The 121,896-nt window shown below is 39.6% G+C and overlaps 1 protein-coding gene across 4 annotated transcripts; it reads left to right on the top strand.

Annotated features, from left to right (window-relative positions):
- Positions 1–4,049: 4,049 nt before the first annotated feature.
- On the top strand, positions 4,050–120,517 carry LPGAT1 (lysophosphatidylglycerol acyltransferase 1). Of its 4 annotated transcripts, XM_045452457.1 has the most exons (9): positions 41,827–42,018; positions 42,271–42,459; positions 43,348–43,612; positions 75,022–75,140; positions 80,343–80,438; positions 82,372–82,645; positions 86,575–86,701; positions 111,982–112,088; positions 114,245–120,517. In XM_045452457.1, the coding sequence occupies exons 2-9, from the start codon at positions 42,337–42,339 to the stop codon at positions 114,394–114,396; spliced, it is 1,263 nt and encodes a 420-aa protein (XP_045308413.1). In that variant the 5' UTR covers positions 41,827–42,018; positions 42,271–42,336; the 3' UTR covers positions 114,397–120,517. The 4 variants fall into 4 exon arrangements, with proteins under 4 accessions (XP_045308415.1, XP_045308413.1, XP_045308417.1 ...); XM_045452459.1 differs by lacking the exons at positions 41,827–42,018; positions 42,271–42,459 and adding an exon at positions 4,050–4,375; XM_045452461.1 differs by lacking the exon at positions 42,271–42,459 and having other exon boundaries at positions 41,845–42,018.
- Positions 120,518–121,896: the final 1,379 nt, after the last annotated feature.

The raw sequence follows: 121,896 nt of genomic DNA, 5'->3' as shown, positions 1-121,896 counted from the left end.
AAAAAAAAGCAATGCTAATGTTTATTTAGTACCCTGCAACTTAAAACATTAGACACATCACAAAGAAAAGAATTTTATTTCTTTCTAAAAAAAAAAAAAACATATCAGGAGTAGTTTGAACAGTGCCTTCTCCTCATGTAACATACAACACAGACTGAGCATTTTTTTAATGCCTTGGCAAACTGTCAACTTCCTTTCTAAGATTGGATCAGTTTCCAACATTTTATCATTTGGACTTTCCATTTTGTGAAACACCTCCCAGAGTGCCTTCCATGTAAACATTTTCCTGGTGTCACTTCCTCTCAGACACCATCATCCTTTTCGTCACAACCACGTATGTCCCTGAGCTTGCCTTTGCCAACATCCTCCAGCTTATCTGTAGTCTCGGATGGTGGGAACACCAACATACCCACAGTCGTGATCTCCCATTTCACCTTCAGTATTATCACTTTCCATGTCTCTGGTGCATGTCCATCTCTGTCGGCCAATGCTCTCTTTCGATTATCCATTTTTGTACAATGTCGTGTCGGTTTATTCCTGGGGGACAGGCAGGCAACTCAGCACATGCTTCCCTGTCTGCCAATGAGCCCAACAACAGATGGGCGGTGACCAACAACCAAGCGACAGCCTTTAAAAGAAGTGATGTGACAGCTCACTGATCGTGACATGTGTCGGTTTTTTATGCAGTGATTTGAGCACTGAAGAGCTGGCAGCAGAACGTGTGCTCTACGCAATTACTCACGGTTAATATACCGCAGTAACTGAAATTTGAACTGTGTTGTGGACGGACTGTTGTTATCTAACTAAACCATGGCAACCGCAATCCATGCATATCAGAACCATGCAAAGTGAAGACCGCCTGTATATACAAGGTAGGGCAATTCTCTGATAAACCCCCATGTATCCATCACCCGGCCTCAATAATTATCAACCTCTGGCCAGTCTGGTTTCTGTGAGACCCCACTGGCTCTCCACTTCCTGCATTATTTTGAAGCAAATCCCAGGTATTTGATCATTCCAGACGTAAACATCTCTATTTGTGATTCAAAATGGGCATTTAAACTCAGCTCTGTCAAATTCCACAGTCGAAGCCCTTAACAACTACATTCTCCAGCTTCCTGAGGAAGTTAGTAGACCCAGAGAAATGGAATAATACATTAGCAGTATTTACTCTTTTCGTCCTAACAACAACCCTTTGAAATATTATTGTCTCTATTCTTTCCAATGAGGAAACTGAGGCACAGAGGAGCCAAGTAACTTGTCCAAGATCACCCAGTGAGTAAGAAGTTGAGTCAGACTTTAAATTCAGATCTCCTAGGGGCGCCTGGGTGGCGCAGTCGGTTAAGCGTCCGACTTCAGCCAGGTCACGATCTCGCGGTCCGTGAGTTCGAGCCCCGCGTCGGGCTCTGGGCTGATGGCTCAGAGCCTGGAGCCTGTTTCCGATTCTGTGTCTCCCTCTCTCTCTGCCCCTCCCCCGTTCATGCTCTGTCTCTCTCTGTCCCAAAAATAAATAAACATTGAAAAAATAAAATAAAATAAATAAATAAATAAATAAATTCAGATCTCCTGATTCCACATCCCTTCTCTTTTCTGTACATCACAGCTGCCTGGGAGGGGGGCCTTAAACTTCCATCGTTTACTTTCTCCTGTCCCCAACCTCCTGCATCACTCAGCCCCCAGCTATGGCCGAGAACTGGGGAAACCATATATTATCTCTTTCTCTCTGCACTTCCAGTCTTATTGGAGTGTGCTTCCGACGGAAAAACAAAAACAAAACCAGAAACAGAAAATCATCAAGGACTCAGTACAAACCCTTGTGTAGGTGTTGACTCTTCCCAGTGCTGGGGAAATGGTTCCCATTGGCTCTGAGTCTGTCACCAGGGCCAACTTGCTCAAACCCAAGCCTGGGTCTGTCAGCAACCCCTCCTCCACAGGTGTCTTCTCTGTCACGGACTCAGAGCAAAGCCCCACCGTGCAGGTTACTGGATTGAAACCTGGCATGCCTTCCACCCCCAGGCCTTATCTGGGCCTGAGTTAAATCACTCTCTGCTTCCTGATTAAACACCTCAGCCCTTGAGTGGGGCACTCTTTGTGCCGAGCCTCTGGCAAGGGGAGAAACACTGCCTTGAGTTCCTTGATACGGTGGAAAAACCGCAGAGAAGAGAAGAAGCAGGAGGAGAGGGAGGAGGGGAAGGAGAAAGGAACCCCCACCTATCAGTCTATTGGCCCTTCCCTGAACCCTGCCACTAATTCTTTTTCTCCTGTAATTAAAAAAAAAAAAAAGTTTATTTATTGATTTTTTTTAATGTTTATTTTTGAAAGAGAGAAAGAAAGACAGAGCACAAGCAGGGGAGGGGCAGAGAGAGAGGGAGACACAGAAGCGAAGCAGGCTCCAGGCTCTGAGCTGTCAGCACAGAACCCGACACGGGGCTCGAACTCACAAGCCATGAGGTCATGACCTGAGCCGAAGTCAGACGCTCAACCAACTGAGCCACTCAGGCGCCCATATTTATTGATTTTTTAGAGAGAGTGTGAGAGCGAGCAGGGGAGGGGTGGACAGAGAGAGACAGAGAATCTCAAGCAGGCTCTGTGCTGCCAGCACAGAGCCCAGCACGGGGCTCAATCCCCAGAACCGTGAGACCATGACCTGAGCCTGAATCAAGAGTCAGCCGCTCAACTGACTGTGCCACCCAGGCACCCCATCCTGCCACTAATTTTGATGGGACTTGCTGTGCCCCGGCTCACGATTCCTCAAGCACTAAGAGAATAGGCTTGATAATGGCCTCTCTGCTCACTTTCCTTTACCACTGCAGCTTTCGGATTTCCCTGTGAGCCTTCCTTCTATCCCAGAATGAAAGCATATTTTCTCTCCTGCTCCTGGATGGAGTCAAGCGGGGCAGGGTCCTTTGTGTCCCCTTTGGCTGCAGTTTCCCTACAGTCCCAGAAGTAACTTTGGGTGTGCCTGGGACAAAAATACTTAAGAAAGGAGGTAGGAGACACCAAGAACAGAGGGACTGGAAGCTGCCAAAAATGGAAGACATGGGTGGCTCAGTTTAATGTCTATTTTGGTACCAGGCCCTGTTGCCTTACATATAGCATCCTGTTGATTGAAATAGATGGCTGTTATTTTGTCTGACCAAATTCAGCACCTTCCCCCTCACCCCCCACCCCTTCCCCCCCCCCCACCTCAATTCTTACTTTTGTTAACAGCATTTACAAAGACCCTTTCCTCTAGGGAATTTCCTCTCCCCATTGCACCAGTAGATTCTGGTGGGACTGCCAATACAAAGCCCTTCTCCCCTCCCAAGGGTGTTCATACAACCCAGATATGGCTAATCAGAGACTTCTTTGGGCTCATATATACTAATATGGAGAAAGAGAAGTCCTTTTTCCCTCTGAGTTGCTGAGCAGAAATTAAAGAAATCAAAGTATTTGAAACCACTGCCACCACTTGTATGGAGGAAGCTCATTTATAGTAGGAGAAAATGAGGGCAATTACAGAAAGAAGCAGAGCTGATTGTGTGTGTGTGTGTGTGTGTGTGTGTGTGTGTGAGAGAGAGAGAGAGAGAGAGAGAGAGAGAGAAGAAAGAATGATTGAGATAGATATCTTTATCTAGCCAGCCAGCCAGCCAGCCATCTAGCCATCTAGCCAGCCAGCCATCTATCTATCTATTTACGAGAGCAGGTAGGGAAGTAATCTGAAACTATTTTAGTCTCTGGGTTAAGTCATAAATGTAAACTGGCAACACCTTTGGGTATCACTCCTTGTATAAGTCATTTATTTAGTCAGCCACTGGTGAGCCAAGATTCGCTCCAGGTTTCTCTGATCTCCTGGCCTCTGCTGCTGGCCCTCTGCCAAGCTGCCTCCTAAAGGTGGGTAAAACTTGGTCCTGCTCCAAAGAAACAAAGTCTGCAAGGAAGTTAGACCTTTATAAACCACTACAAAGCCAAGCAGAACACAGCGCTATAACGTAGATACAAGTAACATTCAGTGGGATGCACAGGGGAGTGATTATGCCTCAAGTCAGCCCGGGGCCAGCTTTGGGGGATTCCGAATACTTGGATGCCCAGATTAACCCCAGAGTGGTCTCCTCAAGTCACTTTGGACTTGTATGGGCACTGGCCTTTCATTGATGTGCAACCAGCAATTATCACAAACTTGAACAGAAACTTATTGCTTCAAGCAGTGGCCACTGTTTGTAGAGCTCAGCGTTGTTTGTGACTCTGCCAATCATATTTACAGTTGCCCCGAAACCTTTGCTCTGAATTCGGCCCCACCCCACTGCCGATCACCACTCTGCCGCCTGATCCGTTGGACGGCATTACTTCCCCTCCAGCCACAGTGAGCCTGCAGCCGAGTAGCGGTTGGAGAAAGGTAAGTGTGGATATTTATTTCCCAGGCATTTACCAAGGGAAATGAGTTTGCACGTGCCATTTACAAGCTACTTGCAAAACATGCAGTAAATTTAGTTGATTATTCCCAGAGTCTAAAACAGTGGTTTTCAATCTTGTCTTTTTCCTCCTTGAGCCCACTCTAAGCCGGGAAAGTAGTCCATAGCTAATCAATCTCTTCCTTTCCCATGTACTAATGGAAAAATAATTCAAGAATACTATTGAGGGGCCATTACAAAGTATGTTTTGGGAGATTAAGTGTACACATGCTTTAGCAATTAGGGCATAAATGATTCATATTCAAACAGCAATGCATGATGGTCTTTGAGTCTAATTACTGGAAAATTAAAAGCCAAAAAATACAGTTGAAACAACTATGCAACGCTAGTCGCTTTAACCAAACACATCACAACTAACTTGATAATGATGAAGCAAAGTTAACAGTAATTATAATTAGAAGCAAGAATGGCAGCACTTGAAGACTTCAACTCACACAGGGCAGTATAGCGTAATGACAAAGCGCCATCCAGAGAAAGTGGGCAAGGGTCCACCAGAACTTTCTCTGAGAGCCAGACTTCTTGGTGGAATATTAAATTAGAATCCTCAATAGAATTTAGTAGCTCGTTGATTCTGGTTTATGAATTCCAAATTAGATTAACCTTTCATAATTCACTTAGCATGCTATTACTAAGTAGGTCTTAGATGTACATAAAAGCAATCATATGCATTTGTAAATAGTTTGTCCCAAAGGACTAATGAGAAGGTGAACTTTCTCAGGTCAGTTTGAGGTCCATCAGGTGTGCCTTGGGTTGCTTTTGAGAATCACTGGGAGGAAGGCTCTGCAACACAGCTAATTGCTATTTGCAGGGGTCTTAAGACAAGGCAGGAGTGAGATATGAGAGCCAGGGACATTAATTCCAACTCTCTTGACTTCTACAGTAAGAGTTAAGCCAGGACCTCAGGAGAAAGCAGAGTGTTCCAACCTGACACTCCCAGTTAAGTTAGCATGGAGGTCAGCGTGACTTGGAAATTTTCACACTTGTTAATTAAAAAGAGCAACCTCCTCAAAGCAATGACGATGGATGCTGGCAACTCCCAGATTTATGATATTCTATTTGTGATGAAGAAATTAAATGAAGGCAAGACTAGGAAGCAGTCTGCCAGAAAAATCTGGCTGTACCAGTCTCCAGAGGGGACAATGCCCTGTTTTTCTACCTCAGAAGAGAACGCCTTACAATTGTAACACTTTCAACCTTTCAAAATACTTTTGCATGTGTTACTTAATCTCCAGCGAAGAGGTGTAATTTCTGACATGACCAGAGGGTTTGCAGCTCCCTGCCCTCTTTACTTCCTCTTTGTTCAATATTCTCCTTCCTTCGTGGGTTCACATCCCTTTTAATCAGTCCTTTCTCTCTTGTTCTTTCTGCTGGCTTTCTTAGCTTTAGCAGCTCACTCAAGGCCCTGCTTAGTCTGGATTTTTCAGGGTTACTCAGAGTTAAAAGAGGTGGCTGATCCCGGAATCAAAATCTAATTCAACCTAGATCTGTTGGGTCCTTTAAAAAAATTTTTTTTTTGGCTTTCCAAAGGAGTCAAGTAGAACCCTTCATGTAAAGTGACTTCACTCCTGGATAAATGGTCTTCGGTAAGTAGGCTTATGAATTGAGAGTGATCATGCATAGCGTAGGCTGTCTTGTACCTCTAGCCTCGAGCTAACCAGCTCGATAAGAGCTTCCATGTATCTTGTGAAATGCAAAGGTCAGTAATTTGAGGAGTGATATGGGTTGACCTGTGTCCCTCACCTCCTACCTCCATCACAATTCACGTGTTGGATCTTAACCCCACAGTCCTTCAGAATGTAGCCTGATTTGGAGATAGGGCCTTTAAAGAGGTAATCAAGTCGAAATCAGGGCATTAGGGTGGGACCTGATCCTATATGACTGGAGTCATCATCGCAACAAGAAATCTGGACACAGAGACACAAATAGAGGGACAACTAGGTTAAGACATACAAGAGGAAGGCAGCCATGTACAAGCCAAAGGGAGAGGCCCAGAGCAGTGCTTCCCTCTTAGCTCCCGGAAGGAGCCAACCCAGCCCACACCATGACCTCGGACTTCCAGCCTCCAAAGCTATAAGAAAGTACATTTCTATTGTTTAAGCCACTAAGTGGTGCTTTTTACAGCAGCCCTAGCAAACAAATACAGGGAGCAACAGAGACAAGGAGACCAATTTTTCCTACCCCTTTGTGGGATTATTTTCAGAACTGAATAAGCTAATAGATGTAAGAGCACTTTGCAAATAGTTTAATCTACCATGAAGACAAAAGGGATTGGTAAAAATAGAGTAGCATTCCCTAGCTACCATATTTTAAACTACCATTTTGTTTGAAGTTTATTTATGTATTTTGGGGGAGGGGGACAGAGAGAGAGAGGCAGAGAGAATCCCAAGCAGGCTCCACACTGTCAGTGTGGGGCCCAATGCAGGGCTTAGACCCGCGAACTTCAAATCATGACCTGAGTCAAAATCAAGAGTTAGGATGCTTAACTGACTGAGCCACCCAAGTGCCCCAAAACTACCATTTTTAAGAGTCACCCCCTTACACACATGCATACTTAAATCCCCTTCCCTGATCTATTTTCCTCTATATAACTCTTATCACCTTATGACATAGTATATATTTTACTTATTTATGTTGCTTATTGTCTGTTTCTTCCCAGGAGTGTGAACTTTCTATTTTGTTCATTGCTATCTCTCCAGCACCTAGAACTTTGCCTGGTATGTGGCAGGTCCCAAAACACACTTAGTGATCGAATCATAAGTGGATATTCACATCTTCTCCTCTCCATGAGGCCATCACCTACTAATCTTTTATGACAAATGGGTATCTCCTCCCTTAGGAAACCTCCCAAGGTCACTATCCTCTTCCATCCTCTTAAATGGGTTGTTCCCTCATTGCCCTGACCACATCACACTTCCATGCCTCCCTCACTGTGGGTTCTTGAAGGTAGGGTCCACCAGGACATATGTATCCTGTATCCCAAGCAGATGGCTCTGAACCTGAACCTTGGTGGGTGCTCCATACTTGATCATTGAATGAGCCAGTAACTGGGGAAAAAGGGAAAGGCAGAGAAGGATCAGAATTGGCTCACTAGGATAGCAAGTGCTGGTGAGGATCTGGAGGAAAGGGAGCACTGTTGGTGAGAATGTTACTTGGTGCCACCACTATGGAAAGCAATATGAAGCCTCCTCAAGAAATTAAAAATAGAAGTACCATATCACATCATCCAGCCATCCTACTTCTGGGTATATATCCAAAGGAGATGAAATCACTATGTTGAAGAGATATCTTCTCTCTCATGTTCATTGTAGCTTTATTTATAATAGCCAGGATATGAGGGGCACCTGAATGGCTCAGTTGGTAAAGTGTCTGGCTTTGGCTCAGGTGGTGATCTCTCGGTTTGTGAGTTCAAGCCCTGTGTTGGGCTCTGTGATGACAGCATGGAGCCTGGAGCCTGCTCTCTGCCCCTCCCCTACTCATGCACACATGCATGCTCTCTCTCACTTTCAAAAATACATAAACAGAAAAAAATGTTTTAAAGAGCTTAAAAAAACAACAGCTAGGATATGAAAACAGCTTTAAGTGTCTATGGATGAATGGATAAATAAAATACTGTATACACACACACACACACACACACACACACACACACTGAAATATCACTCAGTTATAAAAAAGAAGGAAATCTTGCCATTTATGACCCGGATGAACCTAGAGGGTGTTATGCTAAGTGCAATAATCTAGACAGAGAAAGACAAATACCGCATATTTTCATTTATATGTAGAATCTAAAAAAGCCAAACTCATGGAAACAGAGTACGATGGTGGGGGTGCTGGGGAATGGGGAAAATGTAGGTCAGGGCACAAACTTTTAGCCATGAGATGAAGAAGTTCTGGAAACCTACTGTATGGCATTTTGACTCTAGTTAACAAACCTGTATTCTATATTTGAAAGTTGCTAGGAGACCAAATCTTAAATGTTCTTACTACAAACATAACAACAAAATGGCGATAGTGTCCGGTGATAGATGAGTTAACTAATCTCGTGGTAATCACGTCACAGTATTTACATGTATCAAATCATCTCACTGTGCACTCTAAACTTCCAAAGTTATATTTCAACCATATCTCAATAAAACTGAAACCAACAAAAAAAAAAGCAGTGGCTCGCTAGCTACCTGGTAGCCTAGGCTGTGCCCCGTGAGCAGTCAACAGTACTGAGCATTTAAAAGGAAAGCCATCCTTACATACCGTTTTGGGGGCCCCAGAGGAAACGAGAAGTTAACAGTGAGATGAGCCATGAGGAGGACATCATGGATCTGAAATAAAAGAAATGAAATTAAAATCAGTTAAGCAGAGAAGAGATAGGCAGTCACTTTAAATCAATCAAAAAAATGAATATCTCCTGGATTTACAGAACAGGAGTCTCATCTGATGAGTATACGAACATAACTGAATACGGAATGAATTCCCCCGGGGCTGGGGTGGAGAGTGGGGGTTGTTACCCTAGACACTGGTTAGGAAAGGGAAAACTGAGGGGCCTTTGTCAGCCGAGCCTGGCTTAGAGAGTGCCCGCACTGGGGGTGAAGATGGGACTTTCCTGGGAGGTTTTGATGGGAACTAAACCCCAGGGGTGGGGGCAGGGCCCACCTGGGAGAATGGGAGAGCTCTGTGTGACCTGCTCCATAGTGCCGATGTGGGGCTCAAACATAATAGAGTCATTCAGGGTAGGAATCCTCTGCTCCTGGAAGCATGGTGTTGGTGTTTGCATTTGAAAGGGAAAAAGTACAGAAGAGAAAAATCTGTAAAGGTCGCTGTGCTCTGGGTGAAGAATTAAGGATCTCAGGCTGATGCTTCTTGTCTGCAGAGAATGACCAAAGGCACCATGCTTGCCAGATTAACCCACCTGTGGGCTTTCACCATCCCAGGGCGTGAGAGTCATCATTTCGTCCGTTCATTCTTTCATGCAAACTTTCGAGCCAGACTTGATGCTAGATTCTGGGGATAACAAAAATAAATGTTAACAAGGAGCCCAGCTAAGAACTTTGACCTCCTGGATTTGTGTAATCTAGAACCCAACGCAGCAGATGGCCTCTGCTATTCCCCAGGGGGTTAGGAAGGTGGCTATAATATGGGGGGGGGGCAGGGGGCTACAAGGCTGATCAAGCAGAGCAGAAGGTTGTTGGAAGAGTAAAACGCCAACCCACTGGAGGACCTGCCTCACAACCTCTTGCTGGGAAAGTTGACTGGGACCCATTAGAGCAGAAATACAGCTCTAATAAGGCTATAGGCACTGCCACTAAAAATCACTTAGAAGAGGGAGCTGAAGTGGAATGTGATTCCATAGGAAGCTCTGAAGTGAGATGGTCCTTCAGAGAGGTCCAGAACTGAGGCGAGGGAGATGTGCCTTTGTAGAATGTCATTGGGTGTGGGCCTCCCCCTCCTGGGAGGGAGAATACTTGGGCAAGACGGTTCCCTTCGGGGGAGGGAAATTCCTGGGGAGGGACTCAGCGATGAGCTTTCAGCTGGCGACCTCCCCAGAAGTTGGGGGGATTTGTCCCTCAGCCCCGGAGGTGGGGATCTGGGTGGCACACCACAGTATCCGCTACGAGGGAATATAACACAGTAACACAAAATACGACAGGTGCCTGGCTGGCTCAGGTGGAGGAGCATGTGGCTCTTGATCTCAGGGTCATGAGTTGGAGCCCCACGTTAGGTGTAGAGATTACTTAAATAAATAAACGAACAACTTAAAAAAAAACACAAAGTGTGATGTGACACCATGGTGCTGGAAGGCAGGTACAGGTGCAGTAGAGTGAGCTCTCAGAAGGTGGAGGGATCACATCTGAAACAGGGAAAAGGGCAAGCTGCCTGAGGAAGTTGAGGTCTCTGGCTCTGTGCCAGCCTCCTACCCTTGCCTTAGAAGAGCAGAGGTGATGGACTTGCATGCTCCCAGCTGCTGGGGAAGGAGAAGAGAGCAGGTGAGAGAAGAGATGTCCACAATTGCCTCCTTCCCCAGCACTTTCGGAGCTGCTGTCCTAATTCTCAATCGCTTCTAGCTCCAACGTTCAACGGGCTCAGGTTAGGAAGCTCCTGACAGCACTGGTGAGGGCTGCCCTCAGGGACCTCTCAGATATGTCCACGGACTGCCCTGATGGACTTGATTATCCTGCCCTAGCTATCCCTGTTTGGTCCAGGTCATCCGAGAATTCTGAGCTAGACGGCACTTTCCTCAGACTGTGCCTTCCATTTTCACTCGTTTTCGTTCCTATCAAGCCAGGCTGTTCTTCCCTTCTTCAGGCGGGGTGGGGGGTCAGGTCAGTGGACCTAGAGCCACCTTCCTCGGATCAGAATAGATGGAGAAAGGGCACACTGCTCCACCCTGGTGAGTCGGTGGGGATTGTTACCAGTTTTGAGATTTATCCTCTTGTTGAGACACCTCCAGGCTAACGGAAACGGCTTTTCCATGGATTTACTCCCCAGTCAGCATGTCTCATGGCACACTTTATAATTCTGGTGTTATGCCCCTTTAAATTCTCCATCATAGGCAAGGCCAAAAGCTAGTGTTTATAAGCCGAATTATGAATTCTGTCTCAGGCTGTGCATAAATCTGTATACTCCAACATACAACTTTCCATGTCACAGTTCAAAAGTATTACTTCAAGCAGGCAAAATTAAACAAAGTGAAGCATTCTAGCCCCTATTCCAGATAGGGTCTCGTTTTCCTTAACTGTGTAAAATACAGAGATTAGTCTTACTCAATAATCTTTATTTGCTAGGCCTTTCCATGCTAAGGGCCACTGAATCATATTTGCTGAAGCAGCTGATTGAGACTGTATACTGGGAGGTATAACAGTCATCTCTTGCTGAATAACAAGTTACTACAACATTTAGTGGCTTAAAATAACAAATACATATTATCTCCGTTTCTTTAGGTCAGGAATTTGAGAGCAGCTTAGCAGGAGGGTTCTACTCAGGGTTAGTCAGGTGTCAGCAGGGGCTACAGTCATTTTAAGGCTTGCCTGGGGTTGGAGGATATACTCGTATGGTGGCTGAACTCACAGAGCTGTTGGCAGGAGGTCCCTGCTCTATGACACGTGGACCTCTCCTCGTGACATGGCAGCTGGCCTCCCCCAGAGCAACGGATCCAAGAGAGAGCAACCGAGAGGAAAGCCACATGACTTAGTTCTGGAAGTAACACAGTTATATCTGCCATACTCTGTCCATTAGTAGTCACTAAGTTTGGCCCATAACCAAGGGGAAGAGAATCAACCTTCACCGACTGAATGGTGGTTGATCAAAGAATTAGTGGACCTAATTCAAAGCCACCACAGAAGGGAACGTGGAGGAGAGTTGTACGAAGCTACAGGGTGAGGCTGGAGCGAAGCTGTGAACTGGGGGCTCCTTCTGTTGCCAATGCCACCCACCTCAGTGCTCTCATGACACCCATCCTCACTTCCTTGGCCCAATGTCTCAGATGTAGTCTCTCCTCCCCCCATCAGTCTGTCCCATGCACTACGTTCTCTCTTCCCAGAGATATCCGTGCCCCTGTCAAGATGGTCAGGTACACTGACGTACTAATCCTCTCCCAGGGAATGCCAGCATCTCATTAGAGCCACCTGCCTCTGCTGTGAAAGTAAAAGCTATCTTCTTGGAGGAAGAATGAATTTAGAGGGGCAACTCCCAGGAGGACATTGTGGGTGACTGCCCGGTGTACTCACAAATATAGGGCCTCTCACACACCTGGGGAGCCGGTGTGAGGCAAAGGACCAAGAATAAATGTCCAACATGCCATGTTTCCCCAAGCCTTCTCCGTTCCCTTCTAACCTCTGTGGTGGGATAAGCTCCCGGTCCGGCAATGGCTCCTTCCAGGAAGGTCCTTCCTGTCAGCTTCTGCTTCTGATCCTGCATTGCGACCACAAACCCAAAAGAGATGCCTCAAGCCCCTACTGAGTGAGCACAGTTCTGCTCCCTGAACCCCCTTGGCCCTCTCCCACGTTTCCTCTGTTAAGCTGAACCACCTCCCATCCCAGAGTAGACATCAGACTCAAACCAGATGCTTGGAGTCCTTCTGGGTTGAGCCTCCTGTGCCCCGCTAATAGCTGTGTACTGTCTGGGGCCAACCAGCCAGGCCTGGATCCAGCGGGAACACAGGGAGCTGAACCTGCAGACGACCAGTAGTTTTCAGATTTGCCTTCAGCACTTGGTTCCAATCACCAGTTGATAGAATAAGTCCTGCTGGTGTTCTTCAGGTGTCCAAAGAGGAGGCGGAGATAATCTAACATCTGGGCTGGATCTCCTCCTCTGTCCCTTGCTTCCTCTCCTCCCCCTGACCACGTGCAGGCTTAGGCTCTAGTGACCTCTAACCAGACGATTGCAAGGGCCTCCCTACTGCTCTCCAGGTTCTGTTTGGTACACTTCAAATGACACACTGCTTCTGGCTCGCTCATCCCCTTATGTCCAACAATGACTTTCAGCGGCTTTTGACTTCATCTCCCAAATTAAGTGTGCATTCTCTTCCCTAGTTTTCCAGCTGCATTCCCCACCACTTGACTTCCTGTATGTGGCTATCCAGCCAGATGAATTGCTGGACTGTTTTCAAAACCTATTCTGACATTTTCCCACCTCTGCTCATTGTTCTCCCATCTGTCATGTCTTCCTTTCTCAGCTTACTTCCATTTCTTCCTCTTTCAAATTTCTTCTCACTTTCACTTCAAGCCATGTCTCTCATAAACAGATATAAACAATTCTGACCAAAATTTTAGCAAATCAAATCTAACAGTATATAAAAGGACAACACATCATGACCAAATAGGGCTCATCCCAGGAATGTAAAGTTGGTTTGGCGTTGAAAAATCAACCATCACAATGCATTGTATTTGTTTCCTATTATTGTGTATAAAATTATCACAAACTTAGCAGTTCACAACGATGCAGATTTATTATCTCACAGTTTCTATAAATCACAAGTCCAAACATGGCACAATTAGATCCTCTGCTCAGGGTCTCACTGGGCTGAAATCAAGGAGTTGGCCATCGCTGTAGTTCCCATGTGGGGCTTTGGGTTCTCTTCCAAGCATGGGCTAGCCCTCTTTCCATAGCCCGTTTTATTTTAGAAATACTTGCATTTTTGCCTTATCCTCACCACAGCCCCTGCCCTGAAGGCAGCAGCTGTCTTCATCATCCCGGTGTTATGGAATTCAACGACAATGTCCAAGTGTGCTGGTACTTTCCTTTTCTGCTTGAGCATTTTGTAACAGTGAATAAAGAGAGAGTCATTTCACGTTATATATTTCTACCATTTTGCCACAGAACTTGTCTGCAGTCCTCTCATTTGGCAGCCCTTTTCCCAGTCTGGTAGCCAGCATTTCTGGCAGCTGCTGGGCACGGCTTTCAATTAAATATGGCCATCTGTGAAAGGTACACTGCCACACAGCTCATTACTGTACAAGAGATGGTGATGGGAGCAACAATTACTATTACTTATTTACCGTCTAATGGGCCAAGGCACCTTTTTTTTTCGTACCCGAGCAGGGGTCTACCATATCTAGATTAAACTTTCATTTTAAGAAATTTCATCAAATTGAACAAGGCACAGGCATATGTGAGAAACTGGAACAAATACCCATAGCCCCAACTGCTCTCCGTTGACATAAACTTCAGAGTGGATCTAGACCGCCCCCACCCCCTGTCTCCTCAGCTGTATCTACTTTGAGACCTTTTCTCCTTTTCATTTCTGAGTGTTGGGGGTAGGCAGGATTATGGCTATGGGAGCCACCAGGCACTCTCCCTCCCTTTCCCCTAGAGATCTCTAGCTGGATGAAATAAGTCAGTCAAGGAGGCTCACGTGTACAATACTAGTCAACTGCTCAGACTTTGGAACCCAACTGTCTGGGATTGAATCTTAGGACGTGTTTTTAATATTTGTACCTCAGTTTCCACAGCTGTAAAATGGGAATAGTAATAGTACTTATTTCATAGGCTTACTCCAGAGACTAAATAAGTTAATTCATTTAGAACAGTGGCTGGCACACAGTACTCAGTAATAAAGGTTAGCTATTGTTATCTCTAGAACTGTTGTTCTCAACCCCATTGGCATATTCAAATTAATTGGGAAGATTTTGAAGAACGCTGATGCTCAGAGCAACACCATTGACATTTTTGGTCAGATAATTCTTTGTTGTGGAGCGGTCCTGTCCTTGTAAGATCTTTAGCAGCATCTCTGGCATTTATCTGTTAATGCCAATAGCAAACCTCCCCCATTCTCAGTTGTGATAACCAAAAATGTCTAGACATTGCTAGATATCCACATGGCGGGATAATTTTACCTCAGCTGAGATCTACTGCCCCAGATCAATGAAATCACAGTCTCTGGAGATGAGGCTTGGGTATGAGTCTTCCCAAAGGCAGATCCAGGTTTTGTGGGCTTGAAGCTTATAAAATTTAGGGGCCCTTCTTTTAGAAAAATAATAAAAATTTAAAAATTAGATCTGGAAGTGAATATTCATTTAGAATGAGTAAATAATTTACAACAAAATACTTGTGTCTTGGAGATTCATATCCCTTTCTTTTTTTTTTTATTTGAGTCTATTCATTTATTTATTTTGAGAGAGAAAGAGTACACGCACATGCGCGTGCACGAGCAGGGAAGGGAAGAGAGAGAGGGAGAGAGAGAGAATCTCAAGAAGGCCCTGCACTTAGTTCAGGGCTCAAATCCACGAACCATGAGATCATGAGCCAAAATCAAGAGTTGGACGCTTAACCGACTGAGCCACCCAGCCCCCCGCCCCATACACCTTTCTTTTGAGATCACAGGAGACAAGTTACCAGCAAAAGATTCTCTATGACAACCTGCTTTCTCTCCCCACCTAGAATACTCTACACCTCCCACTGCTAACAGACACCCTCAAGTTTAAGCATCTTGAGCAAGTGCTATGGAAAATCTGTCTCCAGGTCTTTCCTTGCTGCAGCATACTGTTTTGGATAGGGGCCCGGCTGGGCAGAGAAGGCACAAAGCCCATGAGGCCTAGTTACCTTAATCACAATTTCAGAAAACTTGGCACTGGAAGGTAGGTTGGAGGCAGGCAGGGAGTACAGCTAAATGAAATTGAGATTGCAGCAAAAAACAACTCAAAGTCTGGAGAACAATGACCCTGGCCACGAAATGCATAGTTCCAACCCGCTGACCTTTGATTTGCAGCCTCAGCACCGAGGTCCTGGTCGGGATACGTGTCAAAATTCAGGACTAGGTGTGCTGAGGGCCAAGCAGTGAGACATGTGCCTCACAGATCAACACGATCACCCTCTGTGCATTCCTCAGGAACACTGAATCCCAGGTCTTCCCAGAAACCAAAGAAACAGGGCAATGGTTACCCAGCAGCCATAATTAGGGAGTCCGACTCCAGGTGTTAGAGACTAGACTTACTTCTGAACTCCATGAGATGAGGTTATGGGGACAGGCTAAGCCTGTAAATACCGAAACCTGCTATATACTGAATGTTTGTGTCCTTCCCCACCCCCCACCCCTCAAATTCATGTTGAAATCGTAAATTCCTAATGTGACGGTATTAGGAGGTGGAACCTTTGGGAGGTTATAGGCTCCACTCTCACAAATGGGATTAGTGCTCTTATAAAAGAGATCCCAGAGAGCAACCTTGCCCATCACTGTGAGGACACGGGGAAAAGATGGCTTTTCAACGAAACAGGAAGCAGGCTCTCACCAGACACTGAGTCTGCTGGCACCTTGATCTTGGACTTCCCAGCCTATAGAATTGTGAGAAATAAATTTCTGCTGTTTATAAGCTGTCTCATTTATGGTACTCTGTTATAGCAGCTGGAATAAACTAAGACAGACTCCCGGCCTCAGTTAGGATGGGCTCCAGCCTGGGTGTGAGGAGCAGCAGCTAGAACTGGGTACAGGAGTACAAGCTAAGATGTGCTAGGAACTGGGGAGGAAGAGGAGGAGGAGGAGGACACAGATGCTAAAGGTGGTTTGCTTTTGAGGGAATTCAATATCAGCTTTTCATACTTTTGAATGTAAATCTCCATGAAAATATTATTAATAATTGATAAGATAATATCCTATAAATATCTGTCCAGTTGCCTCACAGGACTGGTTTAAGGCTACTATTAATATTTAATAAGGCATGATACCTTATTAAAACTTCATGATTATTTAAATCTACTTCAGAGCTGAAGTGAGGAATAAAGATAAGTATATAATGTGCCAGGCACATAAGTGATATTTATGAAATAGTAATTATTACTGATGCTATGAATTAGAAATACATGCTCCAACTTTGAGCCAGGCAGACTTGAGTTCATGAGACCTTGAGCAAGTATTTAAAGTTACAAAACCTCAGTTTCCTCATCTATCAATCAGGCAATAGTTCTTACTTCATAGTGCTGCTGTGAAGATTAAATGTGATAACGCTATGATATTTAGCATTGTGCTTCTTATGTAGTAAATGCTGAGTATACATTGGTTATTATATTAATGCTTTATGAGGCCCTCTTCACTATGTTTTTGTTTGGTTTGTCCCTGATGTCATCACATATACTGCTTCCTTGTTAATTAGGCCACATGTCTTCCCCTCTCCCCCTCTTTTGGAATATCGATATTTTTGACATTCTGAAATCGACCTGGAAAGATTCCTTCCTTCTGATCCTCACTGAGTCTTTTTTCTTTACTTTTTTTCCCTTTAAATTCTCTAGGTCGCCTCTCTTGGCCATTATTGTGTTAATTTAGAACACTCTTGATACACAACCCATTATTCAAAGCCAGTACATCTTATAACTTGGAAACTCTTGGTTTCATAACAGTCATGCCCTTGACACTAGGTTCATGTCTGCAGCAGTTGTTTGCTCCAACCTCCCACCTCCCTGCCCTTAATCTCTCCATTACCATCTCCATTACAATGAGTGAGAACTCAGCATTGTTTTTACATTATCTTAGTGGTACCTTTCCGCAGGTACAGGTACTCAGATGGCCTTCTCTCACCTGTGGCTGTCATCCTACCTTGTTGTCCAATCCTTCTCAAAGCCTGTTTTCTCTCTGTGTGTCCTCTTCTTTACAGTTTCCACTTCTTTGTGAGTCTATAAGAATGTGATTTAAATGTTGGCGCCATTTACTAAACTCCAGCTTCCAAATTAAAAAATACACTCAGTGACATGGCTAGCAGAAAGATAGAAGTACACTATATGATATATAATGATTATATTCTCATTAGCTATAAATTGAGATTTTGCACATAAAATTTTACTCTAGATATCCTAGGGGAGCCAGAGTAAATCCTTTTGCAAAGCACATAATCATCCACTAATTTGTGTTTGTACATAAAAATGTGAAAATGTGGATATTGTGTCAGACCTATTATTCATTTGGGATTCTGTCTCTAGGAAGAGTTTATGAAGATTGTAGCTATCAGACCTACCTAAAAGTTGAAAGAAGCCCTACAGCTTGCAGCTTTTTTGGTCCCTTAGCCATAATTTTTAAAGTGATGATATATGAAAAATAAATACACTTCTGGGTAACCTAACGAATTAATCATATTTATTTATTTCTGTTTCTTCTGAAATATCACTAAAATGTTAAGGGGGGGATTTAAAAAAGATACAAATCCACAAAGAAAAAGAAAAGAATGGGGACCACAGCAAATGAGGGATGTCAACAACATTTTATTGTTGATGGAAAGTGGATAGGTGATGATAAGTGGCTTAGTAGAGAGGAAGTCCTAGCCAAAGCAATTAGACAAGAAAAAAAATCCCAATCAAAATCTCAGCAAGTTATCTTATGAATATCAACAATCTGAATCTAAAGTTTATGTCGAGAGGCAAAAGACCCAGAATAATCAACCCAATATTGAAGGAGAAGAAGAAAGTCAGAAGACTGGCACTACTCAACTTCAAGGCTTGTGATAAAGCTATAGTAATCAAGACAATGTGGTATTGGTAAAAGAATAGTGAGATAGATCAATGAAGCAAAATAGACACCCTATACAAGTAGACATACATTGATCTTTGGCAAAGGAATAAAGACAATGCAATGGAACAAAGATAGTCTCTTCCATAAATGTGGAACAACAGAACATCTAGGTACAGAAAAGTGAATCTAGACACAGACCTTACACCCTTCACAAAAATTAATTCAAAATAGATCAAAGACCTATATGTATAACACAAAGTTATAAAATTTCTAGAAGATAACATAGGAAAAAAAATCCAGATGACCTTGGGTTTGGTGATGACTTTTTAGGTACAACACAAAGGCACCATCCCTGAAAAAATAATTGATAAGCTGGACCTCATTAAAACTAAAAACTCAGGGTGCCTGGGTGGCTCAGTCAGTTAAGCATCCACCTTCAGCTCAGGTCACGATCTCACAGTCTGTGAGTTAGAGCCCCACCTCAGGCTCTGTGCTGACAGCTCAGAGCCTGGAGCCTGCTTTGGATTCTGTGTCTCCCTCTCTTTCTGCCCCTCCCCTGCTCATGCTCTGTCTCTCTGTCTCAAAAATAAAAATAAAAACATTAAAAAAAATTTTTTTAAATGTTTAAAACTAAAAACTCATGCTCTGTGAATGGCAATGTAAAGAGAAAGAGAAGACAAGCCAGACTGGGAGAAAATATTTATAAACAACACATCTGATAAAAGATTGCTATCCAAAATATACAAAGAACTTTAAAACTCAGCAAAAAGAAAACAAACAACCAAATTAAAAATTGGGCAAAAGACTTGAGCAGATATCTCACCAAAGTAGATATGCAGATATTAGTAAGCATATGAAAATATACTAAATATCATGTGCATTATGGATTTGCAAACTAAAACAATGACAGCCACTAATACCTATCAGAGGTACCACAATCCAAAACACTGACAGCACCAAATGCTGGTGAGGATGGGGATAAACAGAAACTCTCATCCACTGATAGTAAGAATGTAAAATGGCACAGCCACTTTGGAAGACAGTTTGCCAGTTTCTTAAAACTAAATACATTCTCACCATACAATCCAGAAATCATGCTTCTTGGTATTTACTGAAAGGAGTTGCAAACGTATGTACACAGGAAACCCTACACACAGGTATTTATAGAGACTTTATTCATAATTGCCCTAACTTAGAAGACACACGATGTCCTTCAGTAGGTGAATCAATAAACTGTAGCACATCTAGACAATTATGGAATATTATTCAGCACTTAAAAAGAAATGAGCTATCAAGTCATGTAAACATGGAGAAAACTTAAATGGGTATTACTAAATGAAAGAAGCCAATCTGAAAAGGCTACATACATACTGTATGATTCCAATTATGTGGCGTTCTGGAAAAGGCAAAACAATGGACATAGTAAAAAGATTAGTGGGTGCCAGGATTTGGGAAGAGGGAGGAATGTACGGGCAGAGAACAGGGGATTTTTATGGCAGTGAAACTATTCTGTCTGATACCACAGTGGCAGATATGTATCATCATACATTTATCAAAACCTATGGAATATACAACACTAAAAGTGAACCCCAATATAAACTATGGACTTTGGATGATTAATGATATATCAGCATACATTCATTGATTATAACAAATGTACCACTCTGGTGCATGATAGTAATAGTGTAGGAGGCTGTGCATATGTGAGGGGGTGGGGGGTTATAGGTTATAGGTTCAATTTTGCTGTGAACCTAAACCTGTTCTAAAAAATAAAGCTTATTAAACAAACAAACAAGGACAATGTGCACAAACGAGAATACATATAACATTAATTAGTCTTTAATATAGCATCTACTTTACATTTGTCTCTTATTTCCTAATACGTAGTAGTTATTGAAATAAGGTGTGTCTTTTTGAAACCTTAAGGCTCAAGCCAAACGGTCTTCCTAATGCTAAATGCAACTCCAGACACCTTTTATCCTCTTTGGCTTTTAGGGCTTTATTCACAATGCTAATCTCAAACATTAAAGGCATTTTTCAATCAATCTTAGCTTCCCTGAGAACCCATTATAAGCCAAATATTTTTCATTAGGAGAACACATAAATAAATGTGAGAATTCATTCCACATGGTATACACATACTATATGGTAATTGAAATAAATTCATTGGGGCGCCTGGGTGGCTAAGTTGGTTAAGCATCTGACTCTTGATTTTAGGTCAGGTCATGATCTCATGGATTGTGAGATTGAGCCCCACGTCGGGCTCTGTGCTGACAGCATGGAGCCTACTTGGGATTCTCCCTCTCCCTCTCTCTCTGCCCCACCCCTGCATGCATGCGTGCTCTCTCTCTCACTCTCTCTCAAAATAAATAAACATAAAAAAATAAGTGCATTTAAAATGTATATTTAGACATTGTGTGTTAGATGATTACTAGATTACACGATTACTAGATTACATGATTACTAGAAGTGCTAGGTCTTGAAAACATGGTTAGTGCCAATACCAAGTGGTACATTATTGTATATAGTATGCTATTTTTGCATCCATTTGTATTTATTTATATTTTTAATGACATCATTTATGCAAAGTATAAAAACACAATAACAGTAACCTATGGGAAAGGAAGAAGGAGGGTGGGTGGGATCGGGGCAAGAACACTGGGACTTCAACTTTATTTTCAAATTTTTCAAAAGAATCTTTTATGATACTTCTCCTGAAGGGAGAAGGTTTTCTCCTGAAGGGTCCTGCGGGGTAATAGTTCCTTAAGTTTCCTGGACATTTTGGAAGGTAATGCTCTCATTTGACATGAAGTTGCCCTTTCAATGTTGACAGGCATACCTAATTCTGACATTCTGAAATTTGTGAACTTAATTTGTTCATTCTATCTTTACCATTGCAATTTTATCATTTAAAAAAATTTTTTTTATTTAAAAAAAATTTTTAATGTTTATTTATTTTAGAGACAGAGAGACAGAGCACAAGCTGGGGAGGGGCAGAGAGAGCCGGAGACAGAATCTGAAGCAGGCTGCAGGCTCTGAGCTGTCAGCACAGAGTCTGATGCAGGGCTCGAACTCACGAGCTGTGAGATCATGACCTGAGCTGAAGTCGGAAACAACCGACTGAGCCACCCAGGCGCCCCTACCATTGCAATTCTATTGGTGGTACCCATATACAGTATGTTTAGAGCTTATTAGACCTAGGATTAAATCCTAGTTCTATCACTTTTTAGTGGCTTGGTGTCAAGTAAGTTATTTAATTCTGTTTCTTTGTCCGTAAAGTGGTAGCAACAAAGATATTCCTCTCTGGCTGTGAGGCACTTCGTGGTGACTGACGCGGTGCTGGTCTCAAGAAATGCCAGCTTTTTAAAGACTTAAAGCATAGTCTTTCTTAGTCTTCAAACTACTTGCAGAATGAACGAATGAATTAATGAATGAATGCATGCATGCATGCCAAGAGAATTATATTGTCTACAATGAAGTAGGTATACTGAGAGAGCAGCCCAGGGATTTTTACATGAAAACATAAGTAATAGAGTAAAACAGCAGTTAGAGTTCATGCCTAAGTGTGTTTTAGAGGTAATGGAAGGGTAAGTGAGCACTTTCAAGCACACCATCGAAGGGGAAGCTGATATGTCATTGTAAAACGTGTGATGCAAGAAACTAAGTTATCTCTACTAGCCTCAAACTACCATCACCAGCACGGGTGTGTCCCGTTATGTTAAATGATACATCACATAGATTACCTGCATTAACACAGAAGTCATGATCCAGAGTTAAATGGGTGCAGTGGTGCCTGGCTGGCTCAGTTGATAGAGCATGTGGCTCTTGATCTCAGGGTCGTGAGTTCAAGCCCCAAGTTGGGCATAGAGCTTACTTAAACAAACAACAACAACAACAACAACAAAAATCAAAGAAATGGAAAGGAGAGGTAGGGAACTGTATAAGTTTAAACATAAAGATAGGATTTGGTTTTGAATGTAACAGCAGTGTGTTTAATATATGATCTTCTGAAGTTCCTAGGCAATGGACAGATAAGCCCTTTAACAAACCCACAATCAGAAAATTCAGAACAGTAAAAGTCCTGATCCCTTCTCTGACCACTTTAGGTTCTGAAGCCTCTTTGGAACAGAAGGTGGCTACTATAAGTGTGGTCTATCTCACCAATAAGAAGCAAATGGGTATCATGTATCTCCTCTAGAGGAGATATTCTGAAAAGGACACATCAGCTATGTAGGATTCTAGCCAAAAATACATAACCCAAATCTAATCACTAGAAAACATCAGTCAAACCCACAATGAGGGATATTCTGTAAAATAATTGGCTTAAAAATGTCAATGTCATAAAAAAACAAAGATAGGCTCAGGCACTGTTCCAGATGGAAGGAGACAAAAGAGATGTCACACTAAATACAATATGTATGTGGCCCCTGGAGTGGATCCTGTATGGGGAAAAAAAGTTGTGATAAAAGGCATATTGAGGCAATTGATAAAATTGGAATATGGATTGTATATTAGATAAAAGTATCTTATCAATGTTAAATTTCCTGAATTTGTTAACTGACCAGTGCTTACGTAGAGAGAACATCAAAAAAAAATTTTTTTATGTTTATTTATTTTTGAGAGAGCTGTTGGGGAGGGGCAGTGAGAGAGGGAGACAGAGGATACAAGCCAGCTCTGTACCAATAGCAGAGAGCCCGATGTGGGGCTCAAACTCATGAACCATGAGATCATGGCCTGAGCTTTAGTCGGTTGCTTACCCACCTGAGCCACTCAGGTGCCCCAAGAATATTCTTATTTTTAGGAAATACACACTGAAGTTTTAAAGAGTCAAAGAGGTATGATATATAACTTACTATCAAATGATTTAGAGAAAAATTTTCTAGAGACAAATAGAGGAAAAAAGAGAGTAATAGTGTAAAGGTACCAAAATAAAAATTGATGAATCTTTGTAAAGCATATATGAGTTCTTTGTGCTGTTTTTGCAACTTTTCTGTAAACTTAAAGTTACATCAAAATTAAAGGTAAAGTCGGTTGAGGGTCCGACTTCGGCTCAGGTCATGATCTCATGGTTTGTGAGTTCGGGCCCTGCATTGGGCTCTGTGCTGAAAGTTCAGAGCCTGGAGCCTGCTTCGGATTCTGTGTCTCCCTCTCTCTCTGCCCCTGCTCTGCTCACACTCTGTCTCTGTCTCTCAAAAAAGTGAATAAACATTTAAAAAAATATTTTAAAACTTAAAGGTAATTTTAAAAAGTGCCCATGGATCACCTGAATCAGAATACTGGATGGAGTACAGGTGTCACTAAAGATGCAGACGCATGGGGCGCCTGGGTGGCTCAGTCGGTTAAGCGTCCGACTTCAGCTCAGGTCACGATCTCACAGTCCGTGAGTTTGAGCCCCGCATCAGGCTCTGGGCTGATGGCTCAGAGCCTGGAGCCTGCTTCCGATTCTGTGTCTCCCTCTCTCTCTGCCCCTCCCCTGTTCATGCTCTGTCTCTCTCTGTCTCAAAAATAAATAAACGTTAAAAGATGCAGACGCATGGGCCCTGCCACTGACTTCTGAAGTGGAAAGTCTGGGGGTAGAGCCTGGGAATTTTCATTTAAAAAAGTGATTCTTGGTGACTGTTAGTTTGAACACCACCGGAATGGACTTGAAATAGTTTTCTTAGCTTCATCAACAAAATGCCTTAAAGAAGAATATTCCTCTTCCTGCACCTAATAGCTAAAATGTATTATGTGCTTATCACATGGTAAGGACTGTATATATTTTCTCCAATTCTCACAATCATTTCTATGAACTACTATTTGCTCTCTTTACAGATGAGGAAGTAGGGGCATAGAAAGGCTAAGTAAATTGCCAAGGTCACATGCTGTTAAGAGAGGGAGCCAGGATTTAAAATCTAAGGACAAACTGTCTTTAGGGCCACGTTCTTGCCACTACGCTATTGAGCCCAGCTGGGAAAACACATGTTCAGATTATAGGCTTTGGCTATCATAAAACTGACATGTTGTTTGTCTCCTATAAATTCAGTCCTTAATTGCATATTAAGGAAGGACGCAGTGATGCAGACAAAGCAATGAGCCTTATGATAAGGCATGGAAGTTCCCCTGCCAGTTCTCCATCCTGGTGACAAGCCTTGGCTCTGTGATTAAGATAAGGCCACAGCCTGTTTGTTCTTCCAGATCACTATTGTGACTTTCCCATCCATTATGTAGATCTTCTTCAGTCCACAGGTACCAGGCCAGGGAAGGTCTGGAAATACCTTCACCAAAAACAGATCCACTCTCAGCTTGAGAGGGTTTCCTCAATGAGGTGAAATATCATAATAGTTTAAAACTTTTTTTAATTTTTTGGGGGGGGGGAGAGAGAGAGAGGGTGGGGGAGGGGCAGAGAAATAGAGGGAGACCAGAATCCAAAGCAGGCTCTGAGCTGCCAGCACAGGGCCCAACGCGGGGCCGAACTCATGGACTGAGTTCGAGATCATGACCTGAGCCGAAGTTGGACGCTCAGCTGACTGAGCCACCCAGGTGCCCCAATAATAGTTTTAGACTAAGAAAAATTATCATCAGGAATTATCCCTGATGAAACCAGGGAAATGCCGTGACTAAAAAGAGGTAGGTATTTCCCAAGGAAACTGCACAGCCGGCCCTGCCTCCTCTGGTCCAGGGCACTGCCACCTCGCTAAGGCTCAATCCTCTATAGGGGAAACAGCCAGCCTACAGAAGAAAGCCCCAGGAAGCAGCTGGCCCCTCCCTAGACTCTCAACAATAACCTTGTAACAGCACTGCTTATATGGACAGAGCTGGATCAGGCTGCGTTCTGAATGAAAAAGATAAACACTGACAGTTGTTTGCAGTCATGATCTCATGTATTTTCATAGATGGATAAGTGCAACCCTTGTGGTCAAAAAACAAAACTGTGTTTCTCAGCTGCATTAATTGAAATGTAATGTGTAGCTCTCTCCCTGGTATCTCACCGCTGCGTCGGTGCAGGTAGGGGACTGAGCTCGAGCTAGCTCCAATAAAGGCTCTTTGCTTTTGCATCAGAAAAAAAAAAAAAAAAAAAGAAATGTAATGTGTAAAGAATTAGTGGTGAATTTTGTAATTGAGGACTCATCCTTTCTAACTGGAATAACGAAGAACTTCCAGCAAAAAACACATCTCTGTTTTGAAGGGATTGAAGATCCACCTCCAGCTTAGTCCTAACATTGTGCAGTTGTTGTCATCCCTAAGAACCTTCAGGTGGCAGGTGACCGTGATCTTATCTACTGAAAACCCTAAGGAATCCACACAAAGAAACTATTACAGCTAATACATGATTTCATCAAGGTCCCAGGATACAAGATTAATACACACACAAAAACGTTTTCTATATACTCACAATAAAAAAAAATCTGAAAATGAAATTAGGAAACTATTTCTATTTACAATAGCATCAAAAATAACAAAATACTTAGGAATAAATTTAATAAAGACATATAAAACCTATTCTCTGAAAACTACAAAATACCGTTGAAAGAAATTCAAGAAGATCTAAACAAATAGAGACTTAATATGGACACTCCCTCGCACCCCAAGTCCCAGGGTGCCTGGGTGGCTCAGTTGGTTAAGTGTCCGACTTCGGCTCAGGTCATAATTTTGCAGTTCGTGAGTTCGAGCCCCATGTTGGGCTCTGTGCTGACAGCTCAGAGCCTGGAGCCTGCTTCAGATTCTGTGTCTCCCTCTTTCTCTGCCCCTCCCCTGCTCATGCTCTGTCTCTCTCTCAAAAATAAATAAAACATTAAAAAAATATGTATTGTACACTCCCCAGGACACCTTGGATGCAACACAATCCTTATCAAAATCCCAGTTGTTGTTTTTTCAGAAATCAACAAGCTGATCCTAAAATTCTTCTGGAAATTCGAGGGACCCAAAATAATCAAAACAATATTGAAACAGACAAGTGAATATGAAAGATTCACACTTCCCAATTTCAAAACTTACTACAAAGCTATAGTCATCAAGACAATATGGTACTAGCATAAGTAGAGACATATAGATCAATAGATAGTATTGAAGGTCCAGAAATACACCCTCACATTTATAATCAATTGATTCTGACAAGGGTGCCAAGGCCATCCACTGGAGAAAGAGTAGTCTGGGACAACTGGAGAGCCACATGCAAAAGAATGAGGTTGGACCCCCCCACTTCACATCTCATACAAAAGTTAGCTCAAACTGGAGAAGCTAGAGCTCAAACTCTTAGAAGAAAACATAGGTGTAAATCTTTGAGATCTTGGATTAAGTCATGGTTTCATAGATATGACACCAAAAGAACAAGCAACAACAGCAAAAAATAGATAAATGTCACATCATCAAAATTAGACATTTTTGTTCTTTGCCATCAAGCAAGCGAAAAGAAAATCCACAGGACGGTAGAGAATACTTGCAAATCATATATCAGGTAGGGGACTTGTATTTAGAATATGTAAAGTACTCCTACAACCTGAATATAACAAGACAACCCAATGTAAAAAGGGTAAAGTGTCTGAATAGATACTAGTGGCCAATAAGTGTATGAAAAGATACCCAATATCATTAAACATCAGGAAAATGCAAATCAAAACCACAATGAGATATTACCTCACGCCCATTAGGATGCCTAGGAGCAGAAAGAGGGAAAATAGCAAGTTTTGATGAGAATGTGGAAAAACTGGAACCTTTACACATTCATTGCTGATGGGAATGTGAAATGGTGTAGCCATTTTGAAAAACAGACTGATAGTTCCTCAAAAGGGTAAACACAGAGTTACCATATGACCTAGCAATTCCACCCCCAGGAACATAACCAGGGGAACAGAAAACACATGTCCATGCAAAAACTTGTGCATGAATGGTGATAGCATCAATGATTCATAATAGCCCCAAAGCAGAAACAACCCAAACATCCACGGGCTAATGAACTGGTAAATACAATGTGGTATTACTTAGACAATAGAATATTACTTGGCGAGAAAAAGAAACACAGTTCCAATCCATTCTACAACATGGATGAACCTTAAAACATCCTGCTAAGTGATAGAAGCCAAACACAAAAGGCCATGCACTATGTGATTCCATTTATATAAAATGCCTAGAAGAGGCAACTCCATAGAGACATAAATAGAAGAGCCATTTCCTAGGGCTGGTAGTTTGGAGGGAAATGAGGGAATGACCGCTAATAGATATAGGGTTTATTGTTGGGGTGATGCAATGTTCTAAAATTGATTTTGATGATAGTTGCACAACTCTGTGAATATACTAAAAACTGTTCAACACTTTAAATGGGTGAATTATATGGTATGTGACTTGTAGTCAATGAAGCTGTTTAACATATATATGTGCCTATATATACCCATATATTTGTATATATGACCATATATTTATACCCATACATTCATAAGGACCTCAGGTCTGTGTTTTTTCTTCCTTTCCTCTCAGTAAGAGCAGTTGCTCGGTAGGTACTCTTCACTGCTTATAAGTTTAATGTTTTAAAAATAGTAACACAAAATGAGGAAATTCCTAGTAACTCTTTCACTTATTGAGCCTGAGAAACATGAATTAAAAGCTCTGTAGATCAAAAGTGCTTGAAGGTGGCTGCAGATAGGTTTCCAGTTAGGTGTAAAGAGACGACAAGGCCTTCTGCTGAGACTCAGGGGAGAGAATGCCAATTAGAAGTTTAAGGTAAAGAGGGTATTGTGTTTGAAATGAAACAGATGGAGGTGCCCAGGGGGCTCAGTCAGTTAAGCATTGGACTCCTGATTTTGGCTCAGCTCCTGATCTCACAGTGCTTGGGATCAAGCCCCACATTGGGCTCTGAGCTGACAGCAAGTAGCCTGTTTGGGATTCTCTCCCTGTCTCTCTACCCCTCCTCCACAGCCTCTCTCTCCCTCAAAATAAATAAACATTAAAAAAAAAAAAAAAAGAAATGAAACAGATGGTACGGAAGCTGATCATGGATATACAAAAGGATTTCCAAGTGGCTCAGAGGGCCTGATTGAGTCCAGATGCCATATTGTACTGGGCTGTGTGCTTTTTTTTCCCACTGAGCCCAATATCGTCAATATGGGTTGGACAAAAAATGGATTTAGGGCCCATCCCTGGTTTTTTAGGGCAGGTGTAATAAGAATATGACCAGGAGGGCAAGTTGAGGGTACTAGTTGGAGTGATAAATGAGGTGAGAGATGCTCAGTGAGAGAGGGAGGGGGGACAAGGGAAGAGTGGGGGGTTCCAAGTTGGGAGGGATGGACAGAGCTGGAAGGACAGGAGGTCATGATCAGAGGCTGGAACAATGGAGCTTAAGATATCATAACTGAAGCAGTTTTGGGTGTTGACAAGGTCCAAGGAGAGCCTGAGAGTGCATTGGTGGTGGGTAGGTGCTATAGAATCCCTAAATATGCATCCTTGGAGCTGCTAAATGCTAAGGCTGCCTTTGCTTCTCTGACTGAATCAATCAACATTGGGGATAGAGGCAGAATTCATTGTTACCTTTAAAAGAGAGAGAGAATAACATGCCTGCCTCTTCCACACACACAATTGACCCCCAGACCATCTAAACTCATCTTGGCCACCTTTGTAAGATTTCAGAATTTTTTCATTAACCTTATTTTTAGTGTTTTTGTAATGAAATTAAGTTAAAACTGCTAAATATAGCCAAGTAAAATAATTGGGTTCCTAGAGGGTATACTTTAATAATATTAAGGTATACTAATTATTACTTTGCAAAGAAAACACTTATGTACTTTACATGTATAAAAAGAAATTTCTGCAGGTTTATTAGAGACTTGAGGTTAAATATAAATGAGAGAAAGACATAGCAAAGCTGTGTTTAAGTGTAAATTTTGATGCTATGACATCAAGCTTGTTTCATCATCGTTTGCTCCGTTCACAGTCCTCACCTCTTATTTCTAAAGCCATCAATTCTTTTTCTGGTGCAAAAAGGAGAGCAGCAACAAATAAGTTTTATATACTGTTTCCTCTTGCTCCTAAAAAGATGGGACAACTTGCAAAGGATGTCAAAATTATCATAAAGCCACAATGACAATCCTGATAATAATTTGCTTAGATATCTTCAGTTTAGAAATATGAGTTAAGAAAGCAGGGAGGGGCATGGGGAATTAAAAAAAAAAAGAAATATGAATTAAGAAAGGAGACAGAAGCAAATGATTATTTGGAAATACCACGAGAGGCACGGTTCCATACCAACAAAACCTAGGTAAGTAGTTCATGGTAACTATTAGACCACTTTTTAGTAGGAGGAAAACATTTTAGAGCAACTCCAGGTACGAGAGCTCCTGGCTTCACTGACAGCAAGTCTATTTGGGATGAGGTGTGGTTCATAGGCTATAAAGAAGACTGTTTTCCTTGTGGAACACCTTGATTGAAGGCTCTCGCTTAAGGCAGCAAGTTAAGGAGCTATAATTTTTCTTTATAGTCCTTTGATTCTTGTAACAAAGGCCCAGGCCAGATAGTTTACACTTTGGCTGGGATGATATCCTCTGGGTCTACCTTAGTGTTTCAGTGCTTAGAACAATGTCATTAGACTAGTCCTATGCGGAATTTAAAGTTCAGATTTGACTTTTACACTTGAGTTAATCCATGTAGTCTTGGAAATAGCAGTTCCAACCTCTCACTATGCCCTGCCAACTTTACCTCCTAAACTTCTCTGAAATGTCTCTTCTTCTCAACTCCGTAGCCACCACCTGAACCCAAGCGACCATCCTCTCTCACCCGGATACCCCAATAATCTTACTGGTTTCTATCTTCCTACACTTGGTTTTCCACACAGCAGCCAGTATGTGAGCCTTAGAGAAAAATGAGATCATGTAACTACTAGGGTGACAACCCCAGCCTACTTTCTTCTGGTCTCTTTATTTATTTATTTATTTATTTTTAATTTTTTTTTTCAACGTTTATTTATTTTTGGGACAGAGAGAGACAGAGCATGAACGGAGGAGGGGCAGAGAGAGAGGGAGACACAGAATAGGAAACAGGCTCCAGGCTCTGAGCCCGACGCGGGGCTCGAACTCACGGACCGCGAGATCGTGACCTGGCTGAAGTCGGACGCTTAACTGACTGCGCCACCCAGGCGCCCCTCTTCTGGTCTCTTTAACATGAGAAAGAAGTAATTTTATGTCTTCCTTAAGTTACCATTACTGTACTTTGGGCTTTTCTGTCGTGCGCAGCCAAACCTGATTCTAATGAATAAAACATGTACTTGAAAGTCAAGAATGCAAGAGTTTAGACATCAGGTTGCCATCCTGGTTTCACTTCTTATAAGCCCTATGACCCCAGTAGATTAGTTACCTAATCTTTCTAAGCCTTTCCCTTCTCACATGTGAAATCAAGATAACATTCCTCAAGGGTGGTTGTGAGGAGCAAATTAGATGGACTATATAAAGCATCTAGCACTGTGCACAGTACATTCTTAATAAATGTACTCTAATTATATCTGGGGATTTTGACAGGCCAATATGGGACACGGGGACAGCTGTGGACATTCAGAGGTTATCCACATCTAGAAGGTTAGCATGGCAGTAGTGGACCTCATGGCTTGGAAGATGAGTAGATTAGAAACAGAGAAATGCTTCAAAAATCTCAAATCTAGCCAATGGCATGAACAATGGAACTGAAGCGGTTACTTACTGAGCCCATTTTTCTGTCCCAGGCACATTCTGGGGGTTAAAGCCACAATGATAAACAAAACACACATGATTCTTGCACTCACAAATTTACAGCCTGGTGTGAGAATCAGACATTAAGCTACTAGTGAGCAATTATATGACAAACTGTGGTTAACTACTATGAGGGAGAGGAACAGAATGTCTAGAGACTTGTGTCAGGGTGGGGGTCCTAATGTAATGACGTAGGATTAAGCTGAGATATGAAAGATGAACCTGATTTGACTAAGGGAAAAGAAGCAGAAAGTACTTTCCCCACAGGGAAATGAAAAGCAAAGACTCTGAGGTGGAAAGGTGCATAATGGGTTCCAGTAAATAAGATGAAGCCAGCGTACCTGGATTGGTGAGTCCCAGGCGGGGCCTTGCATGGGACAGGCTGGAGAGGCTGGTCTTACAGAGCCTCATATGCCATTATAAAGGGTTTTAGTCTAAGGATGAGATTCTTCCAAAAGGGTACCTACTCTCTTTCGGTGTTTCTTAAACGTGCCCAACCATAAGAATCACCTGGGGCTCTTTTTAATTCCAGACTCTACTGTATACAAAATCCCCTGAGGAGAATAAGCTGGTGGTTGAATGTCATTTAACTCAGTGTAACAGAGAGTTACTGAAACTTTACCAAAGCCTCATGTAACAATTTAAACTATATAATTAATATGAATTGAACAGCACTAAATTTTTAAAATCTCATACTTGAAGAGGCAGCATTTTAGCATCACTTTTGCCCAGAGCTTTGTTTGATTCATGGTACTTAAAACAGGAACTTGTGTCTACAAGATTACACAATAGGAAACCAAATGATGAGATGTTCTTTATTGACAGTTCCTAATTTACAGTCAGGTAGTATTTCAGGGGAAGGTTATCAGTTTGCGTTTCCCCACGGAAGCAATATTCCGGGAGGGAAGGGGTACAGAAGCAGGGCCTGCCAGGCTTTGGTGACAGAGGGTGCAACCCTAACTCCAGGGCCTATTGGTGGCTGTGTTGGGAGGGAGAAGCTGGTCCAGGATCCCAACCCCCCACCCCAGCCCTACTCTGGGCTTTCTCAAAGCTGTGTGGTGGCCAACAACTGATTCCAGACAATGTTTTAAAATTATTTTTTAATTTTTTCTAGGGGAACTAGTCAAACAATTCATGAGCAGAGAAAAGTGTTTCTACTCATTTGTAAAAGTTTGTTGGTTTGTTATCATGGTAAGCGTACTCTTAAATCACCATCATTTATCTCCCCCATTCTGCATCCACTTCCTTTCTGGTAACCATCGGTGTGTTCTCTACAATTAAGAGTGTTTCTTGGTTTGCCTCTCTCTTTTTCTCTTTTGCTCATTTGTTTTGTTTCTTATATTTCACATATGAGTGAAATCATAGGGTATTTGTCTTTCTCTGACCGATTTATTTCATTTAGCATTATGTCCTGTACCCTCTAGATCCATCCATGGTTTTGCAAATGGCGTGATTTCATTCTTTTTTATCCATTCATCTTCTTTATCTATTCATCTGTCATTGGACACTTGGGCTGCTTCCATCGTTTCGCTATTGTAAGTAATGATTGCAAACAATTTAGATCTCCATTTTGGTTTATGCTTGGAAGATGAAGTTTGAAAGAAACAAAGGATCTGAAAGTGTGTTTTATAAAATGTTTCTTAAAGACATTTCAAGAGGAAACTACTTGTAGGGAAATTCTTTCCTTACCCTTCTTACTTCTTTCAACCAATAAGTACCTGCCTATCCTCAAGGGGTTATTGTTAGCATTCAATAAAATGTGTGTGCATGTGTGTGCCTGTGTGTGTGTGTGTGTGTGAGAGAGAGAGAGAGAGAGAGAGAGAGAGAGAGAGAGAGAATGAGAGGTGGGGGGGCAGAGAGAGAGAAAGAACTTTGTTGACTATAAAGCACTGGAGAAATTCAAGGTGGCATAATTTTCATTACAACAGGGTCTCAGCCAACAGGCTTAGTCCTCAAGATAACAAATTAACTTTAAACACACAGCTGGATTATCAGCAGAGTGAAATTTTTTGTTCAAACCCCTTAGGATTTAAGCTGATGAGAACCACAGAAAGAGCCAAGCTACATCGCAGAAGACTTGGCTAAGAGAGGGAAATTTAACCCTGGTAAGGACAAGTAATATGCTTTCAAGGAAACATTAAACATGCTATCAGCCCTGAATGGCTTGTTAACTAACCTCTGGTGTATCAGCTCATCAGGGAGCAGGTATAATAGAGAAAAGGTAGGATGGGTAGGGAAGCTGGGCCTCTGTAACCTGCTAAAGGGACTGCTTGGGGACCCAGGGGTCAGGAGACCACATATGGTCATCAGCCATTTGCCGGGACTGAGTAGTTTCCTGGGATGTGGACTTTGAATACTAAAATCATGAAAGTCCTGGGTCAACCAGGAGAAACTAGTCCCCATAAGGACACCCTACCTCTATTTCTGATACACTCTATGATGAACAAGCCACATCATTTCTCCACACTTTATTTCCCCTGTTCATAAGTGAAATTATCCTGTGTTCCTTTTCTACAGGGAAATTCCTCTTCCTTATCAGACATCACTAAATTCTACCCCCCCACACACCAGAATGTAGATGCTCCAGTAGGTTTTTTGTTTTTTGTTTTTTTTATTTATGGGAAAGCCCAGAAACATTGGATATTTATGGGATCAAAGATTCCAGAACAAGTTAGGAGTTTCTTGTCCATGGTAGGTCTTGGAGTTGTGAAAGGAAGCTAGAGATGAGATTCAAGGGGGTCTCCTGAGGATGGAGGTGAGGGCAGAGGAAGGGAGAAGAAGGTAGTTCAGAGCAGCTAGTCAGGATTCTGTTTCCAGAAATAAGTCAGTGCTGGGAAATTCTGTGCACAGAGCCCCGGGAAATTGCCGAGCTGGGACTCAGGTAACCGTGGAGAAAGAAGTCTTCTGCGGAAACTAAGGGGAACCCAGGACATTGAGAAGACTCAGCTTTTGGAAGGGTCTAGAGAGGCTGAAGAAAGTGGATCCGGCTTTACAGGGGAAGGCGGAGCTTGGAAGGACAGAGCGATTGAAAGGACACAGCTACGAGGACCAGCAGAGATGAGTTGGAGCAGCTGGTCCTCGTTGGCACTCTGAGGCGGAGCACCACAAGACCGTGCACCTGGAACTTCTCGACTCTGTGCGGTTTGAACGCTGAGACCTCTTTCAAGTGCAGGCTCCCAAGTGGGCGGTTGATTATGGCTATCCACTGCGACACGTGTGCAGAAGGAATGTGTGAAAGCAAAGAATTGAGTCAAAACCGTGAAGTGCTCTGGGTGAATGCAGTAGGAAATCAGAGAAGGGACTCTGGAGTCCTGGACAAGAAGACAAACTCCCCGTGGTTGTTCGAAGATGGTCTGAAAGAAAGAAGGATGGTATTCTAGGTATGAAGAGCAGCCACGAAGTGAAGCTACGGGATGTGCTCGTTTAAAAGCAGAGCAGGCTGGGTGGAAGTAAACGAGAATTGAAGTGGAATCTGACAGTGTTTCCCAACCTTTAACTGTATGGCACTCATTAAAAATGGTCATAATAATGTAGGGTAAACGGAGGCCGCCCTCGCAGCACCAGGCTCTGCCACGTGAACCTAAGTGAAACCCACTGGTGTGCGTGACCCGTTGGCTGATAAAGTCTAGAAGGAGTGAGGGACTGGGTATTGAAGGCCCTGAAGTAAATCAGATAGAGACATTCAGACTAGATTTGTTATGACGCTGGGAGACATTGTCAAAACTTGAAAGGGAAAATGCAATGTTAAATATGGTACTTTAAGGAAAACACTACGACCACATAATGTAGGATGCATTGGGAATAGGTGATAGTTTGAGAATAGAGAAAGGATGCTATTTTAGAATAAAGGAAATAATATTCTTTTGCATAGTCCGTGATTCATTTGAAGTACTTGTAGTTACTAAATATTACTGAATCATGTTTAAAAGATTGAAATACATTTTGGAATGAAGTATTAGCAATCTTATTTCTTCTGGCTTGGTTTGGATGATAATGATGATGTCACCATCCTATTTGTCAATTAAAAAAAAAGAAATTATTTAAACTTTTTTTTTAGAGAGAGCACGCATGAGTAGGGGAGATGAGGAGTGGGGCAGAGGGAGAGAGACAGAGAGAGAGAGAGAGAATCTCAAGCAGCATGAATCTTGGGGCATGAGGGAGAGAGAGAGAGAGAGAGAGAGAGAGAGAGAGAGAGAATCTCAAGCAGCATGAGTGGGGCAGAGGGAGAGAGAGAGAGAGAGAGAGCAGAGAATCTCATGCTAAGCATGGAGCCTGATGAGAGGCTCGATCCAAAGACCCTGGGATTGTGACCTGAGCTGAAATCAAGAGTCAGATCCTCGACCAACTGAGCCACCCAGGCACCCCCCTAAAAGAAAGTATTTAATATGAATAAATCAAACAAACATAGAGTTAAAAAATTTGTTTCCAGGATGCCTGGGCGGCTCAGTTGGTTGAGCGAACAACCCTTGATTTCAGCTCAGGTCACGATCCCAGGGTCATGGGATCAAGCCCTGTATCGTGCTCTGTGCTGAGCATGGAGCCTTCTTGAGATTCTCTCTCTCTCTCTCTCTCTCTCTCTCTCCCTCTGTCCCTCTCCTCCCCAATTAAAAATAATTTTTTTAATTCATTTCCTACCACATATAAGGCACTAAGCTAGACACCAGGAAAATAATAAGAAAGATGATGTAGAACTCCTAACCTGAGCAGAGATCCTGAAATATAAAATATCCAGGCTTGTTAGAAGGTAGTAAGCACTGAGGCAGAAGCATACATATGGAGGAAGAGGCAATGAATTCTGAAGTGGTGGGAGACTGTTTGATATCTTAGCTGGACCACAAGGGATGAATATAATCAAATGGATGCAGAGAAGGGAAGAGCGTGAACAAAAAAATGCATGAACCTGTATGTGCGAAGTTGCACTGCATCCTTTCAAGAGGGTGAGAACCTTAGCATGGCTAGAATAATAGAGTACGGTGGGCGGGGGAGTGGGGGGGACACAAAACAGGGGAGGGCTCAGAAGGGAGTGATAAGAGGTGAGACTGGAAAAGAGTAGCATCTCTGAAACTTCCTCTCTCTCTCTCAGTGGAGAAGAGATTTTCCACCAATCTCTCTCAGAGAGGCAGTATAGTGTGTGGTCAGAAGCATGGGCTCTGGAGCCTGAGAACCCATCAAGAGAACTGGAAATCAAGTCTCAGCCCTGCCACCTGCCAGGCAGACCGTCTGATCTCTCCATCCATAAAATATGTCTAACAATACGGTCCTTATAAGGTCTTTGTGAAGACTGAATGAATTAATTCAGGTATGCCATTGAGAACGGGGCCTGGAATGTAGAAAGTGATCAATACATCAGCTATTATTACCATTCTAACATAATCAGCAATAACATCATTATTTTGGCTCTTATGTTAGGAAAATACAATTTTATAAATTATTTATTTAAGAGAGAGAGAGAGAGAGAAAGCATGTGAGCAGAGGAGGGGCAGAGGGAGAGAGAGAATCTTAAGCAGACTCCACACCCAGTGCTGAGCAGGAGGCGGGGCTGAGCTGAAATCAAGAGTCAGACACTTAATTGACTGAGCCACCCAGGCGCCCCAGGAAAATACGATTTTAAATCTGAATCTGTCTTATTCATAGATGTATTACATGACTTCCTAGGTTTTGTCAGGAGAAGAACTTGCTGAAATAGCCTTCTCCAAAATATCTTACAAGAATACTCATCTACTACAGTACCTGAGAATCTACCACTGCACATGAATTAAGGCTCAGGGGATTTTAGGAGGGCCTTTATAAAGTGTTCAGACTTTAGGAAGAGGGAACATGTAGCCACGAGCAGCTCAGCAGGGATTAGTTTACCACACTAGGTAGGAAAGACAGGGCTGAAACAAGGAAATGCAATGTTGGACAGGTAAGAAAGAACGTTCCAGCTTGGAGGGTTGTCTGGTGTGTGTGTATGGGGGTTCTTAGGCAGGGTCTTCAGTGCCTTCTGGAAACTAGGGACCATTTTAGTATTAAGAGGGGAAAAGGGAAGGAAGTTGAAAAGGAGAGGGGTGCAGACAAGAAGAGAGACTTGTTTACTTCACAATATTGTTTAGGGCCAACCTGGTTAATAAAAAGTTGCTGAAATGACTTCCATCAAGCTGCACTCAAGTCTTGATGATTTGACCCAACTTGTCTAAAAAATGTTAAGGCTATAATCCCTAATACATTTTATATAAAATGATTACTGACACTAATATAAAAGAAAAAAATATATTTTATATGTATATTAATATATATATTAATATAATATATATATTTCCCTTTTGATTTGAAGTTAAAGCCGACAGCTGTCAGAATTTGATTCTGTTGGGGTGCTAATGCCTGGTTTACAACTCTGGTGATGGGGAGGAACCATGCGAAGTCATCCTACACTTATAACACTGCCGACGGGGCTTCCCCTTAGACAGGAAATAGTCACAGGGGCTCCAGTACAGAGAGCAGCCCGGGGAAGGGGAAATGTTTTTGTAATTGCTACTAGGAAAAGAGAGAGCCTGGGGGGATTCTTCTGCCCAAGGGAGTCCCTTCCTGGTTATAACCTAGTTTGTTAGGTGTATGTGGACCAGACGGGTGGAATCAAACCTTCTGAGATGTTGTGGTTAGATTGTTTTAAAGTGTCTGGAGACTCCTGGAAATGTAAGAAGTCATGTTTCTCCTCCAACGGACCATCTTCTTGTGGTCCAAATGTGGGCTTTTGAAACCGAAACTATAAGGCCTGTGGCTATAGCCACATATAGGGTGGTGTCTGTTTTCCCCTTTCCCCTATTGGAGGATATATGAAGGCTCTCAAATTCTTGACTTAATGTTTGTATTTTGATAAACATAGCTCTAAGGTAGCAGGGAGCTATTGAGGAAGGTTCTTGCTTTCTACAGATCTCTCTAGAAAAACTGGCTTTCTCAAACTTCTTGTTACAGTCATTCAAAGCATTTATATATCTGGCTGCCTGTGCTGTTTTGGAAATAAGCTACCAAAAAAAACCAAAAACCAAAAAACAAAAAACATCTCAGGAGGGTACCTAAGTGGGTTGAAAGGCGACAGGGGAAAGAAAAGGTTTACGTAGGTAGGTATTTTATATCTAGAATGAACTCTGAAATACAATAAATAAAGCATCATCTGATATTGTTCCCTGAAGTCAGCTCAAATGCAGATTCCTAACCATTGTAGGTACTGAATTGGCTTGAAACTGAATGTGCTGCGATTAGAAAAATAAGCCCTTTTATTCACCCTGGACAACAAAAGACCAGGGTATATCTACACTTGGAATATGGTGTATTGCTTTGTTTGCTTAACTTCAAGAAAAGTCTAATGAGGCAGGAGCCAGTCAAGAGGAGAACAGTTAAAATAATCAGAATTAGGGCTTCTACATCCCTTCCATAAGGAGCTACTTAAACACAAAATCCTGTAGTGTAAACAGTAGAAGGATGATGTTATGACTGAACTGACACAGTTATGACTGAACTGTGTCCCCTAAAGTTCATATATCGAAGCCCTAGCCTTCAGGACCTCAGAATGTGACTGCATTTGGAGAGAGGGCCTTTAAAGAGGTAATTAAGTTAAAATGGGAGTCATTAGGGTGGGCCCTAATCCAGTGTGACTGGTGTCTTTATAAGAAGAGATTGAGATACACAGAAAGAGACCGACATCAGACACGTGCACACACAGCAACAACCATGTTAAGACATAGGAAGTAGGCAGCTATCTACAAACCAGAGAGAAGGGCCTCAGGAGAAAGCAACCCTGTTGGGAAGGAACTTCCTTAGAGACTTCAGAGAGAGTGTGGCCCTGCCAATACCTTGATCTTAACCTCCTAGCCTCCGGAATTGTGAGAAGATAGATTTCTGTTGTCTAAGCTCCACAGTCTGTGGTACGTTGTTATAGCAGCCAAAGCTGACTAATACAGATCAGAACAGATACGATCAAATAATGTAGAATTATGAAGGGTCCAGAAAAGAATGTAATTATCTCAGGATACCTCTAGGTCAGGTTTTCTTAAAGTAAGGTCTGCATATTACCCACATCAGAATTACCTATGATACTTTTCAAAATGCAGGCTCCAGACCCCTCTGGAAGTACTAACATGTTCTGGGGTGAGGTCCAAGAATCTATCCTTTCAATAGACATCCCAAGGTGTTTTGCATACTAAAGTTTGAGACCCACTATTCAAGGTCCTGCTCAACCTCTGGACCTTTTCTGGGCCTGGCTGGCTAGTACTAATTACATAGTAGCAAGTGCTGGTGTATCTGTGCTCTGGCAGATTCTCAGTGATCCAGGAACCAAGTATAAATCCCATTGTACATATTAAGTGTCAGCCAGTGTTTACCAGCATATGAGGAATCCTGAATGGGATAGATCAAATAGAATCCATGCCTTACCTATCTTATTCACTTAAGAATATAATGATATATAAAAAAGAACTTATACAACCCAACACCAAGAAAACCAACAGTTCAATTAAAAAATGGGCAGAGCACATGAGTAGACATTTTTCCAAAGAAGCCATACGGATGACCAACAGACACATGATAGGATGCTCAACATCACTAATCAACAGAGAAATGCAAATCAAAACAGTAAGATATCACCTCATACCTGTCAGAATAGCTAAACTAAAAAACAGGAAATAATGAGCACGGGCAAGGCTGTGGAGAAAAAGGACCCCTCATGCATTGTTGGTAGGAATGCAAGCTGGTGCAGCCACTGTGGAAAACAGTATGGAAGTTTCTAGAAAAACTAAAAATAGAACTACCATATATGATCCAGCAATTCCACTACTGGCTATTTATTTACCCAAAGAAAACAAAGACACTAATTCAAAAAGATCTATGCACCCCCATGTTTATTGCAGCATTGTTTACAATAGCCATGACATGGAAGCAAGCAACCATAGGTCCATCCATAGATGAATGGATGAAGAAGATATATATTATAGTGGAATATTACTCAGCCATAAAAAAGTGAACTCTTGCCATTTGCGAAAACATGAATGATCTAGAGGATATAATGCTAAGTAAAATAAATCAGTCAGAGAAAGACAAATACCATATGATTTCACTCATATGTGGAATTTAAGGAACAAAACAGAGGAACAAAGAAACAAACAAACAAACAAAACCCAGATTCTTAACTACAGAGAAGAAACTGGTGGTTGCTGAGGGGAGGTGGGTGGGGAGATGGGTGAAATAGGTGAAGGGGATTAAGAATACACTTACTGGGATGAGTAATGTATAGAATTGTTGAATCATTATATTGTGCACCTGTAACTAATATAACACTGTATGTTAACTATACTTGAATAAAAAAGAATATAATGGTATCTTTTGAACAATAATCTACAGTATGAATATTTTTTCTCTCACGAGATTTATTTAAAGATGTTACTATGTTGGTAGCTATATTCTCAGAGAAAATACAAAGGAATAGAAAGGGCATATCTAACTTTTCTATTGCTACACATTAGTTGAAATTATACGGAAAGTTCTCCGATAGGGTCTACCCCTTTTTATGCCCCACACAACTGTATATATTAGTGAAAGAGATAAATAACATCTATAAATAAAACAAATTAATAATAGGTGGAAAGGAATTCTAATCAATTCTTTCAGCCAGGCTCTGTGCTTTCAGGCATGGGAATAGAGGGAATAGAATGGAGGGAATGGGAATAGAAGGTATTCGTTCATATGGCATAAAAGTGAATTTTCTTTCTTTCATTTGTGGACCAAGGAGGGAATTAGAAATAGTTGAGAGTCCCAAGCAAACACATCATCAAATATCATCAAAATAGAATAGGTGGCATTCTGATTTAAACGTGGCAGTTCACTTAGGGACATGTAAAAAACTGCTCCCCACCCATTAACACATTTGATTAAGGGATATCATCCCTTTTTTTTTTTTAAGCTGAAATTTAGGTAGGCCATTTGAGAATGTTCAAGTGGGCAGGTCATTGGGTCATTTTGTCTATTCTCCTTATGGCCGTCCAGAATTTGAAACAGAATGCAGCTCCAGTGTCCCAGGAGTGACCTGGTCTGCCCAGGGGTACCTATGGCCACTATTTTTTGAGCACTTATTCAGTGGCAGGCTCTGCCTAAGTGCTTTTCCCTCCTTGACTAACTAAATGTCAGTGTCTCTGGGTAGACCACTCACTCATTCCCACTGGATTCCTATTTTTTTTTTTTTTTTTCTTTAGGGGGATGGGGGTGGGGACGTGGATGGGCGATTGGAACTGTCATTACTGTTCTGGGTGTTCTCCAGAAACAGGAATTCTGACCCTTAAGATGAATTGATTTTAAACTCTAGACCTTTATACTCTGGGGAGGTTCAGAAGAGAAGCCGTGAGAGCAACTGGGTTTTATTAGGAAAGGAAAGAGGGCATCCAGCCTCCCAGGAGACAGCTTCCCAGTTTGGGCAGTAATGGGTTGGTCCGACGCGGGAGAGCGCTAACAATGAGAACCGGCCGTGTGCTCTGAAAGGCGGCTCTCGATCGGACCGCGGCACTCCTCGTGTGGTGTAAGGACAGCTGCTCCTTACCAGACTGTTCTCAGCCGCCCTCCTCCTGGGAACGGGGCTCGGCGAGGTCCCGCCGGCCTAGGGACCAGGCAGCCCCAAGGGCCGGGACCCGAGGACCAGCGGGATCGGGGACGCGGGCGGCGGCTGCCGAGCCTTCATTAGAGGGCGCTCTGGGGGCGGCTCCGCCGAAGTCTCGGCTCCCGCCGCTTCCTCCCCGCCGCCCCTCCCCGCCACCCCGGCGAAAGCGGCCGGGCCCCGGGGAGCGAGTCTCAGCGCCGCGGGGACCGGGCGCGGGCCGCACCGCAGCCGGAGCGGGGCCGGGCCCCGCCGCCGCCTCCTTCCGCCGGCCCCGCCGCCGGCCATGCATTCTTCCGGCTCCTCTGGCTCCCGCAGCCCGGGCCGGGGCCCGGCCCGCCCGAGGTAACCTCCGGCTCGGCGGGCGCAGGCCCGGGGCTGCGGCGGCGCCGGGCCCGGAACGGCGCGGGGTGGGGGCGGGGAAGGGGTGTCGTCGTCGTGCGGTCCGGGGAGGAGGAGGCGGCGGCGGCGGCATGAGGGACGAGGGCGCGGTAGGCCCCGAAGAGGAGGCGGGGGCGCGGGGCATCCGCCCGCCTCCCCGGACCCGCCCCGGTGACAGGTCCGGCCCCTGAGTCCCCGCCGTCCCTCTGTCCGCAGGCAGCCGCGAGGGTTATAGGGTGCCCGCGCGCCCGCTCGCGCCGCGCCTCAGCCGCCGCCGCGTCCATGACCGCGACCCCTCGGCCGGGGACACCCGCCGCCGCCGCCGCGCAGCACCGCGCCCCGGGCCGCCGGCTCCCGGCCCCGCTCGCCCCCGCGCTCCACCGCCCGCCGTCCGCGCCAGCCGAGGTGAGCCCGGCGCGCGAGCCGCCCTCGCCGCCGCGACCCCAACCCCAGCCGCGGAAACCGCTGCGGGCGCCCCCCGCACCCCCCCCCCCTCCCGAGCGCTGCCGTCGCCTCTTCCTCCGCGCTTCTAACATCATCCCTGGCTTGCCTGCCCTCCGGTCCGGGACTTCATTCTCATCTGTGCCCCCCGTGCCTTCACCTCCTTCTGGCTTTTGCTCCCCTCCCCCTACTCCCGTCCTTCCTCCTTTCGCTGTCTTAGCCCCCACTTTCTTCCTCTCACCTTCCTGCCCTCTTTTCTAGGCCCTTCTCCTTTTTTTCACCCTGAGTCAAAGGTTAAACAAAAACCCCTTTGCCGCAAATGAACATTGTTAGCGTAACTCGTTTTGCTAAGGCGAGAGACCGTTCTAAGGCGCACGATCGATGTGCAGGAATGGTAGTGGTTCGGGTACCCAGGTTCTCCTAGCTGGGAAAGGGGATCGGGTCCCTGCAACAGCCTCCTTTCACTCGTGTCGTCAGTTTGGAAATACTGAGGGGGGTCTGAAGCAAGTGGGTCTGTTTTTCTTCCCCAAAGTCCAGACAGCAGACTGCAGTGAGGCGCGGTGCGGGGACGGCCACTGATTAGTTAGTGGGGATAGTATTATCATTTGCTAAATATATTATGACATACCCTGTGCCTCCGTGAACAGCTCCCTTGACCTTGTGCGGCTCCTCCTCCCTCGCTCTCTGTCCCCCTCTGGAATTTCCCGGAGAGATCACCGAGGTACTACACCGCGAAAGCTTAGACCCTCGATTTTTCTCGTGTTTTTGTGCTGGAGGCGATTTCTGTGTTAGTGACGATTTGGATGTGCATGATCCATTTTCCTTTTTAAATGAATTTTTCTTTCACCTCAGAAAGACAGGACGGACGCCCATGTGAGAATGGCTGTGACTTTGGAAGAAGCTCCGTGGCTGGGCTGGATCTTGGTGAAAGCCCTGTTGAGGTTTGCCTTCATGGTCGCCAACAACCTGGTTGCTCTTTTATCCTACCTCTGCTATGTAATTGTACTTCAGCCCCTTCGACTGCTGGACAGTAAGCGGTTCTGGTATATTGAAGGATTCATGTATAAATGGCTTTTAGGAATGGTGGCTTCTTGGGGATGGTATGCTGGATATACAGGTAAGAGTGTGAGCACTTTTGTTTAACGCGTATGAAACAATTTATAATGTTATGCCTAAGTCAGGAGCCATGATTAAATATATATTACATTTGGGGTTGAAGACGCCTTGATGCTTTGGCTATTAAAAAAATAAATAGAAAACAATTCTATTGAGTTGTTTTTTTTTTTTTTTTTTTTCAGAATCCCAATTTAGGAACGATGATATTTTCAGATGTATAATTTCATAGTTACATCCTGATAAATTCCTTAAATAGTATGTTTTTAATGTGATTGACATTGATTCAAACCGGTCTGCCAAGGCTCACCTAGAGGAATAGGAGTGGGTTATATAGGACTTGAGGGCTTACAAAATGAGATAACATATTTAGCCCATAAACACATTAGGAATTTAGAAAAAGGACTGGGCCATATTTGTGCTAAGATAGTTTAATAAGTTTTTTCATTTAATGTCGTATTGTGTTAACATTTTGAGTCAAGCAAAACATGGCTTTCTTTCTGTGATGTATGTTTCTTTTGTTTACTAGAATCTACATTTTAATCTCATACATGTGTATTAGAATATTAAATATAAGAATTAAGTTTTATCTATGCCAAACTCATTTATGTTCTGAGTGTCTTTAAGTAGATTTATATTTCTGCCTTTAAATTGCATTTTGGGGAGCCAGATTAATGCTGTTCTGAAGTGGACTTTTAAAGAACTAAATGAGAAGTAGCGTTTATTTTTATTTTCTCTTTATAAGCCTTATGTGCTTTGAGAACTTGGGCCTCTGATGTGAAAATTCTTTGTTTATTATATTCATTTGACTTTTTTCCCCTAAGAATTACGAAGATGAAAAAAAAAAAGCATGGAGGTTTCTAGCACTTGTCTTAAACATTGAGGTTGTTATCATAGGATTTTATAATTGATAGTTTCCTTAGAGATCATGCTGCAGATGCTGCGGTCAGTGGAGTCTGTAGTTCACAGCTTGGAAAAGTGAGGAGGGTATGAGGGTGCTCTCGGGGTCACACAGCATGGCAGTTCCCCGTTTTAAATTCTCTGTCTCCTTCTTTCCTGCCCAGGCTGCATCTGTAGATTTTATCCATATACATAAAAAAAGGACTGACAACACATAGCTTTTATGGAGTCCAACAGACTCTTGCTAGGTCAGAGTGCTCTCAGTTGCCCCAGATGAAGTCTTTTTTCCTTTTGGCAATGCTATTTATTATTCTGCAAGACCCAAAGCTCCTGGGATAGTGTGTGCATTGCTTCCCTGTCACGGGTCTTGTTGAGATCCCATGCCCTTTGGGTACAGTAGGTGAGCTTCTAGTCCTCTTTTAGGACCTTGTGGTAGCAGTAGTAGTGGTAGAGGGGGAAAAAATGAAGTTCTCAACTATGGTGCTGAATTCTTACCTGAAGTACTACTGTCTTAGAATTGCTTTGTTCTGTGTAGTTTTAAGCTTCCACAAATATGATGTGTGGTACTGGTGACTTTGCTCTTTGTATTGTATACTTGTTGGCCAGTTTTAAGTGAACTCATAGATTAGAGTTCTAGAAGTTCATTCTACTTAAACACAATGAAATTAGTGAAATGTTTGTGCCCGTGTGTGTGGTTTGTTTGTGTATAAGGGTTAGCATGATGAGAAGCTGAAAAAAAATTGGCATTGACCTTGAGATTGTAGTGAGTGCAGTGATGCTGCTTGAAGTTAAAGTGAGTTAACCTTTGGCCACAGCATGGCTGCAAGGCATTTCTGAGGATATTTTCTTGTGGTGTCCTTCCCTTGCTGACTGTGGAACTGCGCAGTTTCTTTTGCCACCTGCTTGGAAAGTGGTCCTGGCATGATCTGCATATTTTAGTCTCTCTGAAGCATCTGTTCTCTTCAGGCTACTGCATTCTAACCATTTAAATATAGAATATTTTAGTGTTTATATTTTAAATGTTTTTCCAATAGGTAGAATGCTTTGAGAGGGTTTGATCATAACGAAACACAATCAAGAGGTCAAACAAATGTAGAAATGACTTTTGTGGAAAGCCACAGCTGGGCCTAAAGCAACATAAGCAGGGGATTGGTGAGCAGATGTACCCATGAAAGAGGTTACATTAGCCTTTGTCTGGATTATGTATTCCATTTCTTCCCTTTGTATCAAGAGGAAGGTGGGATTCAGTTTTCTCCTTTCCCTGTGCTTAAGTTTCACAGACAGAAAATTGAACACTGCCAAAGGGATTCTGCTCAGCAGATCTAAAATGTTCATATTTCAGAATAGAAATCGCCAAACTTTGTTGAAAAACACTTCTGAGGACAACTTAAATATTAAGTAATGAAATGTTAATTGGGAAGTTGGAGATTGAATATTTGTGTATAATATCATTTTTTCAAATTGTGACATTGAGTCTAAGACAAGTGAGTTCTCTGCTGCTTTTGTTGATTATCTAACCTATGCTACCCCAAAGGTAGGTACTTAGGCAAATGCAACTATTTAAATTTAAATTAATTAAAATGAAAAAAACCTTAAAATACACTTTCCCAGTCACATCAATCACCTTTCAAGTGCTCTATATTAGGTGGGTGGTGGCTACTGTATTGGAGAGCACAGACACAGAACACTTCCATCCCCAGAGAAAGTTCCATTGGATAGATCTGATAAATAGGAAGTATGGCTTTTTCCTTTTTCTTAGGAAAAATGCATTTTGTCTTTATAAAAAGAATACTTTTCTGAACATAGTTCTAAACAGATTTCTTTGGGGATGATAGGAGGATTTGTTAAAGTCTTATAAAATTGTGTTTTAATTTTTTTTTAATTTATTTTATTTTTTTGAGAGAGAGCCTCAAGCAGGCTCAACACCCAGAGTAGAGCCTGATGTGGGGCTTGGGGCTTGATCTCACGATGCTGAGACCATGACCTGAGCCGAAACCAAGATTCAGAGGCTCAATTGACTGAGCCACCCAAGTGTCCTAAAATTGTCTTTTAATTTGAGGCAAATGTCACAAAAATTACTGCTTTAAACTCAGACTTGCTTCTTGGATGGTGTATGGCAAGGCCAGTCAAAGAACTTGAATGAACATTCTTATACTTAGTTTGTGTTTTTAGAGCTGGAGTACTGCCTGTGGACCCAGAACATGGAGAAAGAGATTTTCTGGTCTTTCTGCCTGTTTGTGACTTTCCAGGGGAACACATTTCTTTTTTTTTTTTTTTTTTCTTAAGTTTATTTATTTATTTTTGAGGGAGATAGAGAATGGAGGAGGGACAGAGAGAGATGGAGAGAGAGAATCCCAAGCAGGCTCCGCGCTGTCAGTGGGAAGCCTGATGTAGGGCTCGAACTCATGAACTGTGAGATCATGACCTGAGCAGAAATCAAGAGTCAGGTGCTCAACCGACAGCCATCTAGGCACCCCCAGGAGAACACATTTGCTGAAAGAACTCTGAGGACATTGGAGTTTGTTCATCCCTAGCTTGCTACTAGGTAGTAATGTAGTTGTTACCACATTTCCTTTCATGGGAAATGCTGTACAAACATCTCATGTTGAGGAAAAGTTGTATACTGTCTTTGACCTAATATTTTGAGAGCAAACAAGAAGAGGTACTAGCTTAACTAATGATCTTCTGTATATTTTATTCAGATCTGGGATAAATCACTTCCCTCCTCCCAATTTAAGTGAAGCATGGCAAATTTCAGAGTTTTTTTTTTTACATAAAATGTGTTTAAAATAGTTCAATTTTTGTTCACTTTATTTTAAATGTTTATTTATTTATTTTTGAGAGAGAGAGAGTGGGGGAGGGACAGAGAAAGAGAGAGAGAAAGAATCCCAAGCAGGCTCCACACTGTCAGTGCAGAGCCCAAAGGGCTCGATCTCATGAACTATGAGATCATGAACTGAGCCAAGGTCAAGAGCCCACCTGAGCCACACAGGCACTCCCCATTCACTTATTTTAATAAATTTATTTGTTCCCCATCCAAACACCTTTAGTTAAAGTCTCTTATACAAAATCATTTAAAAAATATTCATTGTAGGTGGAAGCTCCAGAATTTCTAAATTTTTTTTTTTTAACGTTTATTTATTTTTGAGACAGGGAGAGACAGAGCATGAACGGGGGAGGGTCAGAGAGAGGGAGACACAGAATGTGAAACAGGCTCCAGGCTCTGAGCTGTCAGCACAGAGCCTGACACGGGGCTCGAACTCACAGACCATGAGATCATGACCTGAGCCAAAGTCGGCCGCTTAACCGACTGAGCCACCCAGGTGCCCCCAGAATTTCTATATAGAATAATTGTCTTTGGGCCATAGTCTGGCGGAAGGGAGCTGGGGTGTCAGGAGGCTTGCCACCAGTTTGTTTCTGCCCAGAAAACACTCTTTCCCTCAGATTGGGTATTTGTGGCTTTAGGGAAAGCGGATGGAGATTAGGTTTAGCTTCCCCCCATTCCCCAAGTGACAGCTGGCATGACTCCATTAGTCCTTGTGGGTTATTTGATTATTTGATAGTGTTTTACCTTTTTTGCTGGGATACACATTTATTGTGTGAGAAAAACTATTAGGAATTCTATCTGACATCAAAACTCTAGAGATTAAAAATATATCTCCTAGAGCAGTATTTTTCCACCTTTGAGTCATAAGCCAATTTAGTGTGTCAGGCTGAACATTGAAAAACAGTGAAATAGAATAGAATGAAGATAAAAAGATCAGAAATGTGTATCTGTACTGGGGAGTGCTACAGGATGTATTTTTTACTATAAGCCCACTCAACATTTGAAAGGCACTGTTCTAGTGGAAAGAGCCCTGCAGTTTAGAGTTGGGAGTCACATGGCTTAATCTGGCTTTAACTTTAACGTCTCTGCTCACTGGTGGGGGTGAGATCCTTACCTGCTCAGTGCCCACAGCGCTGTGAACTCTTTACAGGTAGAGCTGTGGTCTTTATAACCCTAGAGTAAAGTTTCTTGCCAGAAGCTCACAGAGTTCCCCTTAAGTATTTCTTGAATGATTCCTTTTTTCTTGCACCTCCTTCCCCTAACTTCCTGAAACCTCTGATAGCAAACACATTGCAGTCCACAAAATGTAAACCCTGAGCTGGATCATGTTTTTCACACATGTACATAAATGCATATATGTATCCATCTCTTACACTGTCACATTTGTTAATTTAACACACCTTTACTGAGCTTCTATTATATGTGGGAACAGGTGCCCTGGAGATGCTGGGATGCAAAAGACATAGTTGCTGACTTTAAGGAGTTCACAGAAGCCTTGGTGGGGAAGACAGTGCACCAACAAAGAAAACATCCTGGTATAATGCTCTAGTGGAGATTTACCATGGGGTAAAGAGGAAGGGCTAAAGAGGAAGGGCTCCTGATCTCATGCAGGTGGTGGGTGGTAGCAGAGAGGGAATAGGGAATTTAGGGACGGAGCTGCTTTAAATGCCTTTTTTTTTTCCACTAGGGAAGTACTTGTCTGTGGGGTTAACTGGATAATCAGTAATTATATCAGATTTAAAAGACTTGCATAATGTGTCAGTTTGAAATTTGTATCTTTGTGATGATAATATTAGCTAGCTAGCATTTATTGACACATTAAACCAAGCGGTGTCCTGAGCGTCTCGGCCATTTAATGCCTACAACAGTCTTACCAGGTCGGTACTTAGCAGGATGGTATAATGATAATACTTTCCTTTTGTTATTGTTGTGGAAATTCAAACACAGAGGGTCACAGTTATTTCCCTTTAAGCACTAACTGAGTTGATGTCACTACGGGTAGAGTCATTATTGATCTTTATATAATATTCTTAGAGTCTTTTAATCTTTACTACCTGTATGTCCTTTTGTTTCTGAGGCTTGAAATCTCTTTACTAAAACTACAGCTTTTAACACCCGAAAGCAATGTCATTGCTATGGATTTCTGCAGGAGGTTAAAAAAAACCTGTTGCTTCAATAGAAATATTTGTAGTATACTATAAATTTAATGAAATGGCACTTTCTTAAATCTCTACCCTTACAGAGAATGACAGTTCAATTAGGATTTTTGTTTGTGAGTGCTTGACAATAGATTGTCAACAGAGTGAAGGGTTACTGCATGATATTAGGTCCATAACATCATGGGCAGAAATCCAGGCAAGGAATTTTCAGTACAATGTTTTGATTTTTATATGAAAAAGTAGTATTAAATGCCTTGAACTCAGCAGTCTGGCAGTACTTTAAGTTTGGAAACTAGTCTTATTTCAAAGATCATATACAATTGAGTAATTTATTTAGATAGTTCTCTTTAAAAGTATACTCATTCATGCACACATACCCAGGAACACATGAAGCAGTATTTGCAGTTTGTAGTGGTTAAGACCACAGATTCTTGAGTCAAAAAGAGCTGGATAAAACAATTCCTGCTTTCTTTTTGTTTGTTTGGCTGGTATTTCTTTGCCCATTCTTTGTTTTCAAACTTTTAAAATTACTTTGATTTAGAAGTAGTCTAGTAATCAACATGGAGTTAGGTTTTCACTTTATGAGTAAATTTGTAAATCTCTTTGTTTTAATATGAGTTGAATCTATTTATATTTGTATGTCAGATATGCTTTGTTTGGACTCTGGCATTTTATTTTATGTTTTCTGTTGTTTTTTTTTTTATTTGAGAGAGAGAGAGAGAGAGAGAGAGTGTGAGAGAGAGAGAGAGAGAGAGAGAGGAGCAGAGGAAGAGAGAGTCTTAAGCAGGCTCAATCCCATGGCCCTGGGGTCATGACCTGAGCTGAAATCAAGAGTTGGATCTTCAACTGACTGAGCCACCCACGCGCCCCATTTCCTGTTTTATATAAATTTTAGGTCTTTCACTGTTTGTTGCTCTTTTGTTATTGTGGTATTTAGGAAGGTTTGTATTTTTCTCTTGTTAGTTGCTTTATATGATGTTCTTAGTTCTCTGTTGATAGTAACTCTTAGTTCTCTTCTAGGAACAAAGGTAAAATTCTGTTTAAATCTTCTCTCTTCCCCTTTCTCTTCTCCATCACCCAATCTTAGTCAATACTCAGTAGCATTTATTCACAATAGCATTTGCATTTATTATATTATGTATACCTCTAGTACTTGATTTTTGAGCTTTAAGACTATCTGTTGACTCCCAGCTATTATGTTAAGGTAATCAGCAAGCTTATTATACTTCCTGCTCCCAATTTTTGTTATTTGCATTTATACATTGTCAAGGCCTATAATATTTATGTTAAATTTATCACCCTTATCTCCCTCTGTTTTAGTCCTAATTCTTCAGTTAAATACATATATAATGCTAACCCAAGGACTTTTGCAGAAATTTTTCCCAGTCATTCTTTGGTTGGCTGAAGTTCATTCACTACTGGTTTCTCAATAAGGATCATGGGAACAATATGGGAATTATTCTTGCAACATGTTTAGAACTTCATTTTTTTGTTGCTTTATACTTGAAGGACAGCTTGGCAGGTAATAAAATCCTTGGCTCACCCTTTCCTAGAGTAATATAGTGTTATACAAATGTCTTCTAGCATTCACTGTTGCTGTGGAGGTGTGTGAAGCCAGCTTGTTTTTTTCCATTATTAATGATTTTATCTTTGTTGCCTATCTGCTGAAAGGATTCTTTCTGTCTAATATTTAGTAATTGTACTAAGATATGCTGGTATAGTATATGCTGGCTCATCTGTGCCCTTTTAATATGTGGCTTTAAGTCTCTTTTATTTAGGGAAGTTTTCTTTAATTATATCTTTAAATATTTATTTAGTTTGCTTGTTTTGATTTTCTTTTTTGGCGACCTAATTTTATATTTGTTGGCTCTCCCTTTTTAATCTGTCACTTTCTCATTAATTGTTTTAAACACTTTCTAATATGTGTGAGTTTTTAAAAAATTTTTTTAATGTCTATTTTTTGAGAGAGAGAGAGACAGAGTGTGAGCAGGGGAGGTGCAGAGAGAGAGGGAGACACAGAGTCCGAAGCAGTCTCCAGGCTCTGAGCTGTCAGCACAGAGCCCGATGCAGGGCTTGAACTCACAGACCTTGAGATCATGACCTGAGCCAAAGTTGGATGCTTAAGCGACTGAGCCACCCAGGCACCCCTCTTATGTGTGTTTCTATCTTTAATGTCTTTTACCATGTCTTCTGCACTGTCTCTCTTTGTTCTCATTTCAGTTTCTTCTTCATTTCTGTGACGGTTTTATGTATTCTTCTGTTTCTTTCTTGAGTTCTATCAGTTCATGCTTTCACTATTCCTGTTGCCTAGACATTTCTTCCTTGAGTTCTTATATTTATGCTTTGTGATTTTCTTCATAGTGGTAGTGACTTCACTGATTTTCTTAAATTCATACGAGAATATTTAGTTATAATTTTTATCTTATATAGTGTAATATTTTTCTAGTGAGCATTCTTTGACATTTGGTACATTGTGCTGCTCATTTCTACCATTTTTCTTACGGTATCTCTAAGTGAATGCTGTGACAGTTACCTTTTTATTCCTTGTACCTTAATGCGTTGGTTTCTTCACAGTCAGCTATTTGCAGGAGGTATGGGTAGGAGGGCCAACGTAGATTCCAGATTTCTGCCTCAGAGAAAGTCTTTTTTACATATGGCACCTGGGTGTGCTTCTCTATGTTGCCACAGGTCCTCTGCTTTTCTCCAAACCAGACTGAATTTAGGTGGCTTTTTGCCACCAATTCTGGACTTCCCACTCCTTCCTTTGCGGCTGTGAATGGAGGGACACAGCCTGAGTGTGCCAATGTAAACCCTTCTCTTTAGGGAAGTGCGTTTTTGCTGTTGTTTTTGGAGATCTGCCACAATCCTCATCACATGCCATATTCTGTCTCTGTCTCTGTCTCTGCTTTTCACTCCCATCAAGATTCTGTCTGATATCAGTCTTGTTTGATCCCAGTCCTGATCTCATGATTTTTGGAGTTTTTATATATTTGTTTTTCTCCTAGGTTTGCTAAAAGAGAAGTTTTGTAAAGTTTTTTTTTTTCTCTTTTTCCTTGTTGCTATGTGTATTTTTCAGACTCTTGTCTATAACTCCCCATGTTCGTATCAGAAAATACAACGCAAGATTTTTATTCAACTATGTGTAATTCAGATAGCTCTGTCACCATTCTGTTGTACTACTAGTTGATTATTAGAAACTGGAGACAAGTTTTACCACTTAATTTTCTTTTTTTTTTTTAATTTTTATTTCTTTTAGTTATCTCTACACCCAAAGTGGGGCTCGAACTTATGACCCTGAGATCAAGAGTTGCATGCCCCTCTGACCGAGCTAGCTAGGTGCTCCCCTAATTAATTTTCTTTAAGGTCTGTCTAAAATCAAGAAATAGCTTCCCTAATTTTTCCCCTCCTAGTGGTTCCCAAACTGTTTTGATTCTTGGACTACTTGTCAGTGTAGGTAAGACATCCACTCTATTTCTACTTGGCTGCAAAAAAAAGTCACAAAAAAAAGTCACCAAAATGAATGGAAGGAGTGAGTTACCTTTGGTAAGAATTCAGTAAGGAATATGAATGAAATGTAATATTAATACTAGTCTTTAGGGTCTGGTCTGTGGATCACCTGGAAAACTTTAAGGATGGACAAACTTTTGTATTCATGCTCCTCAAACCTCAGTAAGTATATTTAGAATATATTACATGCATTATATATATTGAGCATATGTGTAATATATATTAGTTATATAAAGTATATTATATATTAAATCTGTTATAATGTATTTGTAGTTTGTTATAAACTAGTTTCAAGAGTTTCTTTTCAGAGTTTACAAACTCGTGGCCGTATTCTATAGCTGATGTTCTTTATTGGCCCTTTGCACTATTTCAACTTTTTAAAAATTAGTTCTTAACATTTTGAAATTAGGGAGATTTCACAGAACATAAAAAATAAAACCAAGACTTCCTTGGGAAATCGGAATTCCAGCTGTGCTGGGTCCTCATTCCTGTCTGGCAGCAGTTTGCTGGAGCTAAGTGATGGCCACCTCCTTTAGATGGGGCCTGGGATCTCTAGTTCACCTGAGATATCCCACTCCTTCCTTGTCTTCCTCTGGGCCTGCTTTGCTCATTTACATTACCTGCCTACATCCCAGAGGCATAGATGATGTTCATTTAAAACAAAACAAAATGGAACCTCAAATAACAATTACTAGTCTCTTTCTGGTAGGCATTTGATAGTTTTGCATGTATATGCCTTACAAGTGCCTATAAACTCATGAGTTCTATCATTGAAAACTGAAAGTTTGTTAGAGACCTCAGCTGTGGATTTCATGTAGCAGAGGCATGTGATGGGAACTAAAAAATGAAGTGCCATTAGTAAGAACTGTGGCCACAAGGTTTTTCAACTCATGTACTATATTTCTAAGCTAGTGAAGTGTTTCCTACTATTTGTACGCTCATTAATTAATAGAACCTTCATTTCATCTTCCGAATATAATCCTATAAAATCTAGATTATTAAAATTCCTTCCCTTTGCTTTTCATATTTTGAAATATGAAGAACAAGGCAAGCCCAGTTGATTTCTGTATCTCTAAATTATAGTAAGATAGTTAAAAACTAGTATTGTAAAAAGCATGCATAAATTTTAGTTATGAGGTTATACTTTTTCTTAGGGTTTAATAGATCTGATAAAGTTTGCTAGCATAACACCTTTTGTAAACTTTTTTTCTACTCATTGAACTTTAAGAAACCATTGTGAATCATGTACATAAGACATGTTTTGCATATGCTGTTAATTCGAAGCTTGCATTATTTGGCACTTTAAGGGAAAAAACATCTATAAAGTTAAATACATCAAGATGTTTCTGAATCATCAGAGGACTAAACTATGATCAGTATGGATTTAGTGTTAAGAATATATAATATATATATTTAAATTGAAGTATAATTCACATAGCATAAAATTCACTGTATTAAAATGTACAATTCAGTGCTTTTTAGTATAGTCACAAGATTGTACAACCATCAGCACTGACTAATCCCAGAACATTTCATCACCCCCAAAAGAAACCCAAGCCAATTAGCAGTCACTCCCCATTTCCTGTTCCCTTCAAGCCCTGGCAACCATTAATCTGTGTTCTGTCTTTATGGATTTGCCTATTCTGGATGTTTCATATAAGTGGAATTGTATAATATGTGGTCTTTTGTGCCTGGCTTCTTTCACTTAGCATAATGTTTTCAAGGTTCATCCACATTGTAACATGTCAGTACTTCATTCCTTTGTATGGCTGAATAATACTCCATTGTATGGATAGACTACATTTTGTTTATACGTTCATCAGTTGGTGCATATTTGGGTTGTTTCCACATTTTAGCTATTGTGGATAATGCGATGAACATTCATGTACAAGTTTTTGTGTGAACATATGTTTTCAATTCTTTTGGACCTAGAAGTCAAATTGCTGTGTCATATGATAATTCTATGTTTAACTTTTTGAGGAACTGCCAAATTGTTTTTCATAGCAGCTGTCCCCTTGTACATTTCCACCAGCAATGTAGAAGAGTTCCAATTTCTTCACATTTTCACTAATATTTATTATTTTCTGGGCTTTTGTTGTCCTTTTAATTTGGCCATCCTAGTGTATGTGATTATAATTTAGATTTCCATTTTGAGCATTTAGATTTCCATGTTGAGCATTTTTTCATTTGTTTATTAGCCATTTGTGTATCTTTGGAGAAATGTCTATTCAAATCCCTTGCCCATTTTTATGTTGGGTTATTTATCTCTTACTGTCTTTTTATTGAAACTTATTGTTAAGTTTCTTTCTATATTCTGTATACTACACCATCTGTTTTTTCATTGGTCGATTATACTTTTGGTGTCATATCTAAGAAACCATTGCCCAATTCAAGGTCATGAAGATTTACAGTTAGGCTACCTTTTAAGTTTAGCTTTTATATTTAGGTCTTTGATCTATTTTGAGTTAATTTTCCTATATGATGTAAGATAAGGGTCCAAACTTCATTTTTTGTTTGTGGATATCCAGTTGTCCTAGTGTTTGTTGAGAACACTGTTCCTTTCACATTGAATGATCTTGGCACCCTTGTTGAAAATCAACTGGAATTGATTGGAATCAGTATGAATTAGTATTCAGATTTGGGTTATTTATTTTTTTTTTTTATTAAAATTTTTTTTTTCAACGTTTATTTATTTTTGGGACAGAGAGAGACAGAGCATGAACGGGGGAGGGGCAGAGAGAGAGGGAGACACAGAATCGGAAACAGGCTCCAGGCTCTGAGCCATCAGCCCAGAGCCTGATGCGGGGCTCGAACTCACGGACCGTGAGATCGTGACCTGGCTGAAGTCGGACGCTTAACCGACTGCGCCACCCAGGCGCCCCTCAGATTTGGGTTATTAAGTGACCCCTTCCTACCTCTTTATTGAGGAGATGCTTCCTAGTTATGTGTTTTACTAGTAGTTGTCTTAGAAATATGGTTATAGGGAATAACTATTTCCAGCTTGCTCTCTCAAGAAAACAGAACTTCAGTTGTATCTTGTGTGATCGATCAATCAAATATTTATTGACTGCCTGCTGCCAGTTAGTAAAGTTATTAATTTGTAAGATACTGTGCTAGAGAGTATGATCTAGATTAATTCCAACCAAAAGGATTTTGGACATAGTTTTTATTTTTTATAGATGCCTTTGGGAATACTTGAGTTTGCTATGAACTGTGTGTCCAAAATGTACCAGGTGCAAAGTTTTCTGAAAAAGAGATCAGTATGCGCATTTTCCCTTAAGGTGATGGTTCCATTTTTTAAAGTTAAGTTAATTCCTTGCAGAGAAGAAAATTAACTGGAAGCTAAATTTATTTTGTAGAATAAAGTATGGATTACATAGATAAAGGACAAGGATGTCATTTTCAATAAGAATTGCAGGCTGTTTTTTATGGGTGGAATAAAATTGCTTTTTGTATATGAGAGACTGAGTTGGGCAGTCATTTTATTTTTATTTTACTTTTTTTAATTGAAGTATACTTAATATACAGTGTTGTATTAGTTTCAGGTGTACAATACAATGATTCAACAAGTTCTATACATTACTCAATACTCATCATGAAAAGTATTCTCTTGGTCCACTTTATCTATTTTACCCATCCCCCCAGGGCAGTAATTTCAAAACTGAATCATTTAAAGAAATTTTAAGCCTCAGATACTTATATACAGATGTATTTTTAACAAATAATAGATATTGCTAAGTAAGTGTGATGTTAGAGATAGCATGATATATTAGAAAAAGTCCTTGACTTTTGAGTCAGTAGGAATTTAGTTCCTGCCACCACCACTTGCTAGTTGTGTAATTTCAAGCTACTTACTTATCTGAGCCTTAGTTTTACCACCTGTAAAAATGGAGGTTATATTTATCTCATATGAAGCTTAAGTGTAACGTGAATAGCATGGTATTTGTTATTCTATAAATAATAACAGTAATAATAATATTATTATTATTATATTAATGCCTAGGAAAACAGCTGTGTTAATCTCTGGGGAAAAGCATGTCTAAATGAATAAAAGCTAACATGGGATAGTTTGAGATAGTTTGAGAAATACATTTGACAACACTCAAGTGTAGTTAATAGTATAGCTCAATAAAGTTCTCTAATCAAGAAATAAAAATAATTTATCATTAGTAATTTAAGCCATAGTCCAACTGAAATATTAACTAGTGTTGATGTTTATAAGTTATGAAATCTTCAAAGCAATTTATGTTTAACAGTGTTCTGACTGCCTCCTCTGCAGGCCCTGTGCTGGTGGTGGGGGAACGGTGGCAAATAAAACAGCACTGCCCCTGTTCTTCTGCAGTTGACTTTTTCTGTGGGAGACAACAGGAGTCACATGGTAACCATGTGATCACAACTGTGAAAAGGGCTGCAGAGAACAAGTGTAGGGGCTGTGGGAGTAAGGAGGGCTAGGTTGGCTGCAGCATGGAGTGAATGAGGCAGAGAGGAACAGGGTTGGGGGATGAAGGGAAGCTGAGGAAGCCAAGTCCATTGAGGTCGTGTAGCGCGTGTTGTGGATTTTGAAATTTATCCTAAGAGGAAACTATTCAAGGATTAAGTAAGGGAATGACGGAATCAGACTCACATTTGTAATTCTGTACTCTGCCTGCTTTGTGGAAATGGATTAGAGAAAGTGAGGGTGTGCAGGGGATGCCCTTGGGAAGATTCTCACTTTATCCGGGTGAGGTGACAGTAGCCTGGTCCAGGTGATGGCAGTAGAGATGGAAAGAAGTGAACCAATTGGAGAGTTTTGTAGGAGGAAGATGGTCAGGAGTTTCTGAGCGATAGGACATAGAGGATGTAGAAGGGCAGGTGACAGGGATGACAGGGTTTCCAGTGTGAGCTGCTGGGTAGATGCGGAATCTCAGAAGAGGCAACGTTGAGAGGAAAGATAAAAATTTGGCATGGGGTAGGATGAGAAGCACCTTAGTGGAGCTCTGCAATGTAAATGGATATACAGTCCAAAACACACAGGAGAAACCTGAGCTAGAAGGAAGAATTGGGAAATTAGCTATGGTATTTAAAGCCAGAGGCTGAAGGAGGTCACCTAGAGAGATTGTAAGTACCTGTAAGTACTGAGTGATGAGAGGCCCAGGACCAGACTGAGGAAATGCTGACATTTTGGAGGTTGGGGAGAGCGGGATGCTTGAGCCTCAGAAGGAAAGGCTAGAGAAGCCAAAGGTGTGCCTGCCCTAGGAATGTGGTGGCAGAAGTCAGCAGCGTTTCAAGGGAAGGGCTGGGTGAATGCTGCTGACAGTCTGTTTTGTAAGATCAGAGCTGATTTATTCTTTTACTGCATTTGGCAGGAGCAGCTTCTTTGAGGTGGTAGGAGTGGAAACTAGATTGTAGTGCATTGGAGGTGATGACAAATGGGAGGAGGTCTAATGGAAACATGAACGTGTGACTTACCAAAAGTCTGGCTGTCAAAGAATAGAGGGCAATAGTTGCATAGTTGCAGGAGAGAAATTGGGTCAAGAGAAGGCTTTTCAATTTTTTTTTTTTTTTTTAAGATGGAAAAGTCTAGATTTTGAACCACTTAGAGTAGTTCATGATGAAACCATGGTCATTTACTTACACAACTCAGATGTTTAGGAAACTATTCTTAGAGGAGATTGAATGAGGGCATACTTATCAGGGTTCAATACAATTCATGGAAAGCACTTAACCGTTGGCTCTGGTGGCAGAGACAGATGGTGATGCGGCGTCTCCATAATTTGGTCCGTTCTGAGCTCTTATTACTCAGGCTGCTCTCCCTCAACCCTTCTTCATTCTCTCATTGATGTTCTTCCTCTCCCCTGTTAAATAACAAAGTTCAAGTACATTTGAAGATCTAATTGGCCTTATTAAATAATTTGTGAGTCAGCAGCAGCCCATCTGGCAGGTAGGGAGGTGTTCCCAGGATTTGTACAAAAATGGGAGGATTTTGTAGTTGGGGGGGAGGGGCGGGGCAAGAAAGTTCCTAGCAAGCTGTCTTTTTTTTTTTTTTTTTTTTTTAAGGCAAGGTGTCTTATGCACATTACCTCATCTTTCCTTAGGGGATAGAGAGAACCCAGAGTGCGTGACAGGCTCATTGGTGCAGACTGAAAAATTCCTGGCTGACCAGGTTAAGACTACATTTCTGGGGGAGGTTGGAACTGCAGTTAGATTACATATTAGGCACCAGTTTGAGAACTAGGTCTAAGTGACAATCATTTTGGGTCTGTGGTTGTATATGTGTGTGTTTTAACACCCTCAAATCTGTTCTTCAGTTTTCTTGAAAATTTCTACCTACTTACGTAAACCCCTGACATCCCGAAAGAGGACTTTGGCTTCCTCCCTTTTGACCTCAAACTTTTTAGTTGGGTTTTTCTTTCTAGCTTATCTCTTGGCTCAGGCAGAAGACCCTGAGGGCAAAGCATCCCCCGAGGGGAACCAAAATTACGCCCTCAAGCAACAAGGACTGCCAGGAGCCAGCAAGACCCCCATCCACGATTGACCCCAAGAGGATGATCAATTTAACCTTCACTGCCTACCTGCACGTACCTACCCTTCTTTGCCCCACATTTGCCTTACGTAATCCTGGAAGTATTTTCGACATTTTGGAGACAGTCTTTGAGACTGTCCGCTGTTTTCCTGGCGTTGGCCTCCCTGATATAAATTCCTTTCTTGCTTCACCACCACTCGTCTCTCTGCCTTTGTGTTTTGTTACTGCCAGTTAACGGACCTGGTCTGTTTGGGATCCCCACACCAGGCGCTTGCACCCCTTGTGCCCTTGGCGCGCCGGCTACAGTCCCCCTCCTCCACCCACTACAGCCTCCACTGTTAACTTTCTTTCTGAACCACTTTGCCATCTACTCTGTAATTGTGTTCCTACCTGTTGGGCTGCACTGCTTCAGAGTTCTCTCAGGGTCAAGAATCCACACGCGTGTTAAACGCTGTCTGTGGACGAATAAATGATGTTTCTTGTACATATGTGTTAATATTTTCCAAACGTATGTAGCTGCTGATTTAATTAATAAATCCCTTAAAAGCATCATAGACATTTTGTTGTTGCTTTTTGTTATGGAGATTTTCACTCAGTGGTAGAAGAACTACTGTATAGATACCTGCCATATTTTCTGATATTAATAAAGACCGTTTGTGTTTGAAACAGTTAGGATATACTGCCCCACAAATAAAACATGCCGAATTCCGCTTCAGGTTTTTCACTGTTGCTTTACTTTTGCTGTTCTGTCTCTTTAATTTGTCAGTTTCTTAAGGGCAGGGGTTGTAGTTCTTCTTCCTTTTACCTTTCTTGGGCCAGGCTGCAGCTCTTGGGCCAAATCCAGCCCATGACTTGTTCTTTTTGTAAATCTCCAGATCCTGGTTTTTACACACCACCATTTGCAGTCAGTCTGATAGGAAACACTTTGAACCCCAATTAAGTGAAATGTTACCTCCTCCCAAGAGAGAATTCCGTGGTTCTTATTTGTTGTAGACTTGTATTGCAAAAGTTGTGTTCAATTTTATATTTTTAATTTTGTCCACCAAAAATTTGTAGAAATATGTTGGCAAACAAATTTGTTATGGAAATACCTATGTAATATACTCAATATTGCCTCTTGGCCTTAATAGCCTAAAATCTTTACTATCTGACCCTTTACAGAAAAGGTTTACTGACCCCTGCCCTATAGCAGTAGTTCCCAAATTTGTCTGCACATCTGAATTATCAGAGGAGCTTTATGTATGTGTGTTTTCCTCCATCCTGGAGATTCTGATTCAGTACATTGAGATGGAACCTGGGAACCTGTATTTTTAATAAGCTGTTTAGTTGTTTGGGAGTCACTGTTCTTTCATGCATTTTGTAGGGTTAAACTCCAAGAGCTAATGAAATGGATATTGGATTAGATGCCAGAGGACAGCTTCTTATTTTCTTACTTCAACGTGTACCAACTATGGGACCATATCCAAGTAGTGACTTGTTTTGTAGGTTTTTAAAAAATTTCCAGTTCATCTGTTTATAGACAGTTTTGCTCTGTCCTCTACAGTAGTAGTTTGTTTACCTATTGGGATTCATAAGAATTGCTTTTAGAGTCTGATAAAAGTTATGGGCCTACCCCCTAGAACAGTGCACCTGTATTAATTTCCTATGACTGCCATGGCAGGTTACTCCAGAAGTGTGTAAAACAACAGAAATTTATTCATGCATATTTCTGGAGACCAGAAGTTCACGTCAAGGTGCCAACAGGGCAGAGACTCCAGGTGACATTCCTTGCCTCTTCCAGCTTCTGGTAGCTGTAGGCATTTCTGGACTTATGGCTGCATCACTCCAGCCTCTGCCTCTGAGGTCACATTGCTGCCTCTTCTGTGTTCTGTGTGTGTCTGTAATAAGGACACTTATCATTGATTTAGGGCCATCTGGATAATCCAGAATAAGTTCCTCTCAAGATCCTTTATTCACAGGTTCCAGGGATTTGATGTGGATGTCTTGTGGGGTGGAGGGTGGGCATTTTTGGATTTACCATAGCACCTTTGCACACGCTCACAGTTTTACAGTTTCAAAAGGTTCACAACTCTGAGGTCCATGTATGGACTCCATGGACTCCAGGTTTAAACTCTTTGCTCAGTGAGAAGCACCTTACACCTACAGTGTATTGTAGTTATTAGTCCCTATTCTCTCCTCTTATGTCATATTCTTTTTTTTTAAATTTAAGTTTATTTATTTATTTTGAGATACAGAGACAGCACGAGTAGAGGAGGGGCAGAGACAGAGGAGAAGAGAGAGAGAAGCCCAAGCAGGCTCCACGCTGCCAGCGTGGAGCCCAACGTGGGGCTTGAACTCACGAATCGTGAGATCATGACCTGAGCCAAAATCAAGAGTCAGACACTTAACCAACTGAGCCACCCAGGCGCCCCTCTCCTCTTATGTCATGTTCTTATATTCATCATGCTATTACCACTGAATCTTGAAATGGTGTTGTTTTCTTCTCATGACCTTAGATTCTTTAGGGTTTGCTTTTTGAGCTGGTTTCTCTGCTTCCTTTAGGAACTCTTCATCTTCTGATAAGACTTACTATTTTAAAAGAAAAGCCAAGTTTTTCCCAAGCCTTTCTACTGAATTCTGTATCAAGGAGGCTAACTTCTGTGCAAACCATATATAACTGATTATGCCTCCAGTGAGAAGAGAAACTTACCTGGAGTACGATGTGCCAGGCCTTCTAGCAAGTGCTCTCACGTGGCTTAATTAAATACTGAAACCCATCCTCAGAGGGAGGTCATATCAGTCCTACTAAATAAGTGAGGAAATAAAGACTGGTGGAAGTTAAGGAACTCGTTCAGTGTGGGTGACGGAGCTAGCAAGGGACACAGCTGGTCTGTGAATGAAGGTCTTCTGCCCATGCTGCTTTCATTATACCATGAAAACATAGCATACCTCCCTTTTAGTTGAATGCTTAGTAATCTGCGTAGACAGGGGCTATCTATGCTTTGGTGTCAGGAACCAGCAGACCTGGATTTCAGTCAGGTTTACAGTGCTTACTTATCGCATTACCTCGTACAATATCTTCTCTGATCCCTAGCTTTAAGTAAGACCGATACCTGGCTTGTGTGCCTTATGGGGCTGCTCTAACAACTGACAGACTATGAATGAAAGTTCCTCAAAATCAAAAAATCTTACTAATATGCAGTATAATTAGTTTCTCATTTGATTATACTTTTAGTAGTTTCTTCTTTTACTACCCTAGATTTCAAAGTTTGGGAATATGGTCAAGCCTCCAACCAGAGGCTACATTAGTTCCAAGGCTGAATTTGTTTGCTTAAGACCTCTTGGGCACTTGGCTGGTATGAGTGCTTACATTTGCTTTCTTCTCTTTCATTTTTAGGGGAATCCCCACTTTTGTCTAGTTCAGCTGCACTTAGGATATCTACATGTGTGATAAGTTTCTGAGCAGTTCTCTCTCCTAGGTTAGTTTTTAACTCCTCTCATTGCCTCTTTGCCATGGGTTTGGGTGGTGGCCTGGGACTATGCTCTGGAGACTCTTCCCTTTTCTCTACCCTCCCCGCCCCCCCAATTTCTTGACACCTTCATTCATCCGGAGATAGTTTCTTATCCAAAGCAAAAATCCCGTCTCTCTTACTTCTCACTAATTATAGGCTCCTTCTATCTTTGCCCTTGTCTTCTAAGATATAAAGATACTACAGACATTCCATCCTAAAAAAATACCCCCATTTAACAAACAACTTCATTCCTTTCCTCCATCCCACATATGGCCAGTTTCTTTTCCCTGCTGGCTTTCTGTGGTTTATAAGATAATATTCAAAACCTTGGTGCTCTAATAACCTGGCTCAGGCCTGCTCCTCAGCCTTATCTTTTGGTGAGCCTTTCTTTTATTCTTCCAGTTACAGTGCAGAATGTCCTTTTTCTATCAAGAGCCTGTCCCTTTGTTTGGATTCCATTCCTTCTCGCTTGCTCAGGAAACTTCCTTTAGTGTTAAGGTCCTCTTTCTTCACCTTTCACAAAAACTCAAATTTCCAATTACACTTAAAAAGTTGTAGAATATGGTAATCTGGGTTCACATTCCCAGAGATGGGAGTGGGGCATGTGCTGTCTATTTTAACACAGTCCCATTGCTTAGGGGCACCAGGGTGGCTCAGTCAGTTAAACGTCTGACTTCCTCTGTCTTCGGCTCAAGTCATGATTGTGAGGTTCCTAGGCTCAAGCCCCATGTCGGGCTTTGTGCTGACAGCTCGGAGCCTGGAGCCTGCTTTGAATTCTGTGTCTCCCTCTCTCTCTGTTCCTCCCCACCTCGTGCTCTGTCTCTGTCTCTCTCTCTCTCTCTCTCTCAAAAATAATAAAAATTAACATTAAAAAAATTTTTTTAAAAAGTGTATCTGTTATCTGACCTCAGATTTACAGATATAACCTTATTTTTCATTCTTTAAAGTACCAGCTATCTGTCCCAGAAGGTGTCTACCTAGGTTGTGTTCCCATGTGTCTTTGGTATCTCTTCCCTTTGTGTGTTAGCTCACAGTGATTTCTCCTCCTCCTGCCACCTGTGGTACATATTTTCATAGATAATGCATTATTCCCCAGTGTGTCTTTTATTTTCAATAAGTGAGCAGACTTCTTGAGGGCGGGGATCATGTTACATCAATTGGAAAGTTTGCTTATGTTTTATACTGAAGAAAATGTATCTTTTAAAAAACTAAAATACAGCTTATTGAGATGCTGGTGAGTGGGATGATGGTATGACATGAGGGCACATGAAAGGTGAAATGACCAGGAATAGCAGATTCATGGCTCTGGTCACAAGCTTACACAAGGGCTTACTTCTGTGGACTGGAAAGACAAGCAGAATTGCCTATACCATTTAGTATGTTCTCTGTTTCGGTCTTTCTCACTTCTCTTTTCCCTCACCTTGTACTTCTTCTTCTCTCTCTCTCTCTCTCTCTCTCTCTCTCTCTCTCTTTTTTTTTGCTAAGCTCAGATAGTTGGGTAGTATGATTCCTCCCACTGTATTCATGAGTTAATTTCTTCATGATGGAACCCCAGTTTACCTTTATGTCTCCCACAGTGGTAGAACCCTGTTTCTCTATGAAAAGAATAAAACTAGTTGAATGAATGAATACAGGAAACAGTGCTTTGGGGGATAGTGAGCAGGAGGTGATGTAAATTAATTATACTTACCATCTGTATGTTTTTCTTTGCAACTAATTTGGTCAGGCAAGAAGCAGCCTAAGAGTTCTGTTTCTTGTACTTGATTTAAAATACCTGTGAGGGGAGAGATTTGGGTCCAGCTATCTCTAAATTCCTTCCTAGTTCTAAACTTTCTAAAATCAACCCCCTACCATTTTTGAAAAAAAAAATTTAATGTTTATTTATTTTTGAGAGAGAGAGAGGGAAAGAACATGAGCGGGGGAGGAGCAGAGAGAGAGGGAGACACAGATCCGAAGCTGAAGTTGAACACTTAACCAACTGAGCCACCCAGTGCCCCTAAGACCCCCACCATTTTTAATGGTCTGATTCTAAAACTATTTAAAGCTCTAGTAGCAAAGCAAAAAAGTACCTATACTGCACACTTATTTCCTGGCAATTTGGTATAATCTTTAGAAGTTAGAATTTCCCTTCTTCTAATTACTCATTTCAGGAATCTGAGGCAGATATTACTGAATTCTGTTGCTTAAACTGTCCCAGTGGAATCAAATTAAAGTAACTTTGATTTAAGTTCTGATCTCTGATTTAGTATAGTGTTAATTGTATTTAGTATAGGTAAATGAAAGAAGCTATTTAAAAGGTTGAGAAAATAGGGGCGCCTGGGTGGCTCATTCAGTTAAGCGTCCAACTCTTGATTTCACCTCAGGTTGTGGTCTCACAGTTCATGAGTTAGAGACCCACATGCGGCTCTGTGCTGACAACATGGAGCCATCTTGGGATTCTCTCTCTCCCTCTCTCTTCCCCTCCCTTTCTCTTTCTCTCTCTCTCTCTCTCTCTCTCTCTCTCTCTCTCTCTCAAAAATAAATAAAATCTTAAAAATGTCAAAAATTATAAAAGGTTGAGAAAACAAAACTGAGCAAACTGAGGATTCTGCATAGAGTGAAGTACTTTTATTAGAACATACTAGAAAAAAAAAAAACTTAAGATGTAAGTCTTGCTACTTTGACTCTCAGTGATTTAACAAAATAAATTTGGACCAGGCTGCTTTGGGGGAGAGGTTGTTAGTGTATGTGACATAATGAACATTAAAGAAACAAATAAGAGTGCAGTGTATTAGTAAAAGCTTTCATTATTACTTTGTTCTTGGGGAGCAGGGGAACTCTCTTAATTACAAAAGTAATAAGTCAAATGCTGAAAATTTGGAGAAACAGAACAATATAAAAATAAAGGAAAAAAAAAACAGAACAAAACTCATTCGTAAGTCTGCCATGCTGCAGTAATCACTATCCTTGGTAATCACAGTCTCCCCCTACAAACTCAGATATGTTCTCCTTCACTCTAATTTTGTCTTTCTGAGAGTGTCATATAAATGGAACATTTTGAGATGGGCCTCTTCTCTCAGCATGCTTGTGAAAGCCATCCAAATTGTTGCATGCATCATTACAATGTTCTTGTTTGTTGCTGAGTAATATTCCATTGAATGGATGTACCACAGCTTATATCCATTCAGCTATCAAGGACATTTGGGCTGTTTCCAGTTTTTAACAGTTATGAAAACTGGCAGTATTAATGTTCATGTTCAAGTTTCTGTATTACATAAGTTGTCTTTCTCTAGGGTAGGAGTAAACAAACTATGCCCCATGTGCCAAAATTTCCTGTTGCTTGTTTTTACATGGCCTTATGAGCTAAGAATGGCTTTTACATTTGTGAAGGTTTGTAAAAACCAACAACAAAAGAAGAATATAAAACAGAGACCCTTTGTGGCCTACAAAGCTTAAAACACTTAATGGCTGGCCCTTTACAGAAGTTTGCTGGCCCCCGCTCTGGGGTAAATACCCATATTCCTGGGTCATGTGGTAAGTGTATTTTTAACTTTATGAGAAACTGCCAAACTGTTTCCAGAATGGCTATATCATTCTGTATTCCCAACAGCAGTATCTATAAATTCCAGGGTTGGTTTGTTTGTTTTTTTTATCCTTGCCAAAACTCAGTATTAACAGTATTTTTAATTGTGGTCATTCTAATCATGTTTAAGGTCGCTCATCATGGTTTTAATTTGTATTTCCCTAATGATTAATGGTGTTAAACATCTTTTCATATGGTTGTTTGCCAATCTTATATCCTCTTTGGTGAAGCATCCAACTTTTTTGCCTAGTTTTTAATTGGGTGGTTTGTTATCTTACTGTTGAGTTTTCAAAGTTCTTTATATATTCTGGATACAAAGATACCAATCCTTTGTTGGCTATGTGATTGTCTATATTTTCTCCCCGTCTTTTCATCCCCTTACCAGTATCTTTTGCCTAGCAAAAGGTTTAAGTTTTGATGAAGTCCAATTTACTGGTTTTTTTCTTTTATGAATTGTGCTTTTCATGTTATGTCCAAGAACACTTTGCCTAGACCCAGATGATGGATGTTCTCCTAAGTGTTCTTCTAGAGGTTTTGTAGTTCTGAGTTTTACATTTAGCTCTCTGATCTGTTTTGAATTATTTGTTGTATAAGGTATGGGTTGAGGTTTCATACTTTTGTAATTTTGTTTGTTGATAAGACTATTTGTTTCTCCATGGGATCAACATTACACCATTGTCAGAAATCACTTAGCCATATTTGTGTGTTCTATTTCTAGATTCTCTTTTCTGTTCTGTTGATCTATGTGTCTGTCCCTTCACCAGTACCACACCATCTTGATTACTGCAGCTTAATAGTGAGTTTTAAAATTGGGTAGTGTGATTCCTCCAAGTTTATTCTTCTTTTTCAAATTTATTTTGGCTATTCTAGTTTGTTGGCCTTTCTTTATAATAAAATTTATAAATCAGTAAATCTAATTGTATCTGAAAAAATTCTTACTGGGACTTTGATTAGAATTACATTATATTTGTAGATTAATTTGTGGGAGAATTGGCTTTTTACTGTGTTGAATCTTTCAGTCCACAAACGTGATATTCATTTCATTTTGGTCTTCTTTGATTTCTTCCATCAATGTTTTATAGTTTTTAGCATATATATCCATTTATATGTTTTATATTTATATCTAAGTATATTTTTGAACTATTATAAATGGGATTTAAATATTTTTTATTTCCTCTTGTTCATTTCAAGTATAAAAAAGATTGATATTTTGTGTGTTGACTTTGTATCCTGGAACTTTATTTTTTTTTTAAGTTTATTTATTTTGAGAGAGATTGAGAGAGAGCACAAGTGGGGTAGGGGCAGAGAAGGAGAGAATCCCATACCTGTTCCATGTTGTCAATGTGGAGCCCAATACGGGGCTTGATCTCACAAACTATGACCTGAGCCAAGATCACTTAATCAACTGAGCCACTCAGGAGCCCCATCGTGCAACTATATTAAACTCTAATTAATAATGAAAGCTTTTTATAGATTAGTTGGGATATTCTACATAGAGTCATGCCATTGTGAATATGAACAGTTTTATCTCCCTTTCCAACCTGTAGGACTTTTTTTTTTTTCTTGCATTATTGAATTGGCTAGGCCTTCTGGAATACTGTGAAGTAAGAAAAAGGAGTTTGATATCCTTGCCCCGCTCTGAATCTTATGGATAAAACATTAGTATATAATTGCTACTAAATATTATGTTAGCCTTGGGTTTTGGGTAGAAACACTTTATTACATTGAGGAAATTCCTTTCTATTCTTAATTTACTAAGCATTTTTATTATGAATGGATAGTGAAATTTGTTAAATGCTTTTTGTGCATCAATTCATATGTGTCTTAGTCCATTCAGGCTGCCATACAAAATATCATAGTCTGGGTGGTTTATAAACAACAGACATTTATTGCTCACAGTTCTAGAGAGTGGCAAGTCCAGGATCAAGGTGCCATCATTTTCTGGTGAGAGCTCTCTCTCTGCCCTTCTCACTGTGCCCTCACATGGTGGAATGGGCTGGAGAACTCTGTGGGATCTCTTTTATAAGGACACTAATCCCATTCATGAAGGCCACACCCTTGTGACCTAATTACCTCCCAAAGACCCCACTATTAGCATCACCTTTGGGGGTTAGGATTTCAACAAAAGAATTTTGGGGAGACACAACCATTCAGACCATTCAGACCAGAGCAATATGATCAAAAGGTTTTTCTTATTTAGACTGTTAACATGGTGGATTGCATTCATTGATTTCTGATACTGAACCAACCTTGCATTCCTGTGATAAATCTTACTTGGTTGTGGTGTATACTGTTGGATTCCACTTACTAATATTTGTTGAGGATTTTAATGTATATTAGTCTATAGTCTTGTGTTTTTCTGGTTTTGGTATCAGGGTAATGGTGGTCTCATAAAATAAACTTGAATGTGTTCTGTTTTCTGGAAGAGATTTTTTTAGAATTGGTGTTCTTAAATGTTTAGTAGAATATGCCAGTGATAACCATTTGAGCCAGAAGAATTATTTTTTGGAAGGTTCTTGCCTGTGTAAATCAATTTCTCTCATAGAGATAGACTTTCAGATTATTTACTTAATCTTCAATGAATTTGTCAGTTTGTGGTTTTCAAGGAATTGATTCATTTCACTCAAAAATGTCAAATTTGTGTTTGCAAAGTTGCTCATAATATACCCTTACTTTTTTAAAGTCTTTGTGGTATGTGTAATGATGCCCTGTCTATCATTCCTGACGTTGATAATTTGGGGAGTTTTTGGTTAGTTTTGCTAGAGGTTTATAAAACTGTGTTGACTTTCTTAAAGAGCTCCATTTGATTTTATTGATTTTCTCTATTTTTTTTGTTTTCTATTTTATTGATTTCATCGGTTTCTGCTCTTTTGATTCTTTGGTACTCTGTTATCCACTTAGGACTTATTTATATCCAAAAAAGATTTTCGATTTCTGTATGAGTTTATTCACTGACTGACTCAAAGAACATATTAAAAAGTCATGTCTTCTAAATTTGTGCATGTGTTTTTTAGTCTGGCTTATCGCAGTATAATTTGCAGTAAATAAATTACAGTAAAATTTACCTTTTGTAGTTTATAGTCTGTGAGGTTTTTTTTAAATGTTAAGTAACCTTCCTTCCTCAAATTAATTCTGTTTTGTGAGTCAGTATAATGGCTTTACCATCACTGTTTTTAAGGAATTTGTGGTGGATTCTTATTGTTTTTATTTTCTTTTTGAGATGTGAACTATCCTGATCAATACTAGTCTATAACTTTTAGGGGAGGTTTATTGTTAAGTTAGAAAGAGAAAGAGAGAGAGAGAGCAAGTGTGTGTATGTGGTGGGCGGTAGGTGATGATCTTTGACTTTCATTTTTAACAAGAATTTTAAAAATTCAGTTACAACTAGAGAAGTTTCTTCCAGATTTTATTCAGTTGTCCTTCATTCCCTTTGGAAATAGTGGACCTGACCCAGTTCTTTTTTGAGAATACATTTCATAGAACAGTGTGTTAAAATATTTTTGTTCTTTCAATCAAGTACAGTGTAAGAACTGGCAGGCATCCATAGCTTCTATTCTTTAACATGCACATAATTCTATTCTTTGGTTAAGATATTGACTCCATTATTATACTTACTTTTTCTGGTATAGCAAGGTTTGAACTGAGCAACATAGCTACTTCATACATAATAAATTATTTGTCTCTACAAACATTTTTACCTTGATTTTGTTAGTCACATGACTTTCTAACAGTGATCTTTGAAGTATATAGTGGTATGGTAAAAGTATAGTAAAAGAATACCATAAATATTGGAAATTAAATATGTTTGGGTTTTTTGGAGTTTTTTATTTTAGAGAAAGAGAGAGAGCGTGAGTGGGTGGGGGGGAGAGAGAATCTTAAGCAAACCCCACACTTATCACAGAACCCAATGCAGGACTCAATCCCACGACCCTGGGATCATGACCCAAACTAAAATCAAGAGTAGGACGGTAGGGCCACCTGGGTGTCTCAGTCAGTTGGGCATCCGACTTCAGCTCAGGTCATGATCTCACAGTTAGTGCCCATATCGGGATCTGTGCTGACAGCTCAGAGCCTGGAGCTTGTTGTGGATTCTGTGTCTCCCTCTCTCTCTGCTCTCTGTCCCTCCCCCGCTCTCTCTCTCTCTCTCTCTCTCAAAATAAGTAAACATTAAAAGAAAAAGAGTGGGACCCTCAACCAACTGAGTCACCCAGGTGCCCCAGAAATTAAATTTATTGAATGAAATTTAGATTTTATAAAATTCAGGATGACTTTGTTACTATATCAGGATCATTTTTTTAAATTTTTTTTAAGTTTATTTTATTTTTGAGACAGAGAGAGACAGAGCATGAACGGGGGAGGGGCAGAGAGAGAGGGAGACACAGAATCGGAAGCAGGCTCCAGGCTCTGAGCCATCAGCCCAGAGCCCGACGCGGGGCTCGAACTCACGGACCGTGAGATCGTGACCTGAGCTGAAGTCGGACGCTTAACCGACTGAGCCACCCAGGCGCCCCTATCAGGATCATTTTTTAATAAAAAAGTTGTTTGGGCTACCTTTACTTATTTGATTTAATATCCCATGTGGGTCTTAATAAGTTGACATTTAGTTTGAAAAGAAATTTTGGCCAAGTTGTGGCTGTAAGATAAAACATATATTAGATTAACTCTTAATGATTATACCCTGAAAGGATTGTAGAAACTAACATTGAGAGCCATTTATAATGCATAACATAAGATGCATAACATTAGATGTCTGTTGAAATGTTCTAGATGTTTAAAGTACAGCGCCATTTTTTCCCTATATATGATAAGAAAAAAAAAGCTATAACTTGGGGGGAATAGAATGGAAAAGAGAGAAAAGGGATGGGGAGAGCTGAGGCGGCTGAGGTATATTAGTTTCAAGGGACTGCTATCACATAACAAAGTAGTACAAGCTGGATGGCTTCAAACAAAAGAAATTGCTTCTCTCATGGTTCTTGTTGGTTTGAAGTTCTAAAATCAAGATGTCGGCATGGTTGTGCTCTCTCTGAAGGCTCTAGGTGAGGATCCTTCCTTGCTTCTTGCTGCTTCTAGTAGTTGTCCTCAGTCCTTATGCTGTAGATCTGTCACTCCAGTCTCAACCTCTGTTGTCACGTGGCATTCTCCCTGTGTATATCTCTGTCCACATTTCCTTCTTCTTAAAGGACACCCGTCATATTGGATTTAGGTTGAGGGCCCATTTACAGATATAGGATGGATATAAACTGGGGGGGAGGGGACGCTATTCAACCCAGTTCAAAGGGTTCTAAATTCAATTTAAATTTTGAGATAAGCCAACACACTAGATTTATCTGCCTTATACAAAGCAAACAGGTAAGATACATTTTACGTAAAAATTTTTTATTTGCAATTATATTCACTTACATGCTTTCCCATTGTGTAGGCCCAGGCCTAGGTATCTAGCATTTTCCCTTCATGTGATAGAAATTACATTAAAGGAATATTTTGTTATGAAACCTCTGTTTATATAGATGTGGAGCCAGAAGACTTTCCACATTACCTCTTAATAGCTCAATATTTATAGAACCAAGCTAGACTTTTTTTTTGAACGCTTTAACTGCTATTAGAATAATAATTTTGGGGTGCCTGGGCGGCTCAGCCAGTGAGGCATCTGACTTCAGCTCAGGAGGTCATGATCTCACAGTACATGAGTTTGTCAGCTCAGAGGGTCATGATCTCACAGTCCAGGAGTTCGAGCCCTGCATCAGGCTCTGTGCTGACAGCTCAGAGCCTAAAGCCTGCTTCAGATTCTGTGTCTCCCTCTCTCTCTGCCCCTCCCCTGCTCATGGTCTCTCTGTCTCTGTCTCTGTCTCTATCTCAAAAATAAATTAAAAAACATTTTTAAAAATTTAAAAAAAGAATAATACTTTGATTCTTTTTATTTTATATCCACGACATCTAACAGCTCCTGGTGCTGATTTATTGAATGAATAATGCATTAATGAAAGAATGGGGTGTGTGTGTGTGTCTGTGTGTGTGCTTGTCTGTCTCTCTGTCTGTCTCTGTCTATGTTGAAGGGTTGTCAGCAAAGGCATGATAGAATGAATTTTTATTTAGCAAACATATTTCCCTCTATCCTTTTTAAAACCCAACTGGTAGCATCCTTGACACACTGGTCTGAATTTCGTTGTTATTACTTTTAGTATATCATTTCATATTGGTGTACAGATGCTATGATTCATAATATTCCTTTGCATAGATATATAATAATTTACACTTCCTTTTTAATTTTAATTGTGAAAGATAACAGAACATGAAATTTACCATCTTAACCATTTTTAAGTATATACTTCGGCATTGTTAAGTATATTCACATTATTGTGTAGTCAATCTCCAGAACTTTTTTATCTTGCAAAACTGAAACTCTACTATTGAACAACACCATTCCATTTCCCCCTCCTGGAAACCATCATTTTTTTCAATTTCTATGAATTTGAGTTAGTCTCTCTTTTGAATCGTTATCCTCTTTGCTCTTACAAACAAGGCTGCAGTAACTAGCTTTGCATATGTGTCATTCTGCACATAAATACGTATATCTGCAAGATGAATTCCTAGAAGTAGAATTTCTGGGTAAAAAGATTTTTGCATTTCTCAGTTTTGATATATATTGCCAAATTGACTTCCCAAACTGTTGTACCAATTCAGACTCCCCACAGCAATGTACGATAGAGCAGCTGTTTAAATGTGTTTCAGTAGTTAGCATGTCAGCTGAGCTGAATTGGGAACTTGGGAAAGGAAAGGCCGCTCAGTAAGAAAGTTGGTGCTACTGCATTTTTCAAGGGGTTGGGCTCTCTCCCAGTATTCTGTCTCTATTCTTTAAGGATTATTTGATGTACTTTAGTGTAGTTTTATCCTGCATTCACTTAAAAATTTTTAAATAAAACATCTTCCCACATAGTATATAGGCTATTTGAGTGTTGGTAATAAAATAGATTTGAATCTGATAGAATGATTAGAATACCTCACTTTGCAAGGAGGTCCTACAACTTAATACTATATGTTTAGCTCGGCTGAAAATTTCCTTAATACAAAATTCGAAGGTCTTTAAAATCAATGAATAGATGGGTTTTAACAGAAAGGAAAATCAACAGACTGCTTTTCTGAAATGCATTCTTTTTTAAAAATTTTTTTATTTTGTGTGAGAGAGAGAATGAGTGGCGGAGGGGCAGAGAGACAAGAGACAGAGAGAGAGAGAGAGAGAGAGAGAGAAAGAGAATCCCAAGCAGGCTGTGTGCTGTGCTGTCGATACAGGCCTCGATCCCACGATCCTAGGATCTGAGCCAAAATCAAGAGTTGGCCACTTTGCCAACCAAGCCACCCATGTGCCCCTCAGACGAACTCTTACGAGGAGCTCCACTATGTTGGGGTGACAATGAAGGGTGACTGGAGAAGGAAGAAGGCTGGGGGAGGCAGAGCCGGTGGGCTCCACATCTCCTCAAGCCTAGTTCATCCAAATTATTACACACGGGTGGCTTGAGTTCTTTACTTTTAGCAGTGTGTGAGGTTAGTGAGTACTAATGTGTAACCAGCCTCTCGTAATTCATGTCAGACGTTTGAGGAGCCCTAGAAGCTTTGTCTCGTAGAATCCTGATGTGTGAAACTGATGCTCAATTATATTATTTCTCTGAAGTAAATTTACTGTAAAACGAGGCATATTAAAGCAGTTTCCTGCATGGAGATACCACTGTTTTCCTCAGAGTGTATGTATAGGTTTTAGTACAATGACTTTTCATCTGGAGATTTTAAACATTAGTTTTCTTATATTCAAATGAAACTATTTGCATATATTTGTGATGTTTTCACATTTTATTATAAAGTAGAAATACACTTAATTATGCAGTATATTTGAAGGGTTCTGGAGACCTTCTCCCAATCATGATCAACATCAGTGGTTTGGAATTCATTCCCTCAGAATTTTTTAACGTATAAAATAATATTTAAATTTTATTCCTTCTTTAAAAAGGTGGAATCATGCTATATATACTGTTTTGTGATTTGCTTTACTTGATAACAGGTCCTTTCTGGGTTAGTGCATAGAGATACATTCTGGTCTTTAAGTGGACATATACTCTTCTATTATATCATAATTTTGTTATCCGTTCCCCTGTTGGTAAACATTGGAGTTCCAATAAGTATCACTTATGCATGTATCTTTACCTATTTGGACAAATGTTTCTGCAGGATAAATTCTAAGAAGTAGAACTTATATATCAAAGGATGACCATTTTACATCTTAATGGGTATTTTGGTGCTCTATAAAATGTTACATCAATATGTCAACATCCTGATATTTATAGGAAATAAACTTAGTTCAGACTTTAAGAAGTTTTAGCGAGGTGATGTGTCATCATTGATGTACACCAGTTGTTCTAATATAAGGTTTTTAGTAATGTAAAACCTTTAAAGTGACAGCTTTTTTATTCTTACAGTGATGGAATGGGGGGATGATATTAAAGCGGTTTCCAAAGATGAAGCAGTAATGTTGGTGAATCATCAGGCAACAGGAGATGTATGCACTCTGATGATGTGCCTCCAAGACAAAGGACTGGTAAGCCATCCTGAACGCAGAGGTGGACGGGAGAAGGGGGAGGTTAACAAAGAATCAATTCAAGTATCTTACTGGGGTTTGGAACATAAACTTTAATATGTATACTTTTTCTGAAAATTGAGAAAATTTTAAAAAGAAAAATATATACAATTCTAAGTAATTCTGACTATAATTAGAATTCTAATCTATAATTCAAAATATTATTCTAACTCCAGGACAGGAATTTGGAGACTTTCAAAAAAGTAGCTGGAAAATAATGTGAATGAGCTGTTTTTTTTAAAAATAATTGAGGTAAAAGCAGAGTTAATATGGTTCAAATCGGGGACTGTCTTGAGGTGAAGTGGTGGATCACTGGTTTGAGAAATACACAAAAAGCAGTAGTGTTTAAGAGAGAGGTCCGTGAATTAGATGATCTCGGGGATCTTTAGCCAGAAGGAAAAAAGGTAAATATTTTGGATTTCCTTTACAAAGGAAATTGAACAGAAAGATACTACACCCATTTTATTAAGTGTTACTAGGCTGTGTGAACTGTTTTACAGTTTACATGACTTATATTAATAAGTCAAGATAAAATATATCCATCAACTGGGTGGGTTTAAAATAAATTCAGTCTTTAGCATTAAAAGAATTATCACCTTAGGGGCGCCTGGGTGGCGCAGTCGGTTAAGCGTCCGACTTCAGTCAGGTCACGATCTCGCGGTCCGTGAGTTCGAGCCCCGCGTCAGGCTCTGGGCTGATGGCTCGGAGCCTGGAGCCTGTTTCCGATTCTGTGTCTCCCTCTCTCTCTGCACCTCCCCCGTTCATGCTCTGTCTCTCCTGTCCCAAAAATAAATAAACGTTGAAAAAAAAAAAATTAAAAAAAAAAAAATTATCACCTTAGAAGTTGAAGAGGTTGTGTTACTAGAAAACCAAATAAATGGAAAGTGTATAAATTAATGGAGTTAATATTTATCCTAATAGTAAAGAAGCAAATCAAAGAAGTTTATTAAGTGCTTCATATTCATAATCAGTGACTGCAAGGATAGAACACCATCCTGTAAGACACTATCCTCATAAAGGAATGAACAGTCCAGCAGAGGAAAGTGTAGCAAAGTGAAGAGTATTCAGTAGAGAGGGTGCTCCCCATGATAGGCATAGAAGACTTTGTAGAGGGGCAAGGACATAAGCGTGGCCTAGTTAGAGTGGTGAAGCAGGGGCCTTCTTCCTTAGTGAAATACTCTTGGCCAGAACACCAAGGCAAGACTAAGCCTGGGGTGTTTAGGTCCTAGAGATTTTGACTCAGTAGGTCAGGGAGGGGTCATAAAATGAGGTGAGAGTAAAGGAAAATATGTTTGATTACTGCAGAATCTTTTCTTGTTTATCTGAAAAGCAGAAGCATAATGTCACTGGAATGTGGAATAAATTCAATCCTTTCTTGAACTGTTAAAAGAATGTTGCTGTATAAATATATTTACATTTATAATAATATTTATTACTTGTGATATTAAAATTTTGTAAAAACTAGATTATTTGGTCTTGTATGAAAGAGAATCCCCAATTAACAGACATTTTTAATCTTACTGATGGGATCATTACACTCACAGTGATTATTCTGAAGGCTTACAGTGTCCTTGATTGGTTTTTGAATTTCAAAGAATGATTACAGTGGTCAGTATAAATACACCTAACTTTAGTGCTCTAACCCCAGTTTGGCATGGATGATAACTGTATTAACTAGAATATTAGATAACCTGAAATTCACCAATTGTGTGAACAAAAGAAAATTTAGTTTGTTTGTTTCCTTTTATAAAAAGATTTCTGTTAGTTTGTCTTAGGTTCATTTTTCTGTCCAGATTATGATCTGATATTAGTGAGTAAATATTAGTACAATCTTGAGGAATTTTTTTTATCTTCTTTCATAAAGGGTAATAGAGAAATATAAAGCTGGAAGCATTATAATCTCTCCCTCCTGCACCTATCAAGTATAAGGCAATATTAATTTTCATTTACCAGTAAGAATGTTTGCTTGATTTATTGAATATTCCATGGGTATATTCAAAGAAAGAAGGCTAATGCTAAATTGTGGCCCAATTTTAAAAAATATTAGTTTAATTGTGATGTGAGTGTAAACAGCTTTTGGAATTCAGGAATCTTCTTGTAACACCCGTTAGTGTTACTCAGTGGGCGTCCTGTTGGCATTTTGGTAGGACTGTTGTGTTGTGTTCTGAACTGTTCTGGCTGTTGCTGGATGTTTTCCATACTAAGTGCCGGTAGCATGAGCTAGTCAATGTGACAGCCAAAATTGGCCTTAGAAATTTCTAAAAGGGAGAACCATTGACTTTACTATAATTTCAGAAGGATATAAAGAACGGAGTCCTTCATGTAAGCCTCTCTAGATCTTTTGATATGTAGAAAATCTGTGCTTCCAGATAAAGAATAATTGATATGGGCCAATTTTGTTTCTTGAAGATATCTAAGAAATTTCTCAGTGACAGGCCTATGAAACGTTTACAAGAGTTGCTTCAGGCAGCTGGTATTTACTGAGCTTCTTTTGAGGAATATGAAACAAAGGATTAATTGTATTTTCTAAATGTGCTGGTACCTTTTAAATAAGTATCTGTGACTTGAGGCATGTTCTTTTATGGCAATTGATGATAAAACTAAAAACTTCTTTTATTTGTCAAAAGAACTTTATTAGACATGTAATAAACATTTACTGACTTGTAACATTTCCCCTAAAATAAGTTAGGACTTGGGGCACCCGGGTGGCTCAGTTGGTTGGGAGTCTGACTCTTGATTTCGGCTCAGGTCATGATCTCACGGTTAGTGAGTTCAAGCCCTGCGTCAGGCTCTTCGCTGATGCTGCAGAACCTGCTTGGGATTCTCTCTCTGCCCCTCCCCCACTTGTGTGTGCATGCATACATGCACTCTCTCTCTCTCAAATAAATAAACTTTAAAAAATAAATAAAATAAGTTAGGACAGAATTATCCATACAAATCTTAGAAGATAGCTTGGCTATCTTATTGAACTGATTGGTTTTAGGTGACCTTCTAACTGAAGAGGCAAATCCACTGTAAGTACAAGGTTAAGTTATATACATTAAATACATTAAAGCTAGGACAAGTAAAGCTCGTTCCTTTAGTGTTGGTATTTTAAACCCAGAAATTAACAAATTGCCACTAAACTTCATACTGTGTATAAAGCTCAAGTATTTTATAGGTTGAAGTCACTTGCTTTCTGTTTTGTTCCTTGGGGCACTTTTCAACAGATTTCATTTAGTTCAGATTTCAGTTTATTTAAACAAGTAGTCATCATTACAAAACAAGACTGAAAAGTGAGATGTTGGTGATCATTTTATTCTGTATTAGTTGACTAGGGGAATCAGTACTTCACTGGGCATGTATCTTTATTTTGTAAAGTGATTTAACATAGTAATGTGAATGAAGTATGAGTTGTGTAATTGACCTATTTAGTGATGCTGAAAAATTATGCTGGAAGCTTTAATGTTACATTCTTTGTCAGCTTTTTTAGTGTTTTTGTAAAAGCAGCAATGGTATTGATGCTTATTTTTTCCCTAATATTTAAGTTCATATAATTTGGTGTTTAGAGGTGAAGTTTACATATGTTATTCCCATAGAAACCAAAGTAGAGCTCTGTTGCACTCTTGATTGAGGTTGTAGCTTTTAATTAATTCCTTTAAGGATTATAACCAGGAATGCTATTTCCTCAGCAGGGAAGAACAATTAACCAGTTTATTAATTAGACCCCTGTTTATAGTTACTTAATAATTTTGAAATTTGTTTGAAATAAAGTCTTACGCTCTTAATATGAATATTAATTCTTATCGGCAAGGGATACTATTTCTGTTTAAGAACTGAGGTGCTGTAAATTTTTTTAATTTATTCATTTATTTTAAGAGAGAGAGAGAGAGAGAGAGAGAGAGAGAGAGAGAGAAAGCGAGTGAGCATGGGGAAGGGGCAGAGAGAGAGAGAGAATCCCAAGCAGGCTCCACTGTGTGGAACCCCACACAGGGCTTGAGCCCACGAACTACAAGGTCTTGACCTGTGCTGAAAACAAGATTAGGATGTTCAAATGACTGAGCCACCCAGGGACCCCAGTTCTGTAAATATGTTTTTGCTGGGGAAGAGGATAGCCTTGCATAAAGTAACAAATATTCTTCTTAATGTAATAGAATGTTAAATCATTCTATTAAATGAAATTTTAAATGTTCGTGTATTTTGGACATTTTTGTACTTTTATAAAATTTTATAATTTTACATTTATATGTAAAATACATTTATATATAATTTATAACTTTTAAATTTTAGCTATTAAAGCCCCATTTTATTTTATTTTATTATTTTTTTAATATGAAATTTATTGTCAAATTGGTTTCCATACTAAAGTCCCATTTTATAAAGCTTTAGTGCTTATTAAACTTACTGCCCTCATTTAGTAACATTAGCCATTTTATTGTTTCCAAATAATTTTACAAGTTTGTAAGAATTACCAGAGACTTTGCTTAGGGAGAGCAAATTTGGAATGGTTAAGTCCAAATTTAAGAAGTTAATTCAGGGATTCCTGGGTGGCTCAGTTGAGTGTCCGACTCTTGATTTCAGCTCAGGTCATGATCCCAGGGTCATGGGAGCCCTGTGTGTCCTGCTCCACACTGAGTGTGGAGCCTGCTTAAGATTCTCTCTCTCCCTCTGCCCCCTTCCCCGCTCACTCTCTCTCTCTCTAAAAGAAAAGAAAAGGGGCGTCTGGGTGGCTCAGTCAGTTGGATGACTGTCTTCAGCTTTGGTCATGATCTCATGGTCTGTGGGTTTGAGCTCTGCGTTGGGCTCTGTGCTGACAGCTCAGAGCCTAAAGCCTGCTTCAGATTCTGTGTCTCCCTGTCTCTCTTCTCCTCCCCTGCTTGTGTTCTATCAAAAATAAATAAACGTTAATAATAATAATAATAATAATAATAATAATAATAGAAAAGAAAAAAATTTTATTTGTTGCACAGTAACATACTTGGGATTTCAGGACTTGGAATCAATACCAGTAATTGTTCATAGAGACTTTGTGCTTTAATTGTAGAAATAAACACTAGATTTAAGATATTTAGGTTAATTAAGAGTGTGCTTGGATAATTATATTTAAAAATTAGAGACCTGGCTAGACTATAGCAGGTTGCTTCTGTTTAACGTATAATTATTTCTTGCTTTTATATATTTTAGGTTGTTGCTCAAATGATGTGGTTGATGGACCATATTTTTAAGTATACAAACTTTGGAATTGTTTCTCTGATTCATGGAGACTTCTTTATAAGACAGGTAAGTAATGAGTATTCTTTTTTAACAGTGATAGCCTGACTAAACTGACAATTTATTATAAACATGGGCATAACAAGACCAATTATAATAGATAGAGCCAGTTACACTATCTTAGGGAGCTCTTCCTCTGAATCTTTGTTCTCTGAAACATTTATTTCAATCTGAATTTGAGTATGCTCAAGCAGTGAAATGGTGACATTGCAAATACTTTAATCTCTATCCTCCTCCTCCTATCTAAACAGTGCAATGCTTAGTAACAATTTATCAAGCACCCACCACATTCCCAGCTCTTCTGCTTCTTAGCCATGTGAATCAGGCAAGTTATTTAAATTTCCAGTTTCCTCATTTTTCAGATGAGAATAATAGGTACTCCCCTCATTGGGTGGGTGTGGGGGTTAAATTAAGTATACACTCAGAACAGTGCCTGCCCCCTTAGTTGTCATTTTCATCACAATTACCCCTATCATCATCTGTATTTTCACTATTATTTTTATTTACAAGTCATTGTTCTATGATATAGAAGGTATCTAAATTACCAGTAGGTAGGTAGGGTAGGTAGGTAGGTAGGTAGGTAGGTAGCTAGACAGGTAGATAGATAGATAGATAGATAGATAGATAGATTGATAAATAGATAAATATATATATTTTGGTGACTCGTAGTAGGAAAAGTGAATCCATCAGCTTTTTATGAATACGGAAAATATTTATTTATTTATGTTTTTGAATCCAGAAAAACTGTAGAGTAGAAGATGATATTTGGCACAAATGTAAAGAATGAATATGGGTTTGTTAGAGAAAGGTAGATTGAGAGTGGGTCTGAAGCATTAGGGATAGTTCACTGTATGAGAAAGAATCCTACCTTCTTATCCAGTCAGCACTACATGATAGTATCTCCCTGTATGCTAAGGATCACACGCTTTATTTTCTCAAAAACTGAAATACGATATGCAGGAGTTTTTATGTATGGTAATGCTTCACTGTTCTGGTATTTATATATTTAGCAGCTTCAGCCTTGCACATAATAATTACTTAATGAATAACTGATGAATCTGATTAAGCCTCATACGAGAACCACAAATTCTGGAAACCTTCTGGAAACCACAAAGCTGGAAGTATGTAAAAAAACTTCTAAGCTCTGTGAATGTAGGTGTGAGAAAACACATACACTTTACTCCAGACAATTTTATGTACAGAACATTTTTGTTTTTCATATGCTGTGCAATTATCTGGTTTCTTCTGGAAACACTCTTGGTGCTTCTGAGCAGAGAGATGAATAAAAGCACACGCTGGAGCCGCTCTGCAATTTCCCCTCCTACCTCTGTCTTCCTCACTCTTCACCCATCAGCCACACTGGCCTTGGAACTGTTCTTTGAACATGCAGAGCTCCTTCCCATCTCAGGGCCTTTGTCCTGTTTGCTCTTGTCACCTAGAAGACTCTGCCTCTCCTCTCCACTTGACTGGGACCTTCACATCACTAGCTCCTTGCTCCAGTTTCGCCTCCTTGGGGCTGCTGACCCTGACCTTGTCGACCTTCTCTATCCTCTTACTCTTTTTATTCCTAACGCATCACCAACTGAGTTTGCACTTTGTAGTTCTCTGTCGTTTCCATTTGAGTCAGTTCCGTGAGGGTCTCTCGTTACCTCTCTATCTCCAGTGTGTGGGACAGTACAGTGCCTGCTGAGCAGTAGGGGCTCTGTAAATAGTCACTGGTCTGATGAATGAGTGAACTCTAAGGAGGAAGTAGAGCAGTGTTTTTCTCTTGGAATGCTAATGTGATATGAGCGCTAATCACTTGATTTTACCACTGTGGTCAGAAGGGGAGGGAAGGAGGGGGGACATCACTATACTTTAGAAACTGTTGTTTCTATTTAATTTTATGGCATCTTAATTTCCAGTGTATATCTACTTATTCTATATGTATCTGCCTTCATAGGGAAAATCACATCGTGACCAGCAGCTTCTTCTTCTCAAAAAGCACCTAGAAAATAACTATAGGAGCAGAGATCGAAAATGGATTGTTTTGTTTCCAGAAGGGGGCTTCCTCAGGAAGAGGCGAGAAACAAGTCAAGCATTTGCCAAGAAAAATAACTTGCCATTTCTTACACATGTCACTCTGCCAAGGATCGGGGCAACAAACATTATTTTGAGTGCACTCGTAGCACGACAGGAAAATGGAAGTCCATCAGAAGGAGATGCTAAAGAATTAGGTATGATGGTTTTTAGCATTTTTTTCTTTTGTTGGAACTCAGGGATTATCTGGAGTTCCAGAAGATAACATTATTGTTCTTTTTTATAATTTTTATCAAATAGAAATAATACTCAAGGAGAGATGAAAATTTAATGTTTTAATGTTTCTATTTACAGAGTTCATGCTTATAATCATTTATTCACATAACCCAGAAATGCATAAAGTCAAAGGTGTCTTTCCTTACACTGCTTACCCATGCTTCTAGTCATTCCCACTTCTGCAGTAAACATTCATATAAATATCTTTACATATTTGTGGAAGTCTGTAGTATAGATTCCTAGAATGGAATTTCTAGGTTAAAGGTACAGGAATAGAAATGACTGATTTGAAAACCTAATGATAGATACGCAAATGGAAATAGTAAAAATTTATATTTCGTTCATTTATCAAATGTAGAAAGTTTTGAGGGTTTGTTTTTAAGAGTATGAGCTTAATGCAGTTTCACAATGTTTATGAAGAGCCTTCAAATGACTCCCATCATTCCACTACAAATAATACTTATCAAAAGGAAATAATCTGAAATACCGGCAAAAGGGTTTATCCCAGCATTATTTTTATATATTTATTTTTAATTTTTAATTTTTTCTCAGCATTATTTTTAATAGCAAAAAAATTGGAAATAGAGGGGAGAACAGAGAAGTAATATCAAATATCCATCCAACACAATATAACCACACAGCCATTACAAATGATGTATACAGAGGGGTTTTATGGCTTTGGAAAAGGCTCATGCTGTATCATGTTAATGGAGTGCGAGGGACATACAACTCTAGTGAAACTGTTATGAGCTCAAATGTGTCAAATGTAGGAGATGAGCTCAAGGAGAGATTCCAGATGTTATCAGTGATTGCTTCTCAGAGCTATAACTTTAAGGATGATTTTCCCCCATTTCTTAATACTTTTCTGAAATTAAAATTTTAAGGTTTATTTATTTTTGAGAGAGAGACAGAGAGAGCAGGGGAGGGGCAGAGAGTGGGACAGAGGATCTGAAGCTGGTTCCGTGCTGATGGTGGAGAGTCCAACTCAGGAACCCTGAGATCATGATCTGAGCCGAAGTCTGACGCTCACCCGACTGAGCCACCCAGGCACCCCCTGAATTTTTTTTATAATGAGTATGTATTACTTTTATGGCTAGGAAAATGCAAACCACACTCAAAGATGCAATTGTCTTGGAGATAGCCTGGTGCATTGTGAAGGTTTGCAGAAGGTATTTGTGCCAGTAACACAAAGACTGTTTTGAACAAGTTTGTCTGAGATACTGTGAAATTTGGTGACAAATGATAAATTAAAAAACTGAAAGAAACTCACCAGGCCTGTTTCCTCAGTAGTGTTTTACTATTTAAAAAATATATTCTTCAAATAAAATAAAAATAGAAATGATGGACCCTCAGAAATATGTGTTTTTAAATGAGGGTTAGGACCAGACATAGAGATAATGCCTGTAAGATTGCACTGAGTTTTACATTCATGTGTTTTTTTAAGCAGCTGCTTGGCAGTCAGCTCTCTTAATCTTTCATCATCTATTAAAAAGACAAATTGAAATAATCTTTTAATAGAAAAGGAGAGTTCAGAATAGCTTCAGACAGCCACTGTGGCAATGTCAGCCAAGCCAAGGCTTGAAGGCAAAGGTCTTCCAAATAGAGTTAGTTGCACTAATAAAGACTGCTGTTTTGCAGTAGTTTTCTTCAGTCAATAATACCCTGTGGTGTCTAGATCTCAAAGGTAGGGGCAATTGTCATATTGATCACACAATAGTGAAGAATCTTTTTTTCTTTTGGAGAGAAACAATTTCTTTTTATAACCAAAGCAAAGTAGTTTATAATTTATCTTACCTTAGGGGCGCCTGGGTGGCGCAGTCGGTTAAGCGTCCGACTTCAGCCAGGTCACGATCTCGCGGTCCGTGAGTTCGAGCCCCGCGTCGGGCTCTGTGCTGATAGCTCAGAGCCTGGAGCCTGTTTCCGATTCTGTGTCTCCCTCTCTCTCTGCCCCTCCCCCGTTCATGCTCTGTCTCTCTCTGTCCCAAAAATAAATAAACGTTGAAAAAAAAAATAATTTATCTTACCTTAGTTAAAATTTTTATTCTAGATGTTTAGGAAAAATAAGAAATTCTAGAAAGTTATATACCCTAAAACTAGTTTTACTTGTATTTTACCATTTTCTTCTCTATGTTTTGGTATTTTGTGTCTTATTTTCTTTAGTATTCATATTCACTGTTTAGTGTTTTGTTCCATATAAACACAAAACAGGCCTTTGTATCTGTTTTAATATGTGATCCATACACATATCAAAATTAAGTTGTGTCTGATTAAGGGTTAGTATTTTTTTGTTTCTTGTGTGATTTAATATATATTAAACTGAACTCTGATGATTTTCCCAACCATTTTGTTATAAAACTTTTTAAGCATCCATAAAAGCTGAATGTTGTAGTTAATATCCACTAGCTGAGTGCTCGCTTCGGCAGCACATATACCACTAGCTGGCCAAATAGATTCTATAATTAACGTTTTGCTATATTTACTTTATCCTGTCTTTTTCTACCTTTCTATCCATCCATTAGTCCATCTTCTTTTTTTTAATGCACTCAAAGTAAGTTACAGACATCAGTATATACTTTACTCCTAATCATTTCAGCATTTACATCATTGGTAACTTGTTAAAATGTGTTTCCTTACATAAATACTCTGTTCCTTTACCAATAGGTTACTTAAACATTATTATTATTTTACCTAATTTTTGTTTAAACCCTTTTTTTGATAGTTTATTTTTTGAAAAAGAGGGAGGGAGAGCATGAGCACAGAAGGGGCAGAAAAGAGAGGGAGAGAGAGAATCCCAATCAGGCCCCATGCTCAGCGTGGAGCCCAATGTGGGCCTTGATCTCATGACCATGAGATTATAACCTGACCTGAAATCAAGAATTGGATTCTCAACCAACTGAGCCACCCAGGCGCCCTTTCTTTTCCTTCTTTTCTTTTTTTTAAACCTATTTTTATGGGTATTTTTCCCCTTCAGAATATTATCAAAAAAATTTTTTTAACTCAAAGGTCAGCTTTTAGCTATTTGATATACACAAGTAAAATATCATTAATTCTTAATGCACATTTAGTCTTATGTTTAAGTTTTATTTTTTTAGAGATCTCTTAAATACTTCAAACAAAGGACAGACTATCACACAAGTCTGGCTATCTGTACTCTCTGGGAAGATTCATCTCTCAATTCTTGCTCTAACTCCATGCTGGGAATAAAAGCAGCATGCAGAGGACCAAAGTGAACAGAACTTTCTTACTGCCTGTCACAATAGCAGTTACCTGTTGTACCTACCAAAGGGTGGACAGCTTTATTGCTTTATTTGTATAGAACTCCTGCTAAAATGGGAGGAGTTTGTGTTAAATAAAAACAGCAACTGACAATCGTGTGACACTAAAATGCTTAATTTGGGACCTTATTCCAGTATTTATTAATTTTTTTTTTACTTTTTTTTTTTTTTTACTTTTGTGCTGTGATACCTTAGCTTCTGACTTCTTGATAGGCCAGTTCTTATGACTGATAAAATATAAATTAGACTTTGATAGTAAGTAATTGTATTGAATGCTTGAATGGTGCATGTCCAATAAATAATAGTGCTCTGTTATTTGTTAATTTGTTTGAGATTCAGCCATTTTATAATATATTAGGAAATGCTTAGTTTCATCCTAAATGAAGATGATACACTAAATGATACATCCTTATATCATATAAAACAGTAACAACCAAAGTTCACCTGTTTTCTTAAAGCAAAAGATACATCAATATGCTTTATTTATACTATATTATTTGCTGTAAATAATGTAAAAATTGATCCAATTTTGTGTTTTGTTTTTTTTTTTTTTTTTTTTTTTGCTTTGTCCTCAGAGAGCAAGTCAAAAGGCCTCCAGTGGATAATAGATACAACTATAGCTTATCCCAAAGCTGAACCCATAGATATTCAAACCTGGATCCTTGGATACAGGAAACCAACAGTCACACATGTACATTACAGGTAAGAGTTTTGTGTTAGTACTCAGCATATATCGAACTTAAAGTATTATCTCAAGCAGTGTTTTAAAATTAAATTTTTAATCAATAGTGAAAATAGTTGGCTCAAAATCATTCTTATGCTGAATTTTTAATATGAAAATATCATTTGAAGTAGTTATTTTCACTGAGTGATAAAAGCCTCTCAAAATGGTATTCTAGAGGCACTATGATTACTTGATGGCCTGACACTCTGAGCAAGGGTGATTAAGGGCAAACATCAAACATAAATATATACTCATTTGGGCAAAGTAGATTTGTATGAATAGAAACGAAATTTGTTTTTAAGTCATTAAATCACATAAGATTTTCCAAATGATTAAATTGAGAATTTAGCTGAAACTTATACTTTAAAATTTTTAGTATTTTAATATGGGGCGCCTGGGTGGCGCAGTCGGTTAAGCGTCCGACTTCAGCCAGGTCACGATCTCGCGGTCCGTGAGTTCGAGCCCCGTGTCAGGCTCTGGGCTGATGGCTCAAAGCCTGGAGCCTGTTTCCGATTCTGTGTCTCCCTCTCTCTCTGCCCCTCCCCTGTTCATGCTCTGTCTCTCTCTGTCCCAAAAATAAATAAAAACGTTGAAAAAAAGAAAAAAAGATAAAATTTTTAGTATTTTAATATTTAACATTTTAACATGTTCATTTGCATAAACAACAGCAAAAACATTTATTGAATATTGCAGCTTCTTGAGATTTTTAAAAGTAGATTGCTTTTTAAAAAAGAGTATCATGTAAATGTGCGTAGGTATTTATATCAAAGCATGATGCTGATGAGGCTTGGATAGATTTGACTGCTTTATAAGCCATTTATCTTTACTGTATTTCCTGGCCAAAGATCTCACTCAACCCATGGCAGCTAAGCTACAAACTGAGCAGTTGGTCCACTGAAAGATCACAATTGCCACAAAAGCCCTCAATTCAAGTAGAAAACTACTCAAATTACATACTCACTGCAAGTAGATAGGTACATGTTTTCATATATATAAACCATCATAGTTTTACACATAGAAGTACAAATTTGGAATAATTTGAAACTAAAATTTTAAAACTTAAAATTAAATGTTACAATTTGCGTTTTTGGTGTGTAAGAGAGGACTATAAAATTACAGTTGAGTCCACTGTGTGACTTACGTTGCCAAATTATGAAGTTCATGTGTAAGATAAGAAGTAATTCTTGAGAACTGTACTGACTACATTTCACATGTGTTGTCCACTTTACTTATGGAGCACTTACTATATATAAGGCAGTGTGCCAGGCCCTGAAAGAATTTCTCCGGGAACGGTTTTATTTTCATATAGAAGAGGCTTATCTAGCCTTCAATAAACTTTTAAATTGTAATCTATAAATGAAGCTCAATTCTGATGCCCAAGCAAAAATACATGACTGTTGGGTGTATGTTCTGGACATGTGTAGATTGTATTTGAGCCAGATATATGTAGATCTTCCTAGCACATCATACCCAAAAGGAACTGAGACAAGGAAGAAAACATTAATTACAGAGGCATTCTATTATAGTTCACCCTGCTTTCTTTTTTAACCAATAAGTAGAAAACAATTTTATTTTATGGATTAAAAAATGAATGGAATAATAAGAGATCTTAGAAATTCAAGAAATGTCAATTTTTAGCAAAATTATTTTACCACAAGTAAGTGCAAGGTCCTTAAATTCACTTGAAGCAGGAGTTCTTAACTGTGGGTCTCATGGATGAACCTCAGAATTTTTCTTTTTTGCCTTCAAAATCAGATGTTGTTTTAATTTTTTGTATTTATTTATTTTGAGAGAGAGAGACAGTTAGATCAAGTGAGGGGGGAGGGGCAGAGAGAGGGGGAGAGAGAGAATTCCAAGCAGGCTCCACACTGTCAGCACAGAGCCTGACGCAGGGCTCAAACTCGAACTGTGAGTTCATGACCTAAGCTGAAACCAAAAGTCGGACACCCAACCAATGGAGTCACCCAGGCGCCCTAGATGTTGTTTTAATTAAAAAAAATTTTTTGAGTATACTTGACAGACATACAGTGTTACGTTAGCTTCCGGTATATACCATGGTGATCCAGCTTCTCTCTACATTATCCTCACCACAAGTGCAGCTACCATCTGACCTCAGAGAATTTTGAATTTTTCAACTCCTTCTCTATACAAAATGTTCTAGATGTGTGCAGTTTTCTGCAGAGAAGCTTCACAGATTTCAGTCTAGTCTCAATATAGATTAAGGGTTTAAAAAAAGATTAATGACCCCTGATTTAGAGATCAAAACCAAATAGTAAACAGAAGAGGTGGGATGGTTAGTTTGATACAGAAAAATACTTCTGTTGATAAAAGTGAAGCTTCTCAGAAGTATATTTGACTATAGAAATTTTATTACCGACATAGAAATAATAAAGAAAATTCTAAGTTATTAGATTAGCAGAGATGAAATCATGATACAGAACCATATCCTGAAATAGTAATTACAATACACATCATGCCCAGTTATTTATTTATACACACACACACACACACACACACACACACACATACCCTAGGAGTCTCGTGACAGGTAAAGAGATATACTGTTGGGTTTTTTTGTTTTTTTTTAATGTTTATTTATATTTGAGAGAGAGAGAGAGACAGTATGCGAGCTGGGGAGGGGCAGAGAGAAATGGAGACAAAATCTGGAGCAGGCTTTGAGCTATCAGCACATGACCACACTGTCAGCATAGAGCCAGACATGGGGCTAAAACTCACGAACTGTGAGATCATGACCTGAGCCAAAGTCAGTTGCTTAACCAACCGAGCCACCCAGACATGCTGAGAGATACACTGTTCTTTACAGAAATTTAATAAAAAAAATTTATTGTCTAACCAGTGTTAGGAAAAGGGAAGGACTTAAGTTCAGATGGGAAAGAGAGGGGAAGTGAAAGGGGCAAGAAAGAGTGAGGTGTCTTGGCATCAGGATAGTTTTGAGATTTGCAAGAAGCTTGTGAGAAGGGATGTGGGCCATGTCTGTGGCAGCTGCCAGGGACAAATCTCTATCACCCACGGGTTGACTAGGTCTCCGCCTGTATTGTTCGAGGCCATCTGGACACCCTGGGAGATAGGGAAAGAAAGATTGGTTTTTTGTTTTGGTTGGGGTTTTGGGGGGGAGTTGTACCCCCCCGCCTCCAGTTTTCTCAATTCTAAAATAAACTGTTTATTGTTTATCATGGAGTTTTCCTGGCGGGAATAACACCATAGAAATTAAAATAAATTTAAACAAACATGGTACTCCTTACTCATTTTTTTTTTCCTGTTCTCAGAAAGATTGGTTTTTGTTCCAACACTCCAGTTGTTTGGTTATATTTTTAAAGTTTTAAACAAGGATGAAATGTTTCCAGTTAGAATAAGAGATTTAAAATGCGACATTGGAAATCACGTATATACAAATGTGAATAATGTAAATAACTGAGGTTAAATCTTTCTCTTTTACTGTGGGGTGGTTGGCAAGAAAAACTAAACAGCGCCGACTACTTAAAGCAGGGAACAGGTGCCTTGAGAGATGGAAAAGGTGCTCAGGAAACTGTATAGGCAGATTTTAAAATTATTAGTGAATGTACTTTTTCCCTGAAATTTAGCATAATTTTTCCAGAACTTTTCTATTAAGCCATATGTACAAGCCAATTTTGTTTCGTATCATTTAGAAAGTATTTATTTTCTTCCTAGCTCCAGCTGACTTTTTCTTTTAATAAAGCACCACATCAGTCTTAGAGAATTTAATTGAAATGATTACTTGAGATTAGGGTGTAGCTGGGCAAGTTGGTACTGTTGCTAGTTTTTTTCAGTGTGATCTAGGGTATACATGTGAGAGTCAAAAATAATTATTCCATTCTGCTCAGCATTTATCAGATGCCACTTAGAGTATTGAGTGTATTTTAATTGCTCTATTTTAAAAGAAATAATACGGCTGGTAGAAAGTTATGAAAATACCTAATACTGTATATATAAATCCTACAACACGACTACCACTTAAAAGACCATTTTAGATCAAATCAAAGCAAATTTGGAGTTGGTAATAATTAAATGAAACATAATTCCAAGAGAAACTACCAGTTGAAAATATAAATAGGTTAAGGAAAACTTTAACCATCAGTAACCACTAAGTCTGTAATAAGTTTCTGTATTTATGAAGTACTTTTACCACATTTTAGGTATATTTCATGGAGGACAGCAACTGTCCTTTCCCGTGTGATACATCTGTGCCTCTGGGTGACTGGGGTAGTCTTAGAACACTGTAACATTCCTGACCATCAGAATTTACTTGTCATCATTGATTGTCATCACTTATTTAACATTAATCAGTAGTTGGGCCACTTTTTATTTCTTTGATACGTTTCTTTTCTTGGAAATTATTATCAAGGCTGCCAGGTAAATTCTGCTGCCTCTTCTATACCTCATTGGAATATACAGGTGTAGGGAGATTTCTGAGCAAAAAAAGGCATTTTGGGGGTCGCATGGCTGGTTCAGTCAGAGGGGCACTTGACTCCATCTCAGGGTCATGAGTTTGAGCCCCGCGTTGATTTAGAGATTACTTAAGTAAATAAAACTTTTTTTTTTTAACGTTTATTTATTTTTGAGACAGAGAGAGACAGAGCATGAGCAGGGGAGGGGCAGAGAGAGAGGGAGACACAGAATCTGAAACAGGCTCCAGGCTCTGAGCGGTCAGCACAGAGTCCGACGCAGGGCTTGAACTCACTGACCGCGAGATCATGACCTGAGCTGAAGTCGACCGCTTAACGGACTGAGCCACCCAGGCACCCCAAAACTTTTTTTAAAAAAGGCATTTTCTCCTTCAGAGTGATTCCAGTCATAATGTATTAGTAAAACCAAATACTTAGAAAACATTTAGTCTTTATTTAAATAAGAAAAGACTATCTAGATTACCATAATGTACGGCAGAACATTCTTCTAGGTTTTAAGTTTCTGTATTGATGCTTAGGAGAAAGCGTTAAGAGTGCAATAGCTTATTTTAAATGTTCTGAAATAAACTATTTTTTTCCCAAGAGCAGTTTTCTACATTGTCCATTCACTTCTTCTTGGGTTTATATGTAAACTTTTAGGATTTCTGGAAGAGACAAACCCTAAACATGTATGTTACTATATGTTATAAAATACTTTCCTAAAATACCACATAAATGAGAAAGTAAAAATTTGTGACATGGTTATATGTTAGATCCCATCTTACAAATAGTGCTGTTATCTGTCAAAAGTCAAACTTTTAAGGCAAATGTTTGGAGCTAATTCCTTAGAAAATTTGCAGTAAGTGGTAACTAATTACCCAGACCATTTTGCTAATTAAACCCAATGCACACGTAGCTCCTCAGGCAAACCATCGTAGTACCTTACTGGCTAGAGGTTGCCCCAGCTTCAGTGAGTGCATTGTTTAAGCACCAAATGATATACTGATTAAAAAGTTTTTGGGGCGCCTGGGTGGCGCAGTCGGTTAAGCGTCCGACTTCAGCCAGGTCACGATCTCGCGGTCCGTGGGTTCGAGCCCCGCGTCAGGCTCTGGGCTGATGGCTCAGAGCCTGGAGCCTGTTTCCGATTCTGTGTCTCCCTCTCTCTCTGCCCCTCCCCCGTTCATGCTCTGTCTCTCTCTCTGTCCCAAAAATGAATAAAACGTTGAAAAAAAAATTTTTTTAAAAAGTTTTTTAAAAACCATAAAGCACCTTACAAATGCAAAGTGCCATTATTAAGGTATATAACGTGTATGGATTATTGTCAGATCCAGTGTTAGTAAATTAGTGTTCCTTCCCCATCTAAGCCACTTATTATTTTAAGAGAAAAGAGGTCCTTTCTTATTCCTTACTTTCAATATTATGTATTATTAACCAGGGGAATATTTTTTATTAGTATGCATACAACCACATTATTGATCTTTTTCAAAAGTAATGCTTGTTTTAAAAAAGGAACTAAGGCTTAATTATGAGAAACATTTGAGGGAACATTTTTTCCTCCCACTTTCCCTTTTATGTTATTACTGTCACACTGGAAGACAGCTTATTCCTATTAAAGAAGTAATTGGCACGGTGTGCTGCCGTTAAGAACTTAATAGGAAAATTAAACATGATTAGATTTTAACTACAGGGATAGAATATTTATAAGGATAAAAGCAAAAGTAATCTATATCCTTAATATAAATGTCTTCACTCCAAAAATAAGACATTGAGTTAGAGAAAATGATCCTCTTGTGCAGAAGTAGTTTATATTTTTATTTAAAAAATTTTAAAAGGCGTTGCTTTCACGTCTTATTTGATTGGAATTTTGGTTACTTTGGAGAAGACATCCAATTAAGGACTTTGAGCAGGAACTTACTTTCGGTTTTGGAGGGAAGGAATTCATTCAGAAAATGATTATTTGACTAATTAATATTTTTTAAGAAAATATGTTCACTAGGGGTGCCTGGCTGGTTCAGTCAGTAGAGCCTGCAACTCTTGATCTCAGCGTTGTGAGTTCAAGCTCCACACTGTGTGTAAAGATTACTTAAAAACAAAATCTTGCCATTATTTCCCTTTCCAGTTCCATACCCCTTCTTTCCCACTATCAAAGCTACTACCGTAATTTGTGTGTAACCTTCCTGTCCTAATGTTATTACACAGAGACATTTATAACGTATAATGTTCTGTATGTTATTAAAAATGTATACAATCATATGTAGTTTATCATTTTACAACATGTATTTTTTCCACTCTGTATTATTTCCTAGATCTTTTTGTTTTTACATTTATGGTTCCCTTTCATTTATTTGAACTGTTAACACACTATTCTGTTCCCATGATATGATTGTCACACATCATCTATTCATTCTCCTACTGTTGGATACTTGTTTCTTCAGTATTTTTGCTACTATAATAAACAATGTTGAATGAACATTTTTATACCTCTTTCACTAAGCATGTACTTGTGAGAGTTAAAGTAGGGTGTGTCTCCACCCAGCGGTAGAAGTGCCGGATCATAGGGTATGCACATTTTTACCTTTATTGGGTACAGCCAAATAGCTCTCAAAGTGGTGACATCAGATTACAATCTCATTAGCAGTATAGAGATCACCTCTTCCAGTATATATGTCAAAGTCATCACCTTTAACTTTTTCAAATGTGATACACTTGAAATGTTATATATTATTTAGCCCTCAGGTTTCATACATATGAGGTAAGTGTTATAATCCTGCAATCTGATAGTACAATCCACTGCCATGAAACAAAGATTAGGGTGAAGCTAGCATCTTTATCTAAGCATTCAATCGCTGTTAGAAATCTTACTGGTTTGCTCATGGCTGTCTGTCTTTCACATCTAGAACTGAACCCCCGTGAGAGCAGATACTTCATCTGTCTTGTTTCACAATTCCCAGAGCAATGCTGGCATACAGTAGAAATGCAATACTTATGAATGTACGAAGGCTAAAGTTTATGCTGTCTAGACATGCACCGTCCAGTTATAGCAGCCACTAGCCACATGTGACTGTTGAGCCCCTAAAATGTGGCTAGTCTGATTTGAGATGTTTTTTAAGTGTAAAATACACACTGAATTTCAACAACTAGGAGGAAAAAGGAATCTGAAATATCTCATTAATGATTTTTGTTGATGACATGTTGAAATGATAGTATTTTAGATTGGGAGGGTTAAAGGAGTACATTTCTCTAATGCTGTTAGATGCCTTCTGTTATGTACTTTGTAAAACATTAAAATTATTTTCAGAAATAAAAGTTTGCAACTATGGGAAATATTTCACAGAGGGAAGATGCTGTTCCAGCATGCTCCCATAAAATTCCCTTTTTATATTTCCCTTTAATATTTGGTTTTATGTATGTTTTTAATGTAGCTGTGGCTGTAATAGGCATAAAAGTTATTTGTATGCTACTTTTTCCCATAGAGCATTTTAATGAACATTGTACCCATACTTCCTATGTACTAGGTGTTAAGATTATAAATTTTGTAAGTATTTTAAAATATTATTATAAAGTCTTTACATTTTTAGTGCCTTTCCAAAATCCTCCATAGTATATACATTTAATGACCCATTTCCCTATTCGTCATAGACTTGTCAGATTTTATTCTTGACTTTTAATAATGCCATGCTGAATATATTAGTACTTACATATAGCTCCCTCCACCCCATGTTTTAGATTCCTTTTATAGTAGATATTTTTAACCTGTTATTTCTGATGTTAGCTTGGAGAGTATTATTAAAGTTACATCTGAATGGGGAAAGTGATTGTCAGAGAGATGAGGGAAAAGTGTATGAGAAAAATTACCGACATATAAAAACAGTATATTATTTTGGTAATTTTATGCATAAACCTAATATATTTGTGATTCTGGTTTTCCTTTCTGTTTTTTCCTTACTTCCTAAAACAACAAAATTTAAAAATCACAAGTTTTTATAAGTTTTAGAGGCTATAATTTCAGAAATAGTTTTTCTCTCTAAAACTTTTCTTATGGAAAATATCAAACCTATAAATTCAGCCCAGGTACCTATCCTACTCTTATGGGGAATGTTGTTTTCCCTATGCTATTTCCCAGAACCCGCTGGAATATTTTGAAGCAAGTCTCAAATATCCTATCATTTCATTTGTAAATATTTCATTACATATTCTCTAAAATATAAGAGTTCTTGTGTAAAAAAAAATTACATAGTATCATACCTAAAAGTGTTAATAACAGTTCCTTAATACCATCAGATATCTAGACAATTGTCAATTTTTCTGAATTATCTCATAAGTGATTTTTTATTTTTATTTATTTATTTATTTATTTATTTATTTATTTATTTATTTTAACGTTTATTTATTTTTGAGACAGAGAGAGACAGAGCATGAACAGGGGAGGGTCAGAGAGAGAGGGAGACAGAATCTGAAACAGGCTCCGGACTCTGAGCTGTCAGCACAGAGCCCGACACGGGGCTCGAACTCACAGACTGTGAGATCATGACCCGAGCTGAAGTCGGATGCTCAACCGACTGAGCCACCCAGGCGCCCCTCATAAGTGATTTTTTAAAAACAGTTTGGATTCAATTAGATTATTATAATTGGTCAATATATCTCTTATGTTTCTTTTTATTTACTGATTCCCCCTCTCTTTCTTTTTTCTTGTCCTTGTAGTTTATTTTTGAGGGTACCAGATTATTTGCCCTGCAGGCTGGCTACAATTTTTATTTTGCTGATTGTATCCTGTGTATTTCTCTGTCCCTTCTGTTTCCTGTTAATTGGGGGATAGGGACTAAAACTTCATCAGATTGAAGTTTGAATTTGCTTGATAAGAAATACTTCATAAATAGTGATACTTACTTCCATCAGGATGCATAAAATGTCTGGTTGTCAGAAATGATTTTTGAATGCTTTTATTAGCTAAAAAACTTCAAAACAAATACATCCAATGCTTTCAGGAAAAAATGATACTTCCTCATTCCATCCCTTTAACCCCGTGATGTTAGGAACTTCATTTTAGAATTGGGGCCTCTTCTGGCATGTAACACATAACAAGTATCAATTTTGCCTAAAATACCCTCCTAGTGATCTTATATGAAGGTTCATAGCCTTATATTATTTCGTGAACCATTAAAAAGGGTTTTTCCCTGTGTCCCAAACTATAAAGGTGTTGGAAATGTTCTAAACTTAATTGAGCAATGAACTATATATCATCCACTGGGATGACTGGTAGTTGTTTTAGTCAGGGTTTCTTCAGGGAAATAGAACCAAGAGGATATACAGAGTGATCTGTAAGATGAGGTTCAATTTAGGAATTGGCTTTCATGATTGTGGAGGCAGAGCAGTCCCATAATCTGTTGTCTGCAAGCTGAAGAACCACCAAAGCAAGTGGAAAATTCTGTCTGAGTCCCGAGGTCTGCGAAAGGGAGGGCAGGAGAGGCTGATGGTGTAAGTACCTATCTGAGTCTGAAAGCCCAAGAAGCAGGACCACTAATGTCTCTAGGTCGGGAAAAGACAGCTAAGCTCAAGCAGAGAGAGCAGACTCACCCTTCTTCCACTTTGTTCTATTCAGACCTTCAACGGATTGTGTGATGCCCATCTGCATTGATGGGGGCATCAATCAAATCTTCTTTACTAAATCTACTGATTCAAATGTTAATCTCTTCTAGACACACCCAGAAATAATGTTTACCAACTATCTGGGCATTCCTTATCCTGGTCAAGTTGACATGTAAAGTTAACCATCACAAAAGTCTACATAGAAAACCCAAGAGACTGAGTTGACCATCTATTTATAGAGTTCAGTCATCTTCATATAAAATCACTACAGAAAAATCATTGGTATCCCTTATCTTGGCAATAAATAGGAAATACAATTTTTTAAAAACATACTCTTCCCAGAGGCAAAACTATAAAGTACCTAGCAATAAAACTTAACGAAAAAATATATAATGTTTATTTTTCATGAAGAAAAAATATAAAACTTCATTGAAGAACATAAAAGACTTGAATAAATGGAAAGAGAGACTGTGCTCATAGAGGGGAAGACTCAAAATTACAAAGATGTCAGTTCTCCCAAATTAATCAATAAATTTAACATAATTACAGTTACAAGAGGGTTTTTCTGGAAACTTGACAAGATTGTTCTAAAGTTCATTTGAGAGAGCAGAGATAACGGAACATAGCTAAGGTAGTTCGAAGACGAAAGAAACAGAGGAATACTTCCTACCAGATGTCAGGGTTTAATGTAATTATGAGGGCAGGGCCAGATCAATGGAAAGATTTAAAAATCCAGACTTATTTTGGAACTTCTATATGATTTAGTAAGTATCACTTATCAGAGGAACGTGAACAGACTATTCAACAAATGAAGTGGTTTGAGACCATTGGTTTTATATCACATATAGTGACCTACCATAGAGTTGCTATTCAACTGTGGACAGACAACGCCTCTGGTGGGGAGGGATCTTTCTTCTCATTATAGTATTTGAAGTTTTTTTTTACAATGTGAATGTATTAATTCTTCAATTTAAAACCTAATTAAAAAAAGAAATTGCCTGTAGAATTTAGGATTTTGGTCTAATAGTTCTTTGCATAATTTCAACAAACACATTTTCATCAGGTAGTTATAAGTATTTAATAAGTTCACATGTAAAATAAATATCATTTGGGGCACTTGGGTGGTTCAGTCAGTTAAGCATCCGACTTTGGCTCAGGTCATGATCTCACAGTTTGTGAGTTTGAGCCCTACTTTGGCTTTTGTGTCTCTTTTTCTGTGTTTCCCCCGCTCACACTCTGTCTCTCCCTCTCTCTCTCAAAAATAAATAAACATTTAAATAAGTTAAAAAATATATATATATAATTTAATAGATGCTAAATAGATTTTACCCCTTTAAATCCGGCATATTGAAATACTCAAATTGTATAGTCTAGATTTTCATATTCTAGTGCTTTATCCGTAATTTAAAAGTGAACTTTAAGAGGCTTAAATTTCTATAATATATTTTTCGTGTAAAAGTTGGAAGAAAGTAGGATAAAATTAATATGGTGAAAATCAGTCATTTAACATAATGGGGACCAAATTCCAGGTCACCTTTTCCCAGTAACTGTAAGTCTAAAGTAGTTCACGCCTAAGTGGTACACACTTAGGTACTAATGATGCACCCTTAGAGGTTTACCACCCTCTGCCCCAGCCCCCAAATTACCCATCTGGGAGTGAGGTGATAAGAGTGCTTCTTGAGCTAAAATTAGGCTTTCTTTTTTCCTAGCAGAAGGAAATAGTGTCTTGTCTTTAGTTTTTCTTTTTTTCTTTTTTTTTTTTTTTTTTTACATTTTTTCTTAATGTTTATTTATATTTGACAGAGAGACAGAGTGCGATCTGGGGAGGGGCAGAAAGAGGGGGAGACACAGAATCTGAAGCAGGCTCTAGGCTTCAGGCTCCACAGAGCCTGACGTGGGGCTCCAACTCACAAACTGTGAGATCATAACCTGAGATGAAGTCAGACGCTTAACCAACTAAGCCGCCCAGGCGCCCCTGTCTTTACTTTTTTTTTATGCTAGGGTTTTCTCTATCCTTGCTTAGAATTATTGTTCATTTCACCCCTACTTCTGCTGTGTCTAATAATCCTCTTCTTCTTCCTGTCTGCTTTTCTTCTCACCTCTTGTTTTCTGTTGCTTTGTCTCTGTATCCTAGCCTCTCCCTGGAAAAGCACGGACATTTTTGTCTTCAGTCACTGTTCAGAACTTCTAGTTGGAAAATGGAAAGTTACACATTAAATTCAATCTTCAAGTTTTTAGTTCTGCTTGGCTGTTTTTATTAATGTTCACCACCCACAAGTTCATTCTTTTCTGTACCCACAGGTTTCCCCTCCCCCCTTTCCTTTAAGAAAAGAAAACAGTTTGGCAGCATTTAGGATGCCGGAGGCATTGGTCTTAATTGAATTTTGACTGAATTGTGGGTTGAATTCTGTATTTCTGTAATGAAGTTGAAATTTGAGGGGCGCCTGGGTGGCGCAGTCGGTTAAGCGTCCGACTTCAGCCATGTCACGATCTCGCGGTCCGTGAGTTCGAGCCCCGCGTCAGGCTCTGGGCTGATGGCTCAGAGCCTGGAGCCTGTTTCCGATTCTGTGTCTCCCTCTCTCTCTGCCCCTCCCCCGTTCATGCTCTGTCTCTCTCTCCCAAAAATAAATAAACGTTGAAAAAAAAAATTAAAAAAATAAAAATAAAAAAGAAATTTGAAAGAGGTGAACCATCATTTCAAGTGAGATAAAATCTTCATCCTCTACTTAGAAGATAGACTTAATTTCTTCGCAAATATTTATAAAAAGTTATACACGGAAGAAATTTTGTACTGTTGACATAGTCGAGATAAAAAACCAAAACCTATAAATCTAATTTACTAAGTTATTTTCAGTACGTGAATCTGGACATAATGTGATTTGGAGAACTAGGATGAGCTTTGGAAATGAAGAGCCCTCTCCCCACCTCCCTAGCCCGGTGGAGTTCGCCCTCTCCTTGTCACTTTTTGGTCTCTTCAGGATCAAGCACAGTGACTGCCACTGGTATTCAGAAACTATTTTTGTTTTCTAACAGTTAATTTAGTGTTGTTAGAAATATTATATTCCCAAAATAAAAAAAATTCTTAGCATTTAATTTTTGATTGAATAATGGTTAAGCATAACTCTCACTGAAGATCACTATCTTTTAGTTACTTGAAGTCAGTTGAATCTGAGAAGTGGCAGGGCTAGCTAGGTCTTTTTGTCTAACCACTCATTTAATGCAGGATCACACACACACACACACACACACACACACACACACACACACACAGTGACAAATTGCTTAAATATAGACTTCTCCAGGATCCTGTTTTTAGCTCTCTTTTGTCTGTGGAGGTTGAGTTCATAGTAGAGTAAATAGAAACAGCCCCTCTAGAGTCTTACTGCTAGTTCTCAGCCCTTCTACCAAGTTCCAGACCCTCATTTCACTCTCCCTACTGGGATAACAAGTTGTTGTTTCTGCAAGCCTGGTATTTCTAACACTGAACTCACTTTCCTTCACACAAACTTGTTTCTCCTGGATGTCTAAGTGGGATTTATGCTGATATCATTCTGCCCTCACCCAGAATGAAAATTTCGAATTTCTTTGACCCTTCTAGTTTTTAATTCTGCATCTCAAATTCAGCTACCAATTCCTATGAAGGAAACCTCTGCGATGTTTCTATTTTTTTTTTTTTTAATCTAAATACCACAGACTAGTTCAAGCCTCATTACCTTTTACTTGGAGTGTATTTTCTTATTAAATATTCCCTTTATTGATATTGGTTCCATCTTCAGTCTGTTTTACTTATTTTACTGCTATATTCCTCTTCCTACAGCATGATACCTTCTTTTTCCTTTTTCCTTTTTATTTGTGTTTTGTTATAAACATTAGTGGGACAATTGGCATGATTTGAATGAAGTTTGTAGATTTTAGATTAGATAATAATATTGTAGGGGCGCCTGGGTGGCGCAGTCGGTTAAGCGTCCGACTTCAGCCAGGTCATGATCTCGCGGTCTGTGAGTTCGAGCCCCGCGTCGGGCTCTGGGCTGATGGCTCAGAGCCTGGAGCCTGTTTCCGATTCTGTGTCTCCCTCTCTCTCTGCCCCTCCCCGTTCATGCTCTGTCTCTCTCTGTCCCAAAAAAAATAAATAAAAACGTTGAAAAAAAATTTAAAAAAAAAATATTGTATCAGTGTTAATCTCCTGATTTTGATCATTCCATTATGGTTATGTAAGAGACTGCCCTTATATTTAGAAAATACACATGGAAGTATTTAGGGGACACTAATTTATTCTCTAAAGTTGAAAACTCATATGTATATGTGTCAGAAAGATATATATAGAGAGAAAGAATGTTAACATAAAGCAAATGTGGGACATACTGATATTTGGGGAATCTGAATGAAGCATATATGTGAATTCTTTGTACTATTTTTACAAATTTTTTTGTGAAATTATTTCAAGATTAAAAGTTTTAAAAAGTCAGGGCACCTGGGTGGCTCAGTCGGTTAAGCATCCAACTCTTGGTTTCGGCTCAGGTCATGATCTCACGGTTTATGAGATTGAGCCCTGCATTGGGCTCTGTGCTGACAGCATGGAGCCTGCGTGGGATTCCCTCTCTCTCTCTCTCTCTCTCTCTCTCTCTGCCCCTCCCTCCCCTCTTTATTTCAAAATAAATAAGCTTAAAAAAAAGTTTTAAAAAGTCATTAGAGAGACAGGGAGAATTCTCTGTGCCTTCCCCTCAATTCTTCTGTGAACCTTAAACTGCTCTTAAAAAAAAATAGCCTTAACAGTAAATTTTTAAGTTATTAGACTCATGAAAAGTGTAATCGTGTGATTCTCTTAAGCAAATATACCAGTGTCATGTTTTGCTTACTTGATAGTTCAGTTCACTCAGCAAGCATTTATTAAGCATCTTACTGTGTCTCAAAAGATACAACGTGAATAAAGATATAAATAAATTTGAGTTCTAAACAATGCTACTTCATTGTTTATACCCTCCCGTGGCATGTTGGTTTGCTATAGTTTTGATTATTACAAGGAGCAGGGCTCAAGGAGAAGGGGTCCCGGGCTGAATTTTTCCTGACTATGAAAGGAAGCAGTGGCCCATGTGCTATTTGCCTTCTCTCCTTCTACGTAAAGTTAAAGTCACTTGAAATTCTCTCCTATATGACCCTACATTTGCTGCCTTAGAGCCTTGGTTTATCCATGTATTAAAGTGGGTACAAGTTTATATCTGAGTTACTGAATTCTGTTTTCAGATAACTGAGGGTTTTTTTTTTTAACGTTGCTAGTGGATTCAGGAGGAAGCTATAAATATTACATTTTAGCATGTTGAGGGTGAAGGCTTGAGCAGCTTACCTCAGGACAGTGGCTCAAAGCAAAACTTCTGGAACTTGAATGCTGGGAGATACTCTGATATGTTCAATTTGGCAGTTGCCTGTTCTTGTCCATAAATCTGCTTTTGGTGACAAGCAGTTTCTGCATTTCTGAGTTATTCTTATCACACCCGTCCTGGTGGGTGTCACTTAACTACACCCGTGGTACTGATGGCTGTCTACACATGGCACCTCATAAGTTTTATAGTGGTAGATTACTTTCATTTTAAGTCAGTTCAGCAAGCTCGAGTTCCCACAAAGGATTGGGCACTGATTTACGCACCAGGTATGCAACGATGAGGACAGCACAGTCTAATAGAGGCCATAGACACATGAGAAAATACATAGAACGTAAACTAATAAGCATAGTTGCAAGGGACGGAGTTGGCACTGAGAAGGAATTATTAACTGTGTAGGAGAAGAGGAGGAAGAAGCTGAAGGGGAAGAGGACAAAGGGGAAGAGAGCCAAATTCTTCTTCCATAGTAGGAAGTCAGTGAATAAATTTGAAGTTGGATAATCTAGAAATAGTGGTAGCAGCATGTTTATAAGCAAGATGGAGGTAAATGGCAAAAGAAAATTGAAAAGGGCTGTATCTGAGAAACAGGTATCTCAGTAGGGAAATAATAGGCCTATTATTTTTCATGTGAACCTTGTAGTACTCTGACTCTTGAAAACTATATGCATATTGTTACTTTGTTAACAACTAAAAAAATTTTTTTAAATCCTAATTACTTTTTTAGGCCAACTGAAGTGAGGCCATTTCCACGTATCCTATGCTATAAGTAGACAACACACCCCCTTCCTTTAAAGTCACACAGAAGTTCTTTAAATTCCTTATACAACATTGACCATATTCTGGCAGTAGAGTATTTGTTTACTTTTCCCTCTGCTAGATTATTAGGTTTTTGAAAGCAGGAACTGTGCATCTCAAAATCTTCCTCAGTGTTTATTAGCTCCCTTACATGGAGTTGGCATAACTGAATCGAGGATTTAGCCATGTTGTTTGTTAGCTAGCTCCCACTTTGGATTCTTGGTACCATGAAAATTCAAATGTTCTAACAAATATATAGAGGTGCCAGCTGCTAAGCATTATTTATATCTTTTTTTGCAAGTGTAATTTATCTAGTGCTCTTAAATCTGATTCAATGGATTTTGGTAGAATACTCTATTTAAGAGCATGTTCTGGGGGCGCTTGGGTGGCTTGATTGGTTAAGCATCGCACTCTTGGTTTCAGCTCAGGTCATGATCTCACGGGTTTGTGAGTTCAAGCCCCACATTGGGCTCAGCACTGGGCATGGAGCCTGCTTGGGATTCTATTTCTCCCCCTCTGCCCTCTGCCCCAATTGTGTGCTCATTCTTTCCCTCAAAATAAATAAATAAACTTTTTTTTAAGAGCACATTCTGGATTACTGATGATTAGAATTTTTGTTTCTTGAAAATTAGAAGCTAGTTTCTAATTTGGATAGCTACTGGTATTGGAAAGATTTATTTCTGTTATTTATTTATTTATTTATTTCCCACAAGAACTCCTTTTATTTGATTCCAAGAGGACTGGTATTGAGTGCATTTGATACTTTGCCATATTAGGGGATTAGTTGTTTTAATATTTTAATCCCACGGTGATCAAACAGAGTAATAAAAGTAGATTGCTCTTGAGGGAGCATTTGGTCTGCCCTTCTGGCTGTCTCCTCAGGCCTACAGAATGTCCAAGCTGTTCTTGGCAGATGGTAGGGAAGGTTTTCTGTTAAAACACAGCCCCATTTCCACACTCACCCCCACTTAAAGCAATATATACTTCACCAGCATCACCAAGTTCTTTCAAGAGTCCAGTTGGTAAATCCAAACTCCTCTGTTTAATTCAGCCATATTTGTAGTCACTTTTCTCCTTATAAGGTGGGGTTTTTAAAATTTTTTTAAATGTTTATTTTTTGAGAGAGAGACAGAAAGGGCACATGAGCGGGGGAAGAGCAGAGACAGGGAGACAGAGGATCCGAAGCAGGCTCCACACTGATAGCAGAGAGCCCGATGTGGAGCTTGAACTCACAAACTGTGAGATCATGACCTGAGCTGAAGTGGGATGCTTAACCAACTGAGCCACCCAGGTGCCCCTAAAGATGTTTTAAATACTATTTCTAGATGTTCTTTAGCCCTATGGCTCTTGGTAAGTTTTCCTTAGGTTGATTAGGCCTGATTTTTTATTCACAGAAATAGTATATTTTTATAAGTCAAAAAGTAATGCAAATAATTCCCCAAACCATTTGGCTGCTATTCAGTGTGGTAGAAGTGAGTAGTTTAAAGAGTGTTCCTTATATTGCAAAACTGTGTTAAGACAGTATTAAATTATCTAAAAGTAAAAAGTCAGTAATTTGTAATGCCATGTAGTTAAAAAATAAAACCCAGTTTTTAAATTTAAGTTTTTAATTTTAAAACATTCCTGGAGTTTCTAGATGAAGTTAACCAACTTTCCTAAAATTCCAAATATTCAAGGGTATCTAATTTGGAGGAAACAAATGATTACATTTTCCTGAACGGTTAAATTCCCCGCGTGGCCCTGGGCACACCTTCCTTGTACCTGGAACTGTGCTGGCTGGAGTTGTGAGGCTTTCTTCTGCCTGGACTCTGCCCCATACATACATAGCTCAGGGCTCATCCAGAGACTTGAAGTTGTGACTCCCAGCTCTAAATTTAAAATTTTTTTTTTCAACGTTTATTTATTTTTGGACAGAGAGAGACAGAGCATGAACGGGGGAGGGGCAGAGAGAGAGAGAGACACAGAATCGGAAACAGGCTCCAGGCGCTGAGCCATCAGCCCAGAGCCCGACGCAGGGCTCGAACTCACGGACCGCGAGATCGTGACCTGGCTGAAGTCGGACGCTCGACCGACTGCGCCACCCAGGCGCCCCTCCCAGCTCTAAATTTTAAGCCTCCCCATGTGGCACTAGCTGGGAATTTCCCTCAGGTAAAAAGCTGGAAGAAATGGAAAACTCACCCAGTACCGTTCCTGCCTTGCCCGTGTTGACTCTCCTCCAATATCTGCCTGTCTTTAGTCACTCTCCAGTACGCTCTACTAATTACTTTTGGTGTTCTGTCCAGAATGTATAACTGGTACCTGTGAACTCCTCGGCCATTATAAGAGGCAGAACTCATCTCTTGTCTCATTTTAGTGGATATTACAAGTCACAGGGAGAGTTAGAGCTAACTGTCAGATTTTAAGAGGTGAAAGTATAGATTTTGCTCTTGAGTATGCCTGCGTTCACTTTTTTGGCCTTTTAAGTAGTACCGTGTTGTGCCAAAGTTACTATAAACATTGGCACTGAAGTGAAATGGCAGTACTTAGTAAAAAGATGTTTATCTGTATAATTCAGAATATTTTTATTAAGATTAATATTGAAATGAAAACACAAGAGCTCTGTATACTTAAAGAGAACTCCTAGACGGATCCCCAAGAATATGTCCCCAAATTTGCATATCCCGGTTGTGAAACATTGCTGGCTATCCTCCAAAGCAGAGCCTCTGACTTTTGCTATTCTCCAGTTTAAAAATCTTTCCATGAGAGGCATTCTCATAAATTGCTGGTGGGAATATAAATTGATATAATCTTTATGAAGACAATTTGGCCACATTTTTCAAAATTACTAATACATTTAGCCATGACTTAGCAATTTCATTTTGGAATTTTACCCTGTAGATGCACTTGTACACATAAGAATGGACATTTGCATAATGTTCTTCATTGCCACATTGTTTAGAATAACAAAAGATGATGGGGTGCCTGGGTGGCTCAGTGGGTTAAGGGTGTGAATTTAGCTCAGGTCATGATCTCATGGTTCGGAGTTGAGCCCTGTATGGGGCTCTCTGCTGTTAGATTGGAGCCCTCTGTTTCCCGCTCTACCTGTCTCTCCCCAACTTGTGCTCAGGCACCCGTGTGTGTCTCTCTCTCAAAAATAAATAAATGTTAAAAAATAAGAATAACAAAAGATGAGACTCTATTAGGAAATAATTAATGTTTACTGTGTATTAAGAGACTACAGTTAGGGGCGCCTGGGTGGCGCAGTCGGTTAAGTGTCCGACTTCAGCCAGGTCACGATCTCACGGTCCGTGAGTTCGAGCCCCGCGTCAGGCTCTGGGCTGATGGCTCATGATGGCTCAGAGCCTGGAGCCTGTTTCCGATTCTGTGTCTCCCTCTCTCTCTCTGACCCTCCCCCGTTCATGCTCTGTCTCTCTCTGTCCCAAAAATAAATAAACGTTGAAAAAAAAAAATTTAAGAGACTACAGTTAAATTAGAAAATAATTTTAACAACAACAAAATATTTTTAACAAATGATAAGGAAAATATAAAAATTTATGGGATATAGCATAATCTGTGTCAAGAGGAAAATTTATAGCCTTAAAAACCTTCTGTTAGAAAAGAAAAAAAACATGAAAATCAGCGATCTAAATGTCTATCTCGGAAAGTTAGAAAGAGAAAAGCAAATTAAATACAAAGATAGTGGAAAGCAGGGAATAATAATATAGAATTTCTTGAAATTGAAAACATACAGTAGAAAGAATAACACTAAAAAAAATTTTTTTAAGCACTATAAAATTGACTCCTGGCAAGGCTGATCAAGAAAAAAAGAAGGCCCATATTGCCAATATGAGGAATGAAAAAGTGGACATTACTACAGATTCTATAGTCACTAAAAGGACAAAAAGGACATTAAGTATAATTCTTCCAGAGCATAGATAAGGGGATACTTCTGGGCTTGTTTTATGAAACCAATATAACTTTGAGATCAAAACCTGAACCAAGGATATTACAAGAAAGGAAAATTTACAGGCAAATTTCTTCCATGATTATAAATCCAAGACTAACCCAGCAATATATAAAAAACATATCAGATTGCATACCAAGAACATATATTCCACAAATGAAAGTTTTGTTTAACATTCAAAATTGGTCAAAAAAAAAACATTCAAAAAACAATTTAATTCATCACATTAACAGAATAAAGGAAGAAATTATAAAAACATGTCAATAGATGGAAAAAATTGATGGAGTGTTAACTGTCATTCATGATAACAAAGAAAACACTTTTAGCAAACTGGAAATAGAAGGGGATTTCTTTAATCTTACTAATAGTACCTACAAAAAAATCTTCAGTAAATGTCACACTTAATGGTAAACTATTGAATGTTTCCCCCATGAAAGATGAGAAATGAGAGGTGCCTGGGTGGCTCAATCGGGTAAGCGTCTGACTTCAGGTCAGGTCATGATCTTACCGTTTGTGAGTTCGAGACCCACATCAGGCTCTGTGCTGACAGCTCGGAATCTGTGACTCTTTCTCTCTCTGTACCCTCCCCCGCTCATGCTCTGTCTCAGTCTCTCAAAAAATAAACGTTAAAAAAGTTTTTTTTTTAAAGAAAGAGGAGAAATGAATGACAAGGGAACTCGTTATTACCAGCTCCAGTCAGTGTTGTCAGTATTGACTAGAGTATTACCAGCTCTAGTGACAAGAAAAAGGAATCAACAGTGTAAATATAGAAAAGGTAAAAAAAAAAAAAAAAAAAAAAAGTCATTATTTGTGTTAATTCCTCTTCCTACCTGCAAATTAAGGTTGTAAGTTTGCTTGGTGGATGTAGACCTTCAGTCCTCATAATATAAATGCTGTTTCATACAATAGGTATCTAAAGAGACTTCTCAGACAAGGCAAGAGGCTAGGAAAAGCTACTTCACAAACTGACTTAAAAAAAAAAAATCTCCCTTTCAAACCCACTTTAAGTAGAGATAGTGGCTTGAGACAGGGCAGTTTGGCCTTTTGCAGCCAAGGACAAAGATGTAGCAGATGAGACAATGTGAGTTTAGCATTGTATGGTGAACACTGCCAACATTTTTCCATAGAAATATGTTTGCCTAGTGGCTAAATTCTGTAGGATTCCATGTCCACTGCAGGTGGGTCAGTCTATCAGAACAGCCTGAGGAGCTTGTACAGCCTATGTAACTTTCCCCCATAGGAATCTGCCTTCTTAGTTAAAATGCGGAGAAGAAGGGACGCCTGGGTGGCTCAGTCGGTTAGGCTTCTGACTTCGGCTCGGGTCACGATCTCGCAGTTTGTGTGTTCAAGCCCTGCGTCGAGCTCTGTGCTGACAGCTCGGAGCGGGGAGCCTGCTTCAGATTCTGTGTGTATGTCTCTCTCTGCCTCTCCCCTGTTCGTTCTCTGTCTGTCTGTCTGTCTCTCTCAAAAATAAATAAATCTTAGAGAAAGTTTTTTTTTTTAATGGGGAGAGGAAAAGAGGAGACATTAAAATTCTTGGAATATTATTTTTACTTTGAGAATTTCTTATAATTCAAAGAGTAGAGAGTTACCCTTTGAAGAAATGGAAAGACAAACTTGTTTAAATAGCCAAGGAACTGACCCCTCATTTGAAATTTTATCTCCATGTCTCTGCTCCTCTGAGTATTTATTTCATTATTGATATTAAAAGAATCTTTAGAATCTCTGTCAGGAGTTCACCTCTGTAATACTTGGTAACAACATTTATGTTTTTACATGACTGGCTTGAGGCTGACTTCATATTGCCTCACTGGTATAGAAACACACGCACACACTGTATGTATAGAGTATTACGCTGTGTGAAAAATGTGTAGAGTATTACGCGTATGAAAATAGTCATGGAGGGGTGCCTGGGTAGCTTGGTTGGTTAAGTGTCCAACTCTTGGTTTCAGCTCAGGTCATGATTTTCCTGTTCGTGGGATTGGGCCCTGCATTGGGCTCTGCACTGACAGCATGGAGCCTGCTTAGGATTCTCTCTCTCTCCCCCTCTCTCTGCCCCTGCCCTACTCGCGCTATTTCTATCTCCCTCAAAACAAATAAACTTTAAAAAAGAAAAGAAAAGAAAATAGTCACGAACTGTCAAACTCTTATAGCAACTTTGGGTCCAGTTTAATCACTACAACTGTTGCTGAAGCCAGAGAGCTGGAAAACACAGCTACTTGCCATGAGTGGTCTGGCCTTTAATGACCCCACCACCATCAGTACCAATACCAAGTTATGCCACTCCCCTGTGCCCAGTAGTGCGCATGTGTAACAACTTTGTAAGGTAAATAATACTGTTAACCCCATTTTACAGATGGAGGGACCAGATCGTACAGAGGTTAAACGATTTTCCCCAGGTCACATAGCTGTCAAGTGCTGTTGAGCCAGAATTCAGCCCCCGGCCATCTATCCCAGAGTCTATACCCTTAGTCACTATGCCACACTACCTTCTGGGATTATTTTAATTGGACCCAAAGAACAAAGATTCTCCAAATATTAAAAACAAACAAAACAAAAGCTGTACCGTTTGTGGAAGGGGATCTCGGCCCCGAAGTCTCAGTCTCTTACTTTAGTGAGGCATATGAGAACATGAGAGTGCAGAAGTAAAAATTTTAATTTGAAAGAGATCTTTCAATTACTCAGCAGTATAAGCACTGAAAGGGCTAAGAAATACAAGCCTATGGGATGATTTTATGTGGCATAAGTATTTCAAGTATTTTGTCCTCTTTAAAAGTTATGACATTCTTTAATGCATCTTTTTGTTCAAAGCAAACGAAATGCTTTGAAATGTTCTTTCAAAGCAAAAGAAAATCTAATTCTGGTAGGGGATTTTATAGTAGCAAGCTGAAACTCGAAGTTTCTGGACCTCAGAATCTCCTACCCCATTAAAATATTTAATAGACCAAAACCCTTCTATATGACTGCTTTAAAGCAACGTAGTACTATCCTTGGAGGAACAGAAAGGTGACTAAGGTTGGGAAAGTTATTTTCTGTATAAATAAAACTATATTTTGGCTTTGAAAGTAAAATTTTTAATCAAGACTGTAATTTCCTGAAACTGATTTTTTTTTTATTTATTTTGAGAGAGACAGAGACAGCATGAGTCAGGGAGGGGCAGAGAGAAGGAGAGAGAGAGAATCCCAAGCACAGAGACAGCACAGAGCCTGACTCGGGGCTTGAACCCATGAGCTGAGAGATCATGAGCCAAAATCAAGAGTCAGACGCTTAACTGACTGAGCCACCCAGGCACCCTGCACTGCCTGTTTTTTAAATAAAATTTTATTTGATCATAACTATACCCCTATACCCATTAATTTCTATATTGCCTAAGGCAACGTTCACACTACAAAGCAGAGTTGAATAGTTGCAACAGGTACCATATAGCCTGCAAAGTCCAAATATTTTCTATCTGGCTGTTTAAGGAAAAGTTTGCAGGGTCAGGTCGGCTCAGGTCATGATCTCATGGTTTGAGTTCAAGCCCTGCATTGGGCTCTGTGCTGACAGTGCAGAGCCTGCTTGGGATTCTCTCTTTCTCCTTCTCTCTCTGCCCCTCCTTCACTTGTGCACACATGCGCATGCTCTCTATCTCTGTCAAAATAAATAAACTTAAAAAAAAAAAGTTTGCAGACCTGACCTAGAGAATTGACAGACAAGAGCTGATGGCTGAATTAGTTATATATTCAGAGAAAACAATATGATTGCTCAATTCAGGGAGAACAAAAATTGAGCAGGAAAGGAATAGTAGCCTTGATTTACTACATGGCTTAGCTTTGAATATATGTACCTGATTATAACAATGTAAACGTCTAATACTGTGCTAATTAAAATTACCACACACTGCACTGGGAAGATGGGAAGGACATGAATGTGTGGTGGGAAAAGAAAGGAGCTTGATCTTCATCTTCCATAGGGGAGGTCAGTAGATAGGCCTTCAAACTGAAGAAACATGGTGATAAATATCAAGATAATTGGTTAAAAGAGGTAAAAATCGATTCCTCTGGGGAGAGAGAAACAAAGGGCAGAGGGACAAGGACTGCTATTTTTCATACAAACAAACTTTTTGCAGACTTTTAAGACTGGGTACCTTTATGCTTTTGATTTAAAAAAAATAAAATAAAGAGGGGCCCCTGTGTGGCTCGTTGGTTCACTGTCTGACTCTTGGTCTCAGCTCAGGTCATCATCCAGGGTCATGGGATCCAGCCCTGCGTGGGCTCTGTGCTGAGCCTTGAGCCTGCTTGAGATTCTCTCTGTCTCTCTCTCTCTCTCTCTCTCTCTCCCTCCCTCCCTCCCTCTCCCTCTCCCTCCCCCACCCCCACCCCACTTGCATGTGTACACATGCACACTCTCTCAATAAATAAAATTTGAAGAAATTTAAAAGAAGAACCCCCTACCAAGAAACAGCAAAACAAAACAAAAAAAAAAAACTTTTCAGAGTCAGCAAATGTATAGTATTTACCCAGCTACCCTTTTCGATCCCCCATCCAGCAGCTGTAGGTCACTAGTCATCCCAGTCTGTTTCCTGTTGAGGTGGGACGCGTTCACAGAATCTTCACATTTGTGCTCCAGTAAGAGGTGGCCCTTCTCAGGACACCAGTATCTGTGCTCTAATTAGTGAAAAGACACCAATTTAGGCAGATTCTGTCTGGTTCACAGACATCTCCTCCCAAAGAACATGGCCAAGATGCATTATTCGGCATTCGGCCTAGCATCTGACTGCTCTAAATGTGTCCCTAAAGTAGCTACACTTGAAAACTTCATCTGTTCTGGATACCATTTCGTCTTAAACCCACAGAGGAAGACAGGCATTTCTCAATAATTATTTATAGATACTGCATAACTTATTAATATTTTTTCATCTTCTGGTGCTGGACCTAACATATGATAGGCTAGTGAATGAATGAATGAATGAATGAGCGAACATCTGTTGTGTAATCAACAAAATTTTAAAAACCAAGATGATCTGAGAAGCGGCAAAAACAAAGGCCATTCCATAACTTTCTTCAGCTTCTCAGTGACCAAAGCTAAGTTGTGTTTCTGAATGATTTCGATTCCTGAATTAAAGTAGTTTTTGCTTTTTTTCTAACTCTTCATAGGATCTTTCCAATTAAAGATGTACCCCTGGAGACTGATGGCCTCTCTGATTGGCTCTATCAACGTTTTATTGAAAAAGAGGAACTCTTATCACATTTTTATGAAACAGGTACAGAGTATCCTATTACATAGTTTCTGAAGTTAGTGGTAGTTCCAAAGATGTACTTTGGGGGAGATAACCATTTTTCCATTCTTCAGATACCCTAAAGGAATCAAAGGATTTCTACAGTTAAGAATTTCAGCTTAGAATATTCATAAGAACAATGTTAGTGTTAAATGTATTCAGGCTTTTACTTCATCAGGCAATATGCAAGATCAAATGATGAGTAAAGTATATAAATGGAACTAATGCAAGAGGGTACCAGTATGCAAAAGACTATATACATATAGTTACACGGCTGTTTTATGAAATAGTAAATAACATTTATGATTTGGCATTGTACTTACTTGATTGTTTAATGCCATCATCTTGCAGTCGTTTGAGATCGTTTTGAACTGCATTTTTATGCGTGGTTATTCTTTTCTTTACATATTAGAGATAAATCTTACTTTTTAAGTTTTATACTTATACTTTTCTTATACTCAACCTTACACTTTTCTCCTTGGGAGAAAAACGTCAATTTATCGTAAGGTCTCTTATCTGTACTTAATATTCTCTACCTTCTGTGAAAACTACAATGCGGTGAAAGGAAGGGAGGGGAAGGGAGGAGGAGAGAGGGAGGAAGAAAGGAAGTTAGGAAAGAAGAAAATTGGTAGAATGCTAGGCATTACCAAAGTGCTTTCACAAATAACTAAGTATATTGTACACTTAATTTCTAGAACTTACAATAAGAAGGGGAATAAAAAGGAAGAGAAGGTTGTTTTAAGTTTGATGATGGCTATGAGATTTTAGATGAACAGAAAGTGCTATATTCTTCCCACTTAGATTTTTTTGGTTCAGAATTAATGTTCTTCTTAAATCAGACTGTCAAAGGCCTGATGGTGGGCAAAAGCTGATACTGTTAATTACCGTTAATGCCTTTGTTTTTGTGTTTAGGGTTTTTTTTTTTCACTTTACCCACAACAGGATTCCTTCCTGATCCTAACATTCCGACTCTGGGGCTGTGGACTAGTACATATTCTATGACAGGGGTTGGACGCTGTGCATGTCTTTAGAATTCTTAGTAAGACCCATTGAACAAGACATCCTTCTGCACCACGTACAATCTTTGGTCTTACTCTCAAAATTTCTTTAAAGTTAAAACAGGATAGATGTGTAAGAAGGCACAAGGTGATTAAGAGAAGAGAGTATCTCTTCTTTTTCAATCTTTATGTCTTGTTTTATGATATTTCGGCAAAATTACAGCAACAATAATGGAAGTCTTTTTTTTAAGAAAGCTATTTGTAAAATAGACCTTGCAACTTGGAAGTGTTCTCTGTAAATTGCTTGTGAGAAGCAAATCCCCACATGAATCAGCTTACCCAAAGGGATTATCAGCAAGGACAAAGACTATTTGAAATGCTGAAGTGTTATCAAGATGACCTTAGGTACTATTGCTCCGAAGTAGTCTAGCCTTCCCTTCCAGAAAAGAATTTAAAGACATCTGTTTACTTTGTGTTTCTTTTTATATTATTAAGATATATTTCATAAATAATATTGCCTTTTGAAAATAATATGTGGTTTACCACCGCTTTTTGCAAAAACATTTAACTTGTAAATAGAGGAATTAGTGTAAGTTATGTTATTTCAGAAAATATTTAATATCAACTTGATACATCCTGTGTCCTGGCTGCCATGGAGATCTGTAGGGTTCCAGTGGAAACAAGGCAGCCAGAGTGCCTGCTCTCATGCAGTTTATATTCCAGAAGGAGACAGACAGTAAACAAGTCTGTAGCAAAAAGAAAAGATAGATCTGGATCATTGCAGATCATGGAGAGTGCCGAGAAGGAAATAAACATAGTGATGAGCGTGATGTCCTTGGGGCGGGGGAGGGAGATGGATGGTGTTTTTTCTGATATTGGAAGAATGCAGTTAAACCTGCTATTCACTGAGATGAGGAGAAGCATATCAGGTGGGGAAAATAAATGCAAATGTTCAGAGGCAGGAAAGGGGTCAGCAGTTTGAAAATTGTTATTTCAAATGAGATCTCTCTTCAGGAAAAAGGGAAGTCGCAGAATGCTTTAAAAAACCAACAACAGAAATTCTAGTTAAACTAATATTCAGCTTTTGTTCGGGAGACCTACCACCACAGTAAAACAAATTAATATTTCTATCTTGTCTTTTAGGGGCTTTTCCACCTCCCAAGGGCCATAAGGAAGCTGTTTCCAGGGAGATGACCCTCAGCAATATGTGGATATTTCTCATACAGTCCTTTGCATTTTTGTCAGGCTATATGTGGTATAAGATCATTCAGTATTTTTACCATTGCCTGTTTTAGGAATTGACTGGGACTTGTCAAGGTCACCAGAGGAGTTCAGACTTTCATAAGTGTGCATTATTTTACATGTGCAAATCAGAATATAAAAAAAAAAAAGCAAAGGAAATTCAATGGATGGATTAATATTTATCCCCCTTCGGGATATTTTAAAACTCTACTAAAATGAGGATCAGTAATATAATGACCTGCTAATATGTTTTAAGGACTTTTCATGTTTTCAAAAGATACACTCTACCACACACTTAAGTGAACATCCACTCAGAGAAGAGGAAATCATAAAACCATCCTAGAAGACTATCTGAGAGAAATGCTGTTGCCACTAGATGTACTTGGTAATCTAGTTCAAGCTCAGAAAGTTGTGTCCGTTCCTCTTAGCTCGTAGTGTCTGTTAGGGCAGTGCTGCAGAGCACCGTCATTTCCACCGACCCTAGCTGTGTCCCTAGGAGCCTTGAGGCAGGGGAGCCATTGGCACCCTCTGAAGAGCTGTTCCCCAGGGGTTTGCAGTGGCACTCCAGTGTCAGGCATTCGCATGGGGGGAAAGCAGGGTCCACTGGACACATTCTGGTACTAGAATGTGTTTCTAAAAAAGGCTAGCTCAGTCCAATATCGTGTTTACAGGCGCTAGTGCTTTCCCTTGTATGAGGGGGTCACTTGATTTCTCTTTTTGTACAGAAGGCATATCATAGATTGATAATTGTCTTTTACAAAATGCACTTTTATCAGATGCATATATAGCAGAGGATTAGTAATATAGCCTGAAAACAAACGTAAGCCTAATCCGTGAGTGGAATTCTCAAGAGGCTGTGTTGTCTCTGCACGTGTACCTGGACCCTGACGCTCTGCAGAAGCTTCCGTCCAGCTCCGAGGCTTTTGTCTCCCGTTTTGGGGTATTAGCACCAAGTTTGCTCGGGGGCAGCTGAAACCAACGTTGTAAAGCATTTAAATGATCCGTTTGAGGTGAAATAGGGGTTCGATCAGAAAAATAGGAGCTAGAGCCAGACACGGGCTCAAAATGGTGACAAGCTGTCACACGGCACCCCTGAACCTATACTCCGTCGTCACGTCACGTTGCTGCCCATGTCAGGGTGGTGTGACCAGGATTCGGACCAGCACAAAAGGCTTCCCCTGTCTCTTCCAGTTGCTTTTAAGGAGAATAAAGTCATGTGTCTATTTCTAGAGAAGATTTTTTTCCTACTATGTTCATGTGATTTATACCTCATAGTAGAACCAGACTCTTCCCACAAAGTGCTGGGACTGCATCGGCTCTTCCCGTGCATTCCCAGTGTTGAGACAGAGCGTGTGTTTTAGTTTGGGACTGTAGGACTATTAAGATCTGAGTAAGTCAGTGGTAGTTTTCTGTGATACGAGCATTGTAGATTCCCGTGTTGTCGCTAATCATTCAAATGGCAATTTTGAGAAGTAGGCCAGAAAATAAAAATAAAGGCTAATGTTTTCTATTTTTAAATAAACCAAAAAAGGAAACTGAAAAGATGTGAATTTTCTCCCAGTTATGTGGGAAGGTAAAGCAACACCAAATAAAAGTCCACAGCAGCTTCGTTTTTAGGTTAATTCCGTGCATATATGAAAGAGAATAATGTGTTAATGAAATACCTCGTTGCATATTATGCCACTACTGGTAAAATGCAGAAGACGGTGTTAATGTGTTTGCTTTGGTAGTGCTTGTGATCAGATGCGATTTTTTTTTTTTTTTTGAAATCCAGGCATTTTATTGTGTGCTTTACAGTGACAGTGAGTAGGTGAAATCAATCTCAATTAAGAGGCATGGATGACAATAGGAAGCCAAAGAGAAGCTTAATGATGCTTCTGTTTGAGGCCCAGCAAACACTGCTAGATTACAGGATGAATTGAAATTGTTCATTTGAGAGATTAGTCAGCCATCTGGGGGATAAGTTGCTCACTGTCAGGGATGGCATGCACAGTCCTAGCTAAACAGACCTTTTCCTCATTGCTAAAGCAAGCCACAGGGAGGAGTGGCCAGTTCTCCTACCAAAAAAAAAAAAAAAAAGAGAGAGAGAAATGCATACGTGCATACATAGATGCGATTTAGAGCCACTATCGCCATCACTGTGCTCCAAAGGAACGTGATACTGTTAATATACTGTACACATTAAACCAACTATTCTATAAGATGCTTTACTTTTCAAGCGCAGAGTCATTTCAACAGACTCTAGAGTGACAAATACCAATAGATACGTGAGTTCATTTTGAAAATAGACCTGTGGGTTGTAAATAGATCCGTAGTTGATCTGTGTATCCCTCTTTGATTGCTTATCAATGTGTTCTCTTTCTTCTGTTTGCAAAATACGTTCATTTGAGAGCATCGATAGTGCTCTCCTTACCAGTAACTGGACTTCTCCTGCTCGCACTAGGGAATGCGAAGAGAGAATCAGTGTTCTTATATGGCAAATCAGGGAAGCGGCAATGCGCCACTGTACAGAACTGAATAAAAATTCCCAGTTTGTACTTTCTGCGCAAAGTGAGGTGAAAGGTTTAGAGACTGTATGTTTTGTTAAGGGGGAAAAAATTAAACTGTGCCAGTTTTATACCAGTAGCTTGTAGAATCTCAGCACTTCTTGATCTCAGTTGATCTGCCTAGATTCCCGTGGCAGAGAGGGTTGAGAACTCCCTACTGGATCCTGGTCTCAACAAGTCACAGCAGTGGAGCACCTGCTTGGCCATGGGCCAAGAGCAGGTGCAGTGAATACAGAAGTGACCACACTGGCAGTTCACTCTTAACTTCAGAAACCATTATTGGTGTTGAAATGTACAGATACGATGGAGAAAGCTATGCACCAGTGGAAGGTAAAGAAAAACTATAGAATGGAAAATGATGTTTTGGGGTGGGCAAATACGTTGAGAATCTAAATAGATTTTTTAAAGATAGCTCTGAGTTCAGATCTGTCATAATATTAAGTAGTTTTTAATATTACAATCAACTGTTAATTTCCCACTATAAAGGAACTAGGGGTTACTGGATAATTAATCCAATAATATGTCATAGTTAGCCAAAAATCTAGTGTGTATTTACGAGTTTGAGTTTTTTTCTCATCAAACTTTTTTTTTTTTCTTCTGGGGATGCTTGTTAATGAAAAAAAAAAAGATTTCAGTTGTTTATTAGTTTCTCTCATTTATGTATTTTTGACTGTGTTAATGAGTAGCGAAAAGATTTGGGAAGACCGCTGCAAAAAGAGGGAACACAAAAGCCTAAGTAATCCATGGGCTAGAAAAGGAATCCCTGAATAATCAGGAGTTGGCAGTATTGCGATTATACTCAAGCCTTTTATGAAAATGAAATGTTAAATCACCCAATGTAAACCTCACATCATCCTAGTGTTAATATCGTTCACATTGATGTTAAGAATGCCTCTTCATTCTTTGCTCATGTTATTCACTTCTTGTGGATTTGTCTTTAGTAATGTTTTTGACAATCACTTCCCTAAAGACTCTTCTGAACTAGCAGGACCTGGTTATAATCATAGAAAGTAGTCTTTAATCATGGACAGTCTTATTGGATTCTTTTTATATTTAAGAAAATTTTATTTGCGCTGCTGAGTAGGAAGAGTTCGTCATTTTCTTCATTACACAGGACTTCACTCCAGAGTTACCATTACGAGCGGGTCCCCTTGGGTCCATAAAGATGAATAAAAATGGTTAGTCTCATTTTTTGCCATGGACTGCTGTGAACCTTACGTCTGTTAATGTGAAAGGCAAAGTCAAAAGCGGCACTGGGCAGCAGGTATACTGGTTTATTTTATGAGGGGGTGGAGTCTAATACGTTTGGGACCAAAACCACCTAAATTGGACATTTCTAGATCACAAAGGGGCCGGGTGTCCTCTGGAGCGGTCACTGGTTGGTGCTTTATTGCAATCATTTTGCATTGATCCTCAATAATTAGGAACCGGACCCTGGGAATAAGCTGAGGGTGCTGAACTGTTGGGGAGGGTGACTGTAGCCATATGGAAGAAAAATATTGGTTTTTCTGCAGAATTTCCATTTGAGGATTTTTACATTTAATACTTTTTAGAACAGTTGAAAGAGTGAAAAGTTTTTAAGTGTATTCTGGTTGCAAAGTGTGCACACATATTTCAAATGGCTTTATTTTTATTGTGTAGAACTGTTGAACACATGACTGAGGCACAAGTTCTTTCCACGGGAGGAGTCTGCATTTTACAGTAACTTCTGTGATGACTGGGTAATGACACAGTTGTACATTGACCTGCCATTGTTACATTAAGTGCTTTCATTTTCGTCACAGTTATTGCAAAGTCGTATTTATTTTATACAGGTGGATTTTAGTTTTCCTGATGCCATATGTTTACTTCTGCTTGTTGACCTGTTTTTTCTTTCTTCATGTATCTGCATGTTGTAATGTATTATAAGAATGAATGTAAAGGCTGTGGCAACTGTAATTAATTTTTGTAAAGGGCTGGTCACACGTGGATCTGGGTTATGAATGCATACGGGATTATTTTAGTAACCAGATCACCTTTTCAGAAATTTAGATGTGAACACCAAAAGAAACATTTTCTCGACAACAACAACAACAAAAATGAATAGCTGGTTCTATTTTTTTTTAACCTAGAAAAATAAAGTTGATTTTTTTCAAGTAAAGTGCTTTTACTTCTTAGTGGTGGGGATGGGGTGTTTGTGTGTTTCTGGAGATTCTTTGGCATTAACATCTGTGGACATGTACTTAGAGCACGTCATAGCAGCTGGATGCTGAGGGCAAACCAAAAAACCAAATGAAAAACAGTGTACTTCCTTCTTTGGTTTTAACCTGTTTCCTCCACTCCTTCCCCATTTTTCCCCATGGTATGGTGGAGATACTGGTATATTGTTGGTATCTTGGTAACTGTTCACCAGTCCGCTCTCCTGGAAAAAAAAAATGATGCATGCAAAGTGTACATACATTCGCTATAAATTTTCCTGATAGCAAGGACATATAACACAATTAACAGATAATAATAAAATATACTTTATTGTCAGCTCCATATGGCCAAGTGATTCTCCCAGGATGCTTTAACTGATTTTGCCGAACTCTTGTAGCCTACCTATGATTTGAAAAATGGAATAACATCCTAATTCACCTACTTCTCAAATTGATTGTCACTCAATCTGATATGTGATCTGTGAAACTATTTCTTACCCTTGTACAAATTTCACTCGTTAGGTGAACCACTTTGAGCTCCAGCACCAACTATAGGCTTATATAATTTTAATAACAGCTGTTTAACAACTGCTGGCAAAACACTAAAATGTAACAATCGGCTGTAGCGTCAGGAGCCGGCAGGAGCTGTCTCCAGCATACCACTGGCCTGTCTTTCGGTTTAACTGTTAGTATTGAATAAACTCCTCACAGTTAAGCTACTCACTGCTCTAAGGAAATTCCTATCACTGACCCTTGCAGGGGCTTTAAAAGGTGGAGAAGCATTAACATCAGTCCTACAGAGCATGCTTTTGATTGGAAGAATTTGACAAATGCAAACTTTTTCCTGAAGTGCATGGGAAGCTTGCATTTTTCTAAAGCTGGTTCTATGCTTTCCGGTCTCAAAGCTAAGTAGACCGATAGAAGTCTCTCTTAGATTTTGTTTTGAGCCTTCAAAACCTTTATTGTTCAGGTATTTGTTTGTAGAATATGTTTGATCCCACTGAAAACAATTTAAATGTATTAAAAAATATACAATCTACCAAATAAGTTAAAACGTTGCAGTTCAGTCTACCTCTTCTTCTGTTTGGATTCAGGCTGCTGTTTTGAGTTGAGGTTGCATTTTTTCCCCCTAGAAGTTGCTTCCGTCCAAGACGAAGAACAAATTGGGGGCAGAAGACTGAAAGCAGATTTGAAGCACTCAGAGATTGCTGACCAGCCCTATTTCTCATGAGTTGGGGGGGGGGGGTGGTGGAGGGGAAGAAGCCATTGTTTTAAATTTCCACTTAATATGAAAATGTTTGTTTTTAAAATGTTTCTTCCTGCTGGAAAAAATGTATTTTTAAAAGGAAAAACATCTTCTTTTGGCTATAAGAAAAAGTCAGCTGTATGAGCAGGTGTGACCGTATCATAACATGCTGATATATAAATCAATAAATTTTTACCTCTCAGGACTTGTATAACCTTCTTATTAACTCCTAGAGGCATGAGAAACATGAAGAATCAATAATCCAGATCACATGTAAACAACACACACATGGAAGGGAGGAGGGTTGGCTAGCCACTAGAAGTGAGACAGGTTCTTTTAATAATCAGAAAAATACTCTTAATTAGGTATGATCAAACCCATTTTGCAAAGGAAGAGATTGAAACAATGTTTTTTGCTAGGCAACATGAGTGTATCACAAAGCTCACTTCTGAGTTTTCCCCTGGAAGGTTTCTGGTGCCTCCCCTCGGAGTACTTTCTGACTTTTAGGGGTGAGATTCGCTCTAGAGATGGTGGTAAAGCTCTCACCATTTATTTACCGTGGCCAAGAGAGAACCCTGGGCCGTCCTCACAATTATAGCTGTTGTCTTCATGGTGTCATTGAGAAATCATGGGGCTGAGAGGCCTCCCCAAATTATCAATTGTGGCATCTTCAGGCCTGTGTTTCATTTTTCATGCAAAACTGCCTGACAAGGGTCTTGTCTTCCATTTTTTACCAGTTAACACTGTATCCGGATCAGGGCACCTAGAAGTGGAGAAATCAGAAGAGTTAGAGTACTAGGAAGAGGAACTCAGGAGTGATAGAAGACAGGGAGTGCAAAGGCTGCTCTCTAAACAAGGTACACACACCACTAACCCATGAGGACCCCAGGGGGTACTCCAACACGGCAGTGTTCAGGAAATCCACTCCTGTAAGATCTCTGTCCTAAGACTGCGTCCTCAGGGTTCACCTGTGAAGGGTCCCACTTGCCATTTCAGACACTCTGCCCTCTTGGCAGAAGAAAAGCCTGCCTCTGAGCCATTAGGCATCTCCAGGATGCTAAACAAAGAGACAATTCAAAATATTGGTGACAAGGAGCCTCTTTTAATCAAGGCATCTAGAGCCCACAATAGGGCTTTTATCTTTCCTTCAAATGTACACATTTCAGTTAGGACAAAGGATGGCATTGGAAATGAGGCATCTGGGCCTGTCTGTGTTGGATGTATTGAACTCTGACATGTTTTGTGTGGGACAGTGGGAGCAATGGTACCTTGGGGCTCCAAAAAGCATAAAAAGTAGAAGTCAACCAAGACTTCCTTTGGCTTAGATCCAGTACTGGCAAAATGTCACTTTGGTTAAAGTGAGTCACAGGGCCAATGTTAATAAACATTAATTATTTTTTTAATGTTTATTTATATTTGAAAGAGAGAGAGAGACAAAGTGCAAGTGGGGGAGGGGCAGAGAGGGAGACACAGAATCCGAAGCAGGCTCCAGGCTCTGAGCTGTCAGCACAGAGCCCGACACGGGGCTCAAACCCACAGACTGCGAGATCATGACCTGAGCTGAAGTCGGGTGCCTAACCAACT

This window comes from Leopardus geoffroyi, chromosome C3 (genome assembly GCF_018350155.1).
Source record: "Leopardus geoffroyi isolate Oge1 chromosome C3, O.geoffroyi_Oge1_pat1.0, whole genome shotgun sequence".
Taxonomy (NCBI): Eukaryota; Metazoa; Chordata; class Mammalia; order Carnivora; family Felidae; genus Leopardus; species Leopardus geoffroyi.
Note: the sequence above shows the minus strand (reverse complement) of the source record. Positions and strands in the feature narration are given on the sequence as shown.

Excerpts from the sequence above, each read along its gene's own strand:
- LPGAT1 (XM_045452457.1), top strand. The coding sequence starts at position 42,337 with ATGACCGCGACCCCTCGGCCGGGGACACCCGCCGCCGCCGCCGCGCAG. Across the intron at positions 42,460-43,347 it reads CGCCGTCCGCGCCAGCCGAG|AAAGACAGGACGGACGCCCA; the intron begins GTGAGCCCGGCG and ends CTTTCACCTCAG. Across the intron at positions 43,613-75,021 it reads ATGGTATGCTGGATATACAG|TGATGGAATGGGGGGATGAT; the intron begins GTAAGAGTGTGA and ends TTATTCTTACAG.